At 42.9% G+C, this 144,179-nt stretch overlaps 9 protein-coding genes across 15 annotated transcripts in view; 6 read left to right on the top strand and 3 right to left on the bottom strand.

Annotated features, from left to right (window-relative positions):
* Positions 1-3,074, bottom strand: part of SENP7 (SUMO specific peptidase 7) — an 80,107-nt gene extending 77,033 nt beyond the window's left edge. The window contains exons 1-2 of one of the 2 annotated variants that reach the window (XM_083174256.1): positions 2,869-3,074; positions 1,231-1,306 (exon numbers count right to left, since the gene is read on the bottom strand). In XM_083174256.1, coding sequence (XP_083030382.1) covers positions 1,231-1,293 — 63 coding nt within the window. In that variant the 5' untranslated portion in view covers positions 1,294-1,306; positions 2,869-3,074. The remainder of the gene's footprint in view (positions 1-1,230; positions 1,307-2,868) is intronic. The other variant, XM_083174257.1, reaches the window with a different exon arrangement.
* On the top strand, positions 2,896-11,954 carry LOC146060722 (putative protein ARB2BP). 2 transcript variants are annotated; one of them, XM_083174259.1, is made up of 2 exons: positions 2,896-3,020; positions 10,571-11,954. In XM_083174259.1, coding segments are annotated over exons 1-2 (1,080 nt in total). In that variant the 5' UTR covers positions 2,896-3,019; the 3' UTR covers positions 11,650-11,954. The 2 variants fall into 2 exon arrangements, with proteins under 2 accessions (XP_083030385.1, XP_083030384.1); XM_083174258.1 differs by lacking the exon at positions 2,896-3,020 and adding an exon at positions 3,035-3,168.
* Positions 11,955-17,057: 5,103 nt separating this feature from the next.
* TXNL4B (thioredoxin like 4B) lies at positions 17,058-25,179 on the bottom strand. Of its 4 annotated transcripts, none has more exons than XM_083174253.1 (4): positions 25,028-25,179; positions 19,694-19,849; positions 18,683-18,834; positions 17,058-17,544 (listed from the first exon to the last, which is right to left on the bottom strand). In XM_083174253.1, the coding sequence occupies exons 2-4, from the start codon at positions 19,823-19,825 to the stop codon at positions 17,379-17,381; spliced, it is 450 nt and encodes a 149-aa protein (XP_083030379.1). In that variant the 5' UTR covers positions 19,826-19,849; positions 25,028-25,179; the 3' UTR covers positions 17,058-17,378. The 4 variants fall into 4 exon arrangements, with proteins under 4 accessions (XP_083030379.1, XP_083030378.1, XP_083030377.1 ...); XM_083174252.1 differs by lacking the exon at positions 25,028-25,179 and adding an exon at positions 24,482-24,637; XM_083174251.1 differs by lacking the exon at positions 25,028-25,179 and adding an exon at positions 24,355-24,462.
* On the top strand, positions 24,264-27,898 carry TRMT10C (tRNA methyltransferase 10C, mitochondrial RNase P subunit). Its single transcript, XM_083174250.1, has 2 exons — positions 24,264-24,695; positions 26,514-27,898. The coding sequence occupies exon 2, from the start codon at positions 26,518-26,520 to the stop codon at positions 27,844-27,846; it is 1,329 nt and encodes a 442-aa protein (XP_083030376.1). The 5' UTR covers positions 24,264-24,695; positions 26,514-26,517; the 3' UTR covers positions 27,847-27,898.
* A 7,403-nt stretch (positions 27,899-35,301) lies between these two features.
* Positions 35,302-40,902, top strand: PCNP (PEST proteolytic signal containing nuclear protein). Of its 2 annotated transcripts, none has more exons than XM_083174248.1 (5): positions 35,302-35,446; positions 35,812-36,032; positions 37,652-37,726; positions 40,230-40,285; positions 40,536-40,902. In XM_083174248.1, exons 1-5 carry the CDS (start codon positions 35,407-35,409, stop codon positions 40,654-40,656), a joined length of 513 nt encoding a protein of 170 aa, XP_083030374.1. In that variant the 5' UTR covers positions 35,302-35,406; the 3' UTR covers positions 40,657-40,902. The 2 variants fall into 2 exon arrangements, with proteins under 2 accessions (XP_083030374.1, XP_083030375.1); XM_083174249.1 differs by having other exon boundaries at positions 35,304-35,434.
* A 10,820-nt stretch (positions 40,903-51,722) lies between these two features.
* On the bottom strand, positions 51,723-70,593 carry ZBTB11 (zinc finger and BTB domain containing 11). Its single transcript, XM_083174246.1, has 11 exons — positions 70,044-70,593; positions 63,591-63,820; positions 63,226-63,457; positions 61,921-63,116; positions 60,948-61,121; positions 60,268-60,489; positions 59,084-59,228; positions 58,575-58,692; positions 55,574-55,732; positions 53,706-53,881; positions 51,723-52,883 (listed from the first exon to the last, which is right to left on the bottom strand). The coding sequence occupies exons 1-11, from the start codon at positions 70,351-70,353 to the stop codon at positions 52,357-52,359; spliced, it is 3,489 nt and encodes a 1,162-aa protein (XP_083030372.1). The 5' UTR covers positions 70,354-70,593; the 3' UTR covers positions 51,723-52,356.
* On the top strand, positions 70,066-85,249 carry RPP21 (ribonuclease P subunit p21). The gene is made up of 6 exons (XM_083174247.1): positions 70,066-70,855; positions 75,884-75,943; positions 78,672-78,772; positions 80,984-81,066; positions 84,135-84,266; positions 84,821-85,249. Exons 2-6 carry the CDS (start codon positions 75,887-75,889, stop codon positions 84,904-84,906), a joined length of 459 nt encoding a protein of 152 aa, XP_083030373.1. The 5' UTR covers positions 70,066-70,855; positions 75,884-75,886; the 3' UTR covers positions 84,907-85,249.
* Positions 85,250-89,797: 4,548 nt separating this feature from the next.
* CEP97 (centrosomal protein 97) lies at positions 89,798-120,276 on the top strand. Its single transcript, XM_083174245.1, has 11 exons — positions 89,798-89,955; positions 95,055-95,197; positions 97,925-98,083; positions 99,223-99,324; positions 103,298-103,411; positions 104,593-104,759; positions 105,641-105,805; positions 111,056-111,180; positions 111,870-112,521; positions 117,723-117,798; positions 118,605-120,276. Exons 1-11 carry the CDS (start codon positions 89,904-89,906, stop codon positions 119,295-119,297), a joined length of 2,448 nt encoding a protein of 815 aa, XP_083030371.1. The 5' UTR covers positions 89,798-89,903; the 3' UTR covers positions 119,298-120,276.
* A 17,384-nt stretch (positions 120,277-137,660) lies between these two features.
* Positions 137,661-144,179, top strand: part of RPL24 (ribosomal protein L24) — a 9,837-nt gene continuing 3,318 nt past the window's right edge. Inside the window, exons 1-3 of the mRNA XM_083174244.1 lie at positions 137,661-137,739; positions 137,892-137,967; positions 139,163-139,273. Of these exons, the coding sequence (XP_083030370.1) occupies positions 137,735-137,739; positions 137,892-137,967; positions 139,163-139,273 (192 nt within the window). The 5' untranslated portion in view covers positions 137,661-137,734. The remainder of the gene's footprint in view (positions 137,740-137,891; positions 137,968-139,162; positions 139,274-144,179) is intronic.

The raw sequence follows: 144,179 nt of genomic DNA, 5'->3' as shown, positions 1-144,179 counted from the left end.
AGGCCACAAGTGAAATCGTTGGTGGCCCCATGGGATCTTAATTTGGTTTTGAAGAATCTGATGAAGGAGCCTTTCGAACCACTACTAGAGGCTGAGCTAAAGTTCCTGACATGGAAGGTGGTCTTTCTGGTGGCCATTACTTCGGCTAGAAGGATTAGTGAGATTCAGGCACTTTGGTCAGAAGAACCCTACCTGTTAATGTTACCGGATAGAGTGTTGATGCGGACACACCCTGAATTCTTGCCTAAGGTGGTGTCCAGATTTCATTTGAATCAAGAAATTATCCTCTCAGCATTCTATCCTGAACCAAGCACAGATGAAGAGAGGAACTGGCATCTGTTGGATGTAGTCAGAGCCATTGTGATCTATCTCGGAAGGGTGAAGGAGTTTAGAAAATCTAAACATCTGTTCGTTGTTCCTTCAGGACCAAAGAGAGGACTGGTTCCTTCCAAACAGACTATGGCCAGATGGATTCGAGCTTTAATTTCCTACGTCTATGAGCAAGAAGGGCTGACCGTTCCACCTATCATCAAGGCACACTCGACTAGGGCGATGGCAGCGTCATGGGCCAGGAAGGCGCAAGCTTCTATTGTGGACATTTGTAAAGCTGCGACGTGGTCATCTGCCAATACGTTTGCCAAACATTATTCTTTGGATGTGTTTCCTATATCATTTGGTTCTCAAGTGTTAAATGGTGCCTTGAATAAATAATTGCATTATAATGGACCCGACCCTGTGTGATGCTTTGGTATATCCCAGAGTGGCTGCCATGGGGATCGTAGAAGAAAGGGACGGATTATACTTACCGATAATTCCTTTTCTTCTTAGAGATCCCATGGCAGCCGATTAATTGCCCTCCCTAGGTATGATTTTTTCTCCTTGTTATTTAGGAGACAGTCAAAAGACACAGATAAAGGGGAGGAGCCGGCTTATATGGCCAAGGTGGGCGGTCCCAGACGGAGGAAAAAATCAACCTGTCTATTATGGAGGAAGAGGGAAAATATCCCAGAGTGGCTGCCATGAGATCTCTAAGAAGAAAAGGAATTATCGGTAAGTATAATCCGTCCCTATACCTGTATGGCGTTTAAGCCATCACAACACTTAAAGGTTTGGCGCATCACCACACAATGTATTTGTTTTATATAAATAATCACTCACAAGGATATCTGCCTAAATAAATACCCTCCTAAATCTCTTAATGTCGCATATTGCTATGGAGCTTATACATACCCCACTAGTTCTTCCATTTGCTTGAATTAATGGGGGGGAATCTTTTCTTGGTTTTCCCATCATTATATTTTAGATCCTGGAAATTAAAATGTTACAGTTTTCAAATTCAGAGACAGGTCATGATGCTGAAACAGTATAGAAACATTAAGGTAATGTGAAAAGAAACCCTGACATAGCTACATATTAACCAAACGTTTTTTGGTATAAAATACTGTAGTGTTAATTTTAATGCATGTAATACGTGCGGCCTAAAACAAGCAATCTGATCAAATTTAAAAGTACTAATGACTGTGTAGAACCAAACAGAAATGTTGGCAACAAATGGATCCTTTGGAGACCATATAAATGAAATATTAACCAAGTACATTGCAATATAATAAAACAACGAAAGCCTGCATCATGGAAATATCAATATGGATACAAAAGATTTTATTCTTTATAGTAAATTTTGAAATAGATTTTAAAAAGCCATATGAAGGGGATTGGTATGAAATCCCGGCAGTCGGATTCCAACTGCATCCCATATGAAGGACATGAACTTTCAATTTCAATACCTATATTTATTATGGTTATTAGAATTGGATTCTATAATTTAATACACTATAATGTTAAATTAAGTATCTAGTTATAAAAAGTAACATGAAATAAATAAATATACACATTCAATCTGAATCTTGATCACGGTCTATAGTAAGACACTTTCATTGAAAAACACAGGTGCTTCTGCTGCACACAGAGGGGACTAAGTAAAAACCGGACCCAGACTAAACCCCGGACCGAACATCAAAATCTGCAGTCCGGGGCTTGTAGTGTCCGGTCTGGGGGGGTGTCTTGTCCAGGGGGGTTCCTGTGATAGCCATCATCAGAGACATAGGGAAGGGGAGATTACAGTCTCCCCGTGTGGTCCGGACCGTCCGGTTTTTGATACATGCCCAGACCATGCAGGGAGGCTTTAGGGCTATTTCACATGCTCCGGCTCCTGCCGGGCGGCGACATCCCGCACGGCCAGGAAGCCGTACCACACTTAGCAGTTAATAATGGACACAAATGTGTCCATTCACAAGGGACGGCCACGGCCCAGCCACCCAGTTGCAGCCGGATCCCACCACTGGAAGGGACGGCTGCCGGGCTGTGGCCATCCCCTCCATTGTAAACTACTGTGTGCGGCACGGCTTCCTGGGCGTGCGGGATTTTGCCGCCCGTCAGGAGCCGGAGCGTGTGAAATAGCCCTTATTCTCCCCCTCCTCCACTCCCTGGTGACGGGTGTCACAGGCAGCCCCCCGGACCAGACGCTACAAGCTCCGGACTGCAGATTTTGGTGTCCGGTCCGGCGGTCTGTCCGGGTCTGGTTTTTACCCATACCCCACACAGAGAAGTATGCATGGGTACTAGTAGTAGTAAGATACTCTGAGTGCATGCACCTGCCAGGTTGGCAGCAGAGATGTGTATGTGTGTGTGTTGCTGTGACACACTGAGTATGCATATATGTGTGCATATATATTTATTTTAGTGTGACACCCTTGGCAGGACATACCCTAGCAGGCTAGCTTTGTATATTTGCGTTAGGTAGAGCCATGTAATTAGCAACGCCCACTAACGATACGCTGTGATGAGAACACGTCACATTTTTATACGTACAGAAATATACGGCGATCAGTGACGTCACAAGTTTTCATGCAGGAAGATGCGCCACTGAGTCCGGGGATTACATGTCGCCGTCACAACTTGCTCCCGAAGCCCAACGGATTGCTAGCTGTCACCGTGCGACTATAACCCCCTCCCAATCCCAAGTAAGTGACGGTGAAGGCTTCCTTCCAGCTTCTTGTATGGCGGATGTGACATCAAACGCAGGGGGCGGGCACAGTAGAAGTCATGTGACCACCTGCTGTCACGTGCTTACTGTTTTGGTCAGCACACAGCTGCAGCAGCAGCAGAGAAGTGAGTTTTCCTCCGCTCCTAGCCATTGTTTGCAGCACTGCAATGTTCCATCCTGTGTCATATTCCTGATCACTGCAGGTGCTCTGTGCTTAGCTGGGGCTACCTGAACAGGCCTTATGCTCCTTGTAATAGGAAATCATGGTCACATAACTTCTAAATGTATTCTTTATTAAGTATAATAGTAGTTATTCTGCTTTCAAACTAATTTTCTAGTTGTAATAATATGAAATCACAGGTAAATCTGGTGTACAACGTCATTCTTAAGTGTAGTATGAATATTTTATTGGTGGTTTTAAAAATAGAATATATATCACATTATTGCAGATGTTAAATCATATAGTATAATGAATGCAATGTGTGTTTAATGAAAATGCTGGATCGATACGTATGAATGATCTTTATATCGTACATGCCTACCTGACCCTCTCCATGAGGGAGAAAATGCTCTGTTCCTGGGCTTCCCTGGTAATGTATGATTGCCATCACCTGTGGTGAAACACACCTTCTTATCAGTTACCTAGCTCCCCACAGGTGATGGCAATCATACTTTACCAGGGAAGCCCAGGAACAGAGCATTTTCTCCCTCATGGAGAGGGTCAGGTAGGCAAGTACGATATAAGATCAATGACTGAGTTAGCAAGGTAAAGGAGAGTTTGGCAGCCATATTTAAAGTGCTCACCCCACCTATGCAAATAAAAAAAAAGGCCATATTAGACTCCCTGAGTCTAATCTAACTTCCCTCTTTTCCGCTGTTTCAGACCATATATATCTTTTTTTTATTTTTAGTACCGTGATAGTATGTAGTATGTTGTGCACCAACATCATGAGGAGGGTGCAAGAATTAGGATTTAGTGGTGTGTAGACCTGCTAACATCATCAATGTTTCAGACCTAATGTACTGTAAGTAAAATATTGGCAAGGGTATGACTTGTGATATTCCACTCAAGACTGGTTCATTATTTAGTTGAGTTAAGCCGCCCATACACGTCCCGATACAGGCGTGCGTTCAGTGCTTAACTAGCACGCATAGCATTGCATTGCCTGTGCATGCGTTGTGCATGCGTTGTGCATGCGATGCAATGTGATGCAATGTGATGAAAACTATGTGCAAGCACATACTTTTTGTACTGTGCGATGAGGTGCTGCGGGAGCGCGCACCTCAAAGCACACATCGGACAGCCCGTATCACAGCGTGTATGGGCGGCATTATTCATGAATGACAATTAATTTGTAAGTATCATAGTTAAAAAGGACTTTGAGAGTCTGTCTTTTTCTATATTTTAAATTTGAATCGTGCTGAGCCAAAACATGGCATAACAAAATCCCAAAAAGGGTCAGTTTAGTTTCACTAAAAAAGAAACCATTTACACCAGTGGTCGCCAACCCGTCGCTCGCGAGCTACCGGTAGCTTGCGGCAGCGATCCGGGTGGCTCGACCACTCTGCCCCTGCCAGCCGCCCGCCACTCCATTATCCAGCCGCTCGGCCTCCCTTCTCCCTGTCTGCTCTGAGGGGAGGAGAGTGCATCCCGCGTATCTCCTACCCCTCACTGTGCATTCCTTTGACTGTGCCGTCTGCGAATCAGAACTCGCGGGCAAGCAGCCAATTAGGAGCCGGCCCGGGAGTTTTGATTGACGGACGCCCAGTCACAAGGAAGTGAGGGGAAGGAGAGACGCTCAGTGCTCTCCTCCTCTGAAGGGAATCAGCAGAGGTGACAACACCGGACACAGACAGCAGCGGCACAGGGGGACAGCAGCACTGGTGAGTCTGCTGGTGCTGGGAAACTGGCACTGTGGGGGCATACTTGTTCCTGGCACTGTGGGGGCATACTTGTTCCTGGCACTGTGGGGTATATGTGTATCTGGCACTATTGTGGGCATATGTGTATACCCTTTTCCTCTGTCTCCAGTGTTGGGAGGTATGTGTGTGGCATATTGTGTCTGGGGCTTTGTGGTATGCGGCATAATGTGTCAGGGCCATTACTATTTTCTGCTTTTCTATTGGGTGTTTCTCCACTGGGTGAATTTATTTATCTCCGTGAAAATGAAAGTGAAAGATGGGGGTTAATGAGTGGATCTGTAAATTTTTAAGAACACCCCGTGCAAATTAGATACAGAGAACACTTCAATTGAGAGAAATCTGGTTTCACGGTGAAACAGAATCCCACACAGGAAAAGAACACGCTACGGGCACATACCCATTATCCACCCACGTAAGTGCGGTACGCACACTCATTTTCAACTTTGGTCTAAACAGTTATATCTAAAGATACCTTTATATATGTATCTTGCTCTATCCTCGGGTGAGTAAGGTACGATCACCACTGTTCTCTGTATCTAATTTGCACGGGGTGTTCTTAAAAATTTACAGATCCACTAATTAACCCCCATCTTTCACTTTTATTTTCATGGAGATAAATAAATTCACCCAGTGGAGAAACACCCAATAGAAAAGCAGAAAATAGAAGAAAAAAGAAAAGGAAAGAAAGAGAAGAGAGAAGAAAAGAAACCCGCTACGTGCCTGTACACCACCCTACTTACCGTGAGTGGGGGTACGCCCATACATTTACTTACCTCATATTGGGGGTTATTCTAGTCCATTCTTTCTGACAAAATCCTTCTTAGATGGACAAAACCATGTGCACTGCGGGTGGGGCAGATGTAACTTGTGCAGAGAGAATTAGATTTGGGTGGGGTTTTTCTTCAAAGTGAGATCTATATTGAAGTGTACAATCATGCAGTCAGTATTTTCCCTGCACAGAAACAAAATAACTCACCCAAATCTAATTCTCTCTGCACATGTTACATCTGCCCCCCTGCAGTGCACATGGTTTTGTCCATCTAAGAAGGATTTTGTCAGAAAGAATGAACTAGAATAAACCCCATTGTCTCCTCTTTAAATTTGGATAGAGTCAGTATAACCATTGATCACCTCTTTCTTTTTATGTATAATTGAGAATACCCTTGAAAAGTGTGTAGATACCTGAAGATAAAGACCTTCAGACTCACCTCATTCAAGTATTGCGCCAGAGACTTGAAAATCCGCATTGTTGTATGTTTGGTATTTGGAGGGTAATTGGGTGATAACCAGGGTAAAGTACAGTTCTCAGGCAGCAGTTCGCCAGTTCAGGTCATATCTTAAACCCTGTTTGCATTTACACACATAGCAGCCAGTAGGAACATCTGCTGCCAATGTACAGCATCTTCTATCCGCCCTTCATATTGCATGTAGTGCCTGCTTGCAATGCTGTAGGGAAGGGGGGCTTCTGGGCAACTAGATACCCTATTTGCCTTTGCCTATGCATATAATATATGCAGTAGCACTGTATAGTCAAATGTATTACAAATTATTAAACCCTGTAGAAAAAATCTAATAAAAAATCTGTAGATAACAGACAGTTGCAAGATTTTCACATACAAATGTCATAGCGTGCCAGAGCCCAACTCCTTCTTACAGGGTCTGGTAGTGCTCAGGGCCGCCGACAGGGGGGGTCTGGGGGTACTTGAGTCCCGGCCCCCACAGAGGGTACGGCTCGGGCAACTCTCCCCAGCAGTGCATGGTCACAGTCGCTCATCCCCACCCCCCCTTCACTGTCCGCCTGGTTGTGCCCGCCTGGCTCCGAGTTCAATACGAGCCCGGCCGCGGCACATTGTGACTGCGCACTCAGGTCCTCCTCCAGTGACAAGCCAGCTGCCGGGACTCGGCAAAGAAAGCCCCAACCGGCGCGGCGTAAGGTAATGATGCCACGCTGTGCTGCGCGTGACAACTGAAGAGCAGCGCAGCGTCAGGAGACTTGCTGCATCATATGGAGAGGAGAGAGGAGGAGAGGGTAGTGGATAACGAGTTAGCCACTGGTGTAGGGGGCGCAATGGATATGAGGTGCTCTGCCAAGCTGCAGTGTGAAGAAGGGGGTAGTCAGCCCCCGTTTGAAAGCAAAGAGAAAACAGGGGTACACTGCGCTAGATGAGACAATTCTGCAAAAATAACATTGGTGCCAATGGTTAGAGAAATTTAAAAATTATTTAATATAACAATATATATATTCCTCTGGTCCACCAACGCGTTTCGCCAGGTCTCTGGCTTTATCAAGGTGTACAGGGTATGGGTACCGCTGGGTATATATACCCTTCTGGCTGAGGAAGGCAGCAGTATCCGGGCATGAGCTGTGATCATTGATGTTGTGGGACGGATGGGGTGATAATGGTGTGCCTGCTCCCTGGCATATAGATGGGCGCTCTCCCAGTTCGATCCCTTTAACTGTGAATCAGATCGAATTCTCAATCAGTTAATCTTATTGGCTGCAGGTAATTCGCTGTGGTTTAGCTGGATTGTCAGATGTAAAACGTCCAGCGTGCATTAGGACCAGTGTTCCAATGATTAAACTTGTTAATTAATGGGAAAAAAATGCATTTATGATCTCCAGCCTCTCACAGCCTTCCTTAATGTTATATCACATGCTGATGAAGCACATTCAGCCGACCATCCCCCTGGGCATGCCACTGATTGGTAGGTCTGCGCCAGTGCCTTCAGCTGTCCACTGCTGGTGCACACAAACACCACCCCCCCCCCCCCTCAATGCTTACCTCCCCTACCGACGCCAGGCCCCCGCTCCAGAAGTTTGCGGCCGCCCGGGAGCCCTCAGGTGTTCATGCGACTGAATACACAAACACCCGAGTAGAGCAGGGGAGCAGTGCCTGCAGCGGTGCACCTTCTGTGGTGAGTATTTGTGGGGCAGGGCAAACCTGCCCTGGTAGGTTTGTCCTGCCCCAGGAAAACCTACCACAGAAGGGGTTAAACTATAAACGGCTAATGGGAAATTTCCAAATGAACACAGTCATAAGTTCCAGCAGCATTTATAGGTCTAGTGGGGGTACAACTAATGTTGCAAATACTAATATAAATAGTATTTATAAACAATATGTCATCATGGCCCTTATTCTAGTTGAATCGAACGGATGCGTATTTCGGACAGGAACCGAGTGTTCTTAGCCCCGCCTATCGTAGGGATCACTCACACCGTCCAAATGCTGTAAAACGCCGACATAATGGACCACGAGTGGATGTTTAATGTGAACACCTCCTCCATTTGTGGGAACCTCCGATGGTCGCCGACCACTCAGACATTTCTCCGTATGAAAGCAGAGATATGGGCGGGCAGCAGACATCCGGCTATGTCAGCTGTCCACCCCCACACGTGCATCATGGCCGCATTACCATATGTACGCCCAGCTTTTTCATGGAAACGCCCATGAAACGTGGGGCGTACGCATATGGTAATGAGCCCAAACAGCCCTTCATGCCCCTCTCCATTCCCTGCTTGGATGTTTCCGTCCGATAATTTTCTGCATGGACCTCACGCTGTGTTCGTACGTGGGAGGCGTTCGCACATGCATGCTCTCTCTGCATATGTTACATCTGCCATACCTGCAGTGCAGCATGGTTTTGCACATTTGGGGAACAAATTTGTCCTGTGATCAAGTCTGAACTTGACCATACATCAGCAAGTATCTGTAGGTTCGGTGAAAACTGATTCATCAAAGTTTCAAAATTATTATTTTCAAACATTTATTTTTATTGTTAACTCTTTGAGTGCCAACATCTCTGTGAGAGACACACTAAAATGGCAGTGTAGCTCACATGTGTTATATAAATTCAAATAAAATATGCTATATAAAAAAAGATTATACAGGTTGAGTATCCCTCATCCAAAATGCTCAGGACCAGAAGAATTTTGGGTAACTGATTATTCCGTATTTCAGAATATTTTTATATTTCAATGATGTATCTTGAGGTATCTTGCATTTATGTTGTACAAACACATGAAATACACACATATATACTATTTGTGCATAAACAAAGTTTGTGTACAATCTCTGATACTGAATTTGAATACCAAGCAATCCTTTTTTTGCAGATATTTAGTGTGTTACATATCATGTCCCCAGTAGGTTTTTAGCAACAAAAAATTTTTTTTGTCACTTTCTGGAATATATGGTTTTCTAAATAATTTGGATAAGGGATACTCAGCCTGTATTTCCTCTATAAGGTAAACATTACATGTCCGTAAAAATGTTTGCTTGATGATTTTCTTACTTACTTGGACAAATTCACTTGGCACTCAAAGGGATAAGAGACATGTTATATTATTCATTCTAATGGGCCCAATCACTCTTAAAACATTAAATGTGTCAAATATAATGACTATTAAGAGATACATTTATGGCTTTAGAACTCTATAGGTTTTCTTCTAAATGACTCGTGCTCTATGATACTTTATTATGAAACAAGCCTACCCTACCTTTGCATATAAAGTTGTACCTTTCACGTCCTTATTAATGAATTTGCACATGTTTGCTCTCACTCGTTGTCCAGTCCCAAACACTGTACCCCATATTTGATATCTGGTCAGTTTTTCATAATGTTATTTTTACATTTGTTTGCATCTTTATTCTACAGAGAGTTCAAACAGTCCCTCTGTGGTGTGAATTGTCTGGCTGCAGATGTCTACAGCCATAGTATGCCAGAGGGGTCAACACTTTAAACACTAAGGGGGTTCTGATTGGTTTGCAAAGCAAATTCCTTCTTTAATAAACAAAGCCATGTGCACTGCAGGTGGAGCTGATGTAACATGTGCAGGGAGAGTTAGATTTGGGTGAGTTATTTTGTTTCTGTGCAGAGTAAATACTTGCTGCTTTATTCTAATGCAGGGTAAACACCAGGACGACCCGCTCACAATGTGGGTCGTCAGTGTCTCGTCCAACCCGCTCATGATCACGCGGATTGCACGACCCGCTCACGATGTGCACCATGAGCGGGTTTCGATCTGATGGCGACCCACACCCGGGTGAATGGTCATTTCCAGATCCTACCTGCTGCAGGTAGGATCTGAATAATGATCGGCCGACCCGTGGGGCCACGCATCTGATCGGAATCAGAACAGGACAGAAAAGGACCCAATCACCACACAATCTACATCCAATCGGTTGGAATTGGATCTAGATTGATGGGATCGGACCCTTGTCATCCTGATGTGTACCCAGCATAACACTGCAATTTAGATTTCCATTTGAACACACCCCACCCAAATGTAATTCACTCTGCACATGTTACATCAGCCCCACCTGCAGTGCACATGGTTTTGTCCATTGAAGAATGAATTTGCATTTGCAAACCAACCAGAATAATCCCCTTAATTCAGACAAGTTTGTAACAAATTCCTTTTTTTATTTCATGAAAATAAAGTGTTTAAGTAATGTCATATTAGTTAGCAAACATTATCTGTGGGAAGAGACATGCATAGGGCACACAATCATTGAGGAGGGACTTTTTGAACTCTATGTACAATGTTATGGTATAAAGCCATATTTGTGAGACCTTTTTTTTATTAATTTTTTTTCCACTTAGTGTCAGTGGAAGGATTGATGAGATTCATAGAGTGTATTGAAAGCCCTCAGAGTTTGGAGGATTTGCAGTATTATTTCAATGAGCACGGAGAATTGAGGCATATAATTACAAAGAAACCTTTTGCCTACAATCACTACAAAAATGAACATGAGAGGAACCACAAACGTTACAGAGCTCTTGGAGATATGATTACCCTGCACTTATATGATCTTCTGGAGAAAGACTGCAACCTTGAAAGAATTAACATTCCAATTGATGCCAGTGATGAAGAACCAAAGTCTTTCTTTTTCATGAGCAAAGAAATATTGAGGGAAGAGACAAACCTCGTTGTTCTACTTCAAGACAGTGGGGTAATAAGAGCCGGCCAGTGGAGCCAAAAAGTGATATTCCATCATTCTCTAGCCAAAGGGTCACAGATCCCATATATTAAGGCTGCCTTAAGGGACAATGGCTCTGTAATTATCTTAAATCCTAATGACAATTTTGTTGAGATGAAAGAAGAACCCCAGGCAATGGTCAAGAATGAAGAAGAGGTCTGCCCTCCAGAAACCATGGGAGCAGGTGATTTATATGTAACTCCAAGGAAACTTATTGTCCCCAAAAGATGTTGCAGCTCTCCAGAAGAGCACACTAGCTATGTCTGGGACCACTTTATTTCAAGAAGTGCTGCTAAGAATGTGTCATTTATTGCACATGGGTATGGGGGGTTGGTTTTTATGGACTTGCTGTGCAAGAAAAGCAAAGAGATTATGGCCAAAGTAAATGCTGTTGCATTCATAGACTCGAGGCATCATGCTCAGCACCAGTCACCAACTGAGCCAGAAATACAGACCTGGATACGGTCACATTGCCGGAGCTGGGTACTTGGCACCAAGCCTCTAGACAAACCTAGTGGCTTATTGAGGAAACTAGAATGCCCAAAAGTATCTGCCGGAACAGAAAACCATGAACTTGTCCCCTCCACTACTCTCCAGTCTGTTTTTCGATTTCTTAGCAAGTGCTCAAAGAATCGTCGGAGATCAGTTCCACCTCCCTATACAATGATAACTAGAAGTACTACAAGAAATAAATCTATCTAAACAGCTACTTTACAAATCATGTCAGGTAACACAGGGACCACTGTTATGCACAAATAGCATATTCTGGATTATGAATGCAGAACTCTTTAATTTAGAAGAGAAACCTTCCGTTTTGATACATTGTTCACTACAGTCCTTTTGTTTATGCCATTAACAGCTTTATCATCATCTCTACATTGAATACACACAGAGCTGAATTTAATTCTAGTAATGTATTTGAACATTTTCAATTTGCAGACCTTTTTTCAAGACTAATATGGTGAAACTGGAGATAGGAGGTGCTAAATAAAGAATTATTTGACTTGCTTGGATGTGTATACTGTCATTTTATTAAACGGAAACACACAAATGTGATTGCTGAAAAAAAAAAAAAAAAAAAAAAACATATAAAATAACTGCTGCAACATAATTTCAGGGTAACAGGCCAGCATTGTTTTCACAGCATGCCTAGGCCAAAAGTTTTGTATTGAAAGTTCAGAAAAATCTATTAAATCTATAGTGATGGGCAATGATTAAAAATTTTAATTGCGATAAATCGCATGAAATTTTTGCAATTAATTGCATTGTTCGGTACATAAGTGGCACTTACCTACAATCTCTTTGCCAGGAGTTCCTTGCTCATTACCAGGGGCGATTACATGTTTGTTGCTAAGGGGGATTGCATGTTCGTCATAGAGGGTTCCATGGTCATTTCCTGGGGTATTACATACTTGTTGCCAAGGGGGATTACATGCTCTTTCCATAGGTTGGTTTCATGCTTGCTGCTATATGAGGTTAAATGCTCGTTGCCAGGGGGAATACATGCTTGCTGCCATGGGGGGTTAAATGCTCCTTGCCTGAGGGAATACATGCTTGCTGTCATAGGGGGTTAAATAGTCATTACCCAGGGGGAGATAATAACATTTCATGGGGATCGATGCCGTGGAAGCGCTTGAGTCTCTGACAGCATTAGAGACCCAGTTCCCCTTCAAAGATGGCCACCGCAGCAAATGAGACAGCTGCTAGAGGTGCAGGAGTAATTCTAGCTTGTCTTCTCTGTGGAGGCGGCCATTGCTGGAGCGGTGCAGGGTCTCTGTAATGCTGTCACGCTGTTCCCTGGCAAAAGATTCCAGCGCCAATACATCTATTACCTTTCATCACACTGGATGATTTTGGCAAGCGTGTATGGACAGCGATGATTGGGAAAATTGCTGGGCTGAAAATTGCTCAGTGCATACGCACAGCGATTTTTTTTTTTTTTTTTTTTTTTTTTTTTGCCTTTCTGAGCGATATTCCTGGGGGTGGACAACTTTCCATAGGACACTATGGAAAGCCTTCCACCCCGTCACTCATCTGCTGGTAATACCAGCAGATGAGCGGCGGGGCCAGCGATGATGCAGGAACGCGCATTAGCGCTCACCATTCATCGCTGCCCTGTACACACTGGGTGGCTGTGAAGCTGAAAACAGCTCAAATGGCAACTGGGCGGCTTTCAGCTCAAAATTGCCCAGTGTGTATGGGTAGTTAGGGTCAGTTATGTGGTGGTGGTTTCTGTTTGTTAACATATTTTATGACTGACATCCACCAGCTCTGGTTTTTCTATAACATTGACCAAATATAATTTGGTTTGGTCCTGGACCCCCAACTGAGGCACTCTGCAATTGCCTCAAGGCACCACAGCATAGTTTGGGAACCACTGTATTAGGCCCTTGCCCTGCTGGCAACTTGGTTAATCGCATTTCTGAATCATTTACATTACCTGCAATTTTAACTAATAACAGATTTGAGAAATATTCTGCTGTATTGTGCAGACTTTATAGTTCAGGCTGTCGGCGGTAAAAATACTGGCAACACCATTGAAGATGCTAATGCCAGAATCCCGATCATAAGTAGGCTGCTGGAGTGGGCTGGTTAGATTTAGGCACTAAGATGTGGGTTCAGCTGTGGGGAGGGAGGATTAGGGTTGGGCACTAAGGAGTTTAGCGGTGCAGGATGGGAAGGTTAGGCACTAACAGGGAGGATTGGGGGGGCAGGGAGAAGGGAATTATACTGGCGACATCCCATCTGCCAGCCATATGTATTCCAAAAGTTCATGTAGTCTGTGCAAACGGGATATTTTTTCCCTTCTGCTCCATGGGAGGTTTCTGTCCTCCCCGAGCTCTCCTTGGCAACATCATGCACTCTAATTGCCCACTATACAAACTGTAAGGGATATACCTAGAAAGAGTTCACCTGATTGTCTCACTGTTGTGAAAGGTACCACAGGGGCAGATGTATTAACCAGCGTTAAGTGCAGAAATGTACTTAATGCTAGTTAACTGGGGGGGGGGGGGGATTACGGTTTCCCTAATGTATTAGTAGCACACCTGACGTGCACCAGTGACAACCCGCCGAATAAGCTGTCCCCTGCTATCTCCCCCCAGTGATTAGCAGTCGGGGCGATGTATTAACCGGCCCAGGCATTAAATCGCCCTGACCGCTATCGCCAGCTCAGGGCTAGCCCTGCTGCTGGCTCCGGGCTGCGCTGGAGATCCTGCGATAAAAGCGAGATTTTGCGCATGCCCATTAGAGCCAGCCGGGGGCAAAGCCAATCAGGAGAGCCATTAACTCTGGGCATAATTGGTCTCCTTATCGGCTGGGGAGTAATACATTTGCGCATAACAGGTGCCCACTTCTCCACGTTATGCAGGAGAAGCGGGGCCCGTTATTTTTAAAACGTTAGAGGCAGATTGATACATCTGCCCCATAGTATGGTATTTGTATTTAGCTAAGGGAAAACATTGCAACATTCATTTAATTTCTTAAATGTACATCTATATTGCGTATACATTTCTTGCTTATCCCCAGGCTGGTAAAATAATTTGAATTCCTAATTTTTCTTGATGTTTAACTTACAGCAAATCTGATTTAAGGTGGTCAAGAAGGCATGTGTGGGGAAAACCGGAAATGGGATTACAGATAAAGCTTTTCACAGGTTTTGATAACCACTTTCCCTGCTCCAGATTATTTCTGTTATTAGATCCTATGATTTACAATCTGTCCATTGACAATTACCACTGCACTGGTAATGGTTTACAACAGGGGTATTCAATATGTGGCCCTCTGGCTGTTGTGGAACTACACATCCCAGCATGTCCTGTCACAGTTTTGCTGATAAGGCATGCTAAAACTATGGCAGAGCAATCTGGGATTTGTAGTTCCACAGCAGCTGCAGGACCACATGTTGACTATCCCTGGTCTAGAACATGTATGGATCGACTGACTAATAGTCCACTAAATAATAAACCAGTTCTTGACTGAATCGAGCAACCGTGGGTTGCTGGGCTCTTATTGCCAGATAGGCCTTGGACTTCTGCTGGACAAGGGGACCAACCGGCAATAGGAAGAAAGTATGTAAAAAAAAAAAAAGTGTGTGTGCAATTATTTTAATATTTATTTTATTTTCCACGTCTGTCTGTTGTTACCCAGTTTGTTTTATCACTGTCTACAATTGTAAAGCCCAATGGAATCTGCTGCGCTATATATGAAACTGTAAATAAATAAGGACAGGTTTGGCCACTCCTGGTTTAGATTAATTACTAGAATTTTACCTAAAGTCTGGATTTATAGATTCAGAGTAATGAACAGATATATATGGGGGAATAAAAGGCCAAAACTGGCAAGAAATTACCTGACCATGTAAAAAAAAAAGGGGGGAGGACTGGAAGTACCAGATTTGGGGGCATACTAAGGGGCTTGTCTGATTGGCCAGATAAGAGTGGTTTTCCATAGATAAACTCAACCCAAGCCAAACTGTTTTATTATTGAGAACTAAAAGGAAGTTCTGAGCATAAAATACATTAAAAGGTGATCCACCCCAGTCAGTCCAGCAAAGAAGAAAGAAAGTCCGCAAATAACCAGATCTTGTGGAGAACTCAAGATGGATTTAGTTCTCAAACGGGCAAAGTTTGCGGCTGCACGCCGTTCCTGGAACCCTGTAGATAGTCCCCAGACAGCGTCTATTCCTTCCTGCAAAGAAGAAAAGGAAGCAGGAAGGAATAGACGCTGTCTGAGGACTATCTGCAGGGTTCCAGGGATGCCATGCAGCCGCAAACTTTGCAAGATCTGGTAATTTGCGGACTTTCTTTCTTCTTTGCTGGACTGACTGGGGTGGATCACCTTTTAATGTATTTTATGCTCACATAGAGAACTTCCTTTTAGTTCTCAATATTTTATGGTAATTGTGTTTTGTCATTACAAGGATCTTCCTTTGTTTTTAAACCATTTGTGTAACATTGTATTAAAATTGAATTACGCTATGGTGGCTACATTTTTCTCTCTTTCATGATACTAACAGAGATTTGGGGGCAGATTTATTAAGCTTGGAGAAGAGATAAACTGGAGATAAAGCGGAGAAAAGGTAAAAGGAGATAAAGCACCAGCCAATCAACTCCCAACTGTCTTTTTCAAACACAGCTGATTGACTGGTGCTTTATCTCCTTTTACCTTTTCTCCGCTTTATCTCCAGTTTATCTCTTCTCCAAGCTTAATAAATCTGCCCCTGTGAGAGAGGACTGACATATAATCGACTGAATCGAGTTAAACCATTTTCATTTTTTTGCACATGTGAAAGTGTGGTGCGCATAAGTGTTGGAGCTATTACATCTATTGTTCCACTAATAGTAATGTATCAATAAGATATGAATGTCAGTATGAAAGGAGCTTAATGTTCAAAAGTCAATAAAGTATAGTATATATATGTATATTGTTTAGTTCTTTTTTTGTATGTTTTTTCTGTTTTTTTATTTTTATAAATGTATGTTTTGTATTCTTTGTAAAATGATTATTTGTTCTCTCTAAGTTGAACAAGTGTAAGGGGGCCTTAAGGTGCCCACACGCTAGAACGATTTTTTGTCTGATTGGCCGATTTTCGATAAATCGGCCGATACGAGCTCCCGTGGATCTTTTGCTAAATCTTCTGATCTTACGTGCTGCATGAAGGATCCATAGGAACGCACACTGGATCTTAAGAAAAATCTTTGGTAAATATGTGCGCTTGCCTGAAATCTTTTGTCCAGGACAGGCAAAATATATGAAGGCTAATTTATGCGCACATCTTATCGCAGATCTTTCTAGTGTGTGGGCACCTTTACACTTGTGAGATTGTCATATTTGATCCAATTCAGGTGGATTGGGTCAATTTATCTGACAAAATCTGATGTGTCTGTCTGACAAACTCTTATGTGCCTGATGTGTAGGACCCAATGCACAATCCCGTGCCATTGGGTATAACCAAGAGATTGCTCCTCCTGTACATAGGATAAATCTTGAGTCAATTCGGTCCAACTTGTTGGACAAGTGTAAGGGGGCCTTTTAGGGGCCCTTTAACTCTCATTGTGGTGTTTTCCTTTTATATGAGAAAATAAATAAAGTAGCAAAAGAAAAAAAAATGTGCACAAGATTACTTTATTTTTCATAAATAATAAAAAGTAAAATACAAAAAACATTTTTACTGCATATATTTGTCCTGTTATAATACTCATGCTGCAGAGACCTTGTTTATTTTCTTGGCTGCATGCAAACTGTCCAATGGCATCAATATTAGTTTAGGATGTTTTCTGGGCCTTGTTTATGTAACATATAACTGTTTCTTAGAATAAAATTTAGAACCAGTATATACCATTTACTTGAAAAACACAAAATTCATTTAGACATACTGTTGTTTATGTTTGGCTAAATTTGTAATGTCCTTAATTAAACGTTCACAACTCCTAAACTCCTTGATACAAGAGATCATATTTAGGAATATTTTTAGCGTCAATTGGACTATGTACAATGAGTTTTCCACGCATTGCTCCCCTGTAAATTACTTCAATAAGGTCAATAAAATCCTGCTTTGTCTTGAAACTTCCAACAAACTTTGTATGGTCTGGAGACCTGCAAAACAAGTTTTTAGATTGTTGTTATAATTGTCTTACATTTTTATAATCTACCTATAAGCAACACTGCATACATTTTCTAAATAGTATTCATGTCAACCTGGGACATCTATGTCCTATGTAAAATACTCAGAACTTTCTTGTATATTATGTCAGGTTAAATTTATTTTCTATAAGCCCTTGAACTGTGTTGGTTTTTGAAAAATGTTCACGTTTCGGGGCCTCAATCAAATAATAAAATTTCATGAAGGTACTAATCCACTACAGATTTCTATCCAATTTCTTTCTGACTGTTAAGGATGCCACCAAGGTGGTATAGGTGGCGCTGTTGCACTTGCCCAGCAGTCCTTAAAGCCTCCTGCAGACTATAACAGCCACTTTTCCTTGGGCCACCAGGTACTGGGGTGCCATCCAGGTCTTAAGCAGGGCAAGGCAAATACAGGACTGGAGTCACACTGGGACACAAAAGGAAGGACCAGACACACAAAACACTAGCACACTACTGTGTGTGACTGGCACAGGACCACTGCGGCGGATAGTGCACACTAGGGTCACTGTACAATAGATGTTATAAGTACAGGGTAGTGAACCGCAATGGTAAGGTGTTTAATTATGCAGTCACTGTAGTGCCTGAGTACAATATGAGCGGACAGAACTGGAATGCAAGCAATAATGGTTAGACACGCAGGGCCGGTAGACGGAAGTAATAGCTAACAGCGACACAATACTGGTAATCAAACACACAGACAAGCTCCAGTAGCGGAGTAGACGCTTTAGCAACACAGACAGATACCGCCTTAATGACCATCGGACAATAATCGTGATAGCGGTCTATTTCTATCAGCTGAAGTGGCTTAAAGGCTAGTGGGATATTGCCCTTGGTGGGTAGTCAACAGACCGAAATAGTGGGCATCAGTATTCAATTACTCTATATTTACTAAGATGAGAATCTGGACAAGGTACCACCTCTTATCACAGTCTGTGTGTGCAATAGAGCCCCATTTCCCATATAGTGTATATTCTGTTTATATTTATACACTTGAAGTCTGAGTGTTTTTCTTTCTAGAAAAATCTTTACTTAATAATTTCCTCATCAATATTGCTATTACTCTAAAATAAAAAGAAATTAACATTACCCATAATCCACTTTCATATGCTGTCCATTAAAGAAAAACACAGTAGATGGGATATAACTGATATCAAAGTATTGTCGGTAAACAGGCACTTTATCCACATCAACAAGATAAATGGTAGCCATTTTACTTAGGTCATGTGATGTCTTTGAAAGCTGAAAAGTTAAATGGAGATGAAAACAATACCAAAATGTTAACATTCGTTTCAAAGTAGAAGTAAACCCCCCCCCCAAAAAACTGTATACTACAGTTGTGTCCACATACACCTTTGCTCAAATCGGTCCAAATAGCCCTGCACAACACACTTTGTAACTTAGCCACGCCAAGTGTCCCCCCCAGAGAACTTTTATTCTTAAAATTAGCCTTATTTAAATTACTACCATCTTATTACTCAATTCCGAGATATTCTGTGGTCTTTTTTTTTTCTTTCCCTTTTTCTTTTCCTCTTCCACAAAAGTTTTCCTTATTTTGTTTCATGTAATTTCTTGAGACTTATAGTCGATGTAAAAAGTAGTAATAGCACACTGACACAAATTTCATGTACAGTACTTATGCTTGAATGCACTGGGAAAGGCTATTCAATTAAAAATCCTTTTTTCCAGTGCCTAAAAATCAGGATTCAGCCACAGTAACCCACATAAACCCCTTAATTTTGCAGTTTTAGACTGTAGCTAGACTGTGAGGTAGCTCATGTAGCTGTCTGACGTCGGTCATTCACATGTGTGGTAATCCCCGCTAATTGGATTACTCTGGCATGGCAATTACCCCCAATAACCTGCATCTATATACCAATTCCTTTGTGACAAAAGTACTAATCTAGTGTGCTTTTATACTGTAGGTGACTTTGTATGTGGCTATGATGCTAATAAGACACAAAATTCCAGAATATAGTATGATCTGTGGGGGGGAGCATCTAAGTCACACCATGCGTCTTGTGCCATATGGTGCAAAACATACTAGGTGTAGGAGGACACACCTGTACTACTTTTGATGTAAGAATGAAAGCAATCTTACTATATCATCAAGCTGAAGACAAACAGAGTCATCATCTCTTCCAAACCGGAGAACCAAGACCAGCTCAGCTGTAGTCTTTATTGCTTGATCCACAGCACATTTACTACTCAGTTTTGGCAACAGAAAACTCATGGTCTGAGCTTCGAAAGATAATTTCTAAAAGAGGTGACACAAACTTTAATTGATCATTAATCTTTATACAGATGCAGGATTCTTCAAACATCAACTGACCAAGTGTTTTGGACGCACACAAAGATATGGTATTATCTGGGACCTAGGGTTTTCTTGATACATTGGACCATTCTCAGTGACTTCAGGAAGAAACTGGGTGACCATATGGGTGTGGGGTGTTAGGTCTACACCAACCAGGCATTACTAGGTCGACATGGGTCTAGGTCGACAGGACATTAGGTCGACAGTGAAAAGGTCAACATGGGGTTTTTCACTGTTTTTTTTTTACCCGAATGTTGACACAGTCTACATGGACAGTTTGAATGGCAGTACATCCCCTCGCTCACCATGCTTCGGGCACAGTGCCTCGCTACGCTCGGCACCCTATTTTATTCTCCCACCACGCCCCAGTGGATGGTGGGGCATAAAATACCTTCTGTCAGCAACTGTATTTTTCTGTGTATATACACAGTATACTTTTTAAAAACATTGCAGCAAATCTTATTGAACATTGGTAGGGCTCCCACTCTGCTTTATCTGGCCCAGGATAAAGATCTAAACCTTTTACTCATTATTGAGCTAAACAACAGGAATGATCAAAACACAGCATTAATGGTTCATTGTCCACTGTCCGTGGAAGTGGCTAGGCGCTCTTTAACACTAAAGGCCTATACACACTCAGTGATTTTGATCTGAAAGTAGGGCACATTTGTTGTTTGGAACAACTTTCACCTCAAAATCCCAGAAAAAGCGTTGATCTTCATCTATGGTATAAAGGTGCCCTTCCACTAGAGCGGTTTGGGCCTTTTCACACGATTTTTGATGGAGTGGGACAAGAATTAATGTCAAACGTGTCACATCGTTTTACCTCCCAATTTGATCAGCATGCAAGTGCGCAACGTGAACAACGACACACAGTGCCAGGGGGACTAATAGGGGGCGCTGTGAGACACTGAGGAGACCAGAGAGGCAGGCAGGGGAAGCTAGGCAGCACGGTGCATAAAAACAACCATACTAATGAATGGGAAGCCACTGCTCAAAGCTATATTTTAATGCAGCGGCTACTGGCTCCTAGCTCGACCCTGCTGCCTCTCTTGCAGCCCAGCTCCCACCACACACGATTTATCACATGTAAAAAATAGCACATCAAGTGCCTAACTGCATCTGACCTGTCCCGGGAAGCTGCCAGGGAAATTAGGTCTGCCTTGTCCTTTTGACGTCGGCCTAATGTATGGGAGCCATTAGGTTATGATATTCTGGGCGAGATGTACTAAGCTTGAAAATGGAGGGAAGAGGGTAAATGCTGGAAACATGGTAAATGCATTGAAAAAGCCGGAAACCATGTAAAGTGTATTAGAAAAGCCGGAAATCATAGCAAATGCATTGAAAAAGCCGGAAACTATGTAAAGTGTATTAGGAAAAGATGGAAATCATAGTAAATGCATTAAAAAGCCGGAAACCATGTAAAGTGTATTAGAAAAGCCGGAAATCACAGTACATGCATTGAAAATGACAGAAACCATGCAAAGTGTATTAGGAAAAGATGAAAATCATAGTAAATGCATTAAAAAGGTCGGTCACCATGTAAAGCGTATCAGAAAAGCCGGAAATCATAGTACGTGTATCAGAAAAGCCGGAAATCACAGTACATGCATTAAAAAAGCCGGAAATCACAGTACATGCATTAAAAAAGCCGGAAATCACAGTACATGCTTTGAAAAAGCCGGAAATCACAGTGCATGCATTGAAAAAGACGGAAATCACAGTACATGCATTGAAAAAGCCGGAAATCACAGTGCATGCATTGAAAAAGACAGAAATCACAGTACATGCATTGAAAAAGCCGGAAATCACAGTGCATGCATTGAAAAAGACGGAAATCACAGTACATGCATTGAAAAAGCCGGAAATCACAGTGCATGCATTGAAAAAGACGGAAATCACAGTACATGCATTGAAAAAGCCGGAAATCATAGTAAATGCATTGAGAAAAACAGAAACCATGTAAAGTGTATTAGAAAAGCCAAAAATCATAGCAAATGCATTGAAAAAGCCGGAAATCAAAGTACATGCATTGAAAAGACAGAAACCATGTAAAGTGTATTAGAAAAGCCGAAAATCATAGTACATGCATTGAAAAAGCCTGAAAAGGCAGCGACCTTACCTTACAGTAGGATTTTGATAATATTTTTGCAAATTAGCTGACATAGGTTCGTGACCCTATACAATAAACATATTTGTTTTTCTCTAGCCAAGGTTATATACAAGAAGCCTGCTGCTGCTCAATACAACAGGGCCCATTTACCATAGATTGCATATGCATATGCTTTTTCAATACATTTACTATGTTTCTGGCTTTTTCAAATCATTTGCTATGATTTACAGCTATTGTAATACACATTACATGGTGTTTGGCTATTTCGGTACTTGTGAGTTATCTGGGCGCCCGATTTCTAAATCGGGTCGGATCGGGCACATCGCATCGCATGCGACCATCGGATGCGATGCGATGACCCGATTTTTCCATAGGAATCAATGTTAAAATGGACTGAGTCCATTTTAACATGGAATTCAATGGGAAAAAGGGGTCCTTTTCATACCCCTACTATCCAAGTGGGCATGGAGTTGGATATAAACCTGTGGCGAGCGTAGCGAGCCCCGCGAGGGGACACAGAATACCGTTCGCTCGCCACGCTTCGGGCTCGGTGGCTCGCTACGCTCGCCACAGGTTTATATCCAACTCCATGCCCACTTGGATAGTAGGGGTATGAAAAGGACCCCTTTTTCCCATTGAATTCCATGTTAAAATGGACTCAGTCCATTTTAACATTGATTCCTATGGAAAAATCGGGTCATCGCATCCGATGGTCGCATGCGATGCAATGCGATATCGCATCGCATCTGATTGTATGCCTTAACTTAAGGCATACAATCAAAAAATCGGGCGCCCAGATAACTCATAAGTACCGCTATTTCAATATATTAACTATGATTTACAGCTTTTTCTAATACACTTTACATGGTTTAATGCTTGTATCGACCTAATGACATGTCGACCTGACCCATGTCGACATTCAGTCATGTCAACATTCCTGCATGTCGACCTAGTGGTGTCAACCTAATGCTTGTCGGCCTACTTGCTGTCTATCCAATGATCCATACCCAATACAATTTACATGGTTTCCGGCTTTTCTAATATACTTTACATGTATTTACTATTGCCCCTTTCAGACCGCACTTTGTAAACGGTATATTGCCGTTTTTTTACCGTTTTAAAACGGTAATCTGTGCGGTCTGAAAGGTGCAGATCCAATTAACCGGCTTGAAAATACCGTTTTTTCAAACCGGTTAAAATGCAGGGTCCTACCCATTTCAGACCCGGTATTTTGGGATCAAAATCGGGTCTGAAACGGTATTTAGGACCCAGCCAATGAGCTGGGTCCTAAATTCAAAACAGCGAATGTTTAATGAGCGCTCATTAAATATTCGCAGCACTGGAGCCGCCCCCCCGTGCATGTGTCGTGCAGCCGGTACCTTCGTTGTGGATCCCGGCAGTGAAGTATGGTCGGGGAAGCACTTATGAAAAAAAAAGCGTCTTTCAGAAAATGGCTGCCCCACAGGAAAACCTGTTTTTAAAAAAACTGTCTTTCGTATGGGGGCAGCCATTTTCCGAAAGTCACTTTTCTTATAAGAAAAGTGACTTTCGGAAAATGGCTGCCCCCATACGAAAGACAGTTTTTTAAAACTGGTTTTCTTATGGGGCAGCCATTTTCTGAAAGACGCTTTTTTTCATAAGTGCTTCCCCGACCAACTGCAGTGCCGGATCACGCAACGGAGGTACCGGCTGCACAGGGGGGGGGATTTGGGGGTGTTAACCCCCGGGGGAGGGGGGGTGGGGGCGGCGCGCGCTGAAGACTGGCTTTGACCCTGTTTTTGGAAAGTTTCCAAAAACGGGTCTGCCAGTGTAAAAAAAAACGCACTTAAACGGTAATATACCGTTTAAGAGATGCAGTGTGAAAGGGGTTTTACCTGGCAGACCCGTTTTTGGAAACGTTTCCAAATACAGGGTCAAAGCCAGTTTTGCGGTCTGAAAGCAGCATATGATTTCTGGCTTTTCCTAATACACTTTACATAGTTTTCAGCTTTTTCAATACATTTACTATGGATTTCCAGCTTTTCCTAATACACTTTACATGGTTTCCGGCTTTTTCAATGCATTTGCTATGATTTCCGGCTTTTCTAATACACTTTACATGGTTTCCGGCTTTTTCAATGCATTTACTATGGTTCCGGCTTTTACCCACCCCCAAAATGGAGTGATAAAGTACCAGCCAATCAGCTCCTATCTGTCATGTCACAGGTTGTTTGAAAGATGACAAGTAGGAGATGATTAGCTGGTGGTTTATCATTCATCACTCTCCATTTGAGCATTTCAAAGCTAAGTGCATCTCTCCCTGTATTTGGAGTCACCCAACCCTATAGATTATTACAGTCAGTTTCCTCTCCATCCCCATAGCGCGCTCTCTGGTGTATCCATTCCGGTTATCAGCAGCCGCACAATATGAAGATGCCGTTTACTCCGGGCAATGTATGACAGAATTTCCGTGGCGGCCTCACCTAAACCCTTGATCAGCCCGATCCCGGACCTTCGTGTGCCACATTACACGGGACCGGGGCTGACAGGACGCTATACGCTGCTGCACCGGAAGCACGAAGGGGTTTCTGCTCCTGACGACACCGGAAGTGTCCTGCATGTGCACACGCTAGCGGTGCAGCTGTAAATGATGTCAATGTCAGTTCAGTGAGCGGTGCTGGCGTTAAGGATTGTATGGTGAGTTACAGCTGTTCGTGGTACTCAGCCTTTGTACATCAGCCAGCAGGGAGGAGGCGCCGTCACCACTGCGGTGCATCACCTTGTGGCTGAGCTGCATCAGCATGAACCATCAGAAGAGGTGGTAGCCGTAACCCTGGGTCAGTGTGATCGCCCTTTCCCAGGTGTACCCAGGGCCGGCAACAGAGATCATGGGGCCCTATACTAAGTCGTGTGTGTTGTGTGTGTCACACACACACGATTGTGGGACATAAATGCGTGGGAGCAACCTTAAGGGTATATTCATAGAGCTCAGTGGAATAGGGACAAATTAGCATCCTAAAATAGAGTACCTATTATCCCCTAGGCAGCAACCTTATTCCAATTGGTGGTGCTGCAGATGGTTGCTGACGGAGACTGCCAGTGTGCCCGGTCCTGGCAGTGTTATACCGCTGCAGCACTGCTCGGCTCCAATCCAAAGCGTCTGTGCTAGAGCGGGGGTCGGGACAATACGGTAACCACATGCGCAACGTAATGAGTAATGCCACGCCCGTGTTTTTCGGGCCGGACCAAGTGAGGGGGGGGGTTTATTAGTGTGTGGCAGTGTTAATGCAGCTACATCTTTCTTCTCTCTTTTTTTTTTTTTTACTAATTACAGTGCGAACAAGCGCGCGCAGTTTAATAAGCCCATTTCATGTTCCTTTGATTACTGGGGCCCCTCCGGGGCCCGGGTCAAGTGTCCCCTTTGACCCCCCCTGTCGCCGGGCCTGGGTGTACCAAGGAGCCAAATCGAGCTAGCACACATTCAACTATATCCAGCTATATAGACTCCCATCAACTTTATGTAGAAGTTCAGAACTTGGGTATAATATGCTGTGTGTGTGTGTGTGTGTGTGTGTGTGTGTGTGTGTGTATGCGTTTAATTCGGTTAGTGTACACTGCATTCTGCCAATTAGCTGCAGCAATTACAGACAACACAATGTGTACATTTATAATCACTGCAGATTAGGTATATATTGACAAACTGTTTAAGCAAGTACCACAAACCATGCAATTCATTCACTTGAACATATTAATAAAAGGATGGTAGATCAGGGCTAAATCAGGCTGACATCTGTGCAGCATGCCCCTTGTTAACAATGCACACCCATATCTGTACTTGCAAAGATGACAGAGCTGGTTGAATGAAAGATTTGTTCAGAAGGGCCAAAAATGAGTGATATTGCCCAGTGTGTATGGGGTATAACAGACTACAGGTTATCTCCCATATGCAAAATGCTTGGAAACTGAAGTAATATATATATATATATATATATATATATATATATATATATATATATATATATATATATATATATATATATATATATATATCATAATGAGAAATCTTGGAAATGGGATCCAAGTCTAAACGCAGAATGCTTTTAGGTTTCATATACACTGTATACTACAAAAGCCTATAGGTAATTGAATGCAATATTTTTAATAACTGAAACAATGGAAGGTATCCAATAACCCACTATTGCAGGTAATTGGATCACCTGGGGCTATCCAAATAGTACCGGCTTATCAGGGATTGTGTTTTGCCTGCTTCAGAAAAACGAAGCACTATCCCCGAAAGCAGCCACGTTTTCAGCGGCCCAAAATTAACAGGTTTCAATGAACCTATGGGCTTTCAGGATGAAACATTTCATTTTATCGAGTGATCTGAATTTTTGTATATAGGAGGCTCAACCTGTAATTGGATTTTTTTTCTGTTTATTAGATTGCACGAACATAACATGTCATAGCCATGTAGAAAAGTTTGATTACCAGGTGTTTTCCCTATTTCTCTTGCAGTCTAATGATCATCTTCACCTGTAAAATGGGATTTGTGAGTACATGCATACGAATACTTCGGAGATCTTCATTTCATTCCATAAAATGGGTAAATAAACCATTCCCCTTTAAGGGATCTGTTCAACTATCACAATGTAGAACAATAATTCTGAGTCAATGCTGGAGGGATGAAGACAAACCCAGTCCCAATGAAAACCTAGATCTGGACACGTGGAAAGATATTCTAAGAAGTGGAATGCCAAATACTAGTGTTGAGAATACTGATCCACAGATTGAAGAGGAGTCCTCCCTAGAAAGTATGCAGAAACTGGTTGATTTGTGGAGAATGGCAGGTAAAGCTGTACCTAATTCTATCAGCACAGAGGAATTGCAGGTGCTTCAAGGGCTTGCCACCAAATCTTCAAGAAGAAAATACTTGAAGGACCTTGTATTTAAAGAATACCGAAAGGAGAGCAAGAAAAAAAAGAAATTAAAAAAAGAAGAGCTAAAGAATAAAATTGAGAACGACACTGAAACAGATAACCCTGATGAGGAGGTGACTGTGAAACGTCCTACCTACCTTTTAAAATATTTGACAAAGTGTTTGGAGTGCTATGAAGGATGGCGAAGTGCCCAAGCAATGATATTTGGGCAGCCTTTAGTATTTGACATGGTGTATGACCAATATATGTCGCATAAGGAAATGAAAGATACAGTGGGCCAGCTTATGATGTCCGAAGGCTTCAACAAAAAATCTGAGGATCCCTTTCATATCCACTTCTGCAGTTTTAAGCCCAATGGTTCTTACCATAATGAATTAGTAAAACGTTACCAAGGAGCATGGGACAATGTCTTAATAACCGCCACTGAAAAGTCTCACATTGACATCTTTCCTCGCGATCAACTTGTTTACTTGACTAGTGATTCTCCAAATGCGTTAAAGAAATTTGACCATGATAAAATTTACATTGTTGGTGCTTTTGTCGATAGAAATCAAAAGACAGGAGTATCATTGGGAAATGCCAAAAGACTAGGAATAGCCACTGCACGACTACCATTGGACAGGTTCTTAAAATGGAATGTTGGAGGGAAAAATCTCACCCTTAACCAAATAATTGAAATCCTGATGACTTTAAAGGACACAGAAGACTGGACGAAAGCATTGTCAGTGGTTCCACAAAGGAAACACCTTGGTTTTCTAAAAGAAAGCATGTCTTCTACTAAAGATTTGTTTAAAAATACAAAAAAATATGAGATGGGAAAAAGAAAAGTGGAAAATCAAAAGGAAGTCAACAAAGATTCTGCATACCAAAGAAAAACAAACTGGTGGGAAGAGAGAGATTCATTTAAGTAATCACACCAAGTATACTAATGTTAGTGTTTCAATAAATTCAATTTTTTTTTTATGATTATTATTATTATTATTTTTGTATAACTTTGTAGTTGATTTTACTACTTTGAATACAAATGCAGACTCAAAGTGATCGTTGCGGGGCAAAATAATAATAATAATGATATTTATATAGTGCTTTTCTCCCAATAGGACTCAAAGTGCTTCACCATTGTCTTTACAGCTCGAAATACAAAACAAGCTAAACAGTAGATGTCAGTGAAATGCTTGAGTAAATAAGTAGGTCTTCAGTCTATTTTTAAAGGATTCTACAGTGGGCGCTTCTTGCACTGTGCGAGGAAGAGAGTTCCACAGAGTTGGAGCAGCAAAGTTGAAAGCTCGACCCCCAGATGAATTCAGGGAAATTCTGGGTACTGTTAGTAGTCCTTCTTCAGTGGATCGTAGTAATCGAGTAGGACAGTAAGGGATCAGAAGCTGCTGCAGGTACCTTGGGCCCTGGTCATGTATCTATGTACCACGTTAAAAAAAATGACATAGCTACTAACTGTAATCTGCATGTAGACAGTTTGAGGTCATCCAAGTATTCAAAGACTGTGTTCACATCAGGCTGTCCAACAATCTTTCAGATGGTCAGGATGAATTTCCTTTATCCTGGACTATGCAAGGTTGCTGGTACACACTGACCAATGTAATGAAGGATGGAACAACATCTTGTTCCACCATTCATTAACGTGCACAGTTCCACAGAAAATATCTTTTGGTTGGCATACACACTAGGCTGGGCCTGATCAACCTGTGGCTCTCCATGTGTTGTGAAACTACACATTCCCTATTAGCAATATGTGTCAGGACCTGCTGGAACTTGTAGTTTCACAACAGCTGAAGAAGCAGAGGTTAGCAAGGCCTACACTAGGCTATATGCACAATTTGTCACTCAAATACGGACAGTTGTGACAATATTGGTCTATTGTGTGCCTAAGACTTAAGCATGCATTTACTAATGATGTTGATGTCATATAATGTCACCAAAATGTGTAATGGATGGTAGTTTAGATATTCAGCCAACCTCCTGATATCTCAAACTGCTATAACAACCTTTTTAGCCAGATATACTGTAAACTAAACCATTCCCACAATAAAATCTGGAAGAATGGTTTAGTTATTAAATGGAGTTTATAATGGCAAAACGATTACAAAGATTATTGAATAAAATATGATAATAAATAGATAAAATATATATATCCAAAACCTTGATATTTTCTTTTAAAGAAAACCAGAAATGATCGTAGCATACTCTTAAATTGCTGCCTAGGAATAATTAGAAGTTATTTAGATATGCAGACTTACTAAAGTTTCTAAAACAGCAAAGTGGTGGTGTTGCAAATAGCAAGCTATCTTATTATGTCAGCTTCTAGAATGCAGTAGAGAACTTATAGCTAGCATGATATGTGAAATAATCCATACTTGGCTTGCCATCTGTGACATCAGGGACCGATGTATTACGACATCGTGTAGGAAGCTGGCTGAACTTGGGAGTGTTTTTTTGGTACTTCTAGAACGTCCTAGAACGGCTCCCATCGCGGGCATCGCATGCCATTATAATGGCATGCGATGCGATGTCCGTGATTTTACATAGAAATGCATGGTAAAATGTAAATCGCGTCGTCGCATCGCATGTGGCCAAAAAATCACATGCGATGAGACCGACGCGATTACCGATTTTACATAGGGAACAATGTTAAATGGCCCACAGACCCCAAATAGCCACCCTGAAGTGTGAAATGCCCCCCCCCCCCAATTGTTAACGCCACCCCACGATCAATGTCAACCCGAAGCGTGGCGAGCGCAGCGGTACGCGTCCTCCAACCTTTTCATACCCCCACTATCCACGTCGGCGTGGAGTTGAGAATAGTGTGGCGAGCCACTGAGCCCGAAGCGTGGGGAGCGCAGCGGAACACGCTCCCGAAGCGTGGCGAGCGGACGCGGATACCTGTAAAGCCCGCGAGGGGATGCGTATAGCTGTGAAGGTGTCCACGTCCCCTCGCCACACTTTCTATTCTCAACTCCACGCCGATATGGATAGTGGGGGTATGAAAAGGTTGGAGGACGCGTACTGCTGCCCCTCGTGGGCTCGCTGCGCTCGCCACGCTTCGGGTTGACGTTGATCGTGGGGTGGCGTTAACCATTGGGGGGGCCATTTCACACTTCAGGGTGGGTATTTGGGGTCTGTGGGCCATTTAACATTGTTCCCTATGTAAAATTGCGGTAATCGCGTCGGTCGTGCGATTTTTTTTGGCCGCATGCGATGCCTAAGATCAAAATCGTGGGCGCCGTTCTAGGAAACAAGTACCTTTTTTTTTTTTTTAATTGGTAGTCATTTACAAGGCAAAACCCCAAAAAAAACCCTCAGATTTCTGCCAGCATCCTGAATGGTATCTGGACTCTTGCCCCAGGTATCAGGAGTAAATTATCAAAGTTAGATGGAAAAAGAAAGACTAAAGAAATCACCAATTAACCCCATGTTTGGTGATTTTATACATTACGTAAAACTTCTCTTTGGGAAAGAATTAAGAGTTTATATATTTAAGTTGTACTGATTATGTAATTGTCATAAATCCTTTACTTTATATTGTCTCAAAGTAAAAAAAAAAATTATATATATCTCCCATTGAACATATTGGCAGTCTCTTACCCCAACAGTTGAAATGATCAGATCAATTTGTAGCAACGTTGAAATGCATACATATTTCTGAAATTCATGTCTGACAAACAAATCTGTACATCAATCTTAAACTAAGTTAAGAACAAAATGGCATCTAGTAGCCCACATTTTTAACCCTATGGGGGGTATTCAATCTTGGGTCACGGCTGTCGAGTTGGCCCAACAGCCGTGATCCTGTCCCATTCTCGGTCTGCTCGTGCAGGTGGGATTCAGTGTCCCGCTGCAGTGGGAAGAGAAGGGGGCTTGGTCGGGAGCTGCAGCCGGGAGCTCATCAATTACCGGTCGTTCTCGGCAGAACGAGCCCGACTGCTTGTGAAGTCAGACTTGTTCTGCCGAGATTCCCTGTTCAATGCTGTCGGGGAAGACCGCATTGAATAGGGCCCTGCAGCCATCTCCCCTGTCAGGAGATTGAATACCCCCCTTAGCGTGTTGTCACAACAACTTAATTTACATAGAACTTTCCTATTTACTTTTTATAGTTTTAAAAGTTATTCAATCTTGGGCTAGGTATTTGTCAAAAAAGTGACAATATTGCCAACTGTTGGACATGTTATCAGGGATTTAATTCCCCCTATGACCTCAAGACATATTCCTGAACTGCACAGCTAAACGTATAAGGATGTCCACATATCCATTAACATGGACTTGCAATATATCTCATTCAGAACTTTTTACTATTATTGTAATTTATTGGGTGTAATTACATAGAAAAAGGTGAATACATTACATGGGCAATAACAACATAAAAAAAAAAATACAACAAAATAAGAGCCTTAGTACCCATAGCACTCACTGACTTCATACCATGGGAAGAGTGGACAGAAAGAATCAGTCACTGACTGTGATACAAATATAGGGACTCATTCAGACCGGTTAGCAAGGCTGCAAATTTTGCAGATGGAAATAGGTGATCTTGCCCATAGCAAGGATTCTGTCTATCATTTTCCAATATGCAGGGAGTTGAAAGTGGTCCGGTTCTGTGATGAGAAATTAAATGAGAGGGAGAAAAGAAAAAACCCCAATGAGAAAAAAGGAGAATAGCCAACCACTCAAAAAAGGCCTGGTACAAGAAAGGAGAGGAGGCGCTGCTGGCCAGGACAGGCAACAAGGACTGGAGAGTTCTGCAGTGATGGAAAAGAACTAAAAGACATCCCAAAAAATCCGAATTTCTCAAAAGGAAACATTTGTTCTAGGGGTGGCATAAAGACATTCTTATACTCTAGGGCAGTGGTAGCCAACCCTAGCCTACGAGAGCTACCAACAGTTCACATTTTCCAGACAACCTAGCTGCTGCACTCATTAATCACTGACACATTTTAAAAGATCCACAGGTGGAGCTAATTAGCTCACTTGTGATTGAGGGGTGAATTTATGAAGCTTGGAGAAGTGTTATCTATCCCCATAAAGAACGTTATGAGCAAGGTGATAATGGTTCAGCCAATCAGCTCTTACCTGTCAATTTACATATTGTAGCTGATTGGCTGAACCATTATCACCTTGCTCATAACGTTCTTTATGGGGATAGATAACACTTCTCCAAGCTTCATAAATTCACCCCTCTGTGAGGAGACCTGCAAAACATGCACTGTTGGTAGCTCTCGAGGACTAGGGTTGGCTACCCCAGATCTAGGGCGGTGTGATTCAAAAAAGTTTGGGAAATACTGTATTGGTTTATTACTGCCATCTATGTGTAATGTCATCCCCATACCATATTTAGGCATGTAAACATAATTATTGTAGTAATTATAATTATTATACAATTTGTGAAATGTCCTCCAAAAATTATTTGTTTGTAGCTTGACTGCGAGAACTAAATGAATCTTCGATAGCTGAAGCACGCTGAGCCTGACTCCTTGCTGCAGAGAGGGGGATCAGATTGTGAAGAGAAATTCATCTGGATTCAGCCCCCCACAAAGCACACATGCAACCTAAAGAGAAACATATACAGTAATACTGGGTACAGGCAATATATTGGGCAATTCAACAAATGGCTGATACTGTATAATGCTAATGAGTTGGTGGCATAGGCAAGTCATATGTCTGTAAATGATATTGTTCACAGACATACTGTGTCAGCTGTGCAGCACAAGCAAAAGCTGATTATATCTTCAGATTTGCTCTGGGGGGCTGATGTCACAGCTGCGCTGTACTTTGCTGATGGTTTGCGCATGCGCAGATAGCGATGACCACACTGCACTATCAGTATTGCAGTCTATAGCCCATATTCTACATTGAGCTACCGCCATTATAGAATGCGGTAGCCCAGGGACCCGATGCAATGCTGCCCAATGTTGATACATCAGGCATCATTGCATCCCCCATAGTAACCTATTGAGGGATCGGCTGCGAGCAGGGCAGGAGGGATTGGAGATTCCTGCTGCTGTCCCTCCTACATACATTCAGGGATACTTAATATTTGTGGCTAACCCGTTTTGGGGGAATTAGCCACAAAGTTACATGATAAATGAATCCCTAACAAATCTCTTCCTGACACTATGGGCAGTATTCAATGAGAATTATGACGATGTGCAGCGAATCCTGTTTAGGATTCGCTGCACATTCGTCACTGCCCGCCACGTTCCGGAGCCTCGTCGGCTCCAGTATTCAACGAGTCAGGGGCTCACTGCCCCTGACCGGCGAATTTTAACTCCTGCGGCGATGCCGCAGGAAGCCTGAGGACGGCGGCAGGCAGGGAGATGGAAGTTTCCCTGCCTGCCCCAGAACGTTTGTGGGGGGGAGGTGGGCTCCCCAGGAGCCAGGCAGCACAGGCTGCCCCCCGGGATAGCCAACAGGGGACCGGGTATTCGCTACACCCGATCGTGCATATGTAATAATCGGGTGCAGTGAATATATGAATATCTAATGAGCGGCTCGGCTCCCGGCCCCCTGCTGGCTGCTCTGTGTAAAAAATATATATATATATATATTTTTTTTAATTAAATATATATTCATGTGCTTACAGCACATGAATAAAAATAGCATGCCCCTCCTCAGAATAAAATTCCTGATTTTTTTTACACCAAATGTAAAAAACAAAACACTTTATTTTAAAAGTTCACATTCCACTTCACCATAAAAAGATAGCGATTGCTACTCGGTGAATCATGGCGATAAAAACCTTGAAATGTATTCGCCATCTGGTCATTGAATAGGGTGATTCACCGTTTTAGTCAAAAAAATCGCCGTACAGCACGAAAATAGCACAAAATCGCCATAAAACATGGTGAATCAGCCTCATTGAATACTGCCCTATATCTCGAATGATGCCCATACACTTATGCGATCAGATGTAATGCGATGTCCCATTGCATCTGATTGCAACAAGTGGTGCCCAGTGCAGCACCCAATTTTGCATGCCATCTGCGATGAGACATAGGGTGCTGGAAAAGGGGTGGCGGTGGAGCGGGCACCTGAGCGTTGGTGGCTGTGGAGCGGGGAGACAGGAGCGCTGGAGCCTGAAAGACCTGTGAAGAAGCGCTTTCAGGGCAGGCGGCTGGGCTCAGCAGCAGATGAACTTGAAACACTGGGCGGCCATCTGATTGGCTAAAAGAGAGCTCTCTCAGCCAATCAGAGGCTGCCTGAATGTGAGGCAGCTGTGTTTCAAAATCATCTTCTGCTGCTGAGCCCCGCCGCCTGAAAGTGCTCCTTCACAGGGCTTTCAGGCTCCACCACTCTGGTCCCCAGCTCTACAGCCACCAGTGCTCAGGTACCGGCTCCTCCGTCGCCAGCACTCAGATCCCCTCTCCTCCAGCGCTCAAGTGCCGCCAACTCTCCGGTTCCCACTCCTCCATTGCCCCAGCTCTCCTATCCCCACTCCGTCCCCGCCACCCGAACCCATCGCATGTGGTTAAAAACCACATGTGATTGCTCATGCAATTCGATAAATATTATGTGCAGCACATATCTATCAACGCAACATTCAACGGCGTGCCCGTGCATTGCATCAAATGTCCCCTTAAAAATGCATACAATCATTCAATTTATCGGCCAGATGTGGCCGAAATCGAATGATTGCATGTAATATCTCACATGTGTATGGGCAGCATACCTCTGAAACGGTCTCTCTTCTTGACATTGTTTTTCTACTTCCTTCTCTCACTGACACTGTCTCTCTATTACACACTCCCTCTATCCTTGACATGGTCTCTCTTCCTAACACCCTCTCTCGTCCTCTCTTCCAGACCCCCCCCCCCCCCCTTCTCTCCCACAAATTGTTTCCATCTCACTCGCTCTCATGTATACCCCTCTCTCTTGTTCCCCTCCCTCTCCCCTATCATCTATTTCTGACACCCTTTCTCTGTCTCTCGTCTGACACTAATTATATTCATGGACGTTCACTGGGTCTACAAGCATTAGGTCAACATGTGGAACTTCCTGCATGCCGACCTAGTGGTGGCGGCCTAATGCTTGTCGACCTAATTGCTGTCTATCCAATGATCCATACCCAATTATAGAAAAGTGTACACAAGGGGAAACGGTCCGTGTTCTGCGCATAAAAAAACTTCTGCTGGGACAAGCACCACTGCAGTATCAGGTATATATATATATATATATATATATATATATATATATATATATATATATATATATATATATATATATATCTGTTATACGGATCTCTATACTAATATGTTTAGTTATCGGCTTCTTTCAAAATTTGTATGTAACGCTGAAAAAAAAAAAAAACTTTTAACGTGGTCATAGAGTCGTCGCGTTTATCAGGATGTTATGAAAGACTTTCTAGACTACACACCAGTGCCTCTATGGTCATACGCCGGCGGGGAGGAGCGGCTTCTGGAAGCAGTGACGTCATGACTGTTTAGCTAGAAGCGCTAGGAAAGATGGCGGACAATAAGGAACGACAAGGAGGTGACATGGAAAGTGTGTGATTACAGTATATAGCTAGAGATGTTAGCGGTGCTGGTACTGCTGCATGAGCCTCTGTACGTGTGTTACTGTCTCACTGAGTAACCCGAGCAGAGCTCGGTGTCACCATACCCAGTACCCCAGGGTGTGCATTGTGTGCCCATCATATGCGTATTGCATTCACTGCTGTGTCTTATGTCATATTAATATGTATATGTAGGAGTAAGATGTAAGTATATGTTACTGTGTAGGTATATTGGTGTGGGTTTTTTGCCTACACTATTACTAAGGTGCATTTTGGTATTTTTTGTGGTTGCTGTTCCCATCATTCAGCTCAGTAACAAAATGCTCATCTTGGTAAGTTGTTTCAACTTCACCAGGACCAGAAGAAGAGGCAGAAAATACAGTGAACACTAAGACTGTCTCTTCCAGCAATGGAGGGGAAAGCTCAAGCCGAAGTGTTGAGAAGAGATCAGCAGATACATCAACCGAGGATGCCAGCACCCAGCCTTGTCCCAGCAAGGTGTCCAAGATTGGCTTTGCGATAGGAGGTCAGATTGCGAAGAAGCAACCCTCCATTTCCATCAAGCTTGGTGCCACGGTATGTAAGGAATGACATCAATGAAAGCGTAATGATTGTGTGATGTGACATAATACTTTCCTGTTGGGTTTCCGCTATATATAGACACAGACACACTACCTGTCGACAAGTTTAGAACATCTCCATTTTCTCAGATTTTTTATTTTAAATTACAGCATATAATATATAAACGTAGTCACACTCTCTCACACTGCTCCTGTAGCCTGAAACACAGGCCCATAGGTATCTCCTCCTCCTGTACAGGAGGAGGTGGGCTTGGAGTGTCTAGTAAGGTGCCAGACAGCCTTTGAATTACCAGATGATCACTTGGAATCATGGTCCATGCCTGAGCCAGATGTGTCCCTCCATCTAGCTCTACATGATAGTCCTGTCAGCCTGTGCCTTCAGACGGCCCTGGCAGTTGCATGGCTCAGTCAAGTTTTGTTCTTAACTCATAACTTGTTACCTAAAAAGGTTTTTTTTTTTTGTGGACTTTTAGCAATTTACAGCTTGCCTTTGAACAATTTCAGATTAATCTCTGGATTTGGCTTGCTTCAATTTCAATACAAAATATAAAAACTGGGGGTTTCTAAATATAACCAGTATTTCTGCATGTGTAACAGACCATCTTAGTATTGGTCAATAAGAAAATACATTTATTTTGTACAGTACTTTTAATTGTTTTGGTACTTGTTACCTTGCACGGCGCCACCGATTTTCAGTTGTATGAAATCGGGTCGGACCAAATCGCATGCGATGCGACTGATTCGACCCGGTTTTTAATTGTACAGCCAACCTCATGGCTGATTACAATGTTAAATGCCCCCACAGACCCGATTTGTAATTGTATACCCACCCTGATGGGTAGTTATTATGTCAAATGTCCCCCCATTGTTAACGTCACGCCACGATCAACGCCAACCCAAAGCGTGGTGAGCGCAGCGGTACACGTCCGCCGACCTTTTCATACCACCACTATCCACGTCGGCGTGGAGTTGATTTTATATAGTGTGGCGAGCCACCGAGCCCGAAGCGTGGCGAGCGGACGCACATTACTTCACACTTATTACGCGTCCCATCGCGGGGCTCGCCACGCTTCGGGCTCGCTGCGTTCGCCACACTATATAAAATCATCTCCACACTGACGTGGATAGTGGGGGTATGAAAAGGTCGGAGGATGCGCAACGCCGCCGCTCGGCAGGCTTCAGGTTGACGTTGACCGTGGCGTTGCGTTAACAATGGGGGGGGGGGCATTTTACATAATCATTAACCATCAGGGTGGGTATAAAATTAAAATTCGGGTCTGGGGGGGCATTTAACATTGGGTCCAATGTAAAATCGGGTGTCAGGGACCATTTTTACATTGGGTCCAATGTAAAAATCAGGTCGGTCGCGTTGCATCGCATGCCATTATGCGATGCGACCGATTTTTTTTAATTGTACTGGAAATGTCTTTAAAGCCCGAAAATCGGGTCTGATCGGGTCCCATCGCATACCTTAAGTTATGGTATGCGATGGGACCCGTGCTAGGAAACCAGTACCATTGTTTTGGTTTTTTTTTTTTTTTTTTTTAAACTTGTATAGTATAATTGTAGTGGATACATGGAAATGTTTCATCTTGATTTTATTTATTTTTTAAGAAACCGAAGGATATCCCTCCTGCCGTTGCTCCGAAAAAAAAATCCATTGCAGCAGTATTTAATGATGAGGATGATGTAAGTAAGCAAAATAACAAGCAACATCCACTTTTAATCTTTCTACCTGCATGAACTGTAATTTGCATACTGTTCATGAAATGTTGTGTTACATCTTTAGTCTCATGATCATTTATAGCCAAACTACTGAAAGCTGGCAGTTTGATGCCACACATTATATTGAGCACAAGAGACATGTCTGTCAGTTTATAGGATGGTCATATTCCTAATACTATTAATACATATTTTTATCTGCTAAAAATAGGCATTAGTTTTACAGACAAGAGTTTGGAATTATACCGCTGCATCACACAGTACAATGCAGTGTATATGTATCCCTTAGTGTATGGGGAATAAACCTATTGGTTCCTGCAACTGACTGCTTTCCATACAGATTGGCCTGAAATAATTTCATATACAGGCTTCTTATTTATTTACATAGTGCCAGCATACAGTAGTATGATTTTAGTATTCAAACGTGTGACTTTGACTTATTACTTTGTAAAGTTCCCCTCCTACAATTTTTACTAAATTTAGAGCTATATTGTTCTAGCTGCTGTTTAGCCTTTTGTTGGTATCTGTGGAGTTTATTTTTGTATATTTGCCTCTATTTAGTCATTTAGACATGTACATTAATGTCATCTGAAGGTGTTAAGTCAGAAATCAATGGGCCTCATACTTAGATGATAGTAAAGCAAAAAAAAAGAGCAGATAACTTTGGTCAAACCATGTTGCACTGTATGGGGAAGGTTATGTACAGAACAGTGACTTGTGGTGAGCACATTATGTGCTTGATAGCCAGGTGTACAACTTTACCGCTGTGTTCCAAATGTTCTTCTGTTCTAAGACCGATCCTCAAACTCTGTCTGTGGCTCTCTCACTTGTCCTACTTGTTACTGCTGCTGCCCCCTAGGGGTTCCAGTGTGTAAGGACATGCACAAAGCTGGGGACCAGCATGGTGTGTGGGGAGGAAGAGAGCTGAGGCTCAGCAGTGACACTCAGATAGTCACTGATCAGTCCTGGATCTGCTGTTTTTTTCACTTTTGCCTGACTGACAGGGAAGTGCTTTGATGTGGGTTGAAGATATGGTAGTTGCTAAATCCTAATGGGCTAAAGGACATTTAAGGTCCAAGGGGGAGGAACAAGTCCAGCGGCCATGCTCTGTCACTATTCATGCTGCCATCTATTGCCTTAAGTAATCAAGTGGTGGCACGATGGTGGAGCATGCCATCATAGTCCGAAGCATGGTGCATGCCCATTTGGGCTATAGTCTCAATATTTTCAATGGGCATTTCCTGTTCATGGCCTGGTCACTATCACCTGTTTCAGCCGCTTTACTTTTGTCAGTGGGAGCTCTTGCTTCCTTCCATGCAGATTTGGCTGCATTTTTACAGCAAAAATGAGTATAAAAATCCAAAGAAGCTATTTATGACACAGAATATATAAATATCTTCTTTGTATTATTTTTAATCATTAGAATAGGGGAATGGGATCATTGGGCCAACCACATCTTCGTCAACACCGTTAGGTTGACATGGGTTTTTTCCCGAATTTTGACACAGTCGACATGGACACAGTTTTAAGTGCACCATGTCCCCTTGCATGGCTCGCTGCACTCGCTTTGCTTCTGGTACACTATTTTATTCTCCCACCACTCCCTTGTGGATGGTAGGGCATGAAATACTGCCTATCGGCACATGTTGGGTCAAAAAACTGTGAAAAACCCAATGTCAACCTTACCCATGCCGACCTAACGCATGTGTCGACTTAGACACCTGTCAACCTAATGACTGTCCACCAATCATGTGGTCAATCCATCGAACGTATCCTATGATAGGAGTGGCTCTGCTTCCTCTGACTGCAGGTCCCTAGTGCAGATTTGTGTCCAGCATTTGGGTTTGGTTCATAGTGTCAACAGTTATTAGGTCAACTTGAAAAGGGCAAATTTAGTGTTAGTGTGTGTTTGTGGTGTCCGTTTTTAACTTGTAGTACATGGACCCCAAATTAGTGTACTGCCTACCCTTTCACTTTGGGCAAGTTTTGCCGTTCCTAGTAGTAGTCCATGTGGATGCTACAGTATTAAAAAAATAAAAAATAAAGGCAAAAAAACTAGGTGCCTGCCGCTATTTCCTCCGTTAGAAATAGCGGCGGGGGATTGAATACCCCCCCAAATTCTGGATACCCAGCATTTCTAGGCTACAAGTAAAAGCAGCCAGTAAAAAATAAAATAATAAATAAAAATTATTATTGTTAATGTTATTTATATAGCACTTTTCTCCCAATAGGACTCAAACTATTTACCCTGCATACAAAAAAATAATTGTATTTTCACTGCTTGTATTGCAACATGGTTTGTCCAGGTGCACAGGTTCTTGCTCTTTCTTGCTTTATTTACAACTCTGTGTCAGACCCATTATGTGTAGTGACCTGAGGAAGACAGCTGGAGATGTGTATATTTAGGACCTAATTAAATGATACATATAAGTAAAACTTTGTTATTGGCTGTGGCTTTTGTCATGTGCAGAGTGAGCCTGAGGAAATGCCACCAGAGGCAAAGATGCGGATGAAAAATATTGGGAGGTAATGTTTCTTTCAGACATAATATATATAATCACACAGGTTTATCTAATGAGGAATATTTTATCTACTTTCTAAAGAAAAGGTCTAATCTATTACAAAGTTGTATAAATGGCATATTGTAATAATGTATTTTTTTTCTGCAGTATATGGTTGCCATAGTATAGGGGTACTTTTATAATATACACACTTTAAATGTTTCCTAGTGCCTTTTTTCTCCCATTAATATTTAATAATTTGATAAACTCTCCAGAGATACTCCGACATCTGCAGGACCAAATTCATTCAACAAAGGCAAGCATGGCTTTTCAGACAGCCAGAAACTGTGGGAGCGGAATATTAAATCTCAGCTAGAACATGTTCCAGATAACTGAAATATTTATTAAAAGAGCATACGGAAATCTTTGACTTTTTATTTTTTATTTTTTCCTTTCTATGAATGGATTTCTTTGCAATTGGAACAAATTATGGTGTATCTTTTGGTTTGTTTTTTAAGGAACTTCTATGGCACAGAAATTTGACACATTCTTTTTTTTTTTCCAGTTTTCAGATCTTACCCTGTTTTTATCTGTAGTTTTCATTTATGGTTGGTAGTAATAAACACAACTGTTTTGTCCATAGAGGTGTGTACATTTTTTTTAGGCAATTTGTAAGTAAGTTTTATTTATATAGCGCACTTTCTCCAACAGGACTCAAGGCGCTTTACAGACATTAAAAATAATAATGCACATACTGCAATACAAAGGGTTATCGGTACAAATAACAGGCAACAATGGCAGTACAAATGTACATCACACATACAGATATGCTCAAGACGCATTCTAATAAGGGACACGAACATTGGGAACATATTTACCAAGCTGTGCAGTACCCAGGCAGCCATTCAGCGGCGCCACATGGTGATTGCACAGCAAGTAACAGTACTGATATATATACTAGATGTACTCTAATGAGGGACACAGACATGGGGAACATATAATTACTGATCTGTGCAGCACCCAGGCAGCCAATCAGCGGCGCCACATGGTGATTGCACCAGCCAGTACTGTACATATAGAACACAAAAGAACAGTACAGGGTACACAGAACTAGACATAACATAATTAAAGCACAATTCTTAGTACACAATACAGCTGAGATATAAGGTAGTGAATGAGAATGGATGCAGGTATAGATTGTAGATGAGTAAGAGAGCTGTAGTTGAAACACAAGAAGAGTGCTGTGAGAACAGGAAGGAGGAGGGCCCTGCTCTAATGAGCTTACAATCTAGAGGGAGGGGGAGACAGACAGGCGACATGAGGTGCAGGTAAGGAGACCTAAAGCAAGAAGTAAGCATGGCAGGGATGGTCAGGACATGAGGCAGCAGGTAAAGAGAATGGACAAAGTAGTCCTCTCTCTCCTCCTATCCTCCTCTTCCCCCTCCACCTGCACCCTTGACCCCTAACAGCTTTGCACCGTGGGCCATGCCACAACACACCCTGCTAGGGGCAGAAAGCATGCAGAGTGAATAGGGAATGCACAGGATTGAGGAACCATGGCTCTGGTACAGAGATTGGTTCAGTATGGAGTTCATTGTCCTGGCTGTGCAGATTGTAGGTGATACTGGGTCAGGTAACTCACTGCAGAATTCTGGATTTTCAGTGGATGATGTTTCATTTTATGTCCTTCTGTGTTCCTCCGATATTTCTTTATGGGAGGTGCTTTCACTGTTTTATGGTTTTATGGGGGGAAAAAAAACACTTATCAAACAGAAAACCAAATACACAGTTTTTCTGCATTTCAGTGACATGCCCATCTGCTTCACAGTCATTAAACGCACAGAACTTGTGTAAATTATTTTCTTCAAATTGTTTGATTAGTCTGAGGTGTCCATTTACTAAAGTGTGAGTTTTTAGAAGTGAGATGTTGCGTAAAGCAATCAGCCAGTTCTAGCTTTTATCCATTAGAAGGTTCTAGAGTAGAATCTGACTGGTTGCTTTGGGCAACATCACTCTCTTCTAAAAAATCCCACTTTAGTAAATTTACCCCTGAGTTTCTTACTTAGTATTCCTATCCTGCTAATTCATGAGGTCCTTCACTTTCAAGTGCATGGTGTTAGAACAACTTACAGATCATCGGTATGGTCACAGCCACCGGAGATCTTGTAGAGGACCTATCCTCTAGTACAGGCATGGCCAAACTGTGACCTGCCAGTTGTTGTGAAACTACACCTTCCAGCATGCTTTGCCATTTTTTTTACCATAATAGCCCTAATAGCAAAACTGTGGCAAGACATGATGAGACTTGTAGTTTTACAAGCTGGAGGGCCATGCCTGCTCTAGTATGTTACTGAAGTCAGGGCTGAATATGACTAAAGCTGGGTACACATCTATACAATCCCTGTTTCTTCCGATCGTTCGACCGACTATAGACGTGTCGGACCGTCCACAAACAACAGCCTATATGAGCGTACACCCCTGTACAATTTTACTCACGACGTCCGATGTACTCCCGTCCAAACAGTCGCAAGAAAAAGATTGTACCACCATGCACACTGTCTCGATTTGGGCTATTGACACGTCATATATGAACAAAATTATCATAATGGGCTGGGTTGAGGGCATACTTATAGTAAACCACTATATAGATGGGTTACGCGAAATTAGTCAGCCGGCAGGGTGACTAAAATTTAGACGCATAACGCGTCTATATAGAACTTTAGTCACCCTGCCGGCTGATTAAAATTTAGACGCATAACCCATCTATATGTGCTGTAGGAGAGATCATGCAGCTATGGAACGCCCACATGGGCGTTCCAGCTTTGGCAGTATAGTCGCAAGGACGGCCAGCATATCGATCGAACGTGAGTACACACTACACTTTTGTTCCGATATGGGCCCGTCCTGACGGATGAAAATTAAACAGCACTGAACCTTCGACCGACCGACCGAGTATGGACGGAAAAGGCAGTTTTTGTCCGTTTATCGCTCGTACGGGACAGCGTACATACCTATACAATTGAACGGCCGTCCGACCCAGAACGGAAGAACGGCCCGACGATTGTATTTTTGTGTACCCAGCTTAAGACTGTGTCATGCAAACAGGAAGACACAGACTGAGGAATGCAAATACCTCTCTCCAAAATTCAGTTGATTGAGGTGGTAGCCATACATCTACTTCTTTTAATCTCTTTTTGACCTGACTTTTCCTCCATTTCAATATAGCTTTAATTGTTCTTTCAATCTTTCTACATATATTCAAGTTCGTTGATGATTTTTTTTATGTATGTAAAGATTGCATTGATTTAATCCTTGTGGTCTTATTTATTACCTATTATTTATAGAGCGCACGCATATTCTGCAGCCCTTTACAGAGAACATTTGGCCATTCATATCAGTCCCTGCCCCAGTGGAGCTTACAATCTATATTCCCTACCACATGTACATGTATTCACGCTATGGTTCATTTTGTTTGTAGCTACTTAACCAGGAGGAAACTGACTCAAGCACAGGGAGAATATACAAAAATCAGTTTGTGGCCATGGTGGGAATCAAACCCATGACTTAATTTCTGTGAGGCAGTAATGGCGTCTGTTTTATACAGGTTTGCAGATTACCCACATTAGCAGGGAAATTGGAGTGGACATGGGGAAATGGCCTGTTACATAACAGTATTATCAGTCTTCATACTGGCTTAACCTATAGTATAGGGTAGGGTATGCAGACCTGATCGCAACAGCTGCTAAATTGCAGAGCCCAGCAAGAGTAAAATCCTGCCCTGTGTGAGCTTTGCGAATTGCTTAGCATGTCTTGTGAAAAGTAGCTATATCAGCCATATGCAGCAAATCCATTCACAAGATGCTCGCCATTGAATGATTTTTCCACTGTGTGCAGTCTGAGCATAGCTCGGGACTTGGTGGAAGCATTCGGCTTGGAGCTGAAGCTATCGTCACACAAATTCGCCTGGGCACACCTGTGTTTTCCCTGAGACGGCCGGTTACCACCCCCTGACATCGGCTTTCTGTATGTCAACTTGTGTACAGTCAGAGATCAGAGATCAAAAATATTAGCAGGATTGCCTTGCGCATGTGTACTACCGGCTGTATGCATGCAGTCTACCGATAATCGTCGGCCTGAAAATTCACAGCTGTGAGAACCTCTGTGTAACCTCTATAGACCACTGCAGCACAAATTATTTTTTTACTTGAATTTAATTTAAATCTGAAAAATATTTTATTGGTATGGCAAGAAATATAAAAATTGCCCAAGGACTGATCAAGCAATGCTATATGATACACAACTTACCTGTCCATTGCCCTTGCAACTGAGTACCCAATACCAACCCTTAATAGCTATCTGAGCTTCAGGAGTGGATGAATACCAGTTGGCTGTGACTGAATCATGATACTCCCTGATAAGCACCGGGACCTTCCTGGCTGCAGGGATGCATGCAATCCGTTGTGATGGATCACATGCGTTCCTACTTCCCGCCCGCGTAGCCGCCTGGAGGGAGGTCCCAAAATGGATGGTCGGACGACTACCTGGTCCGGTCCGATGCGCACGGGACCATGCATCGGACCCGACTATGTCAGGAAGAGGCAATTTGGTCCGATTTAACAGACCAATTGGTCGCAATCGGACCAAATCGCCTCAGTGTATGGGCACCTTTTACGCTTGGAGGTGGAGAATTATAAAACAACATATTTGGAATCTTGGATCTTGTCCTGGATGTGGCTAAACACTAGAACATCAGTTATAAACTACAATCAAATCCTAATTTCATGTCCAGAACATAGTCAGAAATAAGCACCTAATTCCCTCAGTCATACATGCATTTGTATCATCACTTCTAGACTACTGCAATGCCCTCTACCTGGGTCTCCTAGCAAATGAATTGCTCCACTTGCAGCTGTTAACTAGAGATCCCTATTTCAGCCACATAACACCCATTCCCTAATTGTACTGGCTACCTGTAAGCCAGTGACTCTATTTCAAGATTGGCACACTGGCTGGGTCTGAGGTACCGAAGCAGCTCTTGAACCCTTATACATGGGGTAGCCAACTCCAGTCCTCGAGAGCTACCAACAGTTAAGCCCCGAACTCATGGGGGGGAGATATATTGCTCAGCAATATATTGCTGAGCTTTATATTGCCCAGTGTCTCCTTTGAATCAGCGTCCAGAGATGGTCGCTGATGAAAAGGAACCTCTGCTGGGGGAGCCGCAGAGGTAATTAGCTGGTCGCAGGAGCAAGCTCCTGCGACCAGCGATTACAATGGGGCAGAAAACGGGAGCGCGCACCAGGCGATTTATCGCTGGTGCGCACTCCAATCACTGGCAATATGGTCGCCTGCGACCATATTCCCAGCGATTATAGCCCCTATCGCCCCCGTGTGTACTGAGCTTAAAGCCTCGTACACACGGGGGAGATATATTGCTCAGCAATATATTACTGAGCAATATAATGCTCAGTGTCCCCTTTTCATCAGCGACCAGAGATGGTCGCTGATGAAAAGGAACCTCTGCTGGGGGAGCCGCAGAGGTAATTAGCTGGTCGCAGGAGCAAGCTCCTGCGACCAGCGATTACAATGGGGCAGAAAACGGGAGCGCGCACCAGGCGATTTATCGCTGGTGCGCACTCCAATCACTGGCAATATGGTCGCCTGCGACCATATTCCCAGCGATTATAGCCCCTATCGCCCCCGTGTGTACTGAGCTTAAAGCCCCGTACACACGGGGGAGATATATTGCTCAGCAATATATTACTGAGCAATATAATGCTCAGTGTCCCCTTTTCATCAGCGACCAGAGATGGTCGCTGATGAAAAGGAACCTCAGCCGGCGGTGCCGCAGAGGTAATCAGCTGGTCGCAGGAGCAAGCTCCTGCAACCAGCGATTAGACTGGGGCAGAAAACGGGAGCGCGCACACTCCCATCACTGGCAATATGGTCGCCAGCGACCATATTTTCAGCGATTTCAGCCCCTATCGCCCCCGTGTGTACACAGCTTAAATGTTTTCCAGATCTCACATAATCACAAGTGAAGTAATTAGCTGCACATGTGGATCTTTTAAAATGTGTTAGTGAGTAATGAGTGCACCTTTGCTACAGCTAGGTTGTCTGGAAAATGTGAACTGTTGGTAGCTCTCGAGGACTGGAGTTGGCTACCACTGCCTTATAACATTGCTGCGATCTGTAGGACTATTCGCACTACCTATAGCAGGCATTCCCAATCACGGCCCTCAAGGCACACCAACAGTGCAGGTTTTAGTGATATCCAGGCTTCAGCACAGATGGTTTAATTAGAATCCCTCAGATACTAATTAAGTCACCTGTGCTCAAGCCTGGATATCTACAAAACCTGCACTGTTGGTGTGCCTTGAGGACCGTGGTTGGGAATGCCTGACCTATAGTCTCTTAATTCATTGAGGTCATGTCTTTGACTTTGCTTCTCCTACTCTTTGGGATATTTCACACGCTCCGGCTCCTGCCGGGCGACGAAATCTCGCACAGCCAGGAAGCCGTGCCCCACACAGTAGTTTACAATGGTGGGGATGGCCACAGCCCAGCAGCCGTCCCTTCCAGTGGTGGGAACTGGCTGCAACCGGGAATTATTAACTACAGTGTGTTGCACGGCTTTTCGTCATCCGGGAAGGAGCCGGAGCGTGTGAAATAGCGCTATGGAACTCTCTTCCTTGCACAACTCGAGAGGCCTCTCATCTACAATCTTTAAAAGAAAAAAACAGACTTGAAACTAAAACGTTTACTCTACAGTGCCGGTTTTAGTGATATTCAGGCTTCAGCACATATGGTTTGGTACATGGCATACAATGCGATGCGACGCGATTAAATATTGTATAAGCACTCTAATTGGTGCTTACAATGTGAAATGCACCCCCACGCCACCCCCCCCCCCCCACTATAAACGTGAACCCGAAGCGTGGCGAGCGCAGCGAGCCCGCAAGGGCCGGCGGTACGCGTCCTCCAACCTTTTCATACCCCCACTATCCACGTCGGCGTGGAGTTGAGAATAGAAAGTGTGGCAAACGCGGCGAGCCACCGAGCCCGAAGCGTGGCGAGCGCACGCGGATACCTGTGAAGGCCGCGAGGGGACTCCAATACCTGTGAAGGTATCCGCGTCCCCTCGCGGGGCTCGCTGCGCTCGCCACGCTTCGGGCGCGCTGCGCTCGCCACACTTTATATTCTCAACTCCACGCCGATGTGGATAGTGGGGGTATGAAAAGGTCGGAGGACGCGTACCGCCGCCGCTCGCCATGCTTCGGGTTCACGTTTATAGTGGGGGGGGGGGGTGGCGTGGGGGTGCATTTCACATTGTAAGCACCCATTAGGGTGCTTAAAAGCACCCTTTATGGTGCTTAGACGATCTTTCATCGCATAGGGGGCAAAAATCGCATGGTACACGATGCATGCCATGCGACGCGATATAAACATCGCGCGATGCACATCGGGGGCGCCGCTATAATACACAAGTACCTATGGTTTAATCAGAATCCCTCAGATACTAATTAAGTCACCTGTGCTCAAGCCTGGATATCTACAAAACCTGCACTGTTTTTGTGCCTTGAGGACCGTGGTTGGGAATGCCTGCTCTAGCATTTCACTAATGTCATAGAAACATAGAATTTGATGATAGATGAGAACAATTTGGCCCATCTAGTCTGCCCTTTTAGGACTAGGTTATAAGGGTTGGGTCCCTTTAGGGAAGGGGTGTCCAAACTTTTTGCGACGGGGGCCAGTTTTGGTGAGGTGAAAATGTGGGGGTGGGGGGGGATATTCAGCCTGACATTCTTTGAATCATTAATCACATCAGAATGGTCCCCCACTCTGCCCCCATTCACTTTATGTCCCCCATTCTGTCCCTTCATGGTATATTCCCTAGACTGCCCCGCCCCTTCTCTGTATTTCCTCCAGCCTGCCCCAATTCACTGTATTTCCTCCAGCCTGCCCCAATTCACTGTATGTCCCCCACTCTGCCCCCTTCACTATATATTCCCCTGCCTGACCATCTTTCTCTGTATGTCCCCCAGCCTGCTCCTCCTTCACTCTATTGTTCCCACTCTGCACCCATTCACTCTGTTCTCCAGCCTGTCCCCCCTTCTCTGAATGTCCATCATTGCCTCCATTCACTGTATGTCCCAAAGCCTGACCCTCCTTAACTGTATGTCCCCCAGTCTGCCCACATTCACTGTATGACTCCAATTCACTGTCCCACAGCCTGCCCCCCCCCCCCTTCTCTGAATGTCCATCACTGCCTCCATTCACTGTATGTCCCCCAGCCTGCCCCTCCTTCACTGTATGCCCTCCATTCTGCCGCCATTGACTGTATGTCCCCCTGCCTGCCCCCTCCCTTCTCTGTATGTATCCCAGCCCCTTGTGTGAGCCAGAGGACGGAGAGGCAAAGCAGGAACTGCAAGGACAGGAGATGCTTGGGCTCCCGCTGCCTCCCTCCTCCACTCTGCATGTTACAGGAGCAAGATTCCCCCTTGCTGCACCCCCTCCCCACACACTGCTGTCACTGTGATTGTGGAGGAGGGTGATATACAATTGCAGCTGCAAGGGTTGGATGCACACTCACCTGAAAGACGCCAAACACATCTCACTGTGGCGGCCAGCACCTCCTGACTGCTACAGACAGCAAGGTAAAGGCACGCTCACCGGGGCCCCACCTTTAGTGCTGTGTGTCCCGCATCTGATGCTCCACCTGCTTCTGGCTGGAGGCTGCGGGCCGCTTGAAATGACAGCACGGGTCGCAATTGGCCCCTGAGCCGGACTTTGGACATGCCTGCTTTAGGGGATGCAGTTGGAATCCCGGCGGTCGAAACTTGTAAAGTGTTATATCTTCCTTTTACTTTTATTACGCAAGTGTTGCTTTTTCTCCCCCATGGTGTGCTGGGCCTATTTTGGCAGTTCTTTGTTTTTCCTCACATAAATTATTCCTTTTTGTTTTTCTTTTCTTCAGAAGACTTATGTTTAGATCTGACCATTAAAAAATGACTATACCAAATGTCCAAAAAAAAAAAAAAATGGATTTATTTTTTTAAATTAAGGTTGCAAGAAATGTATGCATGTTTTCCCCTGATCACCACCAAGAAATACTTCTTGCTTTAGAATTAATCCTCCATTCCATAAAAGGACAACTTTCAATGAAACATAAAACACATCACTGACTGCATCATATGAGGGCAGGAAGTTTATTGATAGCAGGATAAGGGGTGAGCTGGGTATTAGAAATCACCCCATCTTTGGATTTCTGCAGTTTGATTTCTGTAGTATAAGAATCTGGTATTTGTAGTATATTGTATGTGAAAGTGGTGACTCCCCTCTTCCAGCAAGGGTTCCCTCAAGTGTGTATCTGCCAGGAAGGATATGAAATGGTATTTTAGCATCTCTTGGCTGTACTGGTGTAGGTTAAGTGTTTTGTGACTGTTAGGGGCATTGTGACTAACAATCACAGGATATTCAAGCTAGGTAAATTGATAAGCTGCATTCTCATAAATTAATATTTAGATCATAAAATGGCTAATATTTCATCAGACTAGCTGTAGCCATATTAGCAAAAACAAAAATGTTTTCGAGGAATAGCCATCCTATAAAATCTATTAAAAATAAAAACAAAGTTTGCCAAACTTAAGGTTTGATACTGATCAATTATTATCTACAGATCAAAAGTTTATTTTTCTCCTTTCTTTTCCCTTTATTTCTCTTCTCAGCAATAATCTATGTAGCAATTTATATATCTGACCACTAGATGGTGCTAACCTAGCAATGATATATTGATAATCCTGACTGATTATAGCTAAGAACACATAATAACAGTCAGGTACTAAACTTAAATAATTATAGATAATTTGCAGGTTCTCCAGAGTGAATTGGATCCATTAGAGCAGGGGTGGCCAAACCTGTCCTCAAGATCTACCAACAGTTCATATTTTTTAGGCAACCTATGGATTACCCCCATTATCCAAGTCAGCCCAAAGCGTGGCGAGCGGACGCAGAAAACGATCCCGAAGCGTGGCGAGGGGACGCGGAATACATGTCAAGTAATCAGTGTCCACTCGCCACGCTTTGGGATAGTTTTACGCGTCCCCTCGCTGCGCTCACCATGCTTTTTAAAATCAACTCCACGCCGACGTGGATAGTGGGGGGTATGAACCAGTCGGGAGGACGCGTACCGCGTCCACTCGCCACGCATCAGGCTGACTTGGATAGTGGAGGTGTGCAATGATGGAATAGCATTTTTAAAAATCGGCCGCTAAATCGCATCCAATTTTTGCATGCGATTTGCGGCCGCCCAGATAATACACAAGTACCATCTTTTTTTTTTTATCATCAATACTATTAATTAGACGTTAAGTTTTAATCAAAGCATGTCCCCAAACAAAACAGTGCTTTTCCTTCTTCCCTTTTGCAATGGAGGTATTGGCAGGTTTTACCATAACACACACACACAAAAAAAACCCAACCTTTGGTTTTGCCATTTTTAATCAGCCAGTCTTGCCGATTCCTGCAAGTCACAGGCCATTACATTTATCACGCTTTAGATGCCATTGTTAATATGTGAATTCACCATGTAGACCAAGTGCTTCATAATCCCAATCACAACTTCAAATTGTTCAGGCTGTAAATAAGGCACTTTTTTTTTTACTTGTATAGACTGGAAATACTAATATGATATTTATTGGATAATGTTGTGATCTGAAACAGAATGCAATGACCATTTTATAGCAAGTACCCTCTAACCAACCAAATTCATTATTCAATAAACTGGATGTTCAAATCCTCCTATTGGGTGTGCTCCATGTCTAATAGGATTATTCAATGGCTGGTGCATTGTTGTTACATGCAGCATCACACAATCCCACCATGGGTTTTGCAGCCTTAGACATAGCATTGCACTGTAGTCCATTGTGTAACCAGCTTAAGTGCTACGATTTGCTGGTTCTAGTCCCTAAAAAGTCAAACTAGTTACAATACCCTTAAAAATATGTGACCTAGCAGCAATAACTTATGTCTGAGCAAATAGTATCTACTTCTGCTGCTGATTCGGCCCATTTGCCAGACTCCTAATCTATCTGATGAGAACACAGAAATCCTATGGCTACCTCAAACCTGACAAAATTGGTGTAAAAATTGGCTAGCAAACATTTTTATTCATCTTAACCTGTAATGTTTACCTTTTATAGCAAATATTTTTTTTTTTGGTACACATTTTTTATTTGAATTAATGACAAATGTGAAGGACTGCCATTTTTTGCATCTCTCTCAGAGCTGTTGACACTCAATTTGCGCATCTCACAGAGGTTGGCATTTTTAGCACAGATGTTGGCACTCAAAAGGGTTAACAATTTATACATGATTTCATGCAAAATGTAATAAATACTGCTGTTATAGAACTGTTACCTACCAACACAGAAGTTACCAGATAGGCTTTACATTACAATATGTTCCTGTAATAGTTTGTATTGTTTAACTGTATACATTTAAAATGATAAAACATTGATGAATAATTTATACATGGAAAAAGCTTGTGTCCTTTTGCTGGCAGTACAAGACACATTAAAAAGCGATTTTGTATCTATCCGTATGCATGCAATATGTAGCACAAGCACTTCTTTACATTTGAATTTGATTGATTTGGAGCATTTTATTCGTTTATTTGTAACGAGGTACATGAATGCTTCATGTAAACTTCACCAAGGCAACTACTGAACATCTAACAGACAACTTACTCCTTATGTCTCAAAAACTAAAGAGGACAATCATTAATTTCCACATTCTGTTCATACTTTTAGAAAAGAAAATACAAGCGCAAAAAAGAAAAAAAAAAATGAAATTAAGATTTATTTTCATTTATGTCCATGAATATAGGTCCAAAAACCTAATCTAAAAAGAATTACAACTTGTACTTTGTTTTTTTAAGTACAACTATAAGGAGGCCACTGCAAGTAGGGACATATGCAAATACACAAAAGAAGCAGCAAACCATTTATGTATTTGGTTACACACAAGGGTCACATACTTTATTGGCATGGAGTAAGTGCTACAATATATACAGCTCCAGCTAATTGCATATTGATGTCAAAGGACCTCTGACACATGGTCAACTTCTACTTCCACAGTCTCTAAGGTATCCGACCCATCAGAAGGCTTAGTTCCCTGTTGGGCAAGTACGTAATTTACCACCTGCATGATGCTTTGGTCAGAAAGTGAAGACACAGAAGCACATTCCTGGCTGCTATTAACCGCTTCGACTGTTTCAACTGATTCAACCACCTCTCCAGCCACGACAACAGTCTCAAGTTCCTCTGTTACAATCTCAGATTGTGATTCTTCTAGCTCATTTGGCACAAAGCTTACAGCATGTTCAACCTGGGTTCCTTGGTGGTGGAACTGTAGACTGTCTTTCTCCAACATAATCTTGCAAGGTATATAGTTGCTATGATACTTGGTCATGTGTTTGCGTAAATTCCTAGCATCTATGTAGGCTTCATTGCATACAGGGCAAACATAAGGCCTCTCTCCTGTGTGTGTCCTCACATGGCGTTTCAGAGAACGGGCATCTGCCCATGCTACTCCACACGTCAAGCACTCAAACGGCTTTACCCCTTAAAAAAATAAAGAAAAAAAATAAAAGGTAATCTTTTGTAATACTCAAAAACATTACTAATGATAATTATTATTTTATGCGTATAGTGCTATCTCCCCAATTTTATTTTATTAATGGAGTCCTATAAAAAAAGTTATATTTTATAATGCTTCTCCTTTAATATTTATACTTGACAGATCCAAAAAGGTGAATTTATCAATCTGTTAAGAGTCTATTTAAAGTGGACAGACACCTCCCATTCAATCAGATTTATTGCAGTAATCTCACACTGGGGCAGATGTATTAAGCCTTAACAAGAGATAAATGCAAGGGTGATAAGGTGCGTACACACGGGGGCGATTTTGTATATCGCGGGAAATATGGTCGCTAAGCGACCATATTGCCCACGATGGGAGTGTGCACCGGCGATATATCGCCGGGTGCCCGCTCACATTTTAACCCCTGTAGTGATCGCTGGTCGCAGGAACATGCTCCTGCGACCAGCTGATTACCACTGCCGGGCTCCCCCGGCAGTTTCTTTTTCATCAGCGACCATCTCTGGTGGCTGATGAAAAGGAGAAACTGAGCAATATATTGCTCAGCCATATATGGCTGAGCAATATATCTCCCCCGTGTGTACGGGGCTATAGAGAGATAAATGTCCAGCCAATCAGCTCCTTATTGAGTTTTTTCAAACACAGCCTGTAACATGGCAGTTAGCAGGTGATTGGCTGGATGTTTATCAATCTATCTCCCTGGCATTTATCTCTTGTTAATGCTTTATACATCTGCCCCATTGGATTTTGTTTCATTTTGTACTACAGGACCAACATTAAATTACCTTCATGATTGTTAACATGTCTTCTGAATTCTCTTAACTGGGTGAACGTTTTTCCACAATGGTCACAGACTCGTTCAATGTTTCTCTTTATCCTCCCTTTCTTGCCATGAGTGGCTTTATTCACATGTCTCCTAAATAGTGACTTCTCAAAGAATTCCTTTCCACAAATATTACACCTGAAATAAAAAAGGTCATACAGTACAACTTATTTATATCTCCTTAACCTGGTCCTCTTATCACTCATCTAATAAAAACTTGAACCCATATCAATTTCTGTCCTTCCATTAATTACTTTGCTTTATCCCTAAGGCAAGCACCACTCAGCCTAAAGGTGCCCATACACTGTGCGACAGGGCAGTGCGATGAGATGCGCGCTCCCGTACACATCCCACAGCACAGAAAGTCTGAACAGCTCATGCTTTTAGTACTAGAATTGTATCTAGCACTAAAAGCATGGTGCTGTAGTGCATTCTATGCTTTTTGTACTAGATTATATGCAATCTAGTACTAAAAGAACGGAGTTCATCGCACAGTGTATGGGCACCTTTAGCCAGGCCATACTTAGCAACCAACACCACAGCTCACAACATGACCACTGACCTTCATTGATAATACTAGAATTAGCAGCGGTCAACAAAACTAACCCTCTCATTCAAAATGTTAGTGTTCTTAAAACCTTTGAATTTAATGTTTAGGGGATTATCCAATTAGCTGTGAGAAAATGATCAGGAATGAAAAACGTAAGTTTTTTTTGTGTGAGAGATTTTGGATATCCTATTGCTAATCTATACAGAAACTAACAAAAAGACAAAATTTAATTTCATCTCCAAAATATGCTTTTACGTAAGCCCTATACAACTCTCTACATAGTATATTATTAGGCCAATACTACTGAAACTCTCGTACCTGCCAAATTCTCTGTTGTTGCACTATTAATCCTTGGCCTTGTTCTTTTTTTTTTACCATTCAGAAAGAAACACAAATACAATCCTAACTAGGAAGCTCTCCATGTCATATAAACTAAGAGTATGTACACAAATGTGGCTAAGAATTTACAAAGCCTTTTACAATTCTACACTGCATACGTATCCTCGTCTCTTAGTAATCCCCCAGTGTGCACAATGATCTTGTTTCAATGCCTCCTGCTTCCATCACTTGTGCCCCTACAGGAGATCTCTATAGCAATTTTCTTTGGAACCCTCCTCAACCTTTAAGGGTATACCCTAAAACTTGGATTTGTAGAAAAGTGAAAATGGTATTTGACACAAACGTTATCAACTCACAAGCAAAAGCATTTGGTTTTGAAAAGTACTTTCCCTTTTACAGGCACAATCCAAATATTAGCAGGTGATCTTACCAAGTATAGAAATACTGGGGACATAATCTCATTATGTATATGCCAACATATAGTTGGTACTTAAAATGTAATAATTTAGTCCTTTTATACCAAACAAGGACATACTTGATCTATAAAAGGCACCACAATGGTTGGTGGAACCATACGGTACACATTAGAACAATACAAGGTACACAGGTCTAAGCACTGCAGTAACGGAGGTGCAGGTTTATTAAGATTGGTGAAGTGATAGTGTCTGGTTTTTATCACCAGCCAATCAGCTCCTAACTGTAAAGTTACAGGCTTTTGAAAAAGGACAGGCAGGAGCTGATTGGCTGGTGATAAAAACCCGACACTATCACTTCACCGAGCCGAATAAATCTACCCCTGAGAAATGAAAATAGATCTCAGGTAACAATTAGCACTACAATTCTCAGTGCACAATACAGCGGTGATGAAGGGAAGCAAAGGAATTGTCCGTGTATTAGAAAGAGATGTACTCCTATCAAACATGCACAAGAGATGTCCTCACCTGTATGGCTCTGTAACAGAATGTGATTTTACATGGGAATACCAATCCTTCTTCCAACTGTAGCACTTGCCACAAATTTCACACTCAAATGGCTTCACCCCTAGGTGCTTGTTCATGTGTTGCTGCAGATCGCGGGCTTCACAGAAGCTACTTTCACACCTATATTCAATATGAATTGAAACCATGTTATACTCAGACTGTCTAATTAAGATCACACTGGACAAATTTATTTTTTTCCATTCAACATTTACAACACTGCAAATTGAATAACATGTAAGCAGAGGATAACAGCAGGATTGTCAGTACTTTCAAACTCTTATGACAACTAATCCATGTTAAATTAATAAAACATTCTGGAACTAGAAAGATTATGCAACATGCGTCATTTTGACTACCGTCACTGGATTACTTTTGTCCCAAGTAAGCACATCAAATCAAAGTTAGTCCAGATATTGACTCTCTGCAATACAACTATATAATTGTATTTTTTTTTTTTAATGTAACAAAATAATGGGTACATACTGGTAAATCCTTTTCTCTGAATCTACAGGGGACACTGGAGATATACTTACAATGAGTATAGATTGGAAGTCACTGGGAATTTTAATCCGAGTGACTGAGTCTCCTCCTCTTAACCCCTCCTACAAGCCAGTTTTAGTAACCGTGCCAGAGGAGATCTGGGAAATAATGAAATAAGGAGAGAAGAACACACACAAGACTAAAGAATATATAATTTGAAAGATGATAAACAGAGATCATGTAACACCAAGGCAGGAAGGAACAGCGCTGGGCGTCCAGTGTCCCTTATGGATTCAGAGAAAAGGATTTCCAGGTAAGTACCAAAATCCCATTTTCTCTTTCATCCAGCAGGAGACACTGGAGTAATACTTACAATGGCGACGTCCCAGAGCTACCAACCAGGGCAGGAGAGCGCAGAGAACAATGCAGAACTAAAAGGCAAAATTACGATGCAGAAGCTGCACAGGTGTCAAAACACAAAAAGGTATGGCGGTGCGGCCAGGTAAGCTTGTATAAGCGTAAGACGAATCCAACAAGCCATTATCTGCTTGGAAGCAGCCAGCCTAGCCAAGCAACATCATACCGGACAAACAGCAAATCTGACCTCTGCATAGAAGTGGTCCTGTCCACGTAAAAATAAAAAAATTACGCCGGTACCACGTTTAGAGTTCTTGAAGGAGAATCATCTGGGAAGACAGGAACCACAATAGGCAGATGCATGTGGAAGCTGGAATTACTTTTGAATGGAAAACGGACCACAAGTACACAGTTCCGCTCTATCAGGATGGAATAATAAATATGAAGGATGGCAAGACAGAGCTCCTAAATCCGAAACTCTCCTAGCAGAAGCCAAAGCAGGACAACCATCCAAGATAAACATTTCAACTCCACCAACTCCAGAGGTTCAAAAAGAGAACTGCACAAACCTCCTAGAAAAGGAGTCCAACCAGCAGTTAAACTTGCTTGCATGAAAATAAGGAGCAGAGATGTCTTTAAAAGGTCAGAGGGAAAATATCTACCTTCACACCAGGAAGGTAATTTTTCAAAAAATACAATAATGACGGGACATAACCTTCTTACGGGCAGTGAGCACTGCAGGGATAACGACAGATGGAAGACATCTCTTCTTTAGGAGTGCCTGCACAACGAAAACAATACCATCCACATTCATCAAATGAAGAGGCTTTAACTCGGTGTCAGTACGGTAGAAAATGGTTACACCGGCAGTCATGCCTGGCAAGCTATACACCTCTGTATTTACTACTCTGGTGCAGCTTGCAGCCTCAACGCTGAAGAACTAAAAGCACCATCCCCAGCAGCGGTAGCCGTCTACCACACTATCAGCCTATAACATGTGCTGCTGAAGAAAATGGTCGCCAGTGTCTGACTACTGCCAGGGCCGCTGGGAGCCAGGAGGTAGTTTAGTGAGCTATCTCCTCCACCCCCCAACAATACCGCCGTTTTGTAAAAAACGTGCTGTGGACCTCTGAGGGAACAGAAAGACCGGCTTAATGCCTGACCTGCCACTAGTCGGGCGCCAGACACTTTACTCACAAGCTGCCTGTGCTGGCCGGATGGGTCATATAAGGTATCTGAACACATGCAGCGGTGTTCGGGTAGCCCGAGAGGATTGTCTTGTTGCTGGAGACCCCCACGCAAACCTCAATGGCAGAGGGGCCTCCACGGCAGCTCCCACGATGTGGACAGACAAGAGGCATCAGCTTCCTGTCCTCCTCTTGTGGATTGCATATCCCTAACTAATAACAAATGCCTCTCAGGAGGATCCCAGAAAACAGCAACCAGCTCCTGAGGGCACTAAATGAAGACTGGCTTGCAGCAGGGGTATAGAGGGGGAAGAGCAGTCACACTAATTCTTAAAGTGTCAGCTCCCAGTGACTATCAATCTAGACCCATATTAAGTATCACTCCAGTGTCCCCTGCTGGATGAGAAAAAAAATAAAGAATTATACTGCATATTCCTGTTTTAATATAAAGTACAGTCTCCTATAACACAAGGCATAATTTATTATATTTTTTATATGGTTATGTATTAACTATTTTTTTTTTATCCGCTGTAACTTAAATGGAAATCAATATTTTAATTTGTCATTTGTAGTAGCCCAAAACAAGAAATAACCTAAAAAAATGGCTGACAAATCTATAATGGCTGCAATACTTCAGTAAATATAATCTGCGATTCTAATTGTATTTGCAATTATTCAATAGCAAGGTAAGCAGTACATCATTGCACGGCAAGTAACTTACAAATCGTTTAGTGTTTAATGTAAAATGTAATCATCAGTAATCAAAGCATGTATGTTTACATGTGTAGAAAAGAACATTTTGCAATGAAAGTGAAACCCACTCATTCAGTATACATAGAGATTAAAGTAGAGTTATACATTAAGGAAACCACATTATAATTCACAGGCAATGGAGGGAGAGAAATGGTTATTCATACTAATGTATAGGATTTACTTACTGTGTGCAATGATATTCCCGAACTTCAGCTTTGGGACGGTGCTTCTTGAGGTGCTTACTAAGTCCTGATGCTCTATGAAAAGTCTTGCCACACATTGTGCAAAGATACTTTGTCTCTCCTTAACCATAGGGGGGGGGAGAAAAAAAATCTATCTTAATGAACTTGAATAATGCTAAAAAATGTAAACTATATAAAAGGAACAAGGCTTTTGTGCAAAAACAGTGACATCATTCCACATTTGGTTAAATGTTAAGCAATCTACACTAGTGTAGGGTGTGTGATTCTAAAGTGTTCCCAACCTTCACCCAATGCAACCAAGTTGGCCCAACTTTGTTAATTAAATCTAAATGTTAGATGTATCACTACAATATCAATGACCTCCGCTAGGCCTATATGAGCTTGTGATAATGGCAATACCAGAAGTATATGCTAATGACGTACACTGCCAACTAGAGCTTGTTGTAAATAATAGACCACCAGGTAAATAAATCATGTGAATTGCACAATACCTGTATGTGTGCTGATATGTTCCTGCAGACTGCGGTTTGTCACAAATGACTTCTCACACATGTCACATTTGAACTGTTTATGTGTATCATGTAAGGCTTGGTGCATCTTCAAGCCATGCTTGTGGGTAAAGGTCTTCTCACATATCTAAGAAAAAGTAAACAACAACATGTACAAGAGATGTAAGATTTAACAGTGTAACGTTCCAGAGGTACTTCATTTACTAATCTAATTACACAGCAAGGAAAAATTATTCAGATGGAGTGGGCAATGTGTGTGTGTGTGTGTGTGTGTGTGTAGCGTCGACACAAACTCTGTCATCGATTTACAGGTGTTACACCTATGGTGATACAATTATGTGTCTGGATCAAACGGATAATTTCCATTACCACCTGGTTACTCACTGAGCGATTTCCTTGTGCATTCACATTTTGTTATGCCAATTATGTAGGAAAGTCATATACAAAGAGCATCTCACTGGAAGATTAACCACTTGATAGATTATATGCATATAGTTCTGAACAACATATAAAGCCATCTTGTGCTTTAGTTTGTGCTCCAAATGTAATGGATCAGTGTTGTATTCCGTTTCATGAACACCCAATGCTACGTGCAAATCAGCACCAGACAGATTCTGCAGAAGAGAAGACTATGGGCCTGCCGATTTCAACTAAACGGTAATGCTGTGTACACACGGGGGAGATATATTGCTCAGCCATATATGGCTGAGCAATATATGGCTGAGCAATATATTGCTCAGTTTCTACTTTACATCAGCGACCAGAGATGGTCGCTGATGAAAAAGAAACTGCCGGGGGGAGCCCGGCAGTGGAAATCAGCTGGTCGCAGGAGCATGTTTCTGCGACCAGCGATCACCACAGGGGCAAAAACGGGAGCGCGCACCCGGCGATATATCGCCGGTGCACACTCCCATTGCGGGCAATATGGTCGCTCAGAGACCATATTTCCTGCGATTTTGCACAAAATCGCCCCTGTGTGTACGCACCTTAAGGGACACAAGTAACTGGCCATACCAATGTACTACAGTTCAGCCAGAAGGGGATAAGTCTGTCATTTCTGCTTGTAGAAGTATTAATTTTCAAAACTGTGTGATGTGGCATCTGTGTACCTTCTGTCCTGCCTAGTAAGTTTACTCTGCTTGCCCTAAAATAGACAACACACTTACCTGGCACGCATGTGGCTTCACACCAGTATGCTTCAGCATATGTAGCCTCAAAGAGCACATTTTAGGCAGGGTTCTTCCACAAATATCACAAATATACTGTCGTTTTGTCCTTCCTTTGGTCATTTGAAAACCTGCTTCTACAGCAGCTGGCTCTGTTTTACGAGAGTGTCTGATCAGATGAGCACGTAAGGAGGCTCTGTACTGGAACTCCTTCTTGCACAGCTACAAGATACAAAACACATTTTCAGCAAGTGGAAATACTAGCATACATGATTAATATGCTACTAACGACTAGTTTTTGTTTTTAAAAAGGACAGCCAAACATTACAAAGACATGCTTGGCGACAAGATTTTTACAGAAGTCAAATTTACTGCAATACTAAACACTGTACGCTCTCAATTGCTAAAAAGATAAGAGTTCACACTAGAATAAGGCATTGCATAACAATACTAAGGGTGCCTATCACTAGTTCTTCGGGTGTCTGCCACTAGAGGATGCAAGCCAAGCATGAATGCTGCTGGAGCGGACATATTTGCTCACAGCCTCTCTAGTTGAAGCATAACTTTGCAAAATGGGTCGCATTTGGGCACCCAAACTTGACTTTTTTGCGTTGCAAGCAGTATTTTAGTCCAGCTGAACTCTTTGAGAATATAGGAATTCCAATACCCAAGTTACTTACCGGGCACTTGAAGTCTTTGACACGGTCATGCTGTACACTGTGCATGAGGAGGGCATATTTGCGTGGAAATACCAGTCCGCATTCTTTACATACATGCTCCTCTTCCACCTTTGCAGCTTCTTTCTTGGAAGGCAACATCCTTTTTTTGCCTCTCTGCACCAGTTTCCTAGCCGCCTTAAATCAAGGGTGAAAATAAAGGTTTATATTAATACTCTGAAAAAGCAGGTAACTCACAGTTGTGTGTGACTTGACTTTGCCTGTTGTCTGACATGTTTTGAAAGAGACCAGTGTTCTTGCACCTCCCCATAACACCCAGTATTGCTACTTACTAGGCCTCTTAAATAACCAAAGGATTGTGATGATTGAAGAATTACAAATATTTTTAGTCAGGCATTACCAACCTTGGCCCTCAAGGGGTACATTTACTAAAGCTTCTAAAAGTTAAGAGGGGATGTTGCCTATTAGCAGATTCTGTTTAACAGTCCAGGTTTTTAGTCATATCCATGCTTGAGTACAGGTTACTTAATTAGTACCTCAGTTATTTTGATATAACCATCTGTACTGAAGCCTGGATATCACAAAAACCCACACTTGGTATGTCTTGAGGATGCTGGTTTGGAATACCTGCTTTAAATAGTACAAAAGTATTATGGGAGGGACACTAAAAATTTGGTAGTCTAAATGCTAAGGTCTGGCAACAGGCTTGGATAATATTCTTGCAACATGGAATTTAAAATAATAATAAAAAATAAAAAAAAGGAAGGATGATTTAGATTTGTGGTTCCCAGCCGGTCATGTTTTAAGCATTTCTCTCTGTGGAAGCAGGTAAGATAAATTATGGACCCAGTAGATAAACTGACCTGTGCACGATTTAAGAAATCCAAAAAACATTATGTGACTGCAGTTGAGAAATGAAATAAAATACCTTAGGAAAATAAAAAAAAAGTGTGCACATGCATTGTGAAGTAAGCACCTGTTGGACTGCAGACTTCGAGTTTGACTGTCTATTTAAATGCTTCTTTTCTTTCCCTCTGTGCATCTGGATATATCCGCCTTCCCCCACAGAGCGCTCTCGCAACTTGCTTTTATAAGGACCAGCTTCTGATGTGGCTGGAATATCTGGTGTGGACGTACTTATTTCATCCGACTGAGACACTGATGCCAAAGTACTCTCTATAGGAGCAGCTGATTCCTGCATAGATGTGATTGTGCTAACTGCTGCAATTCCCAATGTAGGCGGGTTCCCTTCAACAATTGGCGACTTGGGGGAATTAGGGAGCCGAACACTCTTACTCTTCAAGGACTCTGTCATTTTCTTATGAGGTTCATTTTCCACTATGTCCATGTTGATTTCTGTATCAACTTCCTCAACAGATGGTGAGCCAGGAGTAACGGCTGCATTGTCTACATCTGCCTCCACGCCACTTTCACTTAACCTGGTTTCTCCCAGCCATTTGTCCTGTCCTTGGTCTTTACCTTCAGTCCCACAACTTGCTGCCATTTGGGACGCAGATGCATGTGCATTAAGAAGAGTAGACTGAGAACTGGAGCATCCATCTACAGATGTACTAACTTCTGGAGTTATTTCCATGGTTTCCTCAGGTTCCATCTCAACGGATGCAACTTCAATAACTGCAGGTACAAGCACTACAGGCTGCAGGACTGATGCTGCATTTGAAATGTATATCGTTGAGGTTCCATCAACAGAACCGGATGGAATATCACTGTCTCTTGTCAGCTGTATCATGGGCTCCACAGGCAAAGGTGCTGAGATCGTACTTGGCTGTGGAGTTTCATTTGCAGTAATGTCGTTTCCAGATACCAGTCCATCTGCAGCCTGACATTCCATTTTGTCCTGATTTATAATCGGTTGCTCACTCACGACCTCTTCCACGACGATCAGCGTTTTACTTCCCTCATTTGCCGGCTCTTCTATATTGACATTATGCAACTTCTTTTCTGAAGCTACAGTTTGGACATCCCCCTTTAAATACAATGTAAGCTGCTTTTCCTCCATCTGTTTATGAACGGTCTCACAGATTTCTAGAACCTCGTGCATGAAGAGATGTCGGGCAAGCATTGCAAGCTCAGCCATACTGCAGAAATCAAAGCAGAGATCCGAGGTGTAGGCAAATTCCAGTAATGGCAGGAAACTGGCCTTGCAAAATCCTAGGAATCAAGTCATAAGTAACAATTATACAACAGTCATCATGAAATGTGTGGCATATCCCAGCACTATTATACAACACACAAATATATAAACATATAGTACTCTTACCGGAGAGATCCACAAAAGCTTCATGGCTAGAGACTGCTCCTTTTTCAATGAATAACTCTCTGAAGTACTCACTGCTGGCTGCCAGGACCGACTTGTGTGCCTTGTATTCCTCACCTTCAATGAGCAGCGTAACATCACAGAACTGATTAGCAAGTCTTTGTTGGTTTAACTGATCCAACACTGCCTGGCCGTGCTTGGGAGACGACTGCTTCACTACGCCTTTACTATCAACCTGAAGAAGAAGAAATACATCTATAGGCACATAAATCATGCGTTTTCATAGATAAAGGGTGGCTTTTAAAAATAGCGCAGATGTTTAGAAGAGACAACACGAGTCACAGAATTCAAAATAAGTGAACACATACAAAAACCAGTTCGTGTTTCGCCACGGGCAGCTTCCGAGCAGTCTTCGGATTGGCATTTGTACCGGATGCATGGTTATTGCTTTCTTCGTCTGTCTCATTGCCGTCTGATCGCACTTCAAGACCAAACTCCTCCAACATTTCTGTGGGGTCAGCTGCAGAGCGCGAGCGGTCTGTCTTCTCTTGGCATTTGCTGCACTCCTTGATGTAATCTTTCATTTGTTTCAAAATACCTGGATAGATTGAGAATGAGAAGACATCACTGATACAACCTGTTTAAATGCCTGTCAAGCTGGATAATTGGACAGAGATATTGTGCAGCCGATTGTTGTGGAAGTGCTTGCCTGGATAGGCTGCTCTATCAGCATGCCGACAGCTCAGTCTGTGTACCCAGCCTTAGGCCTCATACAATGTTAGGTTTCCTAAAGATTTATGAAAAGGTAATTTGTCACACCTGAAGGAACCACAGCCAACCTTATGTTATATAATGAAAACTATTATTATTAGTGTCACCCCGGGTGACTATTTAAATAAACTACATGAAGTCACTTAGATCCTCTAATAGCAGATTTTACCATCATCAAGTTATGTGATAATAATGGTTTTGAAGGACTACTGGACCTACTCTATCTACAATTAATAACATTCACAAATATTTGCCATGGCTTTGTAGCAACAATTGGAGAATGCAAGAGGTTAGAAGGAGGACCCCTCTCTGGCAAGCTGAATAGGAGATCTGCACACATCTCTCTCCATTCTAGTAAACCCATTGGCACTTAAAATCTGTGTGCCACTCCGGGCCTTGATAGCAGTGGGGAGCGAGTCAGGGCCTCAGCTTGTGCTACTTTCGGGGTATGGCCCTTCCTAGCTCCTGGTTAACGCCATCCACCCCCACAGGATGAGGTTATCCTGTTGGGCGTAAGTATGCTATGTGATCAAGGCCTTTTCTCTGCTCAAAAAAATAAAGGGAACACTAACATAACACATCCTAGATCTGAATGAATGAAATATTCTTATTAAATACTTTGTTCTTTACATAGTTCAATGTGCTGACAACAACATCTCACAAAATGCATTAACCCATGGAGGCTCAGTAGTGTGTGTGGTGGCCTCCACTTGCCTATATGACCTCCCAACAATGCCTGGGCATGCTCCTGATGAGGTGGCAGATGGTCTCCTGAGGGATCTTCTCCCAGATCTGAACTAAAGCATCCGCCAACTCCTGGACAGTCTGTGGTGCAACGTGGCGGTGGATGGAGCGAGACATGATGTCCCAGATGTGCTCAATTTGATTCAGGTCTGGGGAATGGGCAGGCCAGCCCATAGCATCAATGCCTTTGTCTTGCAGGAACTGCTGACACACTCCAGCCACATGAGGTCAAACATTGTCTTGCATAAGGAGGAACCCAGGGCCAACCACACCAGCATATGGTCTCACAAGGGGTCTGAGGATCTCATCTTGGTAGCTAATGGCAGTCAGGCTACATCTGGCGAGCACATGGAGGGCTGTGCGACCCCCCAAAGAAATGCCACCCCACACCATTACTGACACACTGCCAAACCGGTCATGCTGGAGGATGTTAAAGGCAGCAGAACGTTCTCCTTGGCGTCTCCAGACTCGGTCACGTGCTCAGTGTGAACCTGCTTTCATCTGTGAAGAGCACAGGGCGCCAGTGGTGAATTTGCCAATCTTGGTGTTCTCTGGCAAATGCCAAATGTCCTGCATGGTGTTGGGCTGTAAGCACAACCCCCACCTGTGGATGTCGGGCCCTCATACCACCCTCATGGAGTTTCTGAACGTTTGAGTAGACACATGCACATTTGTGGCCTGCTGGAGGTCATTTTGCAGGACTCTGGCAATGCTCCTCCTTGCACAAAGGCGGAGGTAGCGGTCCTGCTGCTGGGTTGATGCCCTCCTATGGCCTGTCTCCTGGTTGCGCCTCCATGGCTCTAGACCAGTTGTGTCAAACTCATAGCCCTCCAGCTGTTGTGGAACTACATGTCCCAGCCTGCCCTGTCACAGTTTTAGCAATCCGTCATATAAAATCTATGGCAGGGCATGCTGGGATGTGTAGTTCCACAACAGCTGGAGGGCCATGAGTTTGACACCACTGTTCTAGACCATGGGTCTTCAAACTGTGGCCCTCCATATGTTGTGAAACTACATGTTCCAACATGCATTGCCACATTTTTTCCTATAAGAGAATGCCAAAACTGTCAGGACATGCTGTTACATGTAGTTCCACAACATATGGAGGGCCGCAGTTTGAAGACCCATGCGCTAGACACTACACACAGTCACAGCAAACATTCTTGCTATAGCTCACACGGATGTGCCATCCTGGATGAGCTGCACTACCTGAGCCACTTGTCAGGGTTGTAGACTCAGTCTCATGCTACCACTAGAGTGAAAGCACCGCCAGCTTTCAAAAGTGACCAAAACATCAGCCAGAAAGCATAGGAGCTGAGAACTGGTCTGTGATCACCACCTGCATAACAACTCCTTTATTGGGGGTGTCTTGCTAAGTGCCTATAATTTCCACCTGTTGTCTATTCCATTTGCACAACAGCATGTGACCTTAATTGTCAATCAGTGTTGCTTCCTAAGTGGACAGTTTGATTTAACAGAAGTGTGATTGACTTGGAGTTACATTGTGTTGTTTAAGTGTTCCCCTTATTTTTTTGAGATACACACATACATACAGATTTAACTGGCTAGTTGGTCCCCATCAAGGGTATTTAACATGTGACTCGCCAGCCTTTTTTAATGGGCTATTATTCTTTATTGCTAATTTTTTAGTTGACAATTATCAATCATTTTCTTTTGTAATTGTGTATTCCATACTAATATAAATACACTATATTTAATAGATTTCAGAACAATAATTTCTTATTTTGTTCTCTTATTTAGTCAGTTTGACCTGCATCCAAGGCTGCAGCTTGACCAGCTTATTGGCTGCAGACAGGCACTGCACATCAGTGCATTACATTCATTTTACCAAGTAAAAACATTGATAGTTTTGTTTTTAAATGTACAAAACAAAAAAAACACACACACACACACACACACAAACACTGGGAAGCCACCTCACGGGTATGTTGGAAGAGCATTTTTAAAATGTTGACAGTTTTACATCCAAATCATTGATAACAAAGATTTAAACACAGGGGACTTCGGGTTAGTAAAGCATCTCACCCGATGATCATTGTAATCAACAGCGAGTTAGTTGAAACTATCATTGGGTGGGGTGCCAGACAGTTTTCCCTACTGGCTGGACAGAATCCAGACAGTCGGGATCCCGACGTCGGGCTAATGACTGTCGGGACCATATACCACACCCATTGGGTGTATGCACAGAGCATTTTTTCAGCCCAGCCATTTTCTCCATCATCTGCCAACATACACATTGGGCAAAAATGCCCAGTGTGTATGTACCTTTATTGTGTATACATGTAGATATAGGTATACGATACTTGGAGTCTCCAAAATGCTTGGGACCAAAAGTATTTTGGATATCAGATTTTCCAAAATTGTACAATATATGCACATCATAACAGATTATCTTGAGAAAGGGACCCAAGTCTAAACACATGCTATTCTATCTCACATATAGCCTATAACCAGGAGATAATTGAACACAGTGGGTGAAATGTAATAGGATGAGAGATTCAGAAAGTGAGAGATTTGGTAAGAAATCTCCAGTTTTTTTAAAGTGGCAATCATTGACACAGCAAAACCAGTGTGATTTTGCTGTGTCAATGATTGCCACTTTAAAAAAACTGGAGATTTCTTACCAAATCTCTCACTTTCTGAATCTCTCATCCTATTACATTTCACCCAGTATTTTTAAAAATATTGTGCAAGTAGTATTCTAACTTGCTGATTTAAATGAGACAATGTAATGTACTATGTATCACTCCCCCTGTGCCTCCCCCCCTTTTTCTTTTGTTTTGTTTCTTTCTGTAACCCCCTGCTACATTTTTTATGTTTCTGAAAAATGTACAATAAAAACTTAATATTTAAAAAAAAAAATATTGTGCATTATGTGCATACACAAAATACCCTTATGTTTCGCATACATATTATATATACACACCCTGAATAGAATGTTATTCAATATTCTTAATATATTTGTGATCTGTAGACTGTAAAGGGGTGACAGGTTTTTGATTATATTTGGCTTATAAAAGTGTTTTTTTAGGTCTTTCACTCTGGATTCAATGCGCGCTCTATCTTCCTCTATATACCGAAAATAAAAAATAGATGTGCAGGCATAGAAATATCAAATTCGATCCAGCAAAATCAAATGTGTACACTGTGCCTTGAAAGCACATCGATATTAAATGCAAAAGTTTAGTTTGAATATGAAATTGAATGGAAACCAAAGGCCAAATCAAAAAGGGGGTGGAATTGGGGAAGTCGAAAGCAATTTAGAATCAAAAGTCGATGCATGGGTACACACCGTGAGATATGAACTAGTTTTCTATTCGATTTTGCTTATAGAAGCAAAATCAAATAAAAATTGGAATCGAAATCGGCTTTTAGCAGCCTTCTATGCTGATTTGATCCCAATGCGCTTTCACATATAGTGAAAATCAAAAAGAAAGGTCTTGCCAGGCAAGACTATATAGTAGAAATCGAACTGCATATCAAATCAAAATCAAATAGAATGCCAGATCTAACAGTGTGTACACACCTCAATTGTTTACATTGCTTGAGGAAAGCAAAAAGGAATTACAAATTAGTGCTACTTGGGGTTCAGAATGTAGTAGCTTTTCCACCTGTGCGAAATTTATATAAAGCCAAACAGCACAGACCGAGGGAGAGAGAGAGAGAATGAGACCGAATTATAAATAAAGCTCATCAAAAGGCGAACTATAGAACAGGTAGTAGATAGCAATAGGAAACAGGAGATCTACATTACTGTCTACACTACTGAATGCTAGCGCCACCCTGGTGGTCTTAAGGCCCCCATACACTATGCAATTCAGCTGCAATTTGGGCTCTTGTCCTGCAATTGTGGCAATCAATTGCAGGAAAAGAGCCCAAATTGCAGGTGAATGACAGCAGGTCTGATGCGTAGTGCCGTATGCATAGCACCAAAGCCTGCACAAGCAATCTCCTGGATTGCTTATGAGCCAAGCAGGCTTTCCTGGGATTGCATGCTATCCTAACCCAAGGGGAGAAGTCACCATAATGTATGCCTGGCTATAGCGTGATCAGGCAGCCGAGGGTTATAGGGTGCATGGCGCTCCTTTATTTAAGAGTCAGTATGTATTGGTAATCTGGATGCTGCCCTGCATGTCATAAGGTCAAAACACACGCAAAACATATTTGAGGGGTATGGTCAGTCTTCAATGGAGGTGTGGCCAGACACCACATTGGTTTTCCTATTCATGCTGCTTTCACATAGCAAAATGAAGGTTCGCACCGGGACTTTGAAACGGGTCAGTCCCAGCACGAACCCTAATTTTGGGATGTTCGCACCCCCACAGCAAACCAGCAATAATGCCAGTGGCTGACATCCTCAGGGGGTGCGTCGTCAGTGGGTGGGAGAGGAGGCAGCGCTTAGAGCTGGTGCTGCCTTCTCCATAGTGTGAACGGGAAACGGGTCGGCCGTCCCGTTTAGCCCATTCACTCCGCTAAGCAACATGGCAATGAACTGGTAAGGACTCTGCTTTCTTACCGGTTTGTTTTGCCGTGTTGCTAACCGTTTGCGGGACACAGTAACCCCTTTCACATCGCACTAATTACCTGGTCAAAACGGCACAGTATAAGGTAACATGTTTAATGTGTGTCCCGCAGGAGGAGATTTTCCTGCTGGGAAAAGGGAGCTCCACTTCTCGGGGCCAGCATAATAATTTTGAAGGCCTGTACCAGGGAGAGGACCAAGTTACAGGGTAAGGGAAGGTGAAGTCAAGATGGCTGCTGTCTGGAAAATAATTTTTGAAACTAGCAGATGGAGCAGCCAATGTAAAAACGATTAATAGGCTTTGTGGTTCCTCTAACAGCTCCTGCCATGTTACAGACTGTTTAGAAAGTGACCACTGCTGGTTAGCTGGTACTTAATACCCCCACCATGCATGGTACTTTAACCCCCCCCCCATGCAGATACACTAACACAGGTGTACAGAAATGTCATGCCGCCCATGCAGATAGTGGTAACACACGTGTATAGACATTACACCTTCCATGCAGATAGTGTCACACATGTATAGTGAGTGTGACTACACCACTCCCATGCAGATACAGTGTCACACATGTATGGTGAGTGTGACTACATCACTTCCATGCAGAATGATACAGTGTCCCTCACACATCTCTAGACTGTCCCCAGTAACCAATCAGACACGTGCTTTCACTCTGTGAGACGCAGATGAAAGAGATGCAAGATGCGATTGGTTGCTGTGAGATGCGGCTCCCATAGCGCCCCCTAGTGTCTCCGTAGATCTCACCTCTCCACCAGTAGCGCTGGGACAGGAGGTGCCATGTCTGGTGCCGGGTCAGGTGCTCCCCTCCCGCCCCGATGTGCGCCTCCTCTATCAGCCCCTTCCTGCGCTCCTGCTGCAGCACCACTTCCAGCTCGGTGAAGCGCTCCTTGTCCCGGTGCCTGCGCTGGTAGAACAGGGTGCCCGCCCGCACCACATAGCAGGCGGCGGCCTTGCGGATCTTGCGCTTAACGTTACCCTCGGTGCCCGGGGCATAGGGCTCCCGCTCGTTGGTCAGATAGCGCAGGATGGCCAGGTAGCTCTCCTCGCTCGACATCTCTCCGGATAGCGGTGGCTGACGACGCCTACTGCTCTCCGGTCGCCCGCGGGCTCGATGTCGGGTTTCCGGGGCGCCGCCGCAGGTGACAGCTCCACGGGGAACTGCAGATATCGGAACGTCTGGAGAAGTCACTTCTCACGGAAAGCTAACATGGCTGCTGCACCACCGGAAGTGACGTCCCACTCAAAGAGGCGGGGCTGGATGTTTTGGTCTCCTATGTGCAGGCAGGAGGCTGCTTGTACAGCGTACACCAAGGGCGGCCAATATCTGGCCCTCCAGAAGCTGGTGATCTATACCTTATACATGTGTCTCTGTTTGAAGCGTGTTTGGATACTGGCAGCGGCCATTGTACTGAAGACCAAAAGCTATCATTGTCAACGAACGATTTGGCTCCGAAGTAATGGCCGTTTAGGGACAACTGCGCGGTCTCTTGTGTTAGAAGCGGTGATACAATCAGATAGATTCAGTGCAGACTGCAGAGAGAGGAAACAAGACGCAGGTAATAACTGAGTGTGGTTATAATGAGCTGCGTCGTCTGAAAGGCATTAGCACAAGCTATCTGTCATATAGGGGAAATGTACCAATAGGCCTCCTATAGAGCAGGGCTGGGGAACCTTTGCCCCCCCAAGCTGTTGTGGAACTACATATCCCAGCATGCCCTGTAACAGTTTTAGCATTAACAAAGAGCAAAACTGTAGCAGGGCATGCTGGGATGTGTAGTTCAACAACAGCTGGAGGGCCAAAAGTTCCCCATCCATGCTATAGAGCAGGCATTCCCAACCACGGTCCTCAAGGCACACCAACATTGCAGGTTTTAGTGATATCCAGGCTTCAGCATAGATGTTTAATCAGAATCCGTCAGGTACTAATTAAGTCACCTGTACTCAAGCCTGGATATCACTAAAACCTGCACTGTTGGCATGCCTTGAGGATCGTGGTTGGGAATGCGTGCTATAGAGTGATGAAGTTGCTTCATACTTGCCTACCTGACCGTCTCCATGCGGGAGAAAAATTCTCTGTTTCTGGACTTCCCTGGTAATGTATGACTGCCATCACCTGTGGTGAAACAACTTTACCTAGCTCCCCACAGGTGATGGCCATCAAACATTACCAGGGAAGTCCAGAAACAGAGAATTTTTTTCCCGCATGGAGAGGGTCAGGTAGGCAAGTATGAGTTGCTTATATAAAAACCCACCAGTGTGTTTTGTGTTAACGTTCTTAGTTTTCAGTTACTGTATGTGGCATTGTTTGTATTTATTATTCCTAGCTTAATCAGGAAACGTGTGTGATTTTATTTTGTTAGCTTGCTGTTATTCCTGATGGATTATTAAATGTTGTCCGTAATGCTGCTAGGGAGACTTTCCAGTCTCTAAAGTTAATAAATCTGCCCCTGATTTAGATCGGAAGGGGTTCCAACCTATTCAACCCTGGCTGCTGTTTTCCGAGAGGTCGGAATACTCCAACCTGTTGGAAACCGGGTGGATTGGCGAAATAGCCATGGATCTACCTCCTTTTAACGGAAACGTGGCCATATCCAACAGGTTTTGGCCCTGTTTCCGGCAATCTTAATCCAACATGAAAAGATGTCGGATTGAGGCAGGGAGGAGGACGTCGCTGGGTGAGCAGCAACTCATCCAGATGGCCCAATTTTTTCCAGGATATAAGAAGGGTTAAACCAGGGTCACCCTGGGTTTAATGTAAAAGTGCCGCACTCGGGATTGAGATACAGGGTCCGACCAGGCAAATGCAAAGTGAATGCGGTATAAAACACTTACATTTTTCTTTAAATTTAAAATATTACTTTTTTTTTTTCTCTCTTATCTGTCTGTTTCTCTTATCAGCATGTTCTATGATCTCTTAGATCAGTGGTTCTAAACCCTCAAGTACCCCCACAGTTTGTGTTCCCGGTCACTCAGCAGGAGCACATGTGTACTCATTACTCACTGACACATTTTAAAAGATCCTTAGCATTACTATTTATTTTTCATCTTTACTATTGTACTTTCTGTGAAAATTGGTTATGGCAGTGTGCATATGTAGGGTAGAGATATGTCATACTTTGACAGTTTCATACATAAAAGCAAATACAGACCAAAAGTGTACATTTTAACAGGGTTAGCACTATGAGCCTTATTCTAGTTCACTCTTTCTGACTAAATCCTTCTTAGATGGACAAAACCATGTGCACTGCAGGGGGGCAGATGTAAAATGTGCAGAGAGAATTCGATTTGGGTGAATTATTTTGTTTCTGTGCACGGTAAATACTGACTGCTTTATTTTTACACTGCAATATAAATCTCACTTTGAAGTAAAACCCCACCGAAATCTAATTCTCTCTGCACAAGTAACATCTGCCCCACCTGCAGTGCACATGGTTTTGTCCATCTAAGAAGGATTATGTCAGAAAGCGTGAACTAGAATAAGGCCCTATATCACAGTGTAGATTCAAGATAGAAATAAAGCCAAAACCCGAAGGCACCATTCGGGCAGACAATTTAAAAAAGAAGAGAGTATAGTGACAGAATACTATGTATCACAGTTGGTGTATATAACCGTTTCGCAACCAGTTCTAGTTAAAATACATTTTTATATCGCAAAAGCCCCAAAATATGGAAGAAGAGAATATTAGACGTCCAATTACTAAACACCCTAAATCTATCCTACCCTCTGCTTACAAAGCAAAATCCCCAAACCCCAAACCAAACCTCCCCATAACCCCCCACCCTGTATGACCTAACCCCAACCTAGGTATACCTGAATACCAATTAACATATCCCCTACCCTACTAACTATACTATCTAAAATATTCCCTCCCACCCAACTACAAGAGAGAAAAAAAGGATATTGACCGAATAACTGGCAGGGGCAAAGAAAATCAGGATACTTTGTAGAATATAGAGGCAACTTGAGCGTAAGGATTTTAAAGAGTCCAGGAGAACATGCAATAAAAGGAAAAGGAAGGTAAGCCTCCAGCGATCCACAAACAAAATAGGTAGAACTCCGAGTCAGGTCCAACTCTCCCATCCATCTAAACATGTTAATCTGACCACACACAAGGCCCTGGCCTAATAACAAAGCACTGCCAAACACAAGGTGTATGAGGATAGTCGAAGCAATATGTGGCATTTAAAATCACATCATTAACAATAAAGTATTAAACATGATATAAATACAGAAGTATACTGCACTTCAATTAGGAAAACAACATAATAAAAAACTGAATAAAGGGATATTGAGAGACAACAGAAATATCAATGATATGCGAGATCTTAGTCCAGCCAGTTCACAGTTCCATAATAGAACAACAAAGTAATACGTAATTCGTCCTCAGCAGCTCGGGAGGAAACCGGATAGCATTCAGGGTTAATAACTGTAAAGTTTCAGAATCCTAAATCAGCCATCAGGGGTAAAGGAGAGAGACCATGAAGGGTCCCATAGACTTAACACGACCATGCATCTGTTCCAGGAGGGATAAGCGAGAAGTTATCAAACAAGTTCCATAGCAGAGAGGGTGTGTAGGATCAGGATAACAGTTAAATTTCACTGCGAGTAGAGTCACGGGAGAGTGCATAACTGAGGTTGGAACAGGAGCAGTAGGAGCCCCATATGCAATGGACACATGCAGGCTGTCTGCCACAATTCCCGCGGTCTCTACAGGTAGGAGACGGATCACCATAACATACAGCATCAATCCTGCTCAGGAGCCTGGCAGCAGAGATATGTATTGCATCGAGTATTTGTGAAATAAAGAGCTCCATGGCCTTTACAGGTTCTGGATAGGTCAGGAGTGCTCACTTAGCCCAGTGTAGACAGGAGTAGTTTACTACAGGTAACTCAGTCCAGGAGTCTGGCCAGCAAAATGGCGCGGTATCTCCATGCAGCTCGAGCAGCGTGCCTCAAAGGAGACAACTCCCACTCACATACCGCTAAACCCTCGGAGGGTCACCAGGCGCACCCGCTAACCAAATAACCTGGCGGAGTCGGGTAACAGGCTACACTTCAACCACACCATTCCTGTTGTAGCTGTCAGAGGATCCAAAATGGCACCCGCGTCTGAAGGGAAGGGAGCACGGATCACAGGAGGCCCAGTCAATCGCCCAGCCCTACACAAATCGTTCAGAAGATCCCCAGGCAGCGATGAAATATCAGCCCCAGCAGCGGAGCAGTGTCCTGCATTAAGTTCTGTATAGTATTCAGCCCGCTGGCGGGCAGCAATCACGGCTGCTCTGCAGTAAGCTCACCACGCCACTGAGACTCCACTTCAATATGTCGCCGCAGGAAGCACAATACGGGGAAGAGAAACCACAGCAGCGGCGTGTCCGGCTCCTGGTCCCGCCACCACACCTGACAGACAAAGCTGCAAATGGATCCGCTGGAGCAGCGGGATCCAAGATGGCGCCTGCAGCGCAATGTGCCGCAAGCCCAAGCAGCTGCCACAGCTTATACCGACCAAGTAGGGGTACCACTGAATCAGCAGGGAAAGTGAAGAGGGGCAGGAGGTCCGCAGTCCCTGGAGCAGGATATTTAATCAGGATATATCTGGAGCTCACAGCACCCACGTCTGCTCAGATGCCTGGTCAAGCCACGCCCCCCTGATATACATTTTTGATAGTGAAAAATGGGCCTGATTTAGCTTTGTTAGCCAAGCAAAATGCACACAACTGGGCAAAGCTATTTTGCACTGCAAGTAGGGCTGATGTAACGTGATAGATTTAGATTTGGATAATTGTTGTTTACACAGCAATTAAAGCTGGGGTACACACTTAGCTATTGCCGGCTCAAATGATATTATTAATTTTATTGGTGGTGCCACAGTATAACGAATATGTGCATGCTCACTAACTGATATTGGTCAGTGACCTCACCCACCTCCCATTTTTAAAAATGTTTTAAGAAAATGTTTGCGATAAACTTTTTTTTTAAATGGCTAGTGACATTCTGCAGGCTGTTATGATTATCATTTATGTACACAATGCCACAACAGGTCCTCAACACCTTCTAAATATGGGTACAGGGCCTCAAATAATTGTCAGCTGTTCTTCTAGTTGCTTTACAACAGTTGTGTTGGTAACTGCCTCATCTTCAAAAGAAATGTTTATGTGAGCTTTCAGTGGTGTGTACATGGTGCAAAGGTAAAGCAAATTTGCTTATGCCGATTTTGACTATGGCCATGGGAGATTTATTAGGCCATACGCCAAATGCACTGTACCTTCAGCATAGTCAAAATGACCTTGCCTGCACAGTCTATTTTGCCTGGCAACAGTGATGCCACAGGTCCGCGCATTGCTATCAGGCCACAGAGAGGGAGCACTTTCCAAATACCTACCACCAAGTTTTTGTTGATTAAGACTATCCACCAGGGGTACACACGGTAAGTTCCAGATCTTCTACATCAGGCAGACCGGCATTTAATCTTACAAATGTTATAAAATAAATAAGTTTTGGTTGAACAGTGATCTAATTTCCCTTCAGGTTTGTGAACTCCTGATTTAACGAAAATTGTTTAATTTATTTTTTATAAATGTAGAACATGGCATCTCAAATTAAGGACAAAGAAGCGTTTCAACGACTCAACTTTCTTTACCAGGTAATGCTGTCTTGACAGTAATAACACCTTCATTAATTTATTTGTGGAACAGTGTTCTGTTTCTATGAATATTCTGTTTTTAATTTAAAGGAAGCAAATGTTTATTAATCATAACAATTTCTGATAACCTGTTTGTATGGATATTATTCATTATAAATGTCCCTAAAACAGGGTTGCCTACCCTTCCGGAATAGCTGGGAGGCTCCCAAAAATCTGATTCCCCCTCCCTGCCCCCCCAGAAAGGTGGGCAACCCTGTTATACACTGGCAGGCCCCACACCAACATCTCCCCCTCGGCAGTGTTTTCGGGGAGGAAGGTGGTGGGTTGTAAAGATGCTGCTGACAGTCTCGGTACTCTTTACCTAGAACGGCGCCCACGATTTTGATCTTGGGCATCGCAAGGTAAAAAATAGCGTTGGTCGCATCGCATGCGGCCAAAAAATCGCATGTGATGCGACCGACGCGATTACCGCGATTTCACATAGGGAACAATGTTAAATGGCCCAATTAACCCGATTTTACATAGGGAACAATGTTAAATGGCCCACAGAGGCCAAATAGCCACCCTCAAGTGTGAAATGGCCCCCCCAATTGTTAACGCCACCCCACGATCAACGTCAACCCGAAGCGTGGCAAGCGCAGCGAGCCCACGAGGGACGGCGGTACGCGTCCTACGACCTTTTCATACCCCCACTATCCACGTCGGCGTGGAGTTGAGAATAGAAAGTGTGGCGAGCGCACCGAGCCCAAAGCGTGGCGAGCGGACGCGGACACCTGTGAAGCCCGCGAGGGGACGCGGATACCTGTGAAGGTATCCGCGTCCCCTCGCGGGGCTCGCTGCGCTCGCCACACTTTCTATTCTCAACTCCACGCCGACGTGGATAGTGGGGGGATGAAAAGATCGTAGGACGCGTACCGCCGCCCCTCGCGGGCTCGCTGCGCTGGCCACGCTTTGGGTTGACGTTGATCGTGGGGTGGCGTTAACAATTGGGGGGGCCATTTCACACTTGAGGGTGGCTATTTGGCCTCTGTGGGCCATTTAACATTGTTCCCTATGTAAAATCGGGTCAATTGGGACATTTAACATTGTTCCCTATGTGAAATTGCGGTAATCGCGTCGGTCGCATCGCATGCGATTTTTGGTCGCATGCGATGCGACCGACGCGATTTACATTTTAACATGTATTTCTATGTAAAATCGCGGGCATCGCATCGTTCGCTTCGCATGCCATTATAATGGCATGCGATGCCCGCGATGGGCGCCCTTCTAGGTAAAGAGTACCACAGTCTCCTCTCCGGGCTAATCCAATCCTGGAGAGGAGACTTTAAAAGTAGGCAACGCCGCTATAAAATGTGATATGTGATTTATGAATTTTGGGTAATTCTTTTTTACCTGGCTCCTCTTTTCAGCTGATATTCTGCATTGTTTCCTGGTGAAAATTCAACTGGGAACTGTTTGTTTTCAATTGAAGGAAACCCTGTTGAATAATATTCTTATTCTCAAAGCTCCAATATCTCTAGTATTATTGTGCAGACTGCATAGACCAATATTGCAGCGTATAGCCTACAAGAAGCCAATTGCTTATTTACAGCAAATCTAGAACTACTAAAGCTGTGTACACACACTTCGATTTGCTTAAAGGTGCGTACACACATACAGATTTTTCTGTCTGATCTGGCTGGTAGGAACAAAAACCAGGAATTGTATGGGAACAAAAAACTGTTCCCAAACACTTGAAAACAGACAGTGATCAGTCAGACAAATTGTTTAAATCATTCTGATATAACAAATTTATGAAAGCATATATTTTTCTGTTTTCCTGCATTTGGGTGGAAATTTTTGATTGTCATATGCTCATACATTTCCAGGTTTTTGTTCCCACCAGATAGATCAGACAGAAAAATCTGTACGTGTGTACGCACATTTAGATGCAATGTTAGGGTGTGTACACACTGTGAGATTCCTTTGCTATTCGACTTAAGATTCAACTGCTATACAATCTTTGCTAACTCTGTACTTTTTACATACAATTCTTGCTATCTGCATTAGATTTGCACTATATAGTCATTGCTGCCCTGTCTATCTGGGTTTCGAGTTGTGCTGTCACGGTTGCGCACATCGGGATTGCAAGGTAAAAAATCTGTGCGATCTGCTTGCAATCTGCATGCGATTTGGACTATATAGTTAAAATCTCACGCTGGATTGTACCATGTGTACACAGCATTAGATTCGATTTTCTGTTAGATTTGGCATTAGATCTTTCCATTAGAACCGGCATTAGAGATGTACTTTTACATTTGATTTGATATCAATGTCACAGTGTACACATTCGATTTCCTGGATTGTATTTGACATTTCCTTGGCTGCACAGTCTATTTTTCTTTTCGATATAGAGAAAAGGGGAGCGCGCATCGAATGCAATTCGAAAGTGTCCTAAAAACCATTCAATTTCGGTTAGGTTTCCATTCAATTTTGCTTCTATAAGCAAAATCGAATCGAAAACAGGGGATTCAAGCTATCAGTGTGTAAGCACAGTTCTCCAATAGCAGTAACAGGTCCGTATTGTACCAGAAGACATTGGTGTCCCGCAGGGCAAAGATAGTCAATAAATAAGGATAGTCAATAAATCATACTGTATTTCCCAGCATTGCTTTATGTGTCTATTTGTTGAGAATATCAAAGATGTTTTGTCAAATTTAATATCTAGCTTCCTTTTTCCTGTTCCAAGGCTGCACACTGTGTTTTGGCCCAAAACCCTGAGAATGTGGAACTTGCTCGATTTTATTGTTATACGGAAAAAACGATTAGCAAGCGATTAGTGCTGAGACAGTAAGTTTTCTATGTTTAAATTCATAATATTTAATTGGATACTATGTTGCTAACACAAAAACAAATGCAATGGTCATACTCTCCCCATATTACCGGTACATCTGGCCTATGGTTTCTCACAGGACTTTCTGTGGGAGACTTTCTGAACACACCCTTCTTAAAGCATTGTACCACAGCTTTCCACTTCTTCATTGTTGTGAAGAACCACAGAGAGCTGTCACTATATTTACATTTATGGGCAGAATAGATGGGCCAAGTGGTTCTTATATGCCGTCAAATTCTATGTTTCTACATCTGCCTGACCGGTCCTGGTTTGTACAGTTTCCGGTCTGACACTATAAGCCCAAGCAGTGATGTGAGTGGCCAGCTACATGTTGCTGCCCATCCCTGTAAACACCCAGTTGCGTTTATAAATTACCTGCCAGGTGTGATGTCTTGCTGCACACTAACCATCAGAAGTGGTCTTGTCCATAGGATGATATTATTATTATTATTATTATTATTCATATGCAGTTGCAAGCCTCATTCTGTGGTCTTATATGGGCACTTACTTTTAATAATACATATAACATGATAAGCAGACTTGTATGTGGAAATAAATTCATATCTCAATTTTGAGCATCTTCATTAAACTTGTCCATCTCTAAATCCGGCTCATTAGCAAGATAGCCTAGGCCCTAGGAACTGTAAAATGTGCAATGCTGTCTCTATTATGCATGCTCCTGGGTGCACACTCATTGCATCGTCTTGATAATCTCTGTGTGCTTTAGTGAATGCTGTGCAAAATACTTGACAAAAGCATCACCTTAATCCATTTGCCTGCCACCTCAGAAAGGGTCTCTGCATTTTCCTACTGGAACAGCTCCCATTATGCTCAGTTATGGCTGAAAGTAATTATGGGCATGAGGGGAAATTGTGGAGTTCTTGTTTAAAATTTTTCTGTTTGTGAAAATGTATTTTAGTTGGTTAAAGAGAAAGGGGGTTGTCTCAGCCAGTGCTGTATATCTGCCAACGCCTAAAAGGCAATTGTATACAAATGTCTAAAAAATAAATCTGTGCGAAGGTCTAAACAGCCTGGGGAAAGAGGCGCTACACAATTTAGTTTTAATTACCTGTATTTTAAAGTTATATTACCATTTTATAATGTATTTTAATAATTAAATCCTTTTATTCCAGAAAATGAGGGATATAACAACTCAAGGGGTGTATCCTATTAGCTGCTGTTGTTCACCACTTCTAATAGGTACGGCAGGGGTTATCCTATTAGCCCATTGCTGGTGTCCTTTTGCTTGATACCCAAAGCATAATCTCCAGTAAATAGCCACAGGACCAGCGATAATGCACTGTGGAACTACTATCCGTGCTAGAGAAATATTCAGCTGTGACTGTATTTTTTTAAAGTAAAGGACCCGGTACATAAGACGTCCGTTTTCTTGAAAGTGGATAGTTCAAATTGCTTCCAGCATACCTCTGTTAGCAAGAGACATCATTCGATGGTCGCCAACCATCAAATGATTTCTCCTGCCTTCGGAATTAAAGTCTGAGTGGGTGCAAGCTTTGGCCCGCTTGCGGTCCCATGGGAACGCCCATAAAACACTAGGCATTCCCGCTGACATCCGGCCCTCCCTCCCTGCAACGAACGGCCCGACGAGCGTGCAACTTGCCAAAGCAGTTGGTTGCTGGGGTCTGCACATGTGCAAATATGCAGAACAGGGCTGAATTCACCCTGTCCATAATGGTCTTGAATTACCCCCAAGGTCTCTGTAAATGGGCCTATTCTGGAATGCTTTCAATACTCTCTCCAACACATGTTGCATACATCATATACTGTCATTTTAGTTACTAGATACATGCTTTTTCTATTAAGAATTAACGGTACTTATGTATTATCTGGACTCCCATGTTAAATGCACCCCATTTTTTCATACCCCTACTATCCAACTACGCATGGAGTTGATTTTATACCATGCCCGAAGCGTGGCGAGCGCAGCGGGTCTCATAAGAAAAATGGAAGCCCAGATATTACATAAGTACCAAATTAACTTGTTTTGTCATAACCTGATTTTCTCTGCAGATTTACACTTCTGCATTTTGTAAATTACTTTTCTATTAAAACATCTGTACATTGTGACTGCAATTCAGTAGTCATTTGGAGATCACTTTTTGAATATCTAGCTTTCATGTTTGTAATAGATGCTCCTCTTTTTCTAGGGATCCATCTATCAAAAGAACTATTTGTAAGAGATGCAGCTCTCTTCTTCTTTCTGGAATTACATGTACTGTCAGACAAAAAAGTAAGTGAGAGTTGTGTTGTTTGTTGTGTTTTTTTTTTTTTATTCTTGGCAAAGAACCTAGGGCATTCCAAATATATAGTCAGGTCCATAAATATTGGGACATCGACACAATTCTGATATTTTGGGCTCTATACACCACCACAATGGGTTTGGGGTTTGAAATGAACCAAACAAGATGTGCGTTAACTGCAGGCTTTCAGCTTTAATTTGAGGGTATTTACACCCAAATCAGGTGAATGGTGTAGGAATTACAATGGTTTCTATATGTGCCTCCCACTTTTTAAGGGACCAAACGTAATGGGACAATCGACTCAAAAGCTATTTCATGGACAGGTGTGGGCTGTTCCCTCATTATTTCATCTTCAATTAAGCGGTTAAAAGGTCTGGAGTTGAATTGGGTGTGGATTGTATTATCGACACCGTTGGGTCGACAGGCAGCAAGGTCGATAGGGTTTTAGGTCTACATGGGTGAAGGCCGACCGGTGCCTAGGTCGACAAATGCATTAGGTCAACATAGGTTATGTCACGAGGTTGACATGTTTTTTTTCACTGGTTTTTTACCTGAATGTTGACACCGTCGACATGGACACAGTTGGAAGTCAACCGCAGCCCCTCGCATCGCTCACAATGCTTCGGGCATGGCACTATTTTATTCTCCCACCACGCCCTAGTGCAGTGATTTTCAACCTTTTTACCTTGCGGCACACTAAATACGATTTTAAAATTGCCAAGGCACACCATGAGATCCCACAGGGCAGAACACATTGGCCCCTATAGGAAAAAAAGAAACCTATTGGCCCCATATAAAAGAAATCACACTAGTCCCCACAGGTAACAAAAATAAAATACATTGGCCCTTTACATGAAAAGAAGAGACCAGTAAATAACAGTTGAACTGGTGGTGGCTGTAAACTGGTTTGGGCATCTCTAGATCTGGAGGCACACTTGAGAACAGCTCAAGGCACACTAGTGTGCCACGGCACAGTGGTTGAAAAACACTGCCCTAGTGGATGGTAGGGCATGAAATTCCGCCTGTCGGCTCAAAAAAACTGAAAAAAAACCATGTCGACCTGACGACCTAAAGCATTTGTTGACCTTGTCCCATGTCGACCTAGACACCTGTTGACCTAGAAGCCTGTCGACGTTGTTGCCTGTCGACCTAATGACTGTCAACCTAAGTCGGGTCAACAATACCACCGTATCCCATTGAATTTAGGTGTGATATTTGTATTTGGAATCTGTCTCTCATATTGAGAGTCGACAGCAACAAAGTACTGTCACTATCAGTGAAGCAAGCCATCATAAGGCTAAAAAATCAAAACAAACCCATCAGAGAGATAGCAAAAACCTTATGTATGGCCAAATCAACTGTTTGGAACATTGTTAAAAAGAAAACGCACTGGAGAGCTCCACAACACCAAACGACCCCGAAGATAACAGAAAAACTGTGGTGGATGACAGAAGAATTACTTCACTGGTGAAGAAAAACCCCTTCACAACAGTTGGCCATATCAAGAACACTCTCCAGGAGGTAGGTGTATATGTGTCAAAGTTAACAATCAAGAGAAGACTTCACAAGAGTGAATATAGAGGGTTCACCACAAGCTGGAAATCATTGGTGAGCCTCAAAAACAACAGAAAGACCAGATTACAGTTTGCCAAACAATATCTAAAAAAAATAAAAAAACCTTTACAGTTCTGGAACAACAACATATGGACAGATGAGACAAAGATCAACTTGTACCAGAGTGTTGGGAAGAGAAGAGTATGGAGAAAGAAAGGAACTGATCATGATCCAAAACATACCACCTCATCAGTGAAGCATGGTAGTGTCATAACATGGGCATGTATGGCTGCCAATGGAACTGGTTCCCTTGTTTTTATTTATAATGTGACTTCAGAATTCATCCTGCTGCTTTTGTCAGCATTGTTTCGGGCATTATCTGCTCATATTCAGTCAAATGCTTCAGAACTCTTTGACCAACACTTCACAGTGCAGATGGACAATGACCCAGAGCATACTGCAAAAGCAACCAAAGAGTTTTTTTCTTTAAAGCAAATAAATGAAATGTTATTCAATGGCCAAGTCAATCACCTAACCTGAATCCGATTTAAGCTTGCATTTCACTTGATGAAAACAAAACTGAAGGGAAAACGCCACAAAAACAAGCAGGTACTGAAGACATTTGCAGTAAAGGCCTGGCACAGCATCACCAGGGATGAAACCCATCATCTGGTGATGTCTATGCATTCCAGACTTCAGGCTGTAATTGACTGCAAAGAAGTTGCAACAAAGTATTAAGGTGAAAGTTTGATTTAGGATTGTTTAGGACCATTACTTTTGGTCCCTTTAAAAAGTGGGAAGCACATATAGAAACCGTTGTAATTCCTACACCGTTCACCTGATTTGGCTGTACATCCTCTCAAATTAAAGCTGAAAGTCTGCAGTTAAAGGATATCTTGCTTGTTTCATTTCAAATCCATTGTGGTGGTGTTTAGAGTCCAAAATATGAGACTTTGTCGATGTCCCAGTATTTATAGATCTGACTGTATATTGCTTCACACTGATCCACATAATTAAAAGAAAACTTTCTTAGGGGTTCATTTACTAAAGTTTACGTTTTTAGAAGATGTTGCGCTTTGCAACCAATCAGATTCTACTTATCATTTATCTAGCAACTTCTAGAGTATAATATCTAGAATCTGATTGGTTGCTGTTGGCAACCTCTCTTGCTTCTAAAAACTCACTCTATAAATTTACTCCTTAGCGGTCGATCCCATTAGCCGCGGACAGAATTCGCCTAAAAGTCCTCACACCTCCCATAAGATTGCGGGCAATGTTAGGCGAATTAGGTCCAGTGAAATGTGTAAGATCAGGTTAAATTGGGTGCAGTAGCTGGCAGTTTAAATGCGTTGAATTTGCACCCGAACGGCGCCTTTGCGGTGAATAGGGTCGACCCACGTAGTCTCTAGTAACATTATGTTGATTTTTACTCGGCACCTGTTTATATTTGTTGAGCTGCTCAATAGTCTGTCTTTAGAAATCCAACACCTTGCTTTTCACACAGAACGTCGGGGGCAGCGGCAGACTGTTGTCAGATGTCTGAGTTGTGGCCTCACTAAACGTTTCCTAAATAACCCACACTACAAGCTGTGGTGTGAGCAGCCAGAAGCTCTGCTGGAAAATCAGCCAAAGCCAGGTAAATGCACTCTCCTTGTTCCCATGCTTTAGGAAACATCTTCCTCCTTGTCGGGGCAATTAAACATCTGATGTATATGGGTAGGTTATTTTTCATTTTTTCATGGATGGAATTTTATGAAAGCAAAGGCAAATGCTTAGGCCTTATACCCACTGGGATTGTTTTGTGCTAAATGCTGCCTTAAGCAGCAATGTTTATGATGTGTGCTCCCACGCATCATTAATGACCTTGTTTGGATGAGGAAGGGCCACTCCTCCCATTGCTCCTTCCCCATCGGCATGTGTATATGCACTTGCTGAGGCCGGGTCCCTGTCATTGACAATATCGCCGGGTAAACGCACCTCTCCTTCCAAGGTTTATTAAATAGGTGCCATTAAATACCTATACCTTTTTTTTTTTCTTACCTCAGCTGGGGCGGTCAATGTACAGACAATCTCTTATAGTACGCCACTTTCTTTGTATGGAGTATTGATACCTGTCTAGGTAGAGATTGACAACATGATGAAATATATCCTCAGTCGTGTTTTATTTTTTTCTTGTCATTTTGTAAATAGATGCAAATCCCATCTCACGCCAAGAACTACCAAAAGATGGAGGATCTTCTGCCAAAACAGCCAATAAAGACAAAATGGCTTGTTAACGCACTAAAAATACCAATGGACTTTATAACACATATTATACAGACTAGTATTAAAAATTAAATATTTTGCATATTTTCTATCATCATGGCTGCAAAAAGATGATCATTTGCACTTGCATCTGCCCTATATTAGAGTAGGTACGAGAAATGGCTGGAGAAGGTGAACTTGAATCAACACTCCCTCATTGATCTTTTCCAAACTCCAATTTCAGAAAAAAAAGTGGGTAGTGGCACTACAGTAATTTTTCCTTATAAAAACAGTTGGACTGATTTTACAATGTAAGCATTTAATAAAGAAGATAAAAAACACATATAAGTGACCAATGCATAAAACCCTCTGTGTCTTCAGTTGTATTCATTCCTGGTCTATCCTGGATTCTAAGCAGCTGCTGGCTGAAGCAGTTCCTGTCACGAAGCGCCACCTACTATACCCACACAGTACCTAATATATTTCTTTTTAACTTAAATTTTCACCTAAACAGTCACAAATTTGCGCAGTGCAAAACCACAAAAATTTACGCCAACCACAGGTGAACTCTGCATTAGGGTTAACCTATTTAAACTGCTAATTGTGGCTTTTGACTTTCGTATTTCCCTTAGCTATTTGTCTACTCTGCTGACTCCAACTCTTGTTCATGCAATGGTAGAAGTTTAGTATAAAGAAAATGGTGGCAAAGTATATAATAGACACTATATAACCAATGTGTACATGCTGATCCAGGTATGCATATACAAACCCTACACTGAGACACAGCAGGTATCTGCACCAGCCAATGATTGACAGCTTATGGTTTAAGTGTCCAAGCAGATGTAAGGTAGACAGCAAGCAAGACTGGTAAGCATCCAAGCAGTGGTCAGGGAAGACAGTAGTCACAAAGATCCACTATATTGTGCAGACAGATGTGAAAATACCGACCATTGACTTGGTCAGTATCCCAAGAACTTTTAGGTAAGTAATGTAACCGTCCCCCCTTAACACCTAAACATACCCTGGAGTCTAACCCTAAGCGCTCCCTTGCCCGCAGCCTAACCATCCACCCCCATACACTGCTTGGCGTCTATGTTTCTGTCCCAATTGGGAACGACATATTGGACAGTGTGTGCCTGATTTGTGCAGGTGGCATCTTCTGATCAACCCTGCTGCATGGTCACCCAGAGGATGATGCCATGGTGCTTAATGCAACCTGGCATGCTAGACCGCACCATTGACCCCTGCATTGTCCGGCAACCTTCTGATCAGCTGGCTGATGTGTAGCCTTATTTTCTGACCAGTTTTGCCACCAGGGCCCATTCCCCACACTAACTGCAATCACTCTCATGTCATGTTTAAAGATTTCTACCTGAAAACGGAATAACTACTGAACAAGTTAGTAGACTCACTTGTTTTGGTGCGTGGACTATTTTTGAGAAATACTGTTGCAGGCAACACTCCTTGCCAGAAGTTTTGCTATGTCTGCCAATATTTTGGTTATCCACTACTAAAAGAAATAGCTTTTTAAAATGTACCACCATCTATCTGGATAGTTGTTGATACAAAAGAAAGTGTTATCTATCATAATCTTACGGAAGTTAATGGGTGCTATCATGGTGGTGTATGGGTAAAGGGTTCGGATAATTACATGTTCCTGATACCCGTGTTAAGTCCTGAGATCCTGATTCTCAGCTACCAAATGTTTTATCCAAAAACTGGGACTAATTCAGACATCAATGCAAAGCACCTTTTTTCTCAAATGGAGAAACAAATGTAACATGTGCAGAGAGAGTTAGATTTGGGTGAGGGGTGGTCATACTGAAATATAAATTACAATATAAAAATAAAGCAGTCCGTATTATCCATGCACAGAAAGAAAATGACGCACCCAAATCTAACTCTCTCTGCACATGTTACATCAGACCCCTCCCCCCCTGCAGTGCACATGGTTTTGTCAATTTGAAAAGGAATTTGCCTTTGTGAGTGAGCCAGAATAAGGGCCATAATGTATGTACAGAAAGACCCTGTATGGTGAAGATAGCCATCTGTCCCATATTTTATAAAACTTATCTAGTGCTTTCCTAGAACTGTGTACACCAAGGATTGACATTAGGACCAGTATGTTCCATCCAAGTTCATGCTATCAACACTCTTGCAAGAGCACATAAATTAATATATATCGTCTAGAGGTGTCCATTTATTCCTTTCTGTATCTATTACTGCAAGGATATAGACAGTAGGAGTAAGACTATCTGGCAGTAGAGGTTACAAGTTACACTTTGAGCACTTAGTATCACGCCTTCCACCTATTCTAGACAAGCAGTCTGGGGTAATATACTCTATATAAAATTAATAAATTGTATTTGTTGGAAGCGAGCAGAAGTGGTAGCCATACGAGAGGCTCCCAAAACTTCTTCCCAGGTATCTTGAGGGGATAGGGCCAAAATCAGATTCCCACTTAGATTTAAGGCTGAGTGTTCCAGAATGATGGGCATCGAGCAAAGAGGAATAAAGTGTAATGATTGCTCTAAATCCTTGATGGCTAACCTTGACACTCCAGATGTTTTTAAACTACACATCCCAGCATGCTCTGCATCAGATTTAGCATGGCCAAAATAGCAAAACTGAAGCAGAGCATGCTGGGATGTGTAGTTTCAAAAACATCTGGAATGTCAAGATTATCCATAAAGGCTCGTCTAGAAGTGAATTTACAGGAGAGGTTTGGAGTGTAGGCAGTGTATTTGCAAACTAAGATGAGCATGTTCAAAGGTTTTTAGAGTTCCCAATAGATATAAAGTATGTAAATTTAATGAAAAAATATTGTTAAGATTGATTGGTTACCCATATACAGTATTATACCCATGTATTTTAATGCATCCACGCAGCGAAGCGGCAGAGCTCCAACCAGATCCACAGGAGATGAACCCTTGAAAGGTATAATCCAGAATAAACCCCCCCCCCCCAAAATATTAATTATATCAGGGGTTCTCAGACTCGGTCCTCAGGACCCCCACACAGTTCACATTTTCCAGGTCCCAGGCAGGAGCACAGGTGCATTCATTACTCATCGACCCATTTTAAAAGATCCACAGGTGGAGGTAATGATTTCACTTGTGAATCTGTGTGGAGACCTGTAAAGAGTTTGAGAACCTGTGCATTATATCCAAAACATGTTTCATATAGGGAAATTTTATCTGTCCTTCCACCTAGCTGGAACCCCACCACCTGCGGGGAGGAATAAATAGTACAAGCCAACAGCTCTATTACAATGGCAAAGAGGGCAACCTTGTCTCGTACTTCTTTTTAAATGAAATTAAAGACACATGGCCATTCACAGAGATACAAGCTGTGGGTGCTGAATAAAGTAACAACCCATTTTATAAGGTTTGGACCAATACCAAACCTCTCCAGTGCTTCCCACAAGAACCCCCTTTCCACCGAATGGACAGCTTTACCAGCATCCAAGGAAACAATTACCGAAGAGCAGGAGTCCTCGCAAAGAGACTGCAAGTGGGTATATAGACACACAAAGCTCATCTGGTCTTCATAAATGACTCACGTGTTTACTGAGCTTAATCTGGTTGCCAATATTTTAGCCAAGATCTTGATGTCCGTAGTTAGCAGAGAGATTGGATGACAGGAGTCTACCTTTTCTGGGTCTGGTTTTAAAAGAATAATAATTAGGGCATCTGATATGGAATTGGGCAAGGTTCCTGTTTCTAGCAAGTCATTAAATAGTTTCAGAAGTTCGGGACCGTAGAAACTTAAGGTTTTAATAAAACTCTAATGGGATTCCATCTAACCTCTGGGAAGTGATCCAATCGAAGACTCCAATTCAGTAATTAGTACTGAGGCCATCAGTAAGATTCTGTGGGGGGTATTATAGACCAAATTATCAGAAGAGCTGTCCTTTGCATTAATAATCGCATATGTAAGTGCATATGCGATTTTTAAGAAGATTTTTCTTTCAAAGCATACGAAGGATTATAATTAGAAGGCTAGTTTATTTATCATGATGGGGTTCTAAACAAAAATCTGCAAGTCTGGAACTACAGTATAAGTCAGTGGTTCCCAAACACTGTGCCATGGTTCCATGGGGTGCCTCGGGACACTTGCATGGGTGCCATGGGTTGCTGGTCCAGGACCAATTCTAAATATTTTTGCTCAATTATGGACAAAACAATTGCTGGTGGCTGCCAATCATAAAATATGTGTACAAACAGAAGCAAATCATACGCTTTAACACATAACTGAACCTAAGAATCACATATAAACTTAATCAATTATATATTTATTTCTGCATTTTTTGGGAGGCACATGGTGTCGTGGAAAAAATTGTGATACTCTAGGGCAGGGGTGGGGAACCGTTTTTGTGCCAAGGGCCAATTGTATGGTGGAAAAATCCTTCGGGGGCCATATGTAAAAATTTCTATTACAAATTGTCCTTCTGCAGCCGTCCCACGCTCCGGCGGCTGCCGCTGAATAGGACTGACAGTCTCTGGTTGCTGTTAATTAAGAGGAATCTCGCAAGAACTACTGACCTCTTGCAAGAAGTCCCCTGTACTTGACTCCCAGCAAAGCTGCCGGGTGGGTAGGAGGGCCACTCAGACCGATACAAGGGCCGAATACGGCCCCCGGGCCTGAGGTTCCCCACCACTGCTCTAGGGCATGGATGGGGAACCTTCGGCCCTCTGGATGTTATTGAACTACACATCCCAGCATGCCCTGCAACAGTTTTAGTATGGCCAAATAGCAAAACTGTAGCAGGTAATGCTGGGATGTGTAGTTCAACAACAGCTGGAGGGCCGAAGGTTCCCCATCCCTGCTCTAGGGGGCCGTGATACAAAAAAGATTGGGAAGTGGGAACCCTTGGTGCATAGACAACTACAATTCACTATTCTTCCACATGATGGCAGTGAGCGTCACCATTGTAGTTGTCATGTGCGCATGCGTACCCTGCGCTCCCGGACGTGAGGTACGGGTACTGCTCGGTTGCCGGGGAGCTGAGAACGAAGCTTGGTGAAACATGGCGGGGGAGGAGGTCATAGCAGCCTCAGCACAGTCCATATGCGGCCCAGGTAAGAGCCCTGCAGTCCGGCATGTTATGGTGAGCGGGATCCTGTGCTGGTGACCGGAGTGAGGGGCTGCAGCGCTGTTGTTATTAAATTCCTATTTTACGGGGGTGACGCGCGGACAAAAGCAGATTCGGCGCTACCGCGAGGAATTCTGGGATTTGTAGTCTTTTTCATCAATAAAATAGCTTGCTGCGCCTGTGTCTTGGACTCAATATCCCATCAGTCACTGCTTTTGGTGGGTGACGGTTTAACTGACAGCTGCCCATTTGTACAACATCAGTCTGATAGAGATATATATTTCTATGTAATTTGTGCACGTATGGAAGACTGTGCTAAACTTTTGTATTCTATTTTCCTATACTTTCCAACGGTACATATTCCATAGCTGGCAACTCTCAGTTCATATTAGAGTTGTTATTATTAGCGCTGCACTGCTGTTTTGTTCACTAAAAGCTGAGGTTAATAGTAAAAATACACTGTAAATGTTTGTGAATGCTATTGAATATATGTGATATGTGAGATAAATAGTAAAAATACGTAGGAAACTGTTTCCATTGTAATCAAGGTCTGTCAACATACCACAAACTATTTTGGTCTAATGTATTTTTTCCACATGTAATATTAGGGGAATTACTTTGAAATCCTTGGATGGGATTTGCCATTTGGAAACCGCACAAGATGTATTAAGCCTAAAGTGGAAGGGGGACTAAGTAAAAACTGGTCCCGGACAAGACCCCAGAACATCGGACCGGACATTGAACTCTGCATTTCGGAGCTTGTAGTGACCAGGGACATGGGGAAGGGGAGATTACAGCCTCCCCGTGTGGTCCCCCCGACCAGACACTACAAGCTTCGGAATGCAGAGTTTGATGTCCGGTGCGGCATTCCGGGGTTTGTCCGGGTCCGGTTTTTACCCATACCCAGTGGATGGTGATAATGCACCAGTCAATCGATTCTTATCACATTCCACTTTATCATTTACCAGGCTTAATACATACCTCCCAACATGACCCTCTCCACAATGCTCTGCTCCTGGACTTTCCTCTTAATTTATGATAGCCATTACCTGTGTTGAACAGGTTTATTTATAAGAAAGGTGTTTCAACACAGGTGATGGTAATCATATATCAAGAGGGAAGTCCAGGAACAGAGCATTGTGTTCCTCCTGGAGAGGGTCATGTTGGTAGGTATGTCAATACATCTGCCTCATAGAGGTGCAAGTGAAAGGTGCTACCATAAATGGCCGATCTCCCATCACTTGGAATTCCACGTTTATTGTATGCAGTAGGAAACATTACTATTTCTTTCACACTTTTATGTTCTTTATCCTCCTAACCTGAGGTTAATTATATTAGAAGAACAAGACACTATTTGTTAAGGGGCATACACACGTAGAGATCTGTGCTAAGCAATTTTTCTAAGCAATTTTGCTAAGCAATTTTTCTGGTGTCAAGATCTCCCATGGAGAGCACATACACATGCAGAGATTTGTGCTAAGCAATTTTGCTTAAGCAAAAAAAGGCATGGTAGTGGTTCAGAATGAGAGATTGCGATCAGTATCTCTCATTCTGTAGACACAGAGAGATTTGCAGTCATTTGCTAAGCAATCTGACTAGATTGTGACTGCATGCACTGACTTAGTTAGCAAGAGATATTTAATCTCTCGGAGCATACACACAGAGAGATCTGTGCTTACTTTCTAAGCAATCAGATTGCTTAGAAAATAGCACAAATTTGCTCCGTGTGTACACCCCTTTAAAGTGGAAAAAGATAGGGTTATGAGAGATGTGCTACTATTAGCAGCTGGTACTGGGGTTCTCAGCCCCAAATGACTACACATAGAAAAATAAAAGGATGTACCAGCGCTGGCTGTATAAAAAGAATAGAACGGTTTATTCTATAAATAATATTTAATAAAAAAAAGGTACTTGTGTATTATCACGCAAATTGCTTACTGGGTGATTCTGCATAAGAAACTCGCATCACATGCTTTTTTTTGTGTGCGATGCGATCTACCTATGTAATTTATTCACTGCTTTCTGCCCGCGGGCGATGCAATACGATATCGCATCGCACGCTAAATCGATGACATTTACTTTACTATACACTTCTATGAGATGCAATGAGATTCTAGGCACCCCCCGCACTATCCACGCCACCCCGAAGCGTGGCGAGTGGCGGCGGAACGCGTCCTCTCGACCTTTTCATACCCCCACTATTGGGCCTTATTCTAGTTCACTCTTTCTAACAAAATCCTTCTTAGATGGACAAAACCATGTGTACTGCAGGTGGGACAGCTGTAAAATATGCAGAGAAAATTAGATTTGGGTGAGTTATTTTGCTTCTGTGCAGGGAAAATACTGGTTGCTTTATTTTTACACTGCAATATAGATCTAGTAAAACCCCACCCAAATCTAATTCTCTCTGCACAAGTAACATCTGCCCCACCTGCAGTGCACATGGTTTTGTCCATCTAAGAAGGAATTTGCCTAGAATAAGGCCCATTGTCCCAATTAGAGATGGTGAATGTGGGGTACAAATTCCACAACTGAGGTACAAGGGTGGGATGAAATTGCAGTTCAGCAGCCACTCTGAAACAGCCTCCAGAAAGTAGTGATGTATGTCTTTTCAAAAGATATTGGGGGAAATTTACTAAGATGTGAATTCTACTTCACATGTGATGTTGCTATGGGCAACCAATCAGAATCTACTTATTTATTTAGCACCATCTAGAACAGTGGTAGCCAACCCTAGCCCTCAAGAGCTACCAAAAGGTCACATTTTCCAGACAACCTAGCTGCTGCACTCATTAATCACTGACACATTTTAAAAGATCCACAGATGGAGCTAATTAGCTCACTTGTGATTCTGAGGAGACCTGCAAAACATGCACTGTTGGTAGCTCTCGAGGACTAGGGTTGGCTCCCCCAGATCTAGAAGATAGTAGACAAGATCTGATTGGTTGCCCATAGCAACATCACATGTGAAGTAGAATTCACATCTTAGTAAATTTCCCCCATTGAGTCCAAGAAAACATCTTTAAGTGGAAGATTTCCTTCAGTGGTAAATGGTATTTCAGTGACCATTTTTAATTCATCCGCATATGTTTTCAGTGGTAATGTGTCAAACATGATGAACTTTTAATCATTTTATATTATTTATAGAGTAAACCGTTCTATACTATTTGTTAAAGGTGTTTTTCTTTTCTTTTGTATCACCCGATCCTTGCCTACCTCTTCTATGTCCCGTGTCTGGGACGCTAGTCATTTGGCAGGTGTTTGTTTTCTTCCAACATCGATACATCTCTGACAGATTAACATAAGCACTTTGTACTTCCTGCACTTACCCAACCCCATCTGTGTGGAGACATGCTGGCAGGTTAATTGGCGCAGACAAACTGTAGGTTGCCTGCATTTGTATAGGACCGTAAATTCCACTGGTGCAAGGACTGTTGATGACACATCCTCTGTACATTACTGTATAATATGATTTGTGCTGTTGAAATAAAGCCTAATTAAACGTAGTGCCTTGTCGAGAAATTTGAAGACCATGTGTATTGTCATGTATATAAAAATGATCCTGCTCTCAGGTGCAGACAATGTAAGTATAAGATGTTTGATGACCAGCTTGACAATGACATCTGAGTTCCTGTAAACTCAGAGGTTTACTGTACATAAATTCATATTTATGGAAATATCCAATGTTTTTTCATATGTGCAGATCTGTTTCTGCACCTTAGCTCGCATTGCCACAGAAGCATTATCCTTCTGTGGTTTTGCGAGATGAACATTTAAGGTCAGAATCCAATCGTTTTTTTAAGATGTCTATATAAATGGGCATCTATCTGAGCTATTCATTTGTTGCTCTGATTAGAAACCCGTTTGATCTGACGTATGAAAAAGTTTGCACCGATAATTTAGTCACTTTATGTGGATAAACCTTGACTAAATTAGTGGAATAATCAAAAAGTGGCCAAAACAATTGAATGACAACAATCGACGCCTATTAGTTATCGCACCTTAAAAAAAAAATTTAATTCCGCCCTAAATGTTGTTGTATATGAATGGAGAACTTTGACTGCACACCCTACCTCAAAACATAAGAAGTGCTATAATGCTGAGATTAGTAGTTCTTATAGTACTAAGTGTAGTACTAAGCAGTGCTAATCAGAATAATTTTTAGTAAACTCTGTATGCAGACTTCACATAATTGTCGGCTAAAATATTGCCCCACCAACTAAGACCAAATCTGGTGGGTCCCTAACACTAATAACCCCTTTCAGATCGCTCCTTAAACCTGGGTTGTTGCCAAGTCGATCCAGGTCGAGGTCCTCTTTAATGATGGCAGCACGGCCCCCGCACTTTCAGTCAAACACCACCCCCACAGTCATTCCCTTCCATGGCGGGTCGATGGGGATCATGTAGGATATATGGAGCTTAGGAGTATACAATACAGTAGTAGGTAAGAATGCATGTTCTTGGAAGGGGAATACAAGATGACCTGGTATTTCAACTGGGATCCCGACTGTTAAAACACAGACAGACGGGTACCCGATGGCCACCGTGGGGGTCCACGACTGCCATAGAGGGAGAATAGAATAGGTGGCGAGCGTAGCAAGCCACCGTGCCCGCAAGGGGCTTTGTTACGCTCGCCATGCTGTCTTAGTCCGGCCAGTCAGGATCCCGATGTCAGGCTAATGACTGTCTGTATCCCGACTGTTGGAACCCTATACTTCACCCATTTCAACCCGGGTAGCAAGCAGAGTTGAATTGGTAACCCATTCACTGCAACGCTGGGAGAAGAGATCCTCTCTTCTCCCAGCACTGGCTCAGGACCCTCCTCTGGTAATGTCACGCTAGTGGAAAAGGGTTTACACGCTGCGATGGAGCGGAGTACAAAATCCACGGTGCAACCTAGTTTGTTAGTAGGAAAGGGGTATATAACTGAGCAATTCAATATACTTGGTGTGGGACAGATATTATGTATGTGGTGTTTGTGTTTAGAAGTATCTTCGCCTATATTTGAAATATAATAGCCCTTTTTAAATATATCTATATTCTTTTATTAATAAACTACATAAACGGTTTTCCTTTTTATTTTAGTCAATGTAGTGGATCTGTCAGGACAGGGCCTTCAGAGACTGAGTTCCACAATACCGTGTGGTGCCGATACTCAAACGCTCATTTTGGACAAAAATCAGATAATCAAATTGGAACACCTAGAAAAATGCAAAAACCTTACACAGGTAAGTCCATAGCTGCAGCCCCCTTCCTATTTATGCTGCCCATACACTTATGCGATTGGATGCGATGCGACATAGAAGTGCAATGCCCCATCTTCCAGCACCCGATTTCCCATGCCATTTGTGATGGCACATCGGGTGCTGGAAGAGGGCTGCCCAGTGTTTAAAAAAAAATTTTTTTAGTTCTGCCGCCCGCTAGCACTCCTTCACAGTGCTAAACAACCCAGATGGACTCCTCCAGCCCCCCCCCCCCCCCCCCCCCCCCCCCCGCATGTGGTTAAAAAACCACATGTGATCGCTCCTGCAATTCGATTGTATGTGCTGCACATAATCTATCGATGCAACATTCAATGGCCGGCCCGCGCATTGCGTTGCATGGTCCCTTAAATGTGTATACAATCGTTCCATTTATCAAACCGATGTGGTTGAAATCGAATTATTGTATGCAGTACCTCATATGTTTATGGGCTACATTAGTGTGACCAAATCGATGTATTTATACTGTCCACAGTTCTATACTTGTGACTGGCATGCATGGATTTGATTCCTGATAATAGGGTTTGGTTTAAGTTTTTCTAAACTGTGCAGTCTTTGCCTTCTCTTACTTGAGGGTGTCTGGATGATAGAGCTAGTGAGATAGACAGTCAGTTGGTCCACATGTAAAAGGTAGACCGTGCTTAAAGTCAACATGGCAATGGTTGACACTTTTTTTTTTCGGGGGGGGGGGGTGAGGGTGTTACATGTATTTCATTGTGTGCATGATTTACAGTACCATCCACGTGAACTACAGCTAGGAATCTGTGTTGAGCACAGGGTAGTGGAGCGGTGGATCTTGCCTGAATCGTGGCGATTGTCCATGTTTGCTATAATTGCAGTAACTTATCATGAAAAGTAGAAAATGACACCAAAGAAACGTAAATTGGTACCGACCTTTTGTCCATGTCAACATAATTACTGTCAACCTAATGACTAAAGATCTTCTATCCTACATCTTTACTGGAGTAAGACCAATATTGCTATGGAAGGACACTGTACAGAAACTGCAGTATCACTTATGGTAGTATGTTTGCATAGCAGCAATATCAATCAATTAACAATGTTTCAGAGGGATACAGTCATTGGGTCACCACGAAGCAGGTAGACATGCAGGTAGGTAGGCATGGGTTTTTTTTTTTGTTTTTTTTGTGCCGATAGGCGACATTTCATGTCCTACCATCGACTAGGGTGTGGTGGGAGAATAAAGTAGTGTGCCGAGCGTAGCGAGTGCTACGTTTTATGGTGTGTACACACGGCAGGATATGCCGTGAGATGCGAGTCCCGATAGGGTCAGATCGTATCAGGACTCGCATCGAACGGCATGCATGCAGAGGGACAATTTGGACTATATAGTGCAGATCTGCACTATATAGTCTTGGCTGCCCTCTGTATTTCACTGCTGATTTGTGCTCACACGGGAGCGCGCATCGGCAGCGCATCGGGCTCGCAAGCCCTAAAAAAGCATGCGATATGGCATCCGATGTTCACTATATAGGCAACATCGGAAGCCATATCGGCCCGTGTGTACACACCATTAGTGTTTATGTTGAATGTGTCGACATTCGGGTAAAAAAACAAAAACCATGTTGACTTTTTCACTGTCAACCTAATAACCCTTGGAAAAAGAAAAAAGTGTGCTCTGCGCTCAGTTTTTAGCAGCTTTTTGTGAGGGTTTGAATACAGTTTTACTAAAAGAAAAAGCGCTCATGTATAGTGATTATATTTATAAAAAGATAAAGAATGGGGATGGGCAATAATAATAAAATAAGTAGATAATGTGCTTAACCGCTGAAAAGAAAGATGTTAGTAAAATGTTTACAGCCCTAATAGGGCTTTTTGATTGGGAACGAAGGTTGCGGGTCCCGGCTGAGGCTGAAAGTTGAGCACTATAAGTGAAGATCCCCGGCAGGCTTACTAACTGTCCCTAGCTTACCTAGATCTTCTGGCTTCAGTCTTCATGCTTTTCTTCCTCGCCGTGTGTCTCAGAAGATCTAGGTAAGCTAGGGACAGTTAGTAAGCCTGCCGGGGATCTTCACTTATAGTGCTCAACTTTCAGCCTCAGCCGGGACCCGCAACCTTCGTTCCCAATCAAAAAGCCCTATTAGGGCTGTAACATTTTACTAACATCTTTCTTTTCAGCGGTTAAGCCAGTGGTTCCCAAACTGTGTGCCGTGGCTCCCTGGGGTGCCTTAGAACACTTGCAGGGGTGCCCTGGGCTGGTGGTCCAGGACCAATTCAAATTAATTATGGTTAATTATTTATGTGAAAAACCAGTGTTGATGGCTGCCAATAATAAAATATGTACACACAGAAGCAAATCCTGTCTTTAACACATAACTAACCCTGGGAATCGCATATAAACCCAATCTAATACATTTTTGTGCGGTCTAGGGGTGCCATGAAAAAATGTTGATACCCTTAGGGTGCCGTGATTCAAAAAAGATTGGGAACCACTGGGTTAAGCACATTATCTACTTATTTTATTATTATTGCCCATCCCCATTCTTTATCTTTTTATAAATATAATCACTATACATGAGCGCTTTTTCTTTTAGTAAAACTGTATTCAAACCTAATAACCCTGTCGACCTACGTGCTGGTGACCTAATGATCCATACCTGTTTCAGAAGTAGCTACTGTACGATGGCTATATTGCTGTGAAACCTTCACTTCTGTCTTTCTGCCTCCTGTCAGCTATCTGTTGGCAACAATCGGCTTGTGCGGATGATGGGGGTCTCAAAATTGGTACAACTTCGAGTACTAAATCTTCCACATAATATTATCGGATATGTGGAAGGGCTCAAAGAATTGGTGCATTTGGAATGGCTTAATCTTGCCGGAAACAATTTAAAGGTATTTTTTTTAATTTATTTTTTAATACTACACACACCTATATCATTTGGTCGAAAGAATATTCTAACTTGGGGCCCGATTCAGACCTGCTTGCTAGGCTGCATATATCCGCTGCCTAGCGTGCAGGTAAACACTGCCCCTCCGAACACAGGCCATCCGAATCCCCACGCTACCATGCGAGCAGATGTGTAGGCTTACACATCTGCTCGCATGCAGCCGCACAGAGGAAAATCCTTCCATGGTCGCTCACCATCGAATGGTTTTTCCAGCCTTTGGCATGAAAAGCAAGTCTATACCTACTTTTCAGATGGCTGCTTTCTGCTGAATTGTGGGTAGGTGCTGACGTCAGCCGCCTGCCCCGAGCAGGCATGGGCACACCTGCGTTCGCAGAGATTCGCCCAGCATTTCTATGGGCACATCCACCATTTTTATAGGCACGCCCCCAAAATGTTGGCCGGTTCCCATGCGAGCGTATAACGTGATGAAAGTGTTCGCTTCGGATTTTCAGGGATGGGGCCATAGGTGCCGATTTATGTTTTTGCTGGTGGGAGCTTAAGCCAAAAGTATAGGGGAGTGGCTTCATGGGAAAGGGGCATGGCCACAAAATAATACTGATTTATATTACGCAGCACAGTTGTCTCCAATATTCAAATTATGGCAACAGTGCCAAATACATAAATGCCCCCACAGTGCGGGTACATAAATGCCCCCACAGTACCTGTGCCAGCGACGAGGGAGGGGGAGTGCAGTGGGACACGGACGAGTGGGCCTCTGCTGAGCGAGGGGGTGCTCATCAATTTCCATGGGTGCTCGGGGCCCTCAAGCACCCACAGAATCGGCACCTATGGATGGGGCCAACTTCAGACCTGTGCGAACAAGTCTGAATCGGCCCCTTGTTTAGCTGTCTGGCAGTGTCATCTTATCTGAAAACTAATCCTATCTGACAGAGATCATGGCAGCATCCATGCATTGCTCACAATAAGCGTCACACCTAATATATTTGGATGATTCCTGTATATGTATAAGAAATGTAAGAGATTCCTACAAGGTTAAATCAGGCCTATTTATGCAGTTCACTGTGTATTTCATAACATATGCTCAGTACATTTACATGCAAATATGTTCTTGTCTTTAATAAGATTGTGGATCAGATAAACAGCTGCACTGCACTCCAGCATCTGGATTTATCAGACAATAACATATCCCAGATTGGTGACTTTTCACAGCTGCTGTGTCTCAAGGTAAGCTTGTTACGTTAGTGCATTCTTCCAAAATTACACACATGCATTTAAAAAAGTAATGCCTATACACCACTGAATTACTGCGGGAAGTTAAGCCTCATACACAGCGTGATGATGTGAAAATCACTTGTGCATACACACTGAGCGATGTTCGCCCACTACCAGTGGCGCACACGGGGGGACCAAGTACCCAGAAGCCCCCCCCCGACAGGCTAATAATTTTTGGGGGGGGGGGGGGGGTCGAGACGGAGACCGTCTAATGACCGCTGGGCAGCTCTCTGTCTGAAGTATGGGAGACAGCCAGCGGGGAGGTGCAGGCAGGGCAGTGGTATGCGGCAAGCAGGAGACAAGCAGTGGCAGCAGCGCTAGCAGCACCGCTACACAGCTGACTCCACTTACACGCGGCACCCCCCTTCTTCCGACCTGGCGCCCGGATGGGAGATGGCCAAGCATGCAGGAGCCTGGCAGTGGCAGCAGCTGACTGCTTACACGCGGCACCCCCCTTCTTCCGACCTGGCACTCAGCTGCCCCGCCTGTCAACTAGATTGAAAAAATGTATGTGTCCCCAGTCCCGGTATCCCCTGACATGCAGGGTTAACGTTACTTTCCCCCGCCTCCCCTCTTGCCTCTGGCAGCAGTTATCAGGTGGAAATGAGATGGTCAGTGGGAGAGATAGACAGGGACAGGCTTTCTGTACACTAGCTGAACTGCACTGCGGAGCTGCTTCTGGCATTGGACTGCACTACTATGAAGCAGCTTTAGGTGATTTTGAACGTGTGTGTATATGTTATATGTGTGTGTGTGTGTGTGTGTGTGTGTGTGTGTGTGTATGTATATATATATATATGTGTATGCAGGTGGGTTGGAGAGATGTACAATGCAAATATTTTATATACACACAAAAAAATCTGTGTCACTCCTAATAGCTGGAATCTGATTACATCCATTATATGTGGCATAATGGTGGAACTCTGAGACTGTAGTCATTTGATAATGTGCTTTAATTTTTCAAAGTTTCGGGATTGTACCTGTCCTCCCCTACTGACGACAGGTACAATCCCGAAACATTGAAAGAATAAAGCACTTTATCAAATTTCTACAGACTTGGAGTACTGCCATCACGCCACACACACACACATAATTCTATTCCGGAAACCCCCCTTTGTAAATCCTGCGTTGGCCCCTGACTACAGCAATTTTCACAGGGGTGGACCACTTTTCATTGTACAAGACTATGGAAAGTGGTTCACTCAGTTGGTAAAACAGCCTGATGGGCAGCGATGATGCTAGAGTGCACATCAGTGCTCATGGCTGGGGCATACACATTGGGGGATTTTTAGCTGAAAGGAGCTCAAAACACTAAAAGTGAGATAATTTCAGCTCATACTTGACCAAAGTGTCTGGGCCTTTAGGCTGCAGGAGGGCTTAGGACTGGGAAAGGTTCAGGTGGGGGGGGGGGTGGGGGGGGTTTGCGGTCAGCTGTTATGGATGTATAGTGAGGAGATTTTAATATTATAAATTACTTTAACTGGAGCGAGAAAGAGGAAAAGATTATTCTGCCTGATTAGAGTTTACAAGAGGTGTATAGAACATGGTAGCTGCTGGTGGGCATTATGTGGTTGGCTAAAGTAAGGGAGAGCTAGTGTGTTATTAGTGACAATTCTAAGGAGCGGTGCTACACAGTTCTTTAAAAGAATGAAAAGGTTATGGTCTGTTAGAAGATTACTGGATGAGTGCCCAGGGTTAAAGAGCAAGTGTGTGTGGGGAGAAATACAGGTTGGACAGGAGTTGTGTAGACTTGTAGATAGTTAATTTTATTCTGATTTTGATGACAAGCCATTGAAGGAATTATCAGCAAAAGACTAGATGCATATAGCTGGCGATAAGGAATGTCCAGATGATCTAGCCGTATCTCTGCGCCGTTCATTATTAATTCCAGGGCGATAACCTTGTCATTGTCTGGCTACACAGAGTGTATCCTGCCGTAGTTAAGAAGGGTAATTATACCTGTGGCGTGGAAGTGTAGTGGCATCTTGTATTTGGAGATGCTTTGCAGTTGAAGAAAGCATGAGATAGCATGACTTTGGAGGTTGTCTAAATGTGAGAAATTACATTCAGGCAGGCAGTAGTTTGAAACAAAAAAGGAAATATGTTAATGAAATTACAACCTATTTGGATATGTTATTAACCCGGTTCACTCCCGCTCCCAACCTGGCAAACCTCCGGCAGACGTGTGATATGTTTAGACACACGTGTCGGGGGGAACCAGGGAGGGAAAGTGGAAACCGGACAATCGGGCGCACCAATATACTATACTTAATATGTAGAACACTGATAAGTTGGATGCTGTGTGGCTTGCTGCTCCCAATTAAGGCTCCCTGATTCCTTAACAATCGCTACACATACAAAAGAATATAGTAAAAACTAGAGAGCGCAAGAAACACACGTTTAAATTGATTTGTATTGTTGTAAAAAAATTACACATAAAAAACATCAATATCAGTTAGTAATAATTACAAATATGTTACAGTTTAATATACAATATAAAATCTGGGGGGGAAGGGGGGGGGGGGGGGGCAGATGTCACAGGCCAATTTTTGCCAAGTGGTCTATAGCCAAGAACCTTGCAAATTATTATATTCCACTGTTTGGATAATTAAGCCTTCACAGTCACAAATCCACATAGATGTTTAAACTTCCACTTTTTAGCTGTGTACACCAGTAGTCCAAATCGGCCGATTATTGTCTGGAAGAGTGGGTATTTGTTGTAATTCGAGGGCTACACATGGGGCGATAAACTGTGTGCAGACAGTCAAGGGTTAATTGCAAGGCAGCGCCAGTGTTTTATATGATTTCACTTAGATGACAGTCACCAACACGGAGCTTATATAGAGAAGGAGCGGTCCTGACAGCGTGAGGTAGCGGGAAGCCTTGGATGTATGATCGGCTTTAATATCCAGAACCTGACCGCAGTGGTACGTCAGCCAACTGCGTCAGGGAGCCGACTGCTCAAACCCAGTTGGGGGCAGACGCTACACGGACAACAAATGCACAGTTCATTTTGTATAGCTACCTTACTCCTGTCGGTTGAATCACGGCGTCCACCGCGCTCCACTTCTCAGGTGAAAGTTCTGTATCCACAGACCGATTTTTGGGGGGTCTCCTTTAGATGATCAAAGTATCCCAGGTTTGGCAAGGTCCGGCTTTGTGGCAAGTGACAGTCAGGTGGGGACTGTCACTTGCCACAAAGCCGGACCTTGCCAAACCTGGGATACCAGTGAATACAATATTGGTCGTACAACCAATATGTGACCTGCATGTTCAGTAGATATCGCTCATCATTTTCAACGTGCGGGAGCACGCAACATTAACTACATTCAGTGTCCACGCTAGACGCTATTGTGAACAATAGCCTAGTATGTATGGGGCTTTATCCTGAGATATTCCGGTAGTGCATAAAAAGTATATATTAACTGCTGTCTTCCTATTACAAGTATTGATGTACGTGTTATCTCTCTCGATCGACAATGGGCCAGATACACCAAGTTTCAAAGAGTGATTAAGTGGAGACATATAGCCCCTAACTGTCACATCACAGACTGTTTGGAAATGGCATTTAGGAGCTCAATGACTGGTTGTTTATCTTTCTCCACTTAATCATTTATTTATTTTTTGAAGCTTGGTGCATCTGGCCCATTGAGTTATATTTCATATTTTTTTATTTGCTGAAGTGGGCATGATTTTGGTGATGTAGTTGTTTAAAAAGCTTTTGGGTTTGCCAAAATCGCTATATAGGCTATATAGGTGAGGGGAGCTGGCGTGATTTTGACATAATCACTGCACTTCCAGCTATTTTTTTTTCTGTTTAAATATTGTATGCTACTTTTTAACACATTTGTGTTAACATAATGTAACTAATTAGGAAATAGGGAGAACTGCAAAGAAACAAAGTTAACTGATTGTTCTATTGCAGACACTGCTCCTGCATGGCAACAACATCACTTCATTACGTACAGCATCTGCCTGCCTTCCTCAGCATCTTGCTATTCTTTCATTAGCAGAAAATGAAATCAGAGACTTGAATGAAGTAAGTGGATACTGTTGAGAATGTTCAGTGCACACAATTAAATTACAACCCTGCGGAATTTGTACCAATAAATGTATAGAACAGAATATAATCTCTGCTATAACTAAGCAACTGTTAACATCCAACTCTTAAGGCCCCCATACACTCGATTTCACCCAATTGTGGTGGATCAGACCCAAAATTCAGGTGAAATCGGGCCAAATCTCATGTGTATGACATCCTATACGCGGTCCTGTGCATGTTGGTTCGAAATCGGAGGTCAAACGGGCTGCACGTAAGAGAAGTCATATGTGCAGCCGGTCAGTGGCTCATGACGGGTGCTTTTTAGCACCCGCAATGTATTGCATCCGATGCGTTCAGTAGGTGTGTGCCAGTGGTGCTGCACCACTGGCACACTCCTATCTGCAGAGCTACATGCAATAAATAAAAATAGCACATCAAGTGCCAAAGTGTATGTGAGCGCTCCTGGGGAGATCAAGAGGAATCAGGTCAGAATTGTCCTTAGTTTAAGTCGGCCTAGTGTATGGGGGAATTTCAGCTCAGGATAGAGGCTCATACTGTGTATTCACAAATCTGCTTAATAAGTAAATATAACATTCTTCAAAAGTGGGAGACTGTACTTTTTTGTAGGCTGCTTCTGGCAGTTTGGTTTGTAATGTTTACATGAATAAATTGTTAGAATATTCAATTCAATAGTCGCAGCTTCATTATTGTATAGGAGATTGATATACTGTATGGAGTGGGCTGCGGAGGTGCTACCCATCACCTCTTAGTGCTTTCAGTGACAGGGCCCTTGTGCTGCTGGCATCATCAGACACAACACCATGCTGTAGAATATGGCTACAGGCAAGTGACTACCCTTTCTCTGATGGAATTGGGGGTGATGACATGTCCTGGACAGTGGTCGTGTCTGTACTGCACCTTAGGTCATGGGTCACTGATGGCACTTCATCCTTAGGTCATGGGTCACAGATGGCACTTCATCCTTGGTGGCTTTACCTCAGAAAGGGAAGCATACCAGAAATAAGAATTAACTGAGGCCAATATATATATATATCTATATCTCAGCATGTATGAAGAAAGATACACAGCAGGCTGAAATCAGTGATCTTTATTCCATCTTTAACCAGCATAAAATGCAATACAAACAGCTCTCCTTATATGCTTTCTGTTTTTGTCAGGTCTCATTCCTTGCGGCCCTTACTAATCTGGAACAATTATCAATCATGAACAATCCCTGTGTGATGGCCACACCATCTATTCCTGGCTTTGACTACAGACCTTACACTGTCAGCTGGTGCTTGAACCTTAAAGTATTAGATGGATATGTAGTTTCACAAAAAGAAAGGTAAGCCTGATGGGGAAAATAAAACTGATCTCCACATATGCACACATTCGACGAAATGTAAGATGACATATGGACCCTGGGCACTATCCTGTAAGATCCTTGAATGATAAAATGGCTGGATATTATGATTAATGACCAACGGTCATTACCAGGTTATCTAATTAACAGACCTTTTTATCAGCTGAAATTGGATATACAATTGGACAAAAACACTTGGGATTGGGGATAAATGAATGTGCATTCCCATCCAGACTACTAGAGGGAAAATCATTTCATTTTTACTCACCAGCGAATGATACATCCTCTTGTCCCTAGTGTTCACATCCTCTGTGTAGCCCAGGACTTGCTTGGCTGCTGCGAACAGAACCGCTGCTTTCAGATGGCTACTGAGGTCAATCACCCTCCCCCAGCAGGCATACACATGCCTGCGTTTTCCTGGACACTCCCAGTGGTTCCTTGGGCGTGGCAAAGTTTTTGTGGGCAAGCCAATGGGATCCACACCCACAAGCACACTCCCTGTCCATCACACTGTGATCGGCTTGCAAATAGAAATATTTGCTGAAGCTGATCGCAGCCAGGCCTCGCACATCGCATTGCGGCGCATGTGCAGAAGGTCAAACATTGTCCAGCATCCGAATTCGGACCTGAATGGGCCCCAATATACCGGTTTGCTGTGTGTTGTTGTGCAATAACCCAGGATATTTAGGACCGTGTAAAAGCGCTGTAAGGCCATGATTATTCCACATCTCTGCTTGTTGCACTGTTGATTTGACCCTAATGTGGTGGTTATACAACAAGTTTTCATGAAATTTATGCGTTCTGCAAATGCCAATTGGTCTTGTCATCTTTGCTGTATTCATTCTCTGTTCATGTCAATGCAGCTTGAAAGCAGAATGGCTTTACAGCCAAGGTAAAGGAAGATCATACAGGCCAGGCCAGCATGTGCCTCTTGCACAGTACTTAGCATCTGTATGTCCCCTGACTTCTGCACATGGCCTTCAGACTGAGGAGGATGCAAAGCTGGAGAAAATATTAAGCAAACAAAGGTATGTGTGTATAATTTGCTGAAGTGATGCAAAAACTAACCTGGAGATGTTGTGTACAATACTACTACTATCTCAAAAGCTTCTCCCTTTACCTAATAGGTCAGCAAATCCTATTGTGTTTTCTCTATGAAACCCTGATTACTCCATGCTGCTTCATTATTGGCCAGTCTAATTAAAGCTTCATGTGCAATGAAGCCTACTTCATAAGTACCACGTTGGTGTTGTCATTGGGACACTAATCAATATCTTATTTAGCCTGTTCACTGCTCCGTAATTATTACTTTGTCATTTCCTTTATCTGTGATAAAACTGTACATTTCAGAACGCATATGTCATATTGCTGCACTGACAGTGTTCAGATGCATGCTGTAGGAGTGCCATTGTCTGGTCTCAGATGCATGCTGTAGGAGTGCCATTGTCTGGTCTCAGATGCATGCTGTAGGAGTGCCATTGTCTGGTCACAGATGCATGCTGTAGGAGTGCCATTGTCTGGTCTCAGATGCATGCTGTAGGAGTGCCATTGTCTGGACTCAGATGCATGCTGTAGGAGTGCCATTGTCTGGACTCAGATGCATGCTGTAGGAGTGCCATTGTCTGGTCTCAGATGCATGCTGTAGGAGTGCCATTGTCTGGTCTCAGATGCATGCTGTAGGAGTGCCATTGTCTGGTCTCAGATGCATGCTGTAGGAGTGCCATTGTCTGGTCTCAGATGCATGCTGTAGGAGTGCCATTGTCATCTAACTTAGTAATAGTAACATAATAATTAAGGTTGGAAAAAGACGTTAGTCCATTGAGTTTAACCTTTTTGACGTGTAACTACTGACTTATGCAAGTCATCTTAGTTATCTATAGGATTCCCGGTACTTGTGTACTAGCACGGCGCCCATCGCATCGCAGACCATATCGCATGCGATGCGATGCAACGCGATATCGGACGATGTTCTACAATGGCATACAATTTAAAAATTGTATGCCATTGTATATGGCATACAATGCCATACAATGCGATGGGATGCGATTATAAATTGTATAAGCACCCTAATGGATGCTTACAATGCTTAAATCCACCCCCACGCCACCCCCCAAGTATAAACGTGAACCCGAAGCGTGGCGAGCGCAGCGGTACGCGTCCTACGACCTTTTCATGCCCCCACTATCCACGTCGGCGTGGAGTTGATTTTATAAAGTGTGGCGTGCGCAGCGAGGGGACGCGGATGCCTTCACAGGTATCCGCGTCCCCTCGCGGGCTTTACAGGGATCCGCGTCCCCGCCACGCTTCGAGCTCGGTGGCTCGCTTCGCTCGCCACACTTTTTAAAATTCCACGCCGACGTGGATAGTGGGGGTATGAAAAGGTCGTAGGACGCGTACTGCCACCCCTCGCTGCGCTCGCCACGCTTCGGGTTCACGTTTATACTTGGGGGGTGGCGTGGGGGTGCATTTAAGCATTGTAAGCACCCGTTAGGGTGCTTAAAAGCACCCATTACGGTGCTTATACAATTTAATATCGTATATGGGTCAAAATCGCATCGCATGCCATCGGGCGTCTAATTATTGTGGGCACCGTGCTAGTACACAAGTACCGGATTCCCTTAGTGGCCAAAAATGTATCCAGTTTTAAGTTAAATTCATTAACAGTAGTTGCTGTATCCACCCCGACCAGCAATGTTTTACTGCTCTAATGGTGAAGAATCCTCTTAATTCAGTACGGAATTTATTTTCCTCGACCCTCAGTACATGCCGGCGTGTCCTAAGTATAGGCCTGTTAATGAATAAATCATCTCCCAGTTCCATATGATTCCCAATCCTGTAATTGAACATACTAATCATATCTCCTCACAACCTCCTTTTCTTCAGTGAAAACTTGTTCAGCCTGGTTAACCTATCTTTGCATTCTAGTGATTTGAGACCTTTTACTAGCTTAGTCACTCTTCTCTGTACCTGTTCCAATTCATTTATGTCCTTCCTAAGGTGCGGTGCCCAGAACTGAAAACAGTACTCCAAGTGTGGTCTTATCAATGCCTTGTAAAGAGGCACTATCACATTGGCATTCCTTGAATCCATACCCCTTTTAATGCATGCCAGTGTACATTTGCTGCTGCACTTGAGCAGTGTGCACTATTACCCAATTTATCATCTATGATGACCCCCAAGTCCTTCCCTACAGCATAATTTCCTATAATAACTCCATTTTTAGCCTATAAGTAGCTTGTTCATTTTTGTTCCCATAATGAAATACTTTACATTTATCAACGTTAAAATGCATTTTCCACCTTTCCACCCATCTTTCCAGTTTAATTAATACCCCTTTTACACCGCCGAAAAATCCGGGTCAGCGGCGGGTCAGACCCCGATCATCGGCGGTGTAAATGGGCTATATCCGTGTCCATTTACACGGGTCCTATCCGGGTTCTACCCAGGTCAGGACCTGGGTAGAACCCGGATAGGACCCGTGTAAATGGTCCCGCTGCGGGTCCGCAGCGTGCAGCGCTGGGGAAGCTGTCCCCGTGTGCTGGGAGGAGGGGGGTCCCTGCGGCTGCTGAGGGGAGTGGGGGTACCTGTCAGCATGAGGTCAGAGCTGGAGGGGATGATGTGCGCCACCGCTGCTGCTGTACCTAGCCCCCGCAGCCGCAAAGTTCTAGTACTAGTTCCCATGCGCCGGAGGGACCCCCGCCACTGACTGTCCATTCGCCGCAGGAACTTCGCGGCTGCGGGGGGAGGTACAGCAGCGGCGGTGCACATCATCCCCTCCGGCTCCGACCTCAGGCTGACAGGTACCCCCCCTCTCCTCAGCGGCCGCCCTCCTCCCAGCACCCGGGGACAGCTTCCCCTCTTTACCCTCTCAGAATTTTAGTAGTAGTGGTAGTGCCACCTGGCAACAAGCAATATCACCCCCCTTGCCAAAGGCAGGGCTGACCCAGGTCGAAGTGCTGTGTACATGGGGTATAAAGCAGGGTCAGACACTGGAAACTCCAGCGTTCAAACACCAGGGTCCGACCAGGGTTTTTGGTGTAAAAGGGGTATAAGTCACTTTGTACTGCTGTGTTCACATCCTCTCCTGAGTTAATTTCCTTACTCCATTACGTGTCGTCAGCAAATATTGCCTTAGATACATGTTGTAGGATTGCGATTCTAATGCGTCTCAGATGCATGGTGTGGGATTGCGTTTCTCCGATGCATTGTGTAGGACTGCGATTGTCATGAGTCTCAGATGCATTGTGTAGGACTGTGATTGTCATGCGTCTCAGATGCATGGTGTAGGTGTGCGATTGTCATAACGCATGCGGTGCAATTGTGTGTTTTATGTGTGTCTGATATTAGATAGCATCTCTTACAATCCTAGACCTATTACACCTTGCCTTACTTGGAATATTTATTACTTTATTTTCTTTATTCTAAAAATGTCAGCATATTACTCACTGCTGTATATTGAGGTGATCTTGATAGAAATAATAAAATTGGCGACCTAAAAAAGATGGTAATGATGGCCCTGCCTATATGAGCTTACAATCTAGGTGGCCGTACACACGCACATTTATCTGCAGATCGTTCTGATTGGAACAAAAACATGGTTATGGATGAGAGCACATGACAGTTGACCATTTGCTTGGAAATGCTGTAAAACTGACAAACTGTCACTCATCCATAACCATGTTTTTGTTCCAACTAGCCAGACCTGAAGATAAATCTAAAGGAGCCCATACGCGCTCCGTTCTGTACTTTGAGAAGCGCGCTCCCGCGCATCTCATAGTGTAGTACAAAAAGTATGTGCTGCACATTCTTTTTCTACTAGCTTTTCATCGCATTGCATGCGCACAAGGCATGCGATGCGATGTGTACTATTTAAGTACCGAACGGATCCGATGAACAGGGCATGTATGGGCTGCTTTACTAGTGTATGAGCACCAGAGGTGTGGGAAACGCTTTTTTTTATCAGTTGGTGAAATAATAGTGATGTTTAACTGTTGGTGGCATTGTTTCCATGGATATAGTTACCGTGCCAACACTTAACTCTCCATGCTGTTGGTGGACACAGGCACTGTGCCAGTTCCCGACTTACTTCAGGCAGCAGACCGCTTCAGGAAGAGCATAATTTTCCCTTCATTTAGTACAGTGCCAAACGGTGACATGCAGTTGGCAGTAATAGGGGCAGCACTAGCTCCTGGCTCTGGGAAGCTAGCCATGACTGTACTAAGGGCATGATTCTGGTTAACTCACAAAAGCAAATTCTCTTTCTAATGGACAAAACCATGTGCACTGAATGGGGGGGCTGCTGTAACATTGCAGATAGTTACATTTGGGTGGGGTTTGACCTTCAAACTAATATCTATATTGCAGTGTAAAAATAAAGCAGCCAGTACTTACTCTGCACAGAATCAAAATAACTCACCCAAATGTAACACTCTATCTGCACATGTTACATCTGCCCCCCCCCCCTCCCCCTGTAGTGCACATAGTTTTGTCCATTAGAGAGATCATTTGCTTTTGTGAATGAACCAGAATCATGCCCTAAAGGTGCCCATACACTAGTAAGATATATATTCAGATCTGGCTGGCTGGAACAAAAACATGGTTATGGATGAGTGACAGTTTGTCAGTTTTCCAGCATTTCCAAGCAAATGGTCAACTGTCATTTGCTCTTATCCATAACCATGTTTTTGTTCCAACCAGACAGATCTGCAGATAAATCTGCGTGTGTATGGCCACCTTTCGTCACCATAAAGCTGTAGTCCATCTAGTTTCATCTTTCAGAAAAAATTAAATTTGTGATTTCGATGTATTTCTTTTTCGGTACTTGTGTAGTTTCACGGCGCCACTTTTTCGCATGCGATTTGACATCCGATATCGCATGCGATTTACTATCCATTTCATTACCCCACTATCCAAGTGGGCATAGAGTTGATTTTATATAGCGTGGCGAGCGCAGCGAGCCACCGAGCCCGAAGCGTGGCGAGCGGACACGGATGTTGTTTCATGCAATTCCATCAAATACATTCCGTGTCCCCTTGCGGGGCTCGCTGCGCTCGCCACGCTTCGGGCTCGGTGGCTCGCTGCGCTATATAAAATCAACTCTATGCCCACTTGGATAGTGGGGTAATGAAATGGATAGTAAATCGCATGCGATATCGGATGTCAAATCGCATGCGATCTAGTGGCGCCGTGAAACTACACGAGTACCTCTTTTTCTTACATGTTGTGACCACTAACTTCCATTACGTGAAATAATTTCATAATTTACATTTTTTTATTAGATTGCATCAAAGACAGTTAATGCACCAGATTCGTAATGATAGTCATCTCTCTTCCACACCAAATAAGAGATCGTTTTCCTCAAATGAGCGTCCGAGCCCAAGTCTCCAGCGTACCAATAATAGTGGTGAGTTTGCACATTGCGGCTTCCTTTTTAGAGAAAATATATTCAAGTAACTTCTAATAATCTGGAAAAACTGGGGATATGAAACATACACATATACAATATATCATCAACTTTTAAGGTCCCGCTACACGCTGCAATGCGATCCGCGGGCAGTACAAAACGTATGCGCAGCACATACTTTTGTACTGTGCGATGCCTTCGGGAGCGCGCATCGTATAGCGTCAAATTGCATGCTGCTATCACAGCGTGTATGGGGACATTCACAGGCATGCGAGCTTAGACTGTTTATGGTTGTAAATAAGTCTGTGCATATCATTTTAGTTTTTGCCTACTGAACATCTGATGGCAGGTAGTTGCAGAGAAAGCCCATAACACCCTTAAGCAGCATATAATTACCCCAAGGTATTACACACAAACCAATCCTCCTATTACCCAATAAGTCCAGTCCCATCTCCATACCAGCAAGTGACTTTATTACCTATTCTCTGTTGTTCATTAGCTGTGAACATTCATGAAGTAATTTTACATACCACATATTTATAGCTAATTCATAGAAGTTGTGGAGAGGTGGCGGAGGGGGTCTATTAGACAGCAATTAGAACTTCATGATGTCAAACATAATGGTGAAACTATATTCCACGATCGGTACCTGCACTTACATTTGCTTATATAATTTTATTTTTCCATAGAATGTGTGGTAAAAGTGGACACCTGGCTTGGTACACATGATTCCAAAGACCATTTTTACACTTCAAGAAACATTTCCTCAAGTCCTGCACAATCTGGGACTTCACATTATAACAACCTCTACCTAGAAGACATTCAGACTGATGAGGACAAACTGAATTGTAGTCTCCTTTCATCAGAGTCCACATTCATGCCTGTAGCTCCAGGTTTATCTCCAGTGTCTCCCACCATAGAACGGAGAGTACCGGGCATGTCTGATGAGTTGGATGCCAATGAAACTGCGACAGAATTTAACAAAGGCAGCAGTGGTAAGTCCTCTATGCAAAGGGCACACGAGGAAATGAAAGAATCTGACTTTACCATATCAAATGAGAACATTATATCAAGTGTCAAGAACTGGCAAACCTTCTCTGATGCCGCTACAGAGAACATCCAAGCATCAAGTACTCCCTCTTGCAGTATTACTGTGTTGTCTCCTGAGGGGAAAGACACTGACCGTCTTAACATTATGAACAAAGCCGCTACAAAGATGCAGTCTTGCTGGAGAGGCTTCTATGCGAGGAAACATAATCCCCAAGTGAAGGATGTACGCTGTGAGATCAGACTCGGCAGAATGCAGGAGCACATTGTTTTCCTGAGTGAAGAGGTCTCCAGGTATGTGATTGATGAAGTTATTTACATCTTTACAGGATTTGATTAAAATTGAAGTAGAGTTCTCTCACAAAACCCTAGTAATGTTTACCACTAGCCAGCCATTCATTTCAATTTAACAATAATGTAATATTCTTTAGTAAATCATTGCAGGCAATTAATGTGTGCTGCTGAATTTACCGTGTTTCTGTCTTTTAATGCTGGGTACACCCTGTGAGTTATATATTCAGTACAGCCGATGACAGATATATCTGCACGTCTGGCTTTGTGCTGGCGGTTCACCAATCACCTATAAACGGGCTGTTGGGGGCTAACATCACAGCCGGGTGAGAAAATTAAAATGCCTGGCAGCTGGATATCAGGGCCCAGATATCGAGTGGACAACCGGTAAGTATATAGGTCTACCTGGATCAGCGGCTCTGTCAGTGTGCCGGCAGGTGCACCAACGTCTCGGTCCTGTATGTAACAAACTTTGGCATCCCAATCCTCTCCATTTCATTCAACACTTTCTCTTTTTAATATCGCTAAATATATATATATAATTTTTATTAGTATATACGTTTTCTTTGTGTATTTATAGAAGATTGTGTTATAAACACCAAATTATGATTCTTCCCAAGAACAGACTCTCACCACTGCAATCCATTCTAAATGCTGCTGCTAGGCTGATCTTCCTTGCAAGACGCTCATCGTCCGCTGATCCACTCTGCCAGTCCCTCCATTGGTTGCCTGTATAGTACCGTATTCAATATAAAACACTTCTACTCCCATATAAAGCTATTAACCATACTGCACCAGCATATATCTCTTTACTTATCACAAAGTATCTCCCATCTTGACCACTCCGCTCTGCACAAGATCTGCGTCTCTCTTATGCACGGATCACTAGCTCCCATTTACTATTACAGGACGTTCATCAGGCTACTCCCATCCTATGGAATGCCCCTCCACGCACAATAAGACTCTCCGCTAGCCTCCAAACTTTCAAGCGTTCCCTGAAAACCCACCTCTTCAGGCAAGCCTATCATATTTAAGTACCACACTCATAACCCTCTGAGGCACTTATGTATTATTTAGCTTCCCTTCTGGACTTGTAACTTGGTGGGATTGCTATGCTATTACTGGTGCCTGTCCTTGTGTTTCCCTCCTATATCCCTATAGATTGTAAGCTTGCAGCAGGGCCCTCCTACCTCCAAGTCTGTCTGTTGTTACCCAGTTTGTTTTATCACTGTCTACTATTGTAAAGTGCAATGAAATCTGCTGCGCTATATAAGAAACTGTAAATAAATAAATGTTCTAGTATACAAAACACAGGAGGGATGTAGAGGAATGAAAAGATTCAGGGGTGGGGGAGTTTGGTTAGAGTTAGACCATGACCAACACCATGTATCTGAAAAAAAGATAGAAGTAATTAAGTAGATCAACTGAAGGGTGAGATGTATAAAGCAGTAGAGGTGCTGGCTTCAAGGTAGCATGTATCATGCTAAGCCTGCATAGTTCACATTAGGGGATATGTGCACCCATTTGGAGCAGCAGTATATAGTTCAAGCCTGTGTGAAAGGGGAAAGAGACCAAATGACTGGTCACAAATACCAGTGTTTTATAGATATGTTCATTTGACCTGGGACTATGAAAGTTTTACTCGCAGTGAAAAAATATGATGTACACAAGCTTTACATTTATTACACTACATATATTTGGCCATTAGAGGGCACTCAAGTCCTTTTGTCATGATACTGTATATTCCTTTTTATTTTTTGTTTAAGAAAGGAGCTTACAGGCATGGGTCATGACAAGGGAAGCTGAAAATATCATCACATTATCCTATTATCCATAGTATATTAGAAGGATCCTCCATGAAGTTTTTTTTTGCTTTTATTTTTTCATCCCATTATTGCTGTTTGGATATTTTGAGCGTAAATTTATAGACGAATCTCCATACAAAATAGGGAAGAACCTCTGAGAGGAGCACATTATACCTTCCGTGAGCTGTACTTTCACCACATTTTTGTTTTTTACATTATTTCTTCTACTTTGCATGTATCTGTTTTCCCAGCTCTATTATTATTTATTGCTATATGGTGTTAGGGACAGATTTATTAAGCTTGGAGAAGAGATAAACTGGAGATAAAGCGGAGAAAAGGTAAAAGGAGATAAAGCACAGCCAATCAGCTGTGTTTGAAAAAGACAGTTGGGAGATGATTGGCTGGTGCTTTATCTCCTTTTACCTTTTCTCCGCTTTATCTCCAGTTTATCTCTTCTCCAAGCTTAATCTGCCCCTAAATCTAGTATACAGTATGCTTTGCTGAAAGAGTAGATTTTGGATATTTTGGTGGTAGAGTCTGTGTAGGTAGATAGTGCTATATATAAAATATATATATGAAAACACACATATGCTTGCTTGTATACTAGTCAGCACTTAGGGGTAGATTTATTAAGCTCGGTGAATTGATAAACTGTCTGGTTTTTATCACCGTCCAATCAGCTCCTACCTGTGAAGTTACTGGCTTGGCTTGAAAAATTACAGGTAACAGCTGATTGGCCAGTGATAAAAACCAGACCGTTTATCACTTCACCGAGCTTAGTAAATCTACCCCACAGTTTGCGAGCATGCCCTAACTGTACCCCATTTCCCGTCATCAGTCATTGCTACAGATACATTCGCAATACACTTGATTCGTGTTACCAGAGCACGCACAGTACAGATTCACACAAGATATGCAAACAGGAGCATGATCAAGTGTTCATCGGCCCCTCTGTGTGTAAACCTGGTATTTAATAGTATTGGTTCATATGTCAGCAAACTGGTTTTAAAAATTTGTGAAGACTGTAAGCGTGGGACTGATCTTGGAGCCACAGGGTAGTACCTGGGGCACATGTACAGGTTTGTTCAAATATTACTGGCTACAGGTATTCTCCTTACCAAATTAAGTGGCTTGTAAGTTTTATTTTTAGCATGTTAAATATAGAACTGTAAAGAATGCATTTGTCACCTATGTTTCATTCTGTTTTCTTTAAAACCACATTCTACAGCAACTAGATAAGTGATAACTAAATATAGCTTCATAATAAATCAACTTCTTTAACAGGCTTTATATTTTTATGTTGGATTGATTAATGAGGTATTTAATGTTTTTTATTGTTTTTCCACGCTGTCTACTGCTATCTATTTACTAAATATAATGTTTTTTTCTCTCGCCACCACCCATCGCCCTTGCACCACCAACCTCTCCCATTCCCTTTCTCTACATCATCACTCACTCCCTCTGTCAGCCACCATCTGTCTCACTCGCATGCGTACCACCACCGTTCTCTCTCTCTTTCTCACCACTACTACCCCTCTATTCATCCACCACCCATCTCCATCTCCATCTCTCTCTCTCTCTCTCTCTCTCTCTCTCTCTCTCTCTCTCTCTCTCTCTCTCTCTCTCTCTCTCTCTCTCTCTCTCTCTCTCTCTCTCTCTCTCTCTCTCTCTCTCTCATATATGTGAATTATTAATTAATTTATAATGGACTGAAAGACCAAACGTTGTATATGTTTCATGGAGAAATATGGATCTTTATTAACAAATTGACACAAAAGTTTCTAGCTGTAATGTAAAAGGTCCAGAGAGAATTTACTGGTTTGGCCAGTAATTCAAAACAGGTTAAAAGCAGGGTGCTACCCATTTCATAGCCAATCCATTTGTAGTGTGAATGGCTCTGAAAGGTATTTACAAATCATGAGCAGGTCACAGTGATAGGCTATCTCCCTTGTGATCTCACCAGGTACAGACAGGAAGTAAACAAAGGAGTTCAGTCTCAGTGCATATTGTGCGGAAAGAGGAGACTTTTTACACCAGTGCATACGGAATGCGATTGTTTGGTCGACAGTCATTAGGTTGACACCGTTGGGTACAGAAAGGTTGACAGGGGTCTAGGGCGACATGGGTCTATGTCAACACATGAGTTAGGTCGAAATGGGTTTGGTCGACAGTCAAAGGGTTGTTTTTTGCCCCAAATGTCGACACAGTTGACATGGACAGAATTGTAAGTGTACCGCATCGCTCGCTGTGCTCACAATGCTTCGGGCACGGTGCCTTGCAGAGGCTCTGCACATTATTTTATTCTCCCACCATGCCCTAGTGGATGGTAGGGAATAAATTACTGCCTGTCAGCACAAGTCGGCTCAGAAAACAGTCAAAAACCCATGTCGACCTTTTGACTGTCAACTTAACGCATGTGTCGACCTAAACCCATGTCAACCTAGTCCCTTGTCGAACTTGACCCCTGTTGACCTAGACCCCTGTCGACCTTCCTGTATGTTGACCCAGCGGTGTCGACCATCTTATGGTCGACCGTATCCCATGCATACTGTGCTGAGAGGAGACTTTCTTTTAACCTTATTTATTTTTACTTATTTATTTTACCGTACTTTTTTACCCACCCCCTCCTTTTTATGCTGTAAAAAGTCATATGTGAGCCTGTGTCCCAGAAATGTCCATTTAAAATGACATCCACTCTTTTCTATGGGTGAAATGGGTTGAATGTGAATGGTACAAAACGGTATTGAAATGGTAATATTCAAGTTACAATATGCAATGTGAAAGGGGTTTAACTGGCTTTAGACCCATTTTAAGAAACGTTTACAAAAACGGGTTGAAAGCAGGTTTGCAATGTGAAAGCAGCATTAGGGGAGTATTCAATCCGGGATTCCATCTGTTGGAACGGCCTGACAGTCCAAATGCCATCCGGTTTTCGTTGCATCCGACAGTAACTTGACAGTCGGAATTCAGTGTGGAGCTTGTAGTTAGCATTTATCAATTACATTTTACAAAACAATAGGTTAAAGGTGATTGGTTGCTGTGGGCATCTCAACTTGTCCACATACAGTATCAAGTCTTTACATCTCCTTATTATGTATTGTTCGACGCTGCGCAACCTTTGTGGCACCATATAAATAAACAACAATAATAACGCATTAGGCATAAAACCAAATGATCTCAGATGTGACATGTTCTCTTTAAAATGTAACTGGTACAAGAAGGGTTTAAAATTACCAAATAAATGAACCCCTTTCATAACTTGTGTTCTTGTATCTTTGTATATATGTGCATATTTTGTTAGGTGATGGTTGTTTGATACCAATTACCAATGAGCCCTATAACCATTTTCTATCTTAGTAATGTATTGCCTGTAATATGAGACTGTTACCATTACTCTAGACTGAAGAGAGAGCGAGACGAGGAGCGGACACAACGGCTTGTACAAGAGGAAGCTCTGAAGTATCTATGGGAGCAGGTAAGGTTATACACCATATGATGTGATGAAAGTTATGATAAACATGTTATGGGGAAAATAAGGTAATTAAATTGTATTTATATTATATATGGACAATTTAATTCCCCCCCCCCCCCCCCTCCTCCCTCTTCAACCCAAGATGTATTTAATCCCTCTGGTGCCCCATACTACAGGATATGAAGTCTAGTGGATTGTGTGGCTGGACTGAGGCTGCATGGAGCGATATTAAGGTCATGCTGTGTGTGATTAGGAGGACACAGTTGGAGGTTAGGAGGAGGTGATACTACAACCTCCTCTACTTCTAGTACAAACTAAATGTGTGTCTAGTTTGATATAGGCTAATGAAAGAAAATGCATGAGATTTGCTGCTATAGAGTATCCAAGAAATAAAAGACCTATAAAGATGGTTCCTTCATTCGGCAACCACTGAACCTTTACTGTCCTTAACAAATGCCCCTAGCCACTTGACAAACAGTTACTTTTGTGTGCAACTAATGCAGGAGTTGGCACTCGTACAGGGAAATTGTGATCGCACAGTTGTGCTGTTGTCCCATGAAGGAAGACCCTTGTTCCAATAAATTCAGCAATTTGCATATGGGGCCTAATTCAGACTTGATCACAGGGCAAATGTGTTCTCAATGTACAAAACCATGCTGCACTGCAGGTGTGGCAGATGTAACATGTGCAGAGAGACTTCAATCTACTGTTACATGCCCTGTACCCTTTTGAATTATGTTTGTTATATTGTGGGTTTATAACAAGTTTTAAAATGTGTGGTTTTTTTTGTTTTTTTTTTATGTTTTCAGGTTCGATCCATTCAAGAGTGGCAGAATAATATAAATGTTCAGGTTGGAACCATTTCAAAGTCCGATGTACTTACCTCAAGCAGATCTTTTCCTTATATGCCTTTCTGCTTGCCCAAGGCACTAGAAGAACATCCAGCTTCCAATGTGTCTATTCCAGAAAACCTGAATAAAAAAACCTCCCCCAACATCCCAGACTCTGGTTTCAATTCCATTAATATAGACCAGAGCTCTCATCAGGAGACCAGTAGTTCTGAAAATAGTTCTACTGTGGTAAGTGCAACATCGGTGCAATCCTTGGAAACTGTAAGAAGCTACAATCTACAATTATCAGATTCCCTACTGGACCAAGAGAGCTCAGCCAATGACCAAACTAAAAACAGTATCGATCACTCAAGCAGTGAACAAGACAGCAGTCTCCTGCAGCAGTATTTGGAGAATGTTGAACAACTTGAGCAAGCAGATGATAACACTAGTCAAAGTGATATCACTGAGGAAAGTAGACCTGAAGCCACCAACAGTTTGGTCAACTCTGACCTCCTCACTAGCAGCACTTCCCATATCCCTTGTGGTGATTGTATACAAAACACCATTGACCTAAATGACAACACCTTTCAATCCTCTGATGAACCGCAAATCTTACAAAAATCATCTGACACCTGTATGGATATTCCACAAGGGGACTTGGTGGTGTAGTGAGATGGATACTTTATTGTTACATTCTCGAATCATCATATGTTCTATGACATAACCCATGAATTGCCTTTACTTGTGGTTGGTTAGAAATTAATGCTACTATTATGCACTTTGCCACAGTGACACTGTAAATGTTCCTTTCTGTGAAATGGGCAGCTGATGTAGACATCATTATGTATAATAGTAGTGAGGAAAAATTCCCGTACATACAGACATTTTGTACAAATTACGCCAGTGCACAGACCAGGTCATACAAAAGGCAATTTAGATGGCATGTTTGGTTACGTAGTCTAGGAGTACAAAATACAGAACATTACTTTAATAATGTGGCACATTAATAAGCACCCAGTCCTCTTTGTGTTTTGGCCCAATCACCACACAGAGTATCATCCGCTCTGTACCTGAAGTAATTTGATGCAGTAATGAGCTCAGCAACATGAGATGATGCTGCTGACATCATGGATTACAGCAAGCCCAGGCATCCAATATTGTTATGTTATATGTATATTTATTTTATTCCAAAAATCCTTGAGTTCAGGGTGGAAGAGGTGTCATTGCCAGTGGTTCCGCTCTGCTGCAGAGGCTCTTTGACTCTAATTATATTGACCCCTACATTTTTTTATTTTTTTCTCAAGGAATCTGTGTAGATCCATCTTGTCAGTTTTTTAACTTTCTAACAAATAGATAATAGATTAGTGATAAATAGTCTGTCGAGAGGGGATTAGGGGGAGAGGAGTTTGTAATCCGCACACAATTAGTTTGTAATCGTGCTTATTTGGGGGATTCTGGGAGGCCGCCTGTTTTTCAATTTGTCATGTGGCGGGGGTGCTATCCGGGCAAGTTGGGTACAATTATATAGAAGAAAAAGATTTGCACTATGGATGTACTCCTAGAAAAATGTGAGTTTTTTTTTTTTTTTTTGTTTATTAAAAACTTATAACTTTATTAATTCTTCGATTTAAAAGATAAGGGAGAGGTTATTTCTGTGTTAGTTTAGCTTATAAATTCACAGATAGTGTCCCTCCTTATTTTAGTGAAATGCTTAAGGGGTTAAAATTGTTAGACACACATTAACAAACAGACCTATAACGTGAAGTGCTTTTAATGCACTTATAAAGAATGAAAGAGTGTGTATATAGATGTAAAATAGGCCTAACCTAAATTAGTAACCTAATTAAAATCTTTATGGTATTTACAGTTATATCATAAAATCAGCACTAAAGGATATAATATCTATATATAAGTGCCATTCAAACACCTGAAATAACCCTGACTGTAAGCGATCTCCAAAATAAGGAGAGACCTTGCATGGTACCTGACCACCTATAAGAACCTAACACACGGTGTATGTAAATGGTTACAAAATAAAAAGTAACAATAGTCTCTATAAAAGTGTATCAAATCCTAATAATAATACAACAGATTTTCTGGCCAAATTGCCAATAATTCGAAACAGTGTAGTATTCAATAAACACACTGAGATTATAGAGGAAGCACAGTGCTACACCATACATTGAAGCGAAAGTAACAAAGACTTTGAACTAAAGGCCTATTTTAAATCTATATACACTCTTTCATTCTTTATAAGTGCATTAAAAGCATTTCACATTTATATATCTGTTTGTTAATGTGTGTCTAACAATTTTAACCCCTTAAGCATTTCACTAAAATAAGGAAGGGACACTAACTGTGCATTTATAAGCTAAACGAACACAGAAAGAACCTCCCCCTTATCTTTTAATCAAAGAATCAATTAAGTTATACATATATATATGTTTTTAATAAACAAAAAACTCACCTTTTTCTAGGAGTACATCCATAATGCAAATCTTTCTCTTTTTCTTCTATATATGATAAATAGTCTGGCAATATTAAAATTGCTAGATGGCCTACCTATTTTGTCATTTTGGCTAAAAGAAACAGGCCATTGTAGGCCAAGGTATATTAAAGCTACTGAAAAAAAAATACCTAAATGATCAAATACAGTCCCTACAATTTATCGGTGTGGTTTTTGAAAGTTATTATTTTATTGCGTGTTTTAATGGATCAGTGATGAGATGTTATTGACCAAAGTCAGAGCAAGGAGAATGCAATGGGCACCTGTGGCCTGTAGGGTAGCACTTTACTTTTGTATGCAAGCATTTTGTATAAGGAGGTTTTATGTCCATCCTATAATTGCAGATAAATGAACATGCTTTCAACAAATGTAAATGTTCACATAAGTAGTTTGTATCTGCTGTGTTCCTCATACCTGATAACTGTTCTCCAGCAAGACTGACCATGAATGTGTGACCCAGATAATAGTGGAAGGATGAGAAGCTGAACGAGTTAAGTTGTTGAGGTACCAGCATTGGCTAATGAAGTTGGGCTTCTCCGCATCCTCAAGCTACAAAGCAATATAAAATGTAAAGTATGTTTAAGAAATATTGATAAACAGATCTGCGTAGAGATTGCTTAGGGGTACATTTACTAAAATGGGAGTTCTATTGAAGATGGGATGTTGCCCAGAGCAACCAATCAGATTCTACTTCTTATTTATTTACCACCTTCTAGAAAATAATAGATTTAATTTGATTGGTTGCAGTGGGCAACATTCCATCCATCTTCAATAGAACTCAAATCTTAGTAAATTTACCCCTTACTGTTTATTTCTATTAATTAGTACTGCAGCTTGACCTAGCACTTTCTCAGATCAGTTATTATTGATATAGTCCATAGACCTCAATCGATCCTATAGAATGTACTAGATAAATTATAACAGGAATCTTTGGAAGTTTGGATAAATCTCTTTATCCCTTGCATCCCCTCCTATCTCAAACAGATCCTGATGCTGTGCTAGTGATCTGAATTTTTTTTTTTTTTTACATTGACATTTCTAAATTAGTGTTCAGTAATAACTGGATCATAGCATTTTTAAACAAAGTTAGAAAATAAAATGAATTGATTCATGGTGGGATGAGCATCAGCAATACCAAATAAACCTGGTCGGGGTGATCAAACTAATGGCAAGCACATTCCATCCAAAATTTCAGAACAAAAGTCCCTTTTATAGGAGGTGTCCGCAAAGAACTTGTATATATGTTCACTGTAATCGACCATAAATCAAAATAGATTTAATTAGTGCTTGAGAGTACTGTAGATGGTTCCAAGTATATAATGAATGAGAGCTTTTGCCAACATACATCTTTTCGAGGACAATATTAATGTCTGTATATTGTGTATGGGCCACTCATGTGAGACTCACATTTGCAAGTAATTTTATTTAACTTATTCACCTGTATTGGGAATTCTGGGGCAGATTTATTAACCTCGGTGAAGTGATAGTGTCTGGTTTTTATCATCGGACAATCAGCTCATACCTGTGAAGTTACAGGCTTGGTTCGAAAAATGACAGGTAGAAGCTGATTGGCCGATGATAAAAACCAGACACCTTATCACTTCACCTAACTTAATACATCTACCCCTCATTATAGGTTTCTTCAATAATCAGATTTAGAAGATTTTTGTGAGCACCTTGCTGGCATAATAGATTCTTAGCAGCCTGATTTATGCAATTACATACTTGTACAGTTAGGTTTACAAGGTTGGAAAACCTATACATAGTATTCATTGTTATAGGTAAATATAAATAGTGTGCTGGTTGCTAAACATATTTATTAGGTGGGATTGAGAATAAATATTACTATTTATGCAGTTATGAAACATAACGAATAAGAAATTGCACAAAACAATTCAGGTGTGGATTGAATGCATGTATTATTTAAAACCTTATTTTATCATAAATGTGTATTTTTTTAGAGTGCAAATGGTTGTCATTTTAAACAATAAATAAATCTTTTAATAAATGATTAAAAACCATTTACTCGTGATGAGCGTTTTTTTTTTTTAAATACTGCTGACGAGAAGTTATGCTTTGACATTAATACCATATCAGATATCTAATTAAGGTTCTGCCAATCCAAATGTGTACAAACAGAAAAGCAGCCCTGTCCATCAACACATATCTGAGCCTAAAGCCCCTTACATACTGGGTGACTTTCTTGTGAAAGCTGCTCAGTTTTCTCATCTGAGCGGCTTTCAGCATGAAAGCTGCCCAGTGTGTACAGGGCAGCGATGAGCTCCCACATAATTATTACTGACCGCCGCTCATCTGCTTGTATTGTGGACGGCTTTCCATAGCACTGCGCTATGGAATGCCGTCCACTTCCCACTGACAGCGCCGGGCAGGGGGAAAGCCGCTCAGTGCGTACACACTGAGCGGATTTCCCCGCAGCGATAACAACGATCATTGCTTTCCATACACGCTGGGCAAAATCGCCCAGTGTGTATGGACAGTGGCGTAACTACCGAATTTCTCCATAAGAAACTTCTTTATGGTTGCCAGGAAACGATGCTAATACTATATAGCAATGACTGAAAAATGTTTTGGAAGCACTGATTTTTTTATTTATTTTTGCTAAAAAAAAATAATTGTGGCCCTTTTTGGGCTTAAATGCAATGAGAAGCACAAGCTTTTACAACTGAATGTCAAAACGGTACTTGTTTCCTAGCACGGCCACATATCTTATGGATCGTGTACCTTTAGTTAAGGTACACGATCCATAAGATGGACCCGATTTCCTTTGAAATCAGGTCCATTTGGCCGGCTAGGACAAAATATCGGGGGCATCGCGTCGGTCGGGACCGTTAACAATGGTCCCGACGCGACCGACGCGATGCCCGCGATTTCCCCATAGGGTTCAATGTTAAAAAATATTTTAACATTGAAATCGTGTCGGGAAAGGTAAAATATCGGGGGCATCGCGTCGGTCGGGACCATTAACATAGGTCCCGACGCGATGCCCCCGATTTTTACATAGGCTTCAATTTAAAAAGATTTTTTAACATTGAAATCCTGAAAAAATGTGAAAAATGTGAAATGGGCCAATATGACCCATTTCACATTTTAGATGTCCCCGTCGTCACCCCACGATAGACACCAACCCGAAGCGTGGCGAGCGCAGCGAGCCCGCGAGGGGCGGCGGTGCGCATCCTCCGACCTTTTCATTCCCCTACTATCCACGTCGGCGAGGAGTTGAGAATAGAATAGTGTGGCGAGCGCAGCGAGCCACCGAGCCCGAAGCGTGGCGAGCGGACGCGGATACCTTCACAGGTATACGCGTCCCCTCGCGGGCTTCACAGGTGTCCGTGGCGACGCGGACACCTGTGAAGTCCGCGAAGGGACGCGTTTACCTGTGATGGTATCCGCGTCCCCTCACTGCGCTCGCCACGCTTCGGGCTCGGTGGCTCGCTGCGCTCGCCACACTATTCTATTCTCCACGCCGACGTGGATAGTAGGGGAATGAAAAGGTCGGAGGACGCGCACCGCCGCCCCTCGCGGGCTCGCTGCGCTCGCCACGCTTCGGGTTGGCGTCTATCGTGGGGTGGGGTGTACGCCGTGACATTTGGGGGGGTTGGGAATATTTTACATTGAATCCAATGTAAAATCGGGTCCCAGGGACCCGATTTACATTTAATAAAAAAAAAAAAATCGTGTCCAAAATCGATCTGTCGCGACGATCGCATCGCATGCGACCAAATCGCATGCGATGCGATCGACCCGATTTTTCCGACACGACCACCCCGATGTAAATCGGTGTGGCCGTGCTAGGAAACAAGTACCGTCAAAACTTATTTTCTACCGAAGTCCTGGGTCTGACCCGTGATTTGGAATGACAGGTCTATTGCAGACCATCGCAGAACGATATCGTTCCAGCCAGCCAACTTTTTGACTGCTTGGAATGATAATCTGTCTAGTGTATGGGAGCAAACGATAATCAGCCGTTTGCTTCCACACCCTGATAAATGGCCAAAACGGTTGTTCTGTGGTTACGGGCTGTCCTGCGGAAGGGTCGGAGGCAGGTTGTCCGTCTTCCACGTCAAACTCACTGACAGCGCCCTGAGGGCATTCGAGAGCTACCAGAACAGCCAGGATTCTCGGAACTGTTTGGTAAAATGCCAGGGCCGATTTTTGGTCCCAGTCCTGACCTGCCTAGGGGTGTTTGTCCCCAGATTGAAAGTAATATATGTACCAAGTTTGGTGTAAATTGCTGCAGTCATTCTGGAGTTATGCTGGAACATACATCTGAGCGTACAGCGCAAAAAAAAAAAAATTAATTAAGAAAAAAAACGCCATTAATTTTGATTTGGAATTTTTTTAGTTGACTCAGCCGTGTTTTAATACGCTTGTATGTAAAATTTCAGGCTATGCTCCTGTAAACAGTGGATTTGTATAGAAAGACAGAAGGACATATTTTTGCTGTTATATATTACTGTAGATCTAGATGCCTGCTATTCTGTATAGAACAGCTACAACTGCATCATTAGCTCATTGAGCTTGGTGCCATAGTATTGTTATACTGGTGTGGTGCCAACTTTCAAGGTGACAATTTTTAATTGGACTCATATTTTCCAAAGCAGTCACAAGAGTTCTTACGGAAAGTTGCGTAACTACTCTCTGATTAACACAGAGGGAATGTTGAATTTCAGCTTCAGATTAATAAGGCATCATTAGGAGTGTACAAGATTGCAGCTTCACACGTTTACATAATAGTTATAGCCTATCTATCTACATGTTGTCATTTATGAAAATCCTATGCAGCTACTGGACCTCATTTAGATTTGTACAGTGCATCCGGAAAGTATTCACAGCACTCCACTCCCCCCCCCCCCCACACACACACACATTTTGTGACGTTACAGCCATTACAAAATGGAATAAATTAATTATTTTCCTCAAGATTCTACATACAATACTCCATTATGACAGCATAAAAAAAGTTTGGGGAGGTTTTTGAAATGTATATAAAATAAAAAAAATTAAGAAATCACATGTACATAAGTATTCACAGCCTTTGCTCAATACTTTGTCACTAGACCTCCAGCAGAAATTACAACCTAAAGTGTTGCTGAACCGCTATTTTCAGATCTCTCTAGAGGGGATGCAGTTACAATCCCGGCGGTCGGGATCCCGGCGTTCGGAATCCTGACCGCCGAAATGCCGACACTTTCTCCCTCCGTGGGTGTCCACGACACCCCTGGAGGGAGAATAAATTAGTGTGCCGAGCGTAGCGAGGCACCGGGCCCGCTGCGTGGCGCGCGCAGCGAGCCCACAAGGGGGGGCGATCCACATCCCCCCCTTGTCAGCATTTCGGCTGACGGGATTCCGGCGTCGGGGTTCTGAACGCCGGGATCCCGACCGCCGGGATTCAATACTGAATCCCTCTAGAGTTGTTCAATCAGATTCAAGTCTAGGCTCTAGCTGGGCCACTCAAGGACATTCACATAGTTGTCCTGAAACCACTCCTTTGCTATCTTGGCTGTGTGCTTATGGTCGTTGTCCTGCTAAAAGATGAACCATCTCCTCAGTCTGACGTCTGAGTGCTCTGTTTTCATCCGGGATGTCTCTGTACATCGCTGCATTCATCTTTCCCTCTAGCCTGACTAGTCTGCCAGTTCCTGCCACTGAAGAACATCCCCACAGCATGATGCTGCCATCACCATGCTACACTGTAGGGATGGTGTTTTGGCCTGGTGATGAGCGGTGCCTGGTTTCCTCCAAATATGACACCTGGCATTCATGCCAAAAAGTTCAATGTTTGTCTCATCAGGCCAGAGATTTTGTTTCTCATGGTCTGAGAGTCCTTCAGCTGCAAACCTTCTCTTTCCACAGAGGAAAGAGATATCTCTGATAGAGTGACCATAACCTTCTTGGAAACCTCCCTGACGAGGGCCGCCGTTCCCCGATCGCTCAGTTTTGATGGCCGGCCAGCTCTAGGAAGAGACCTAGTGGTTCCAAACTACTTCCATGCATGGATGAATGGAGGCCACTGTACTCATTGGGACCTTCAAAGCAACAATTTTTTTTTTCTATACCCTTCCCCAGAACTACGGAGAGAGGCTGTGAGCAGTGTGTGCTGATCTAGAGAGAGAGGCTGTGAGCAGTGTGTTTTGAGCTAGGGAGAGAGGCTGTGAGCAGTGTATGCTGAGCCGGGGAGAGAGGCTGAGCTGCGGCGGCAGCCTGTCATCTATCTCCCAACTGCCCGATTCCCTGCAATGGGGGAGGGAGATTGGAACCCAGGCCCCTCCAGCAGGCCGAGGTAAGAAAAAAAGTACTGCCCCCATCTCTACACCACTGCTTCTACCCGGTCTGTGTTACTTCTGTTCATCTGCCCCTCCAATTTAGAATGCAAGCTTTCATAAGCAGGGCCCTCTCCTCTCATGTGCTATTTCCTCTTTTAGAAGTTTTTACTCCATACTCCTTCCAATGGCACCTAACCCTCTACCATTCTTATCTACCATCCTAATAATAATTGCAGTGTCCTGTCCCCGATGCAACCAGTGGTTGAACTACCATTGGTGCAGCTAGTGCAGTGCACAGGGGCCCCTGAGGACAAAGGGGCCCACTGCTGCCCCTGTCACCCTCTTCCTGTCTTCCTGTCACCCACAGTTTTTCTCTGCCACCCTCTACCCCCCCCCCCCCCCGACAGAGATGAAGAAGCCATGCTCGCCCGTGCAGAAATGAAATGGATTTTCAGATTAAAAAACTTGATGCCCAAAGGTCTTAATACAGACTTTGAAATCAAATGGTTCCTATAGGTTTTAAAGAGTATTTTAATTTCTGCACAAAATGCACTTTTTTTCACCTATGTGGGTATAGGGGAATGTTTAAGAATTATATGATATTAATTTAGATATATCCTCTGTTTCAGGAAATTTGAATTTAATGTACAGCATTTTCTCAGACAAAGATGGTGCATCTGGTCTAAATAAAGGACAATATAGTATGGAAACATATCCAAGTGAATAAGAATCAACCTTTTTACCTATGTTTTATTGTATATTAGTAAAGCAATACGGTTTTAATAAGGATGTATTCCAGTAAAAAATCGGGTATAGTCTGAATTCCATTTACACACAATAAAAGATGGCGGTGCGTTCCGGGAGAAAATACTGCGTTTCAGACAACTGAACAATGTACTTAGAGTTCCAGGAAGAGCCGTGCTTTCCAGAGTCAACAGAAACGCTCAAATACAGCACGATGAAGTTAAAATGGCCGTGCGTTCCACAGGCCGTAGAAGTCTAGAATGACGACTTCCGGTTTCCGGCAAAATGGCCGTGCGTTCCATTGACGGAGTTTGCGGTTCAAATGCCGAGATCTCCGTTTCTAGAGACTCTCCATCCCCTACTGTATTTTAAATATACAAGTTATGCAGCGGTTTTAGTCTGTAACATATGATCATTGTTTTTTATAATATTATTAGTGTTATAAATGAATTTTAAATGAATTATGAAATTTGACCCCCCTAACCCGGAACTGAAAGGAGGGAGGGGTACAGGGGGTGCAGCTGCTATGGGGCCCAGAGCTGAAGGGGGCCCATCTTTGCTCTCAATCTAATATGTTTTGCATACATTTATCACCATCAGCTGCTAAATAGGGGGCCCTTACAAACTTTTGCTATGGGGCCTACGAATATCTAGTTATGCCTCTGGAGGGGTATATATAGAACAGCACAGGGCTCTTTACCAGCATACTGCCTGAGGAAGGAACAAGGAAGTTCCGACACGCGTAGCAGAAAGCTGGCACTTTGGGTGTGAGGAATCCAGATTAGCGGACTGAAGAGACGCCTGAAGGCCTGGTTTATCCGGAAGACCAGTGTTCCTTATTTGAGGAAAAGATCTCTCTACAGGCTTTTCTATCTCTAAAATCTGGTAAACCTCCATCCAAACTTGAGACCCACTGATGTGGTCTTTTTAACAGATTTTATTGTATTTTTGAAAATATTTCCTGCATGTTTCATTGTTTTGAATAAATTTGTTGTATTTGCAATATTATACTATTTTTTCGAATTATCATTGTCTTACATGTCTCCATCTCACTTATATGGGGAGCCTCTGATGAGGTGAAGAAACGTGAGATAAGGAGAGTATATTTTCTACACCTAAATTCACTGAGAGGTGGTGCAAAACATTAAGGTGGTTTGTCTATCCATCAATCACGGTGTACACTGGGAGGTATCAAATCTCAAACCGTTAATCCGGTTACTAGGGAAGTAACCATAGTGACCAGTGCTGCAGACATCTATAATTCAGCGCCCTAAACATAGACTCAAAACCATCATAACAATCACTCCCTTCCATCCTCTGCCTCACCCGGTCCCCCACTGTCATGTTGCATATTGTGAACTTGGGTTGGAGTGTAGGAGGGGGCCCTAATTAAATATTTACACCTGTGCTTAACACTCACGAGTCCAGCCACTGGATGCAACAAATATTATTAAGTGTGTGGATAGTGTGGGGTAAATTTAATAAGATGGGATGTTGCCCATAGCAACTAATAATCAGATTTAACTTTTCATTTATTTAGCACCTTCTAGAATATAATACTCTGATTAGTTACTATGGGCAACATCACATCTCCCATCTTAGTAAATTTACCCGTATGAGTGGTTTGGTTATGACTCATCTTGGCAATAATATATAGTTTCTAATTTCAATTGATCTTAAAACAATTCCGTTTATGTTTTATTGTATTTATGATCTATGCCAGAGAATATTATGTTCAATTCAGTAAAAATTGACAAAGCTGCTAAATTATATATAGCCAACTTTGAATAAACAGTTTCAGGTATATCACAAACTATTTTGCAAAGACATTATAATTTATAAATATAAAATAATTGTATAAATATTACATGTTCTGGGGATCCAATATATCATAATGTTGGTATGATTATTGTTGACATGGCCATGACGTTGACATTGAAATTGAAATGCCGATATGAATTTTATGTCACAAAGCAGTATCCTTGTGCATCACTGAGTTACTTGCTATAGAGAAAAGGATATTGACCACAATGGCGCTGTCAAGCTGCTGTTCTACAGGAATGTTAGACCTTTATACAATATATAAGTAAAAATATAAACAAAAAAGAACAGCGCTGTAGATTCACTGATGCCGGATAGAAGATAAAAAAACATATGGCTAGGTAAAACAAAGGTACTTTGGTACTTGTGTAGTTTCACGGCAGCAGGCTACACTACATTTTTAGTGTAGGCTAAGCTACCATGTCAGTGTAGCCCAATGGCTGCCTTGTGTAGTCAGCGTAGTGTCCCCGTCAGGCAGCGTAGTCACCGTCAAGCGCCTCTCACACAGCGCCGGTAACCGCCAGATCCCCTGCGCTGGCTGATGTCGGCGGAGAGACGCTCCATATGTCTGAGACGCACGAGTGTCTCAGACGCATGTGCGTCGCAGTAATTCTTGCGGCAGGGTATGGCAACTCTGCCTGTGTCCGCTTCAGGGAGATGGACAGGGTTATGGGTTCGGTAGCACGTGCATCTCCTGCACAAAGGGGGGGGGGGGCAGTGCGCAAGTGCGTCGCATGCACAATAAAGGACGCATTTGCCAGTGCTCCATGTTACATACTGGCAAATGCCTCCATTTCAAACCCCCACTATCCACTCCAGCCCGAAGCGTGGTGAGCCCCTGTTCATACCTTCACTATCCACGTCGGTGTGGAGTTGATTTTATAAAGTGTGGTGAGCATAACGAGCCACCGAGCATGAAGCGTGGCGAGCGGACGCGGATTACTAGACGTGTATTCCGCGTCCCCTCGTGGGGCTTGACACGCTTCGGGCTCACCACACTTTATAAAATCAATTTGACGCTGACGTGGATAGTGGGGGGTATGAACAGGTTGGGAAGACACGTACCACGTCCCCACGCGGGGCTCCCTACACTCACCACTGGCATGGATAGTGGGGGTGTTTCAGGAAAACATTCACACCTGTCATGTCAGGCAGGTTAAAATCGCCAATGGTTCCCACACAATGTAATAATCGCTGACTGACTACGCTAACTGCGTAACGCTGACTAACTACGCTAACTATGTAAGCTCCGGCTACCCGCGAACGGGTGGGAACACGACGCTGATACTAACAGTGACGCCTGACTTCAAAATGTATTGCAAAATAATAAACAGCTGTCTGCCTGCACACCACTAGCCGGCACGCGCTTCGCAGTACAGCTTCCTCAGGGCCAGCTGTACTGCGAAGCGCGTGCCGGCTAGCGGTGTGCAGGCAGACAGCTGTTTATTATTTTTCTTACCAATGCATTTTGATTTATGTGTATGTCCTACTATATGTTTCTAGTCCTGAGCTGAGATTGAGACTTGTGCCCGTGTGCCTTGCGCGACAGCCATATTTGGAGAGTGTTAATCTTCTCCTACACCTCTCTTCACGCACTCTGGTCCAATTGGGTTCAGGTGTTACCACGCTATCCTGAGAGTGTTATTTATATCATACACCTCGGGACTGGTCCTCCCTGGTCATTTATTTCCCCACAGCCTAATTATATCTAGGGGTATCCAGGTTATATGAGTAAGGACCAGACTAGCGCAATTTATATACAAAGCGCATGACCACAGTCGTGGTATCTATGTAGTACATTCTGATCCATTTTGGTCCAGGTAATACCACGCTATCCTGAGGGTGTTATTTATATCATACACCTCAGCACTGGTGCTCCCTGGTTATTTATTCCCCCATAGCTTAAGTACAGCTAGGGGTATCCAGGTTATATGAGTGAGGACCAGACCAGCGCAATTTATTTACAAAGCGCATGACTATAGTCGTGGTATCTGTGTAGCGCCAATCCTCCCTGGTAATTCACTCCCTCACAGTTTATGTGTATTAAGAGGGTATCCAGTTATAATTTATGAGGATCTTTTGAGCGCAATTAACACACTCAATACAGAATTATAGATGTGTTATACTTTCAGCACTAATATGTAGCGCAAATCGAATACTTACCATCCACAATACTCATAAAAGTGTTCAGTCGACGGGCCAAGTGTTGACACCGGCTACAGGACCTTATACGATAAACTAGGAGTTATAAGAGGACTCTACCCACTCTTAGAACGCAAGACCCCATTAGAGCGTGTGGCAATACCGCAGAAAGTCCAGTGGACCTGCGCTAGTTGCACCGCCTCTGGGTGTCTACACACTACACAACCTGAGTGTGGACTTACCAATATAAGGAGGTCCACACCACGTTGAAAAGGACATATATGCATTAAAATTTCCTATCTAAAACAGCAGTTTCTGCCTGCCACCTCAGTTTTAAACTGTGTTTACCCCATTTATGTTGTATGTTAATGTTTTTTAAATTTTCGCAGCCTTTTAAATGATTTATTAATAAAGGTTAAATTTTATTGTATTCACTGAATACAAATAGAAAGCATTACAATTTACATATAAGCTTACATTCAATAGTGACATTTTAATAACACATCGAAAAATATCACAAGTAAAAATGTCTAGTGCATTCCAAAAAGTACAGGTTGAGTATCCCTTATTCAAAATGCTTGGGACCAGGAGAATTTTGGATAACGGATTATTCCGTATTTCGGAATATTTAATATTTCAATGATGTATCTTGAGGTATCTTGCATTTATGTTGTACATAAACATCAAACACATGAAATAAACACAAATATATTTTATTTGTGCAAAAAACAAGGTTTCAAAACATGAAACAAAGTTTGTGTACAATCTCAGGCACTGAGATGCCAAGCAATCATTGTCTTGCACATATATAGTGCCAGTTACATATCATGTCCCCAGTGATGCTGTTACAGATGTCCCCAGTAAGTTTTTAGCAAAAAACAATTTTTTTGTTCACTTTCTGGAATGTATGGTTTTCGGAATAATTCGGATAACGGATATTCGGATACGGGATACTCAACCTGTATAAGCAAATTCTCTGAGTGCATATAGTCCTCATTCAGTTCAGACAACTCATTATATTAATATATTAAAATTTAGTAGAAAAGAAAAGGAAAAGAGAAAGAAAAGGAAAGGAAAGAAAACCAACCCGACTGGTGTTTGAAATTCTTTTATAATTATGTAAAATGGCTTCTTTGGAGATTTTAGAATGCTTGTTGCTGTCAATTTAATGAAAAGCTTGAGGAATATTGAAATATGAAGTCCGAGGATTCCAGACTTTAATAAATTTTGCAGAAGATCCCGTTAAAATGCTGGTTATATACTCCATTGAATGAACATGCCATATTTTGCTAATTATCTCCGCCAAAGTTGGTAGTTCCGAAAATCTCCAATGGCTAGCAATACAAGTTCTGGTCGCAAGAACTATATGAATAAATAATTTGCTCTGTGCATGACTAGCTTCTGGGATGCCCATGGAAAGAAGATAGTATCCAGCCTTGAAAGGAACTTGAATTGATAAAATTGAGCTAGTCAACATAGTTGGTTTTTGCCAGAGTAGGAATAAAACTGGACAATCCCACCATATATGAAGAAATGTGCCTTCCATGCAATTACATCTCCAACAGACAGCGCTAATTTCAGAATTCATTTTGTTAAGCTTTACTGGGACATAATACCATCTATAAAATATTTTCACACATATTGAGCTAGAAGAAACATATTGAGCTAGAAGAAACATTTTTGTAAATTTCAGACCATTCTTTATCCTCTAATGGCTCTCCCAAATCTCTTTCCCAAGCTATTTCATGTAAATCTCTAGTGTTTGGACCCTGTTGTAATAATAAAGGATACGATGCAGATATAAGGCCCTTTATGGTTGTTTTGCAATAAACTAACTTTTCAATTGGAGTCAAGTTTCTAGCAGTGATTTGCTGTTTTGCCAATAAATGAAAATATCTAATTTGAAGATACTGAAAAAAATTTTTTATGAGGAATTGAATGTAAAGTTTGAATGTCCGCGAACGTTGGAAAGATATCTGAGAAATATCATTAAGAAATCTAACTCAAACACATTGGAAGCATATCTTTGAACACTTCTCTACATGTAAAGGTTGGTTTAATTGTAGGTAACATTCATTCTAAGTCCTGCTTATATATGGCAAGGTAGTTAGTTTATAACCATCTACACCCATTCAGTAAGTGTTTTTATATACTTTAAAAAGCAGGACACTCAATTTACAGAAGTCGACATGTGTCAACTTTTTCACTGTAACACCAACATAACTTTTTTTTAAAGTAAAAGCAATGTGGGGACACATAGATAGTGATTAAAATGCCACATTAGAACATAACAAATATACATGTAATGAGGGTTAAAATGTTGTTTTATTAGGGTGTTTATTAAGGTAGACAACTGAGTTAATATCAAACAATTATTGAATAACAATTACAATAATTAATGAATTGTCTTAATTATATTTGAAAGTCAAGATTTCCAGTGCCATATATGTGAAGGGTATGCCACCGTGCACGGATGTTCTGTTGTACACCAGTTATCGGTGGCTAAGAGGGGATCCGTCCGTGTACGGATAGGAGAGATTCAAAAGCCGCTCAGGGGCGGGGCTTAAGCGTGACATCACTAAGCCCCGCCCCCATGCTGTTAAACCAGCTAATTCAGTGATCTCCGTGGAGGGGGCGGGGCTAAAATGACGCGATTGTGTCATTTTAGCTCCGCCCCCTCCTCTGAGACCCGAGGATTGCGGCATTTTAATGCCGCGATCCGGGGGACAGCGGGGGTCCCCCCTGAATCCGGGAGGGTTGCCCACCCTTCCGGGGGGCCGGGAGGTAGCCCCGATTTTCGGGAGACTCCCGGAAATTCCGGGAGGGTCGGCAACCCTGCTGTAAAATTGATTTCCGTGCTGCTGCACTTATGGCTAGAAGAAACTTTTTACATCTCTTTGTGATTCTTGGATTGTCTGCGATAATCCCATATAACACTACTGTGCTGTGAAATGCACAAAGTTTACCAGATGTGTGATAGTGTAATTTCTCATTTGTAACCAAAAACCTCAGAGCAGGGGGCATGACCAGGAATAGTGTAGCAGCTCTGCCTTTGGTGTGTGTGACATTTACGACACTCAATTGTATTGTCTATTGGGTATATATTAAGCCCTATGCATTATGTTGATGAACATTTCTTGATATTGTGCCGTGGACAATAGGCAGCATGAGTCTATCAAATATTTGAGTAGATGCTTGTAAGTAATTATAGTAAAGTCAGATAGCAACTGTTTCATGCCTGTCTGTAGTAGAATGCTCTATTGCAGACCTTAATGCTGTGTACACACGGGGGAGATAGGGGCTATAATCGCTGGGAATATGGTCGCAGGCGACCATATTGCCAGTGATTGGGAGTGTGCCCCGGCGATTAATCGCCGGGTGCGCGCTCCCGTTTTCTGCCCCATTGTAATCGCTGGTCGCAGGAGCTTGCTCCTGCGACCAGCTAATTACCTCTGCGGCACCCCCAGCAGAGGTTCGTTTTCAACAGCGACCATCTCTGGTCACTTGTTGAAAAGGAGACATTGAGCAATATATTGCTCAGCAATATATTGCAAGCAATATATTGCTAGCAATATATCTCCCCCCGTGTGTACGCACCTTAACACATGGGTCTTCAAACTGTGGCCCTCCAGATGTTGTGAAACTACATGTCCCAGCATGCATTGCCACATTTTTTCCTATAAGAGCATGCCAAAACTGTCATGGCAGGCTGGGAAATGTAGTTCCACAACATCTCGAGGGCCACAGTTTGAATACCCATGCCTTAACAGGTTATAATGTATGGATATGGCCTTTCTCACAGTGGGCGAAGTTCTCAACAACCCATCGAGAACATTATTCTAATCAGATTCTGAAAGTGTAACATTTGACTTCACTTCACTAACCACCACTATCACTGGGGTCCTGTAATAATTTTTATATTGCGTTATGGGGTCCCAGACCAACTTAGTTTGAGAACCCCTGCCCTAGTGGATAGTAGGGTTATGAAGTACCACCTCTTGGCACATGTCAGCAAAAACCCCATGAAAAACCCATGTCGACCTTTTAACTGTTGACCTAATGCTTGTGTTGTCCTTCACAATGTCGGTCCTTTAGTGGTTGGTCGACCTAATGTACATCAACCAGTGGCGTAGCTACAGGGGTCGCAGATGCGACCGGGCCCCTGAGCCAGGGGGCCCAACCCCCGCCACTGTCCCGTGTAACTGTCTTCCTCCTGGCTCCCGAGACCAAGCTACTGTAGCAATCCCCTGCACCCTGTCAATTCTTTAAAATAGTGCTGTTGTCCCGTGCCCCCAGTTACCGTCCTATCCACATAGAAATTGAATATGAAGGGGCCATCAGGGTAACAGATGCAGCGTAGCGCTGGGGAGGCGGTCCTGCCTCTCTCTTGTGGCTCAACGTCACTCTTTAGTGACAAGCCAGACAGCGCGAAATACAAGTGTGCTGTCTGACCTGTCCTGCTTCCGGGGCTGATGACAGGAGACCCGGCGCGACAGTGTGCGTGCAGTGAAAACCCAGCGCAGCAATGTGAAAAACCAGCAGCGCTCTGGAGACCTGAGGTGCGGGGACCCGGCCATGCGGTCCAGAGACCCAGTGGCCTGGCACTGGTGAGTGGAACCCGGTGCTGCCGAGGTATACAGTGCCACCTTTCCTCTTGGAGGGGGAGGGAAGGGGGGGGATTTGGGGAGGTTCACAGAAGCACACCGCACCATCTATAGGGGGGGGGGGGGGGGCTCTCCTGCTCTCTCTCCCCTGCTCTCTTTCCCCCTGCCACTGCTCCTTCTCTCAACCCTCTGTCTCACCTCTTTATCTCTCTCTCTTTATCTCTCTCTGCCCATAGACTTTATCCTCTCTTCTCCCCACTTCTTTCCCCATGCTCCCCCTCTCTCTCCCTCTCTCTAACATACTCCATCCCCTCTCTTTACCTGTGCTCCCAAACCCCCACCCCACACCCTCTCTATAGCCCTAACTCTCCCCGATACTCTCTCCGATGGTCTCCCCCCAACCCCACCCCTCTACCTAGCACAGTCTCACACAGTGGGACGTGTAGTTCCACAACAGCACTGACTCCAGTCCTGTCAGGCTTGTCAGCTTTTATTTTCTTGGACCGAGACCGAGATTTTAATTTTGTTGTATGTAGGGGGGCCCCAAGCTGACCTTTCGCACCAGGGCCCATGAACCCTTAGCTACGCCCCTGACATCAACCTTCATAGTTTTGACCCAACGAGTCGACTGTATTCCTTTATACTACTTGCTGAGTTGCTGTACATGCATTATTGTTACTTAATAGTTATAATTTGCATGAATTAAAATATATATATATATATATATATATACACACAATATATTAATATTCTTATTATCATCTATTGTAGAGGAGATCATAAAGAGGAAGCATGCACCGGTTAAAACGGTTACACACAACTCCATCTCCCAGCCAGTAGCAGCAGTGCTATATTATGATCAGCTGTGTGCCGATGCGTCTCTCCTGTCTCCTACGCCGGCAGTGAATGTGTTATTAGGAGCGTGGCCCCGCCCCCTCTCGTCACATCTATATATAGCCCGTTACCCATAATCCTCTCTTTCTCTTCGCCATCTTTGCCGGCACCATGAAGTAAGATGGAGTCATGTTTATGTGTCTGGGGTGCCCTGGTTGTGAATCCGCCGCCATCCTCCGGCCGGGGCCAGTGGGTTGCTGTGGCGGAATGGGGATGCGGCGGCGCCGGAGATCCCGCTCACTCATCGCTCTTCATTGTCTGTTTGCAGGGTCGAGCTGTGCAGCTTCAGCGGCTACAAGATCTACCCGGGCCACGGGCGGCGCTACGCCAGGATTGACGGGAAGGTGAGCACTGCGGCCTGGGGTTGTCGCAGGGGAGACCGAGGGTGTCTACGCCGGGGCAGGAGAGCTCGGTGTAGCACACTGACAGAGCAGGCCTCCCCGGCCTCCCTGCTGCTGTGCCCGCACAGTGTCAGGCCTGTCCGCTGTGTATGGCCTGCTTGGGCTGTGTGCAAATGGGACGTGTTCTCCTGCATCCGTATATATTCTCACTGGTGTCGCTGGTATATACGGCCTGTGTTGTCCTGGATGTATACTCTAAAGAATCTATACACACGTAAAGATTTTTGGCCAGTCTGTTGGTGGAAACAAATCTGGTAATGTACGGAATCAAAGGACAATTTTTTTTCTCTCTCCCGAATGCAGGGAAACAGACAATTGTCATTCAAATAAATAGGTTAAAGCCTTCTGATCTAACAATGTATCCAAACAGTAGTTTATCCATTTTCCATTGTGCAGATGACTTACATATTGGTGTCAGTATTTCTCCTCCTCTCTGTATTTAAACTAATATTGGTGTCAGTAGTAATGTATATAATGTAAGCTACGTACTGATAACCAAAGGTTAATCTTTTAGAGTGCCTATATATGTGTTGTCACCTTAAGGAGCAGCCGCTTCAGGGGATGGTCAGTTCCCCAAACAAATGGAAACAAGAAACAGAAAAGGGAGAAGCGGCGCTCAAACACCAACGAAGTGTATGCATCAATTTAAATAAAATATGAAATTTAATAACACATTAAAAAATTATTGAACATAGAGTAATCACATGAACAATATATAAAACATAAAGGACTTATTGGGAGAGAAGATAATGTAATAAAGCTAAAAGACATCTTTGCCAACGGGCTAACACCTAGGCATCCATCAGGAGATCCACAAACCTGTTATATAAACAGACTTCCTCTGAACATTCATTGGACACAAGTTTTTGATCAGTGCAGGTTTAATCAACATACCAGTGGTGACTATTACAATATCTTCTCTCCCAATAGGTCCTTTATGTTTTATATATTCATGTGATTACACTGTTAATTTTAAATTTCAAATTTTATTTTAATTGATGCATACACTTCATTGGTGTTTTTGAGCGCCGCTTCTCCCTTTTCTGTTTCATTTATATAATGTAGTTTCAGTGATAACTGTAATGGAGAGTTACTGTATATCATATTCATATGAAATATGAATTTCCTTTTTTATTAGGTCTTCCAATTCCTGAATGCAAAATGTGAGTCTGCATTCCTCTCCAAGAGGAACCCACGGCAGATCAATTGGACTGTGCTATACAGACGAAAACACAAGAAGGGACAGTCGGTACGTATGGCATATCAGATGCAGCTTGTGAATAAAGCTGTGGTTATTGCTTTTTTATCCAAGTTTTCAGATGTCATAATAGGCATCTCTGTATCTCTAGTGTCTTGTCATACAAGGCAATGTTTTGCTCACCAGGCAATTGGCTCTGCTCTAGCAGATTGGGTGCTTGCACATTGACTGCTTGCTGTGCCAAGGTGTGGCCTACCCTCCAAACTTTCACAAAGTTCCTAGCTATCTCCAGCTTCAGAGTAACTGGCTGTTGCTGAGTCTACACCTTGTAATAAAGAGCCAGTGATAGGCTTGTAAAGACTGGCTTGGAAGGTAACTTCTGCCTTTACTGCCCAGCCTTGACCAGGACCCTTTTTTGTATCTCTTTACATTAGTGTTTCTTGTAGGTCTGTATTCTTTGAGGCTGTGATCCTTGTCTAACTTTTCGCCCCAGTCTCATATTAGATTTATGCTGGGTACACACCAGGACGACTAGGGCCCGATCCCCACAATCTAGATCCAATTCCGATCAATTGGATGTAGATTGTGTGGTGATTGGGCCCTTTTCTGACCTGCTGTGGACCGATACCGATCCGATGCGCGGTCCCGCGGGTCGGTCGTTATTGAGATCCTACCTGCTGCAGGTAGGATCTCAAGGACAGAGAAAAAGAGAACCAACCGAAGTTGGTATGGAGCGCTTGCCACGGGTGGTTTTAATCAATTAGCTGCTGCTTAATTTATTTATTTATTTATTTGCAGTTTCTTATATAGCGCAGCAGATTCCGTTGCGCTTTACGGGAGTAGTCAGCTCCCAGATGGAGAAAAACAATATAAATAAGAGGTATAGCAGCGCTAGTTTTACAATGTAGAAAATTTATTACACAATAAAAACAAGAATAAGAATAAAAATAAATAATAAATTCATTGAACCAATTGGTAAAAAACAATGACAAAGTATATAGTGAAACTGGACCCAATTATATTCACCGATGCTGAACGATGTTGAGACCTGCTTCTGATCCGAGGGAAATGATGATGGGGGGGGGGGGGAGGGAGTCCTTTTTCGGCCACTTGAATGGTGTCCTGTAGCGGAGATGTTTGAAATAGACTGCAACCGATGGCAAATGTGGAATTAGCCTGATCGGGAGTCCCGCTGATGTAGGAACAGGTGTCCAGACAAGGAATGTTGGCTTGAGGTACTCGTGGAGGTCGGCTGTCGATCAGAAGTATTTTAGCAGGTAGGGCAGTCCTTGGTGAAAATAGTGGTGTTGGAAGTAAGGTGGGTCCAGGCACAGGGTATCACCAACGCGTTTCGCAGTTCTCAGACTGCTTTGTCAAGGTGACAAAGCAGTCTGAGAACTGCGAAACGCGTTGGTGATACCCTGTGCCTGGACCCACCTTACTTCCAACACCACTATTTTCACCAAGGACTGCCCTACCTGCTAAAATACTTCTGATCGACAGCCGACCTCCACGAGTACCTCAAGCCAACATTCCTTGTCTGGACACCTGTTCCTACATCAGCGGGACTCCCGATCAGGCTAATTCCACATTTGCCATCGGTTGCAGTCTATTTCAAACATCTCCGCTACAGGACACCATTCAAGTGGCCGAAAAAGGACTCCCTCCCCCCCCCCCCCCCCCCCCATCATTTCCCTCGGATCAGAAGCAGGTCTCAACATCGTTCAGCATCGGTGAATATAATTGGGTCCAGTTTCACTATATACTTTGTCATTGTTTTTTACCAATTGGTTCAATGAATTTTTTATTATTTATTTTTATTCTTATTCTTGTTTTTATTGTGTAATAAATTTTCTACATTGTAAAACTAGCGCTGCTATACCTCTTATTTATATTGAGGATCTCAAGGACGACCATACAGCCGGGTGCGGGTCGCCATCGGATCGGACCCGCTCACGGTGCACATCGTGAGCGGGTCGTGCCCCCCCGCGTCACCGTGAGCGGGTCGGACGAGACACTGACGACCCGCTCACGATATGCATCGTGAGCGGGTCGTCCTGGTGTGTACCCCGCATAAGAAGTACAGCTGTTAAACGTATGGTTCTACGCTTAGGCTGCCACAGAAGTTGTAAAGAAGGAAAATCCCAAATCCTTCAGAGTCATATTAGATTAAAGTTATTGGTTAGGTTGTGCTAATGACATTTAAGTTGTCGCCTTACTCCAAGTTAGCCATGTTAGGCCAAATATAGGGGGATTTACACTGCTTAGCAAAACTAGTGCTTCCATTAGGCTGCTGCCTGAGCGGGTGGCTTACTAAGGCTGCCTGCGAAAAAAGTGGTATAGTACTTCCTCTCCCAGACACCACTGCTGGCTTGGAGCTAGTTTGACAAAATTTAGCCTAGGTCAGTGGTTCCCAAACTTTTTTTGTATCTCGGCGCCCTAGAGCATGGGTCTTCATCCTGTGGCCCTCCAGATGTTGTGAAACTACATGTTCCAACATGCATTGCCACATTTTTTCCTATATGAGCATGCCAAAACTGTCAGGGCATGCTGGGACATGTAGTTCCACAACATCTGGAGGGCCACAGGTTGAAGACCTGTGCCCTAGAGCATCAAAACATTTTCAAGGCACCCCTAGGCCAAATGCTTCTTATCAAGAAATTAAGGGGAAAAAAATTTAATTAAGTGCATTGTGTTTGTCAGTTATCTGGTGAGGGACAGGATTTGTTTCTGTTTGTCCACATGTTATGATTGGCTGCCACAAGCACTGGTTTTGCCTGGTACATTAACCATAAATAATATGAATTGATTCTGGTCCACCAACCCAAGGCACCCCTGCAAGTGTCCTGAGGCACCCCAGGGTGCCTAGGCACACAATTTGGGAACCACTGGCCTAGGTGTATATAAACTTTGCACTGACCCTGCTAAGCAGGATAGTCTATGCTTTCCACTGATGAAATAGTTTCCACTGATGAAATAGTAGAACATAGTAGAAGATGAACATACTAGATGGTCATTAAAACCAAGCATGTTTCAATCTACCCAGAGCACCAGATAAGGCAGCCATGGTTTGCACACTGCTTTGGGTACAATGTTGAATAAGCATAACATTTTGAAGACCTACAAGGATAAAATGAGCAGTGAACCTTTGACTTGTTGGCCAATCCAACACTATTGTCACAATGTTTGCTATGGTTACTGTTGCATTTATACAATGGGGTTGATTCAGTTGTTTTGTGGGCAACCTCCAAAACTATAACTTAAGACTTCAGTTTTAGTGCCCAAACCACATTTCAGTTTGTACTTCAGGAGGCTGCAAGCTGAAATGTGACCACCCGGCTGCATGCTTGACTAAAAGAGCAAAATGTACTTGTTCCATTGGACACCATTTAGTGTCAGAATTACCAACAATTGAGGTGGCCATAATGAGGTTTACAGAAGTTCTATAAAAACATTGTAAGGTTCATGCCTGACAAAAGATACTATGGGTTTTGTTGCCTTGTAACACTTTGTGATAGTGGCATACTTAGAGGAATTTCAATTGCTTTTCTAGTCAGTAGCTTCCATTTATTGTATGCTGTTAAGTTGTGGGTGCCCATCACTTATTGCAGACGTCTGTTTGCATCCTCCTGATATGCAGGCAGAAATCCATCTCAAGTAGGGCTTTTGAGCCTTGCACCCTTAACATTGGAAAAGCAGTTTTTGGGGTGTAATATGCAGATTTTTTTACCATTGTGGTTGAGCAGCTGATCATTTGAGAACTACTGGTGCTAGATACTTTTGCTATCTCACCTTGGTGTCCAAATGCAGGTGACGACAGGACCAGATCAGTCTGGGGCATTAGGAACTGGTACATCTATGTTGACATGCATTAGGTCAACCACTGAAGGTTGACATGGCTTAGGCTGACACAAACATTAGGTCGACATGCTATACCACTAAGTTTTATTTTTTGGCTCTCGAATAAGTGTACCGCCATGCCCTTGGGCACGGTGCCTTAAAACGATCTGTGCACTATGCTATTCTCCCTCCGTGCCCTAGTGCAGGGCTGGGCAATTGCGGCCCTCCAGATGTTGAGGAACTACACATCCCATCATGCCTTGCATAAGTTTCAGCATGGCCACATAGCAAAACTTATGCAAAGCATCCTGGGATGTGTAGTTCATCAACATCTGGAGGGCCACAATTGCCCCGCCCTGCCCTAGTGGATTGGTAGTACATGAAATACCGCCTGTTGGCTCAAAGTGAAAAGCCCATGTCAACCTTTTAACTGTCGACCTAATGCTTGTGTCGACCTTCCATCAATGTCTACCTGTTTTTAGGTGTCAACCTTCAGTGGTTGACTCTATGCATGTCTATGCATATCAACCTAACGGGCGTATACCTTAAGTTCACACCTTTGGTTGTGGCTGGAAGAGGATCTCAACCCTTTGAGTGCCAAGTGATTTTCTCTAAATGGGTGTAAATTGCCACACAAACATTTTTATTCATCATAATGACCTGTAATGTTTACCTTTTTTTTATACAGGATTTTTTAAAACACATTCTTTGAATTTATAGAACGGATTTGAGTGACGCTGCCATTTTTAGCGGAATTTTTTCACATTTCAGATGTTAACACTCAAAGGGTTAACCTGCTGTGACTTCATTTGGGTTGACTTTTTTTACTGTTCAGTTGCTTGTGGCTAGGTACAGGCTTTCATTTGGTCATGTGGCTGTTCACGGTCAAGTGTTATGCTTGTTGCTTGTATTCCTTGTGCTGTTCAGCAGTCACTGTATACTAGAATCAGAAACCTCACATGGGTCTGATGCCTACCATGGTTCTAACTGTATATGCTTCTATGGGATCCCCCACACACAAAAATGGAAACAAACAAAAATATACTCTTAAGGGGCATACATACATAGAGATGTGTGCTAAGCAACTTTGCTAAGCTATTTAGCATAGGTGATTTCC

Source organism: Crinia signifera, chromosome 2 (genome assembly GCF_055691185.1).
Source record: "Crinia signifera chromosome 2, ASM5569118v1, whole genome shotgun sequence".
NCBI classification, from domain to species: domain Eukaryota; kingdom Metazoa; phylum Chordata; class Amphibia; order Anura; family Myobatrachidae; genus Crinia; species Crinia signifera.
Note: the sequence above shows the minus strand (reverse complement) of the source record. Positions and strands in the feature narration are given on the sequence as shown.

Bases quoted from the DNA above. Each gene is read 5' to 3' on its own strand.
- TRMT10C (XM_083174250.1), top strand. From the start codon at position 26,518: ATGATCATCTTCACCTGTAAAATGGGATTTGTGAGTACATGCATACGA.
- TXNL4B (XM_083174251.1), bottom strand. From the start codon at position 24,378: ATGGGGATGGAGAGGAAACTGACT. The intron at 19,850-24,354 runs GTAATAATCTAT...CACCTCTTTTAG, and splicing joins GGATGGAGAGGAAACTGACT to AAATTATCTTTCGAAGCTCA. The intron at 17,545-18,682 runs GTAATGTTAATT...CTTGTTTTGCAG, and splicing joins CATATGAAAGTGGATTATGG to GTCTCCAGACCATACAAAGT.
- ZBTB11 (XM_083174246.1), bottom strand. From the start codon at position 70,353: ATGTCGAGCGAGGAGAGCTACCTGGCCATCCTGCGCTATCTGACCAAC. The intron at 59,229-60,267 runs GTAAGTGTGTTG...ACTTTTTCTTAG, and splicing joins TGAAGCCACATGCGTGCCAG to ATATGTGAGAAGACCTTTAC. The intron at 55,733-58,574 runs GTAAGTAAATCC...TATTGAATATAG, and splicing joins CGGGAATATCATTGCACACA to GTGTGAAAGTAGCTTCTGTG.
- RPP21 (XM_083174247.1), top strand. From the start codon at position 75,887: ATGGCATCTCAAATTAAGGACAAAGAAGCGTTTCAACGACTCAACTTT. The intron at 75,944-78,671 runs GTAATGCTGTCT...TCCTGTTCCAAG, and splicing joins GACTCAACTTTCTTTACCAG to GCTGCACACTGTGTTTTGGC. The intron at 78,773-80,983 runs GTAAGTTTTCTA...CTCTTTTTCTAG, and splicing joins AAGCGATTAGTGCTGAGACA to GGATCCATCTATCAAAAGAA.
- LOC146060722 (XM_083174258.1), top strand. From the start codon at position 3,057: ATGGCGGATGTGACATCAAACGCAGGGGGCGGGCACAGTAGAAGTCAT. The intron at 3,169-10,570 runs GTGAGTTTTCCT...TTTTCCACTTAG, and splicing joins GCTGCAGCAGCAGCAGAGAA to TGTCAGTGGAAGGATTGATG.
- PCNP (XM_083174248.1), top strand. From the start codon at position 35,407: ATGGCGGACAATAAGGAACGACAAGGAGGTGACATGGAAA. The intron at 36,033-37,651 runs GTATGTAAGGAA...TTATTTTTTAAG, and splicing joins CCATCAAGCTTGGTGCCACG to AAACCGAAGGATATCCCTCC. The intron at 37,727-40,229 runs GTAAGTAAGCAA...TGTCATGTGCAG, and splicing joins TATTTAATGATGAGGATGAT to AGTGAGCCTGAGGAAATGCC.
- CEP97 (XM_083174245.1), top strand. From the start codon at position 89,904: ATGGCGGGGGAGGAGGTCATAGCAGCCTCAGCACAGTCCATATGCGGC. The intron at 89,956-95,054 runs GTAAGAGCCCTG...TTTTTATTTTAG, and splicing joins ACAGTCCATATGCGGCCCAG to TCAATGTAGTGGATCTGTCA. The intron at 117,799-118,604 runs GTAAGGTTATAC...TTATGTTTTCAG, and splicing joins TGAAGTATCTATGGGAGCAG to GTTCGATCCATTCAAGAGTG.